At 43.2% G+C, this 144,179-nt stretch overlaps 2 protein-coding genes across 7 annotated transcripts; both read right to left on the bottom strand.

The window, feature by feature from the left end:
- Window positions 1-30,208: 30,208 nt before the first annotated feature.
- Window positions 30,209-37,186, bottom strand: LOC147418757 (aluminum-activated malate transporter 12-like). Of its 3 annotated transcripts, none has more exons than XM_086505915.1 (6): window positions 36,303-37,186; window positions 36,031-36,171; window positions 35,575-35,847; window positions 35,343-35,482; window positions 35,033-35,176; window positions 30,209-31,243 (listed from the first exon to the last, which is right to left on the bottom strand). In XM_086505915.1, exons 1-6 carry the CDS (start codon window positions 36,598-36,600, stop codon window positions 30,515-30,517), a joined length of 1,725 nt encoding a protein of 574 aa, XP_086362041.1. In that variant the 5' UTR covers window positions 36,601-37,186; the 3' UTR covers window positions 30,209-30,514. The 3 variants fall into 3 exon arrangements, with proteins under 3 accessions (XP_086362041.1, XP_086362042.1, XP_086362043.1); XM_086505916.1 differs by having other exon boundaries at window positions 36,035-36,171; window positions 36,307-36,525; XM_086505917.1 differs by having other exon boundaries at window positions 36,307-36,446.
- A 1,180-nt stretch (window positions 37,187-38,366) lies between these two features.
- LOC147418758 (potassium channel KAT3-like) lies at window positions 38,367-103,738 on the bottom strand. Of its 4 annotated transcripts, XM_086506260.1 has the most exons (15): window positions 102,681-103,738; window positions 102,404-102,518; window positions 101,106-101,320; window positions 99,704-99,919; window positions 99,472-99,624; window positions 99,327-99,384; window positions 75,805-76,128; window positions 75,469-75,708; window positions 75,247-75,348; window positions 75,107-75,139; window positions 74,846-75,031; window positions 74,568-74,762; window positions 74,380-74,455; window positions 38,891-39,529; window positions 38,367-38,760 (listed from the first exon to the last, which is right to left on the bottom strand). In XM_086506260.1, exons 1-15 carry the CDS (start codon window positions 102,743-102,745, stop codon window positions 38,618-38,620), a joined length of 2,760 nt encoding a protein of 919 aa, XP_086362386.1. In that variant the 5' UTR covers window positions 102,746-103,738; the 3' UTR covers window positions 38,367-38,617. The 4 variants fall into 4 exon arrangements, with proteins under 4 accessions (XP_086362386.1, XP_086362383.1, XP_086362385.1 ...); XM_086506257.1 differs by lacking the exons at window positions 102,404-102,518; window positions 102,681-103,738 and adding an exon at window positions 101,387-101,943 and having other exon boundaries at window positions 101,106-101,255; XM_086506259.1 differs by lacking the exons at window positions 101,106-101,320; window positions 102,404-102,518; window positions 102,681-103,738 and adding an exon at window positions 101,957-102,329.
- Window positions 103,739-144,179: the final 40,441 nt, after the last annotated feature.

Below are 144,179 nucleotides of genomic sequence, written 5' to 3' on the forward strand. Positions count from 1 at the left end.
AATCACTAGGGTTAGTCAGATTAAGCTCAATTCCTCTGACTCGTTGTCTTTTACTTGCATGCACAGCTTCTTGTCTTTAAGACGGGCTACTTCCACTGCCAACTCATATGTTGTAGGGAATCTCCCCTTCACCTTCTCTTTAAGTGGTGACCACATGCTAGCAATGAAACGGTCCTTCTTCAAGAAATTAGGTGCTCCTTCACCTTCCTTCAATGAGGAAACCCATCGCTCCCACAAATCCACCAACTTGGATTCGTAAGTGGCATACTCTAGCAAACCTCCCTGCTTTAATTCTATCAAAAGCTACCATAACTTTTATGCGGTTGTGCCTCCACCAAACCTCTTCACAAAGGCAGCACGTAGTACATCATATGCATTCTTGGTAGCTTGGGGGAAAAGCATTGTACCAAGACTTGGCCTCTACTTTCATCAGTAGAGGAAAGATTTGTAGTCGTGAGGCGTCGTCATCCTTGTTGGAAACCCACAAGCAATGTCAAAGTCATCCAAAAAATCGGTGGTGATGTCTTCTCCATTTTTGCCACTGAATGTGGGAATAAGACACTTTCCATGGTAGTAAATCAAACAGCAGACAATTACAAACCTTCTTTTTTTTTGGAATGACTTAGTGATTCATAAAGGTTTATACATTAGTGGAAACTTGAGCAGGAACTAAGAAAAGTGCAAGGCTAGAATAGAATAAAGATGCTAACATCAAAAGAGTGGTAGTAATCCAGAAGGGGTAAGATGATGGGACGTGGGGATCTAAGAACTTCATCAAGCATCTCTGCTCTAAATAGGAAAACAATATTTTGTTGGTAGAATATCTTCCTATCAATGTACATGTTTAAATGCATGTGTTGCAAGAAACGGAAAGGAAAGACTTCTGGCCTATTTTTATTATCCATACCAGGTGTAGGAAAAGGTTCTGATCACTAGAGTTGTGTACCTTAGGTGTTGAGAAGGTGACACCTTCACCACGAGCCTCTACCTCTTGTTGAAGTCCACACAATCCTCCACATTGGGTTCAAAACAGACTGGGCGAGAAGAGTCTACCTCAATCGGCTTTCCATTTTTCATGTGGCGGCGAAGCTTGGGTGGTCGTACTTCACTTGAACTCTCTAGGCCTAGAGAGAGCGTAGGCCCACTTGCGTCCACCAAATGCTTTAGGCTTTATGACTTGGACTTTGTGATTGATGTAGCTGACGACTCTTCTCTGACAATTGGAGAGAAAAAACTTGGTGCTATACAAAGTCTGATTGATGTGAGAGTGTTGCATTTTTCAAAAGCAAAACTCATCGGTCGTTCTTCACCTCCTCTATCAGCACTCATTGATAGGGCGGCTTTGGTTGACAGTAGTGATGACATTTCTTAGCCCTCCTACTTGATGCTCTTGATTTGCAATTAGCACAAAGAATGCAAGATGGGGAGCTTACCTCTTGGATATTGATGACGCTACAACCTAACAGTAGCACTTCAATGAAGGCGGTCCGTGCTTTTTCAGTCTCTTCTTCTTTCATTCTCCAATTGGAGAATTCTTGTAGCCATTCATCCATGGTCGATGACGAGCATCGTTTTTAGCGTTGAAAATTGAAGGTTTCCAGAAGCCCTCCTCAGTGGGGGCACCAAATGACGGGTGCAAAGCGCAAAACGGACCCCGACGGCCTCAACGCCAAGACCATGCATGCCAAGATTGTCACGGGAAATGAACCCCTGAGGCGCCAACACTTAGCTTTGAGCGGCTAGGACGCGGACGGTGCTGATTTAAAATAGCACAAATATTGCACACCGCAGAGAGAGAGAGAGAGAGAGAGAGAGAGAGAGAGAGAGAGAGAGAGAGAGAGAGAGAGAGATGTAGGTGATGAAAACCCCTTGGGATGTGAGGGAAACTTGACTCTAAGCAATATTTATAGAGACCTTAGTTTCGACAAGATGGCGATTGTGGTTATAGAGACGGATAGACCGAAAGTGAGATATAAAGAGCCTATAGTGCATTCTCTAGAGGAAATTCCATATACACAAAGGTTCTACTCTTGTGTGTGGCGACCCTTGGGGTCAGGGTGTGTGCATGGCTTCCTTCTCAAGTGTTGACTCCCAAGTGCCTCCCTGATAGTGACCTCTCAGTGCCCTTTTATAGATTAGTTTAGGATAATCTGATTAGGTTATGGCCCTAATCATTGAGACAAAGCAAGGAGTTGGGTCCCAGATGCTTGATACTTGCTATGTCTTAGGAGAATTTTTAAAATGATATCTCCCAGGTCGGCCTTTGTGACCATCACCTAGAGAGAGGTGGCAATATACAATTGGTTTTTTTACAAGATTATGGCTTGAAAATGGGAAAATAGGTTACCCTACAGATGTTTACTGCGGAGATGCATCATGGGTGAGATGCGGGTTAATTGCGAGCTTTGTTGGTGCGTTGGTGTAGCACGTTCGCCACTTCGAGGCCGGCCAGGGCATGCCTTCGACGTCATTTCTTGATTTGGTGTCGCCATTGCGGGATTTTGTTGTCCTTTCATTATTGTTCTGGGCATCGATTGTCAAGTTTCTTCGTTTTCTCTTCTTGTGTGTGCATATGGTATGCGTGTACTTGTGTGAATGGGTGCGTGCGCTTGTGAGCATGTGTAAATGTGTGGGTGTATGTGTTTGTGTATGGTAAGAGAGAGAGGGATGTCATTTACCGAAACGAGGGAGAGAGAGAGATAGTGAGAGAGCGAGAGATGAGGGTGCATGTGTGTGTGTATGTGTGTTGGTGAGTGTGTGTTTGTATGTGTGAGTGTGTGTGTGGTAACGGGAGTATAAGAGGGATATTATTTTATTTATATGATTTTTTAACTGCTTCTTGGCCGACTACAGAGAACGAGGGAGAGAGAGCGCAAGTGAGGATAGAGAGCGGGTGATGGGAGGAGAGGGGTTGGGGAGTGTGTGTGTGTCTGTGTGCGTTGCAAGAGAGAGAGAGAGAGAGAGAGAGAAAGAGATAGATAGATAGTTCTATTATCGTCCTCAGAGGTCAAATATGACCTATGGGACCAAATGAACATGTCCCGTGGTGTGAGTGGAGGTCATAAGTGACTCTCGATGCTCAAAAATGGTTGAAATGAGCGTCGCAATACAGAGTCCACATCGTGGTTGGGAGAGGAAGGTATGTAGGGAGAGCTCATGGATGAATATATGGGGAAAAGAGGACCTAATGTGGTCAAAATCTGAGCACTCAAGTAGTGTGTGGTACTCACTCTCTCGCACTTGACGAGGTCATAAGGTGCAAAGTCGATGACACTCCTCGCCAGTGTCCCAACGTCCTGTCTCGCATCATAGAGAATGGGAGCTAAGACGAATGGAGGCAATGGTGAGGATTGCACTCAACGGGATGGGCTCAAGGATGTAAGGATGGGTTCGGTTACCTCGTTCGGAGAAGAAAAGAGATTTCTACTTTGGGGCAACGTGTGTGGTGTAATGGCTGAAGCGAGAACCTCTGGATTTCTCCCAAGCCGTGATACATTGGCATTGTAAGAAGGCCTCATTAACTTGGGAGTCGATCAACGCATCCTTGACCAAGTGACATGCATCCCATCTTCCAAACCATTTCTTGATGTCAAGCATCCACCCCGAACTTAGTATTTTGCTCTTGCATGTCTTTTGAACCTTTTGACTTGCTTCATATGCGATTCTAGGAATTCGATGCAAAGGGCTATGTTGTGTCTTACGCATGTACTCCACAACCCTTTGCATGCCCAAGATCTCAATGGGAAGCGATCCGGACTCAAGAAGTAAGAGCATGTAGGGTTTTTGTGTCTTGACTTGGAGAAAGTTGGTGAGAAAACGCTTTTGGACATTCTCAAACTCTTTCCAAGTATACTTCCCGATGCTTCCACCCCACACCTCCACTCCATAAAGAGGTACTTTTTGAGAGCCCAACACTTGATGTCCCCAACATTGCACATGTTCGCAAATGCATAATAAGCCCTCTTTCCGGCTTCCAAGTGACGCATTGCACAATCCTTCCATTTATGATTAGATGGAACCTCAAGGCCAAGGTACTTGAAGTGATCTACCACTTCAATTTGCTCATTGTTGTATACAATGCATGGATTTTCGTCATTGAGGGTCTTTACAAGCATAACCTTGGTTTTGGATCCATTCACGATCAGCCCGCTATGTAGGCAAAAACGTTCCAAGACACTCATAAGCTTTTGTGCATCTTCTAAGGTATGTGGCAAGAGCACTACATCATCGGCATAAAGCAAAAGCAGGATCACTGCATTTCCGATCTTAACCTCTTCTATGCCTTCTTGCTGCATAAAATCAAGAACCATGCATTCCAATTCATCAATGAGTAGCTCAAAAAGGGTTGGGGAAAGTGGGCATCCTTGTTTGACACCAATGGTGCTTGCAAAAAATCCTGAAATTCCATCTCCCATACGTAATCGACATATCACTTTTTGGTAGATGTGAAAGCCTGCATGCATAAATTCTCTCAGCACTTGAAGTTTTTGCATACGTCTCCAAAGATTTCCTTGCGGTACCATGTCAAAAGCTTTCTTGAAATCCACAAAGCAACAATACAACTTTTTTCCTTTCAATCAAGACGCTTCCATAAGAACTCGAAGAGTGACAAGGTGATCAATAGTGCTATGATGCTTTCGAAAACCTGCTTGGCCAAGCGCATGTTTGCCATTCTTTTCAGCCCATTCACTTATCTTCATCTCCATGATACATCCAAATAACTTTGCCATCAAAGAACCAACCATTATAGTGCGATAGTTGTTCACATTGTTTACATCTCCTCCTTTGTGCAAAGGTTTGATCCAATTTGCACTCCAATCATGAGGCATGCCATACTGAAGTGCAAGGTTAAACATATCGCATATCCAATATCATGTTTTCTTGCTTGTCCATTTAATCATTTCAGCCTTGACACCTTGAAGGTCACCTGCCTTGCGAGTAGCAAGTTTCTCAAGCGTGCGGCATACATCTTCAATGGTAAAGAAGGGAGACATAAACGGAAGGGAGCTACAACACTCCATCTTATCAACATTGGGTTGCTCATAGAGGTTCTTGCAATGCATATACATATCCTCAAGAGTCAAGTCACCAAAGCTCTCAACGCGCTTGCCTTTTAGATTTTGCCAAAACTTGCCACATGCATGTGCTTTCTCTTGCTCTAAAAGAAGTTGTTTTTTGACTTCCCACCTTCTCCTCTTCTTTTGAACAAGTGCTTTATATGTGTGTGAACATTCCATGTAAACTTTCTTGTCTTTGATTGCATCCAATCTTAGCAAGTGTTTTCGGGCTTGACTACATTCCATGTCAAACCATTTCTTCTTGGTGCTACCCTTCTTAGACCTTTTGCAAGACATGTGTTTCACCGAAAAGCATTCCTTTGCACAATAGCAAATTACTTCTTTGAAAACTTTCCACTTGCATTCTAATGTTGGGCTCTCTTGATGCTCTATCATGCTTAACATTTGGTCCACCATATCAGCATATATAAGTGCTCGTTTGAAGTCTAGACGTAGGTACAAATGATTCACATCATGATTGGAGGCTACATTCTCGGTCCGTTTACCATACTTGAGGTCAATACATAACATCCTACGATCCAATTCCGGATTCCATTCACCAAGTGTAAAGCTTTGTATGCATTCTAGAGTGGCTTCCGAGAACAACATATAGTCAATCACGTTATCACCATTGTGCTTTCTACATGTAAAGTCATTGGTGCCTTGCCATAGAGATAAACCATTTGCAATGAGCATTCCGGTACTATTGCACATATGTAGAAGTGACTTTCCAAAGTGATCTAGTTCTTTTGCATCATTAGAACGTCGATTATACATATATGAATCATCCATTCTTCTTGAGACATGCGGCATGTCGACTTGTTGTGTGTCGTGTTGTAACATATTTGTGCGAGCATTCATGTCTCCAAAAACAATGGCTTCACCTTGATCCTTGTAATGAGCAATTTCTTCCTCTAGTTCAACAAAGGGCTGATCTCTATCCATATTGAAGCGAGCACAAAAGTGAGGAATGTAGCAACCAGCCACAAACATGACTTGACCATTTGGTGGGCTGATTTTCATCTACTATGCCCTCATGGCTGTCGACCCGGAAGAGGGAGAGAGAGAGAGTCAACGAGGGTGGGGGAGAGAGAGAGAGGGAGTAGCAGGCTAGGGAGAGAGAGCATGAGGCTGAGGGAAGGGGTGAGGGGTGTGTGAGTGAGAGAGAGAGAGATATATTTTTATTTTTTTAATGCATGCTGGCTCGGCACAGGAAAGGAGAGACAGAGAGAGAGAGAGAGAGAGAGAGAGAGAGAGAGAGAGAGAGAGAGAGAGAGAGAGAGAAAGCGTGAGTGGGAGAGAGAGATGCTAAGAGAGCGGGTGATGGGGAGAGAGAGACTGAGGGTGAGTGTGTGGGTGTGTGTTGTGAGACAATGAGAAAGAGAGAGAGAGAGAGAGAGAGAGAGAGAGAGAGAGAGAGAGAGAGAGAGAGAGCTACTTCTACGCCTGCTTGGGCTGAACGAGGGGGAGAGAGGGAGAGTGGGAGTGAGAGATGGGGGAGAGAGGGTGATGAGAGATAGGGCAAGGGTGAGTTGGCGGGGTGTGTGTGTGTGAAGCTTTGCAAAATGGGTTGACGGGGATGATAAGGCTGGCCAAGTGCGAGGGCCATGTGATGAGGCCATGCCAGTAAAATCCCGGGCTACGAGGGCATGAGGTAGGACGGGTGGTGACGGGCCATGACGGGCAGTGACGGGCAGTGACGGGCGGTGACGGGCCATGACCAGGTGTCTAACAAGCTATGTGACGCCAGCGAGGCCAAGAGGGCAAGGGAATCTACGGTCTTGGCTTGTAAGTGGCAAGGGGCAGGTGATGCCATAAATGAGGGTGTCGTTGGAGAGGGGGAATGGGGAACACACCCAACACACATGCAATGGCCCCTATATAGCTCAAGGTATTCACAGTACCCCTGTCCTCTCGAAAACACCTTCAAAAACACACTTCACACTAGCAGGGCCTCACCTGCACTTCACCCAACGCACACACGCCTGCACAATCCTCGGACAGCGATCAGACCGATTTGGTCCACTCTCCGCACTTCGACAACTCAACACCTCTCTCTCTTTCCCTCTCACACACACAGGGGGCCCGGGGGGCGCACACGCTCACACACACCGGCATCACACACCTTGGAGACGAGCAAAGAAGAAAGGGGGGAAGGGGGAGAGACGACGCCAAAATCAACAGTGACAACTTCTCTTTCAAATCAAAAACTATGTACAAACCCCATGAACCGTGCTCCAAGCTACACCATGGCCATCGCCACTTTATACAGAGGGGCACACACCTCCCTCGACAAAACCGAAACCCGTCGGCACACGCCTCAACGGGGAAATTCACCACCCGCTATTAGAGTTTTATATGTTGCTACATCAAGTGGAAGCTGTGAGAGAAATTGGTTGGCTTTTGATTTTATGCATACCAAGAAATGAAATCGGCTTCATCCCAAACACTCTCAGGTAAAAAAATCTAACTATCTTTCATGAAATCTCTCTCTCTCTCTCTCTCTCTCTCTCTCTCTCTCTCTCTCTCTCTCTCTCTCTCTCTCTCTCTCTCTCACTTTACAATATTTTATTCGATCTCAATTTGATGGAACATAGCTAACGAAGCACTCTAGTTTCTATCTTACAATCACCTGGAGGTAAGCACATTAAGGATGCAGTCACCAAGGACCTTATGTGTAAATTGAGAACTGTGGTTAGTGATGATGACATGCAACAAGCTTGTGATGAGGCTAGAATCAGCACCAAAGCCTATCATGCTATTTTCCAACTCCTAAAGGATGCCCTCAAAGAGCATGGCATTGTGGAAAACCTATTTCCCGTTCCTCACAAGGTCAACCTCGCAAAGAAGGCCACAAACGAAGATGTGTTTTCCCGCATTGGGACATACCTACATATTGAGGACACAATGCCAACTCCTTTATGCTTCGTGCACAACAAAGACAAGGAGAAAAGGTAAGAAACAATCCATAAGACCTTCGGAGAAGGGCTTCCCTTACACAATGTGGAATAATATTTTTGTGGACCTTAGAAGACTTCAACAAGCCATGCTTAGATTTTACGAGCTACCTGAAGAAGGTGACACACTGTACTTTTTTCTTTTGATTTTGTCCTTATCATAGACTTTGAAGTATAAGGTCTTGGCACTATTTACTTTGTAGTACTTACCACAAAGGTCGCTTTTGTGCTAAAACTTGATGAGTGTCAAATAGTGAAAGGTCAAAGGTTAGAGAGGCTAAGTGTCACTCTAATGAATGAGTCCCTTTTGCAAACCAAGCGAAGGGATTCAGTCGAGCCATCTCCCACCCCGTCTTTTAGCGTGCAATCAGAGAAAGACATTTGGTAGTTGGGTGCTATTGAGGTGCCCAAAGAGACCAATGGAGTACTTTCATGGATTTTTGAGAGAACTCTATGGATTATAGAAATAATACACTCCCAAATTACAGGTCAAAAGTTTGGAGGTTGAGGGTTTTGGTAGCTATGATGTGGAGTGGCACTTAGGTGGGGACTTGAAGACCATAAAGTGTTTGCTTGGCTGCAAACAAGGGGCTTCTTCTCTCATGCCTTGTCCATTTTGCACTCGAGGGTACAAACCTAACGGAAAAAAATCACACAAGAGCACTGTAAAGGTCAGTTCCATGCTTCCATAGCAAGGACATGGAGAACAAGGGTTAAATTGTCGTGATGTCGGAGATGAAGGTAGAGAATGGGAAGCGTCTATTCTGAGATGTCCCATGCTCAATGTCCCAGACCGTGATCAAAAGGACCACGCTTGAAATCCAATATTTCCATTTCCTCTATCGAATGTACATTTTTGTACATTATACGCATTCATGCGCATTTTTGATAGGCTATTGAAGCTCCACATTGACTATGCTTTCACACAATGAAACCATTGGAAAAGTCCCAGGAAGCGATTGAAAGAGTGGAGGTACTCTTGAATTCCATTGGCTGTCACGGTGGAAATGTGTCTATCGTTGCTGCAAAGAACACAGGGGAGGCCCATGAAATTTCGCAACGAGCATCAATGAGTGGACAAAAAGCCAGACGCTTTTTGAAGAAAGTTTCCCAAGGAAAGCCAGGTCGATATGATGCTCAAAAAAGCTCCAACCAGTAGGCATGTAACCTTTGGGAGCTTTGGAAGGAGTTATGCAAAGCTACTACTGACAATGATTCAAATGGAGAGCTTGCAAACAAGTGCAAGAAAGTTTGGGCACATTTTGATAAAATGGTCAAGCTTATGGGCCTTAACAGCACAACAAAAGAACAACGCCAATCATTTCAAGAAGCCTTGGCGGATTTTACCAAGGTCTTCACCCTTTCTTGGGTTGAAAATAACATCACACATTACATGGTAAGCCATGTTACGTGGTGAATTCATTACAAGGGATTGTTTTCATTAAATAATGTGGATTGTTTACTCATGTGAACAGCATATATTGTTTGCGCATGGTATATTTTTTACGCACAAGTATGGATCTCTTGAAATTTTTAGCACTCAAGGCATGGAGAAGTCCCCTTATCAAGCAAGGGGGGTGTACTTCAAAAATACTCGACATGGTGGTGGAATGGTGCAATCCAATTATTTGGAGGAGATGTTCAACTGGTTTTCTTGCATAACATTTGCTCGTAAGCTCACAATTGAGCATGCGGGACAATCCAAGATTGCTATTGAAGTGCGGAAATGGAGTTGTCAAGAGCATAGCAGCAAGTGGCAAATGCCGCAAGGTCCCGCCAAGCATGCTACATGGTGGCAATGCAGAGTGCGACAAGGGTCAAAGTGGATTCTGCGCGAGTCACTACATGTGAACACAGGGTCCAACTCTTAACGACATGTTCATTTAAAAAATAATAGTTTTTATCCAAAATTATTGTGAACACTGCCCTTTTTAAATGGGCCCTTATAAATATTGCATGCTCTCATAAACCACTCATTTCTTCAAAACACATGATCTCTTACCATACCAAATGGCGTGCACCAAACAAACCGCAAAGAGCATCCACTTGCCAAAAAAAACACCCTCCAAGGATGTGAGAAGCCGGCATGGCTTAAAGGCACAAGAAAACGGCCACGAACACCTGGCCGTTCCAGGAAATCTTTTAGCAGTGGGCATGGTAGTAGGGCACCAGATTCATCAAGGACTGTAGAATCTTCACGTTCACAAGAACAAACACCTAGAAAAAGAATGAAGCAACGTGCCCAGTGCTGGAGAGAAGAAGAGGCCCATCAAACACCAGAGTCCAATAGGGAGGAGCCGCCGCGCCACCAATCACAAGCAGGACCATCCAGGACTTGGGTGGTCCATCCAGACACTGAATCAGAGACAGAGCCACCATGGCAGCGAGCTGATATACCGTGCACACATCGGGTGCCCGTTGGGGGGAAGGCACTGCCTCGAGGCTAGGGAGCTCCCCCCACAGCACAAGATCGGGATCCAAGGGAAGAGGATGAATCCAAAGAGGCTGCAGATCCAGTCCCTAAGCATGTAAACAAGTGCAAGTCAAATTTTTTGAAGAATCCTAAACGCCGCCAGCCAGCAAATGTGCAAGTGCCCCCAAGACAACCGCACGTGATAGATGGCAGCAATCATGGTAACTGCCACTAGGGTCAGCTTTTAGGCGAGTCACTTTTTATGGTTTCCTTATCTCTAGGACTTCCAAAGACACCCTGTATGACTTAAAATGATCACTTTTTTGCCATTGTCCAAAGTTTCAAGTCCAATTTGGCCAATTATTGTAAAATTTGATCTAACTCACAACTAATGACTCAAACAATAGCCAAAATTTTTGGATACGTTCTACTAGAGTTATGCAACTCTACAAGCAAGAATTCCTCAATTCACACATTCCGTTCTCAAGTTATGTACACTTCTTACATGTTCAGTCACTTTTGTCATCAAAAGTTGCAATGGCATCCAAAAGCAACTTTGGCTAGTCCAAGCAACACCAAAATGCAATGTTAACCTAACTACTACTCTTACAACTAATTCTAACAACAAAATAGAAAAATACAAATCAAAACGAACTAAAAAGAAGTGATAGCAAGGTAGATGATAGCGGAATTCTTAGATCTAGTCTCTACTCACCACAACCCCCTACCAAACACAATTTACAACAAGACTCAAAGCGCGGACTCAATGCACAATGCACTAAAAACAGTAATTAAGGTTTTCCTAACCCAAAAGAGAACGCATGGATATTTAGTCTACTTGAGAAATCAACAAGCCTCACTAAAAATAGCAAGGGCATTCGCAAAAATCCACCAGTATCAGAAGACTACAGAGCTTTTAATTCGACGCGCCCCCTTTGCTCGCACAGTGAAGGAGGTGCTCAAAGGAAATCAGTATAGAATGCAAGCAATATCGCTAGAGGCTATTCAAGAAGCTGCAGAGGCCCGCATCATTTCGGTGTTGGAAGATACCAACCTATGCGCCATTCATGCAAAGTGAGTGACAATACAGCCAAAAGATATGCAGCTTGCACGTCGATTGCGAAGAGACTTCGAGCATTAGCCGAAGTTACCCCTCTTTTGTATTGCACACCCTTATCTTTGTAATGAGATGACTTTGCAATGACAATATGATTAACAGTTGTGTCTATTATCCATGTGTTTTGAATTTATTGTTTTTTAACATGGAGTTAAATATAAATCAAACATTAACTTTCTGGGTATCCTATGTGGTAGAGAAGCCTAGCAGGTGCAAAAAAAAGGGTGGCCACAAGGGCGCGCAAATGGCCCATCCATCAGTTTTGGATGGCCAATTTGCGCGCCCTTGTGGCCACCCTTTTTTTTGCAATTTCAAGCTTTGTTTACCCCATAGGATATCAAAAAAGTTAACATATTGTGAAACCAAGTGTCTATGCAACATTAAATTAGATTTTTCAAATGTCCAATGTAATTGGGCCTTTTGGTGCAGGGATATATTAGGTAGGGCTAAGGCAGGTGATAGTGTCCTTGAAAACTTAAATTCAGAGTTGATCTCACCTTTTCTAGTGTCCTTAGAGTGCAAACATATGCTCCATATGCCAAAAAAAGAGTGGCCACAAGGGAGCGCAAATTGGCCATCCAAAACTGATGGATGGGCCATTTATGCGCCTTTGTGGCGGGTGTGGCCACCCTTTTTTTGGCAATTTCAAGCTTTGTTTACCCCATAGGATATCAAAAAAGTTAACATATTGTGAAACCAAGTGTCTATGCAACATTACATTAGATTTTTCAAATGTCCAATGTTATTGGGCCTTTTGGTACAAGGATGTAATAGGTAGAGCTCAAGCAAGTGATAGCGTGCTTGAAAACTTAAATTCAGAGTTGAACTCACCTTTTCTAGTGTCCTTGAGTGCAAACATATGCTCCATATGCCAAAAAAGGGTGGCCACAAGGGCACGCAAATTGGCCATCCAAAAATGATGGATGGACCATTTGCGCACCCTTGTGGCCACCCTTTTTTTGGCACTTTGTAGGCTTCTCTACCCCCCAAGATACGTTAAAAACATAGATTAACTGAAAGCAATTGGTTTTGTAGCATTACTTTAGAGAAACCATTTCTTTTCACTCAGATGTGTTTTATACTTTCCCCAAAATTAAGGTAAGTTGAAAGAAGTATCATGTGCATCCAACTTCCACTGTGTTGTTACTTCAAGCAAAAAAGACGCAGCTTATTGAAACATATCACCAATTACAACAATTTCCAAGATTCACAGATCACATTTAGAAGAATGTACAAAATAGAGAGACAATTCGGAATATTTTTTATTACTTCCAAAAAGTTGATTTTACATCATGTATCTGAGGAGTTCATAATTTTCTTGACCATTTCCTGGCGCCTCTCTTGTGCGTAAGGAAACTCCCCAGTCAAGAGGGACTGCGCTATGGCCTTTGGGTCAGTTGAGCCAATGGAAGCATGTATCCCTATCTGGGCAGGCACTTTACCATGGAAGCCAGTGCCAAATGCTATGCATACAAGAGATCTACGCAGTAGGAACACAAGATGCGCAGTTTGAACAATGGTGCTCAAACACAAAACCTTGCTCAAAGCTTTCAACGACCAAGTCATAAAATGGGCTTGGGGAGTAAATTCATTATGGACAATGGTCACATCGCCACGGGGGAGTTGTCCTAGGTAATGGGCAAGGGAAGACTGAGCTGGTCCAAAGCCCATTCGCTTGCCACCCATCCTTGCAGCAAAATCATCAACCTCCACGATGTCCTGTCCTAAACCAATGAAGGTTGAGAAAAAAGACAATGAAGGATAAAAAAATAACATGAAAATTAGGATAGAGTTTACCTCCTGCTTCTTGTCGTCGTCCTCCTTGTTGCCCTTTCCATCCAAGTCAATGCTCCCATGCACCGCAGCTACGAGCTTTGGATCATCAGATGGGGGGTTGCGTAGTGGCATAGGCATCCTAGCGGCCTCAACCTTGGCTTGAGTGGCTTGGAATTATTCCTTAGCCACATGCAACTGTTCTGCTGCCAAGACCTCCGCACATACAACTACAATAGTGTCAGCAACAGAGTCCCCAAGTGGAAAGAGCTTGCTTTCTAGGGCATCTGGCATATTTTCTAAGGGACATTTGGTGTTGTTGCATAGCACGCTCAAGCATTCATCCATGCGTAGGCCAAATGCTTTCTCCAAATCATGCATAAACACATACTCCTCCCCATCCACTACCACTAAGGAGAAGCGGCTGATTTCTACCTCTCGGATAGCCACATCCGTCAATAGTAGTGGAACTGGAGTGACACTAGGGCCAGCCACAATGATGGATTTCTCAAACACTTCCTTGAGTCCCCCTGGGATACTCGAGCCGAAGTGTCTTTCCTTTTGCTGCAAGGTTCATGGGGATAACCTTCTCCTTGATGTCCTTGATAAAGGACCCAACCTGAAGGTGTGGTAAGCGAAGCTCCTCCAAATCAGGTTCCTCGCTCACGAAGAAGATGAATGTTGCTAGCCGAAAAAGGTACTCCACCCCCAACTTGCGCTTCTTGAGCGTTGAAACCCCGGGGGCTTGCTCGTCCAAGAAATGGCCTGCATCGTCGGAAATTTCTTGGAATCATTGCAACCGCCATGAGAATGGGCGATCACCTTTGTGTATGTAGCACAAAAGATCGCAAGATACCCAGATCCCTACATGTGGGGAGATAGATATGAAATATTTTATGATGTGCTCCTCCATGAACACAAAAATCTCGGCAAATGCATCCATGTGAAGGGAAAATGTGGCGTCAAGGTCAGGGAGACGAGTAAAGAAGGTGTGGAGGTCCAACTTCCCTTTGTATTTGGTGTCCTCGAGGAAGAGGATGAAGCGTGACAAAGGGGTGGATGTGGGTGCGGATGCAGAGACTGTGGAAGCGTCCATGTCTAGCATGGGGAGTAGATAGAGAGTGGAGGTGCTCAAGAGTAACAAAAGTGAAAAAAGTGAATGAGTTATGCGGTCCCCCTTTTATAATGGTCCCTTTTTTAAAGACATTTTTTTTAAAAAAGAGGCACTTTCACCAAAAAATGATCTCTCATCTCAATGCGAAAAATTTTATTCAAAGACATAATTTGCTGAAGCAAATCATGTTGATTACATCGGGGATCGTTTTTAAAATTGCAAGAGTTACAAAGTTATAAGAGCGATAGCATAGTTCCATCCATCCCCAGTCCTCCTCGACCTTCAATTTGTCTTCCATTATCTTCCCAATCTGCGGACATTCATTACAATAAGCATCCAATGATCGACAAACTATGATGTATTGAAAATGTGGTAGAAGGATTCTCACCTTGTGACCTTGTAAAAAAAAATTTGCTTGTTGAAGGGCCTCAAAACCCATAATAACCAAATGTCCTCTCACATTACTGAGAGTCCAATGCTTGTGCACTTGGACTACCTCCAAAGCATCATTGGGTATCTTCATTGCAATGTGAAATCTTGCAATAGCGCCGTCTACACTCTGCAAGGGAGTCCACACTCCAAGCTTGCACATCCAATGATCATAGTGGAATCGTATGTACAAGGAGGTGCGGGATTTCAAATAGCGTATTCCAATACCTGAAGCTCCAACCTTACAACAGTACCGGTCCCCATTGTGCATGCCCCTCACAAAATCCCAGTCCTCTTCTAAAAGCCTTCTTAATTGCTCATAATGCACATTTTTACATACAAGCATTGCGGTAGTCTCCACAAATCCAAACTCTTTAAAAATATGCACAAAATAGTGAATAGGCAAACACCAACTCAAGCCCACAGATCTAGAAGCTTTAGAGTATTTCAAAGAGTTTTGGACGTCTATTATCATCTTTTGCTTGAAAGATGCTACCAACCACAAATCTGGCACCGGCCACTCCATACTTAATAAGGAAGTTACTTTGATGGGTTGAAGCGTTCCAAACTCTTGTATAGAAGTAGGTACGATATAGGAGTGAGAATAGAAGAAAATCCTTCTTTGAACCAGTTTGGTTGGGCAAAGATGTGCGAACATTGTTGCTCCAATATCCGCATGTAAAGCATTGTATGTGCCGGAGAGACTATGTAGTGGCTGCTCCTCCACCATTGTGGATGGAAATATGACTATAAATGCATGGCAAATCTTAAGTATGAATCCATAATAACATTACACTGTGATTTCACACCTAGCTTTGCATTCTCAAAACATGTACTTACAATGTGTTGGAAATCGAGGTGGTTGTTGCAATTGCATGCTTGATATTGAGAAAACATGTTGCACAATGGCTACGGTCCCCTTGTCTTTGCGATTCTTGAAGCCAAGGATCTTTCCTTTCCAATGATGCTCCAAGTTTGCACGATGTCGCACACCATGAGGGCCAATACCAGATGGTTGCATGTATACCCAAGCACCTTTGGTAAACTCTTGTGGCATCCACTCATCATCTATACCTCCTATGTTGTGGCATGCAAGCGATGTGACCTCATCCTTTGGTCGTCTTTGCAAAGTAGAGTTGCCCATGGTTGAACAAAGAAAATTAGGAGGAGGAGTAGGACCTTGCTTGTTGCTACCATGTAGGTGGGATAAAGTGATAGAAGAAGGTGGTTAACCCTTGCTTGGTGTGGCAATGGGAGGAGAAGTTGGATAACCCTTGCTTGGTATGGCAATGAAAGGTGGTAGGGGAGGAGAGAAGAGCTTCCTTGCTACAGCAATGGAGATGGTGTAGAGAGAGAGTGTTGGAGTAGAGGATGAGTATGATGGTTGTAACCAAGCAGGTGTTGGAAAAGGGATACTCGAGAGAGAAAATCACTTTTTGCCTAAGGACTACTTTTGGGGGGGTTCTGGATAGTAAAAAAATATTTTTCATAAGTTTTTAGAGAAAAATGAATTTTAGGGTTTTTGTGTCCACGTTTTGACTTTTTGAGATCAAAAAATGCTTGTTTGACCATAAAATAGGTTTAGGGGGGTTTTAAGAAGATAAGATTTGAGTTTTGAAAATTTTCAAAATTTTGGGAGTTTTTCAAAACCGGATCACAAAGGAGGGAAGTTGGAGGTTCCATATAGCCCACCCCCCCTTCTCACTAGGTAAGAGCCCATTAAGAAGTGTAAGACTACTTTGTCCCCCTACATTTTTTAGGGCATAGAGTATGTTCACCACCCTCTTCTCATTGGCTGGCCTCTAACCTTAATCCAAAGGGCCCCTAGAGGGTTCATATTTTTCCTAATGTTTTTGATACAAAGAATGAGCTCAGCAATAGATTGCATCATGTGCCAGATTTAGATAGAGATTCCTTGCATAATTTGCAAACTATGATGCATCGCATATGCAAATGCCTTTCAGTTTACTGCTACAACAATGTAGAATAAAGGAATCCCAAACATGAAGATGGTCATTATTGAAAAGCGTACAAATGGTTGACAATATTTAGCCCCATGTGGTTTCGTAATGGGGGCTTAAAAGGATCTCTAACCTACATCAATCATACATGCCTTTACTATATGTTCTATTTTTTCCTAATGGAGAGGATGGGTAGCATCCATATATATCGGAGACTCACAATGAGAAACAGTTTTTTATACAAAAACAATACTTTACTTTTAGGTTGCAGATTAGGAATGACACCACAGAGTGCCTTTTACATGGTGGATGATTGTTGTAGCAGTACATTGTTGATACCTACAGTGTTATGGAGGAGTCAAGGTTATTATGGTTTAGAAACAATCAGAGATCGATTCGTGCACAAGTGTATCAAGGCCTTGCAGACATGGTTGCTTCCAGTGATTGTGAGCATGGATTCATGGGTATTAATGTTGGAAAAAGAAACGTATTGCCTTCATCTTTTGTGGGGGGTCCTCAGTACATGCATCAACTCTATCAAGATTCCATGGAAATTGTATGTAAGAGAGAAAATGATCTATTTGTAGCTTTTACATGCAACCCAAGGCGGAAGGAAATAGAAGATACATTATTGCCAGGATAGACTACTTCTGATTGTCTCCTGACTTGACTACGCGTGTCTTTTATCATATATTAAAAGATTTGATGGACTTGCTTCTTAAAAGAGCTATCTTTAGAAAGGTTGTTGGACATGTTTGTGTGATAAAATTTTACAAGAGAGGTCTTCCCCATGCTCATATTTTACTGATTCTTGCATCCGAATATAAGCCGACAGATATGTGGAATTACAATAGAATGGTTTGTGTTAAACTTCCAGATAAAAATTTATTTCTTAATTTGTATGATGTTGTGATTCGTTGCAATGTTCATGGTCCGCATTAGATCCAAATGCTCCATGCATGGTAGATCGAAGATGTAGATTCAAATCCCCACACAAGTTAAAGGTGAAGCTACTTATGTTGATGGTGATGGATATCCAAGGTATATGCGGCGAGATGATGATCAATATGTGGTTCAAAAGAAAGAGAGGCTTGATAATAGATGGATTGTTCCCTATAATCCATTGTTGTCTTGAAGATATAAAGCTCACATCAAAGTAGAGATATGCTCCACCATATCAACAATAAAGTATCTCTATAAGTATGTGTACAAAGCACATGATAGGGCCACGATTGTGCTCCAAGATGCAGAAGGTGTTCTTTATGAATCAAGATTTATTTAGATGCACACTATGTATCCACATCGGAGGTAATTTAGATAACTTTAGGATTCTCATTGCATGAGGAAAAGCCTGATATATTGCGTTTGCAAGTGCATCTCCCTCAACAGAATATGGTTGCTTTTGGAGACTCTACTAACATATCCAATGTAACATTTAATGGCCTAAAAACTTGTGTGTAGCGAAAATTAGCATGAAGATAGTGGGCATTTCATTAGAATAGATTCCTAATGAGAATTACAAGAGTGCTTGAATGGAGAGAGAGAGAGAGAGAGAGAGAGAGAGAGAGAGAGAGAGAGAGAGAGAGAGAGAGCAACAAAAAGCATAACACCTAGTTAGATAGCATGAACAATACTTTCAAAAGAGAGAGAAATTAAGCTATCGACAACAGTTGAGGACCGGATTTGCATGGAGCCGGTCCCCCCTCCAAAAGGCTTTGTATTATGGTTTCTCCCATCAAGAGAGACATTGTACAATATAATTCTTTGTGTTCCTTCGAGACTAGCTAGTGCAATGAAGATGAAAGCTTCATGCACTAAGCAAAACACTTAGCAAACACAACATCAATTATCCCCAGTCTCAGACCCAAGACCTCACACACCTTCGAAGATGGTCAGAGCTAGCAGGGTATGAGAGTAGATTGAGAGGAAGAAGGAGTATCTTACGAGAAAGATGTACATCTCCTCACTTAATCACTCATATTAGCATAGCTTAGCTTAGTAATTAGCATGGTAGAGGATATGATCATGCATTGAAGCTTGGCTCTTGGTTGGATTTGCATCCACATGCCAAGAGTGTGTCGATGTAGGATTCTATCTCACAAGCTTGGAGTAGGTGATGAGCTCTCCATTAAAGCTTGGAAAGAGATAGTCTTCTTTTCTTCTCACCTAGACTGTGTGAGAGTGTGTGTGTGTGTGTGTGATAATGCCTTGCAAAAATCAGCCCCCTCTCTCTCTTGGGCGAGCCCTCTTTCTATTTGCTCTTGCTCTACCCTCATTGGACCTCCCTAGGTCAAGCCAATGACTATTAAGCAGCATAAGTGATAGCCTTCTGACATGTGTCCCCCTTTCCCCTTTTGTGAGAGCTTTAGGTAATTTAAGAATTCAACTAAACTCTCATTGGACCCCTTTGCCTCCTGGCCAATAGGAATCAGGCAAGCCATTGGGCTGTTGAATGCTCATTGGACCCCTTGGGAGACTGTCCAATAGTCTTCTAGAGGACTTAATTCTCATTGGTTATTTTATTAAGTGTTTTTAAATTAATTAAACTAGATTTACTCTAGCCTAATTCTCATTGGTCCACCTCCAAGGCCATCCAATAGGAATTGGGTACACCTTGTGGGCATCTGAACTAGGGAGTTGACATGTTTCTTATTCCCTTTGCGTAAAGGGAGCTTGTGTGTGTATGTGTGGCTTTCTCTCTCATCCCCTACATACTAGGATCGCCTCCTCCTATGTAGGGATGTGCAAAGACTTTTTGTACACACACAAAGCATCCAATTTCCCTAGGGTTGACCTTTGGACACAACCTTTGAATTTTGGAACCTTAGCATTTTGGAAGTCTTAATGGGCTGAACCTTAGGGTCTTTTTAGCCCATTGTTGCACATGGCTCTTTTGCAGATGGCCCCCCCTTTGGATCCCTATTTTCCCTCCTTTGGATCCCTATTGTGGCTAGTCTGCTAGCTTAACCAATATTCTAGCTTTTTCTCCCCTGGCACTTCCCCATATTAAATGAGAAAATCATTTAGGAGAATTAGATATTGATTATTATGACATTACCTCTCTCTTGAAATCATAGTCATTCTCGACTATGGTGTAGAGAAGATAAAGCATATTCATGAGTCCTTTTCTTAGCGGGTAGAGGATCCCTATGTTACCCTACGACATCATTCCACAATGGATGACTAGTCCATTTGGCGCTTGAGAGCCTGAGGCTGCCGCAAGCATCTCTGCACATTAGTCCTATCAATCTTCCATAGTAGAGTGACAAGCTCTACTTGGTGTTTGGGAGACGTCGTCTCCGCAAACTTGATCTAAGCATGCATACTACTTAATTTTTGTGCACAATAAATAAAAAGAGTCTTATAAGACAAAAAAAACTTTGTTCATTTTTAACATTTTGTACATTTGCTTACTCTTGGGAAGCATTGTAAGCATTGACAAGTTTTAGGTTATCCTTTAATTGTATGCCTTGCATCCATCTAGCATCTTCAAAAGGATAATTCTTAAACTTAATAAGATATCGTCGGCGGATAGTCTTACCGCCTCTTAGTACCTTGTCTTCATGTCGGAGAATGGACTCGGGCTGCAGCACCTCCTCTTGGTCCTCGATCTCCGGTGGGTCTTCAATAGTTGGTTCTTGAGGTGGCTCTCCTTTGTAAGGCTTTAATAGGCTCACATGGAAAGCATTGTGTATGAGCCAATGATTGGGAAACTTGAGTCAATGATTGTGTATGAGCCAATGATTGGGAAACTTGAGTCAATGATTGTGTATGAGCCAATGATTGGGCAACTTGAGTTGATAGGCCATCTCATTGATTGGCCTAAGAATTTGGAAGGGACCATAGTACCTTCTTGCTAGTTTAGCATAGTACTTTTGGTGTCCCGTAGGATTCTTGCCCGTCGTGTGCCTTAATCGAGCCTTGGGAAACTTCAATAAGACCCAATCATTTTCTTTAAAGGCTTGGGCTCTTCTATGCTTGTCAGCAGCAGCCTTTTTTCTTTGCTGTGAGATAGAGATAGCATCCTTAATCTTTTGAAAATATTCTTGTAGGTCTCGGCTATACTCATCTGCAGCGAAGATCTTCCCATGTACCTTAAGTAGCAAGGGACTTTTTGATCTTCCCTCAATTACCTCGAAAGGTGCTTTTCCCGTGGAAGTATGTACAGTGTTATTGTAAGCATACTCCACTAAGGGTAAGTACTTCTCCCATTGGGATCTTTGGTCTACTTCCGTTACATAGGCTTTTAGTAGATCGAGAATTGTTAGGTTAGCTATTTCACTCTGGCCATCCGTTTGTGGATGATAGACCGAAGAGAAGTTTAGCCTTGTCCCTAAATTCTCAAAGAGACCCTTCTAGAAATTACTGGTCATTCTAGGATCTCTATCTGACACTATGGACATTGGCAAGCCATGGTACTTGAAAATTTGTGAAATGAAGAGGGTTGCCATTTGATGGGCTTTGATAGTCTTTTTGACAGGTATAAAATGAGCTTGTTTACTGAACCTGTCTACTATCGTCCATATTCCCGTATTCCCATGGATAGACTTAGGCAATCCAAAGATAAAATCCATGGATATGCTCTCCCATGGTGAATTAGGGATTTGCAAAGGTTGAAGCAATCCAAGTTGCTTCCCTCTATTAAATTTTGTCTTTTGGTATATCACACATTTAGAAACATACTCTTGTATGTTCACTTTCATGGTAGGCCAATAGAAATATGTTTCAATTCCCTTTAAGGTAGACAGAATCCCTCTATTCCCCGCATAAGGTGGAGCATGAGATTCATACATTGCTTTCTCACGTAGTGAGTTAGTAACACATAGTCTATTTCCATAGAGAAGATAACCATCTTGTAAAGTAAATGGTTCTTCTTTTTTCCCTAATGCAAGGGTTGAAATCACATCTCTAAAATCGGGATCAATAGCATACTCATCTATCATTGAAGATAGATCATTGTGAGTTGTTATGGAAACCACATTCACTCTCGGTTGTCTTGAGAGTGCATCAGCTACTCGATTATGCTTGCCAGCAATGTGAGCAATATGAAAATGAAATTGCAAAAGGAAATTTGCCCACCTCATTTGTTTGTCGGAGAGCTTGGTCTGCGTCATGAAGTACTTAAGACTTTGGTGATCCGTTCGCAGAATGAAAGGAGTCCCCAATAAATAGTGCTTCCATGAGTCTAAGGCATGTAGAACTGCAAGGAGTTCCTTTCATATATGCCTAGAGCTTGCTCAACAGGGTCGAGCCTTCGAATCTCATAGCCTATGGTGTGCCCTTCTTGGAGCAAAACAGCTCCAAGGCAATCACCACAAGCATCACATTGGACCTCAAATGGTTTTGAGAGATTCGGTAGTGTAAGCACAGGTTGAGAGATAAGATTTTCAAAAGCATTGTTCCCCTTAGCAGACCATGTATACCTAACGCTTTTCTTTGTTAGGTCATGTAATGGTCCCGCAATTTGTGAGAACTTTTCTATGAAGCGTCTATAGTATGCACACATACCTATAAAGCTTCTTAGTTCATGAAGATTCCTTGGTTTAGGCCATCTTTTTATTACCTCCAACTTGGATGGATCCATTTGGATGCCATCTTGAGAGATAATGTGACCTAAATATTGAATCTCTTGCAAGAAAAATTCACTTTTCTTTCTATTAGCATAAAGTTTATTCTCTCTTAAAACTTGAAATATTACCTGGAGGTGTTGCTTGTGTTCGTCTAATGAATTAGAGTAGATGATAATATCATCAAAGAACACTCCAGTGAAGGTTCGATGAGTCCTGAACAGCTTCTCCATCAAGCGGTTGAATGTGGCTGGTGCATTGGTCAAGCCAAAAGGCATGACAATGTATTCGTAAAGACCAAATGAGGTGCGAAATGCGGTCTTTACAATGTCTTGATCAACTATCCTTATTTGATGATAGCCACTTTTTAGGTCAATCCTACTGAAGTAGGTCGATCCTTGTAGCTTATCAAATAGGTCTTCTACCCGTAGAACGGGAAACCTATTCTTGATGGTGATCCTATTTAGTGCTCTCTAGTCAACACACATACAATATATGCCGTCTTTCTTTTGCACTAATAGCACAGGTGAGCAAAATGGAGATGAGCTAGGCCTAACCATGCCCTTCTCAACTAACTCATGCACTTGCCGCATAATCTCCTCCTGTTGAGCTTGAGAAACTCTATAAGGAGGTTTGTTAGGCGGTGAGCTTCCTGGAAGAAGTTCAATTGCATGGTCATCATTACCTCGTTAGGAGGTAGCTCACAAGGGTTGTCGTCAATAAAAACATCTTGAAACCCCTTGAGAAAATTGGATAACTCTAATTCCTTTTGGTTGCTTTTTTTTTTTTTTGGTAAAGCATTAGTTTCATTTTGAGAATCTTTAACAAAAATCATGTACACGGAAATAGAGCTCTTTATTGACTTGTTGAAAGCTGGTGTATGTACTATGGGGATAGTGTTACCCATTTCCTTAGCATCTATATACATGTCTTTTTCCCTAAACTTAAAGGAGATTCTCCTTTCAAGGAATTTAACATTGGCAGCCAGGCGATCAAACCATGGTGCCCCTAGGATTACATCCTCATTCTTGAGAGGAGAGATAAAGAATTCCTCTTTGTCCACATAGCTTTTAACATGAAGCCTCAATTTCCCAATTAAGGGAGTGACTGAAGCTTCTTGCTCCTTGAAAGCATTGTCTGCGGGTAGGACATCTCCCATCTCATAGGCTTGTATGCCTTGCTTGGTGGCCAACTCTATAGATATAAAATTATGAGTAGAACCAGGGTCAAAGAGAATAAAAGCATCATGTTCTTTTACCTTTCCCCAAGCATGGCATAGAGGAGATCCTTTGTGGTGAGTTTGGTGAGTCTCCTCCTCTTGGATTTCAACCAAGGAAGCTCCAAGAGGATCTTGGGCGTTGTTCTTTTAGGGACAAGCGCGGTACGCATGCCCTTGTTCGCCGCACTTGAAACACCAGTTATCCTTGCGATAACGCTCAAGCTCTTCAGGAGAGAGTTTGTTTTGACCTTTGTAAACTCCCTTCTCTTTAGCTTTGTTGGAGTTGCCTTTAGGAGACTTTTGGACATTGTCCTTTCCCTTAGGCTCATTGGAACCCTTGTTTTCCGTGTTCTTATTATTTCTTTTAGCCCCCGTTTGGAAATTGATTCGAGAGGCCACCATAGTATGGTGTATTACTGCTGATATGGTACGTGGCCTTTGGGAGTTGACATACTCCGCCATTTCTTCGGTTAAGCCCGCACAAAATTGTTGCTTTTGCTCTCCAAAATCCAACTTTTTGAAGACAGTGGCTTTGAGTTGTAGGTCCCAAAACTTGTCTATATATTTGTGGATGGATTCATAGGGAGAGAGCTTTAAGCTTCGCCATTTGGTGAGTACTTTGTCTTTGGCATCAGTGGCCAAAAATTGCTTCATAATGGAAGCTCTTAAAGCTTTCCATGTTCGTGGAGCTTCACCGTTGGCTCGTAGGTTAGACCACCATTGTCTGGCGGACTTTTGAAAGTGCATAGCTACATGGCGTAGCTTAGAGGACTCCGTGAAGCCCTCATCTCCAAACGCCGCATCAAACTGTTGGATAAAGGCCAAGACTTTGTCCGTAGCACCAAAGGTGCCATCATAGGTAAGGAAAGAGATGCTCTTCCCTCCCTCTTTGAACTTCTTCAGCTTGGATGACCTCTTCCATGTGGCATAGGATTTACTATGGCCTCTTCTTTTTTATGGTTCAAAGGTTGCACCATCACTTTCTTCACAAGGTGAAGAATTTGAAGAAGGTGGAGAAGAGGGTGACCTCTTTCTCGCCTTTTTCTTGTCTTGATCATCGTCGTCTTCACCATCACTTTCATAAGAGGAAGAGGATGAAGAAGACGGAGAAGAGGGTGTCCTCTTTCTTGCCTTTTTCTTCTCTTGCTTTTTATCATCCCTCTTTGAATTATGGTGTGGAGAAGAGTGTGATGGTCTTCTCCGCTTTGGTGGTGATGGAGAGCGTTTAGCCCGCCGTCTTCGTGGAGCCATCTCCGCCGAGGTGGCGGGAGACTCACTTTTTTCTCGTTCCTTCGGTGGAGGCTCTTGAGTTCTCCTTTGGGAAGGAGATGCATCATCAAGAAGTAAATTCTTGAGCCCTTCGTACGGATTCTCTTCTTCTTCCCGAATCGGAGAGAGACCTCTTTTGGGAGTCTCACAAGGAGGCTTCCTAGGTGTTCTCTCGTCATGGTGATGAGCTTGGAGAATCCCGTGAGCAAGGAGCTGCCGTTGCACTTCACTTTGGAGAGATGGATTGTCCATGGCTTGTTGAAGCCTAGAAACAAGATAGTTAACAAGCATCGGAGCATCATTAGTAGCTTGCTCATTAGCAAAACCAAAGTTATCAACATTAATTTCACTCTCTTTACTATTGTCAGCCATTCTAACAACTTTTAGGTGTAAACTTTTTAGGTGTACTTTGGCACTTAAAGCCCTAGCTTCTACTCCTCTTTACCCCTTTAGAAAAAGCACTCAAGCTACTGTACCCGTGGCTCGAATACCATTAATTGCAAGGAATAGAAGAGAGGGTCTTTCAATACCAAAACAGCACCGGCTCTTGTCAAGCTTCTAATAGCTCAATAGTGGTTAAGCCATAGGCAAGCCCCGTAGGACTCCACTATTAAGAACATAGCTCTCGACGGTGATGCCCCGTTAACTGCACGAAGGCAGGCACACTGCAAGGCTGAAAAATCCCTATTCTACTTACTCACTGGCAATTAATAATACCAACCATTTATAGCTAGCTTGAGGACCTCCCTTCTTGAGCAAGAAAAGAGAAACCTTGTGCTCTCATACCAATGTAACATTTAATGGCCTAAAAACTTGTGTGTAGCGGAAGTTACCATGAACATAGTGGACATTTCATTAGAATAGATTCCTAATGAGAATTACAAGAGTGCTTGAATGGAGAGAGAGAGAGAGAGAGAGAGCAACAAAAAGCATAACACCTAGTTAGATAGCATGAACAATACTTTCAAAAGAGAGAGAAATTAAGCTATCGACAACAGTTGAGGACCGCATTTGCATGGAACCGGTCCCCCCTCCAAAAGGCTTTGTATTATGGTTTCTCCCATCAAGAGAGACGTTGTACAATACAATTCTTTGTGTTCCTTCAAGACTAGCTAGTGCAATGAAGATGAAAGCTTCATGCACTAAGCAAAACACTTAGCAAACACAACATCAATTATCCCCGGTCTCAGACCCAAGACCTCACACACCTTCGAAGATGGTCAGAGCTAGCAGGGTATGAGAGTAGATTGAGAGGAAGAAGGAGTATCTTACGAGAAAGATGTACATCTCCTCACTTAATCACTCATATTAGCATAGCTTAGCTTAGTAATTAGCATGGTAGAGGATATGAGCATGCATTGAAGCTTGGCTCTTGGTTGGATTTGCATCCACATGCCAAGAGTGTGTCGATGTAGGCTTCTATCTCACAAGCTTGGAGTAGGTGATGAGCTCTCCATTAAATCTTGGAAAGAGATAGTCTTCTTTTCTTCTCACCTAGACTGTGTGAGAGTGTGTGTGTGTGTGTGATAATGCCTTGCAAAAATCAGCCCCCCCTCTCTCTTGGGCGAGCCCTCTTGCTATTTGCTCTTGCTCTACCCTCATTGGACCTCCCTAGGTCAAGCCAATGACTATTAAGCAGCATAAGTGATAGCCTTCTTACATGTGTCCCCCTTTCCCCTTTTGTGAGAGCTTTAGGTAATTTAATAATTCAACTAAACTCTCATTGGACCCCTTTGCCTCCTGGCCAATAGGAATCAGGCAAGCCATTGGGTTGTTGAATGCTCATTGGACCCCTTGGGAGACTGTCCAATAGTCTTCTAGAGGACTTAATTCTCATTGGTTATTTTATTAAGTGTTTTTAAATTAATTAAACTAGATTTACTCTAGCCTAATTCTCATTGGTCCACCTCCAAGGCCATCCAATAGGAATTGGGTACACCTTGTGGGCATCTGAACTAGGGAGTTAACATGTTTCTTATTCCCTTTGCGTAAAGGGAGCTTGTGTGCATATGTGTGGCTTTCTCTCTCATCCCCTACATACTAGGATCGCCTCCTCCTATGTAGGGATGTGCAAAGACTTTTTTTGTACACACACAAAGCATCCAATTCCCCTGGGGTTGACCTTTGGACACAACCTTTGAATTTTGAAACCTTAGCATTTTGGAAGTCTTAATGGGCTGAACCTTAGGGTTTATTGTTGCACATGGCTCTTTTGCAAATGGCCCCCCCTTTGGATCCCTATTTTCCCTCCTTTGGATCCCTACTGTGGCCGGTCTGCTAGCTTAACCAATATTCTAGCTTTTTCTCCCCTGGCACTTCCCCATATTAAATGATCAGTTTAACATAAGAAAATCATTTAAGAGAATTAGATATTGATTATTATGACATCCAATCTGGTGAATAATGATGATAACAAGAAGACTAACACTTACAAAGTGGTTTGTGACGAATCAACAATATCCAAAAGCAAATGATTTATTATATATAGATTTTTCCTCCGAATGGGTTTGGAACCCCACTAATAAAGTGTGGTCACATAGGCAAAGAGGTGATACTATCGGGAATGTACAATGTGTTCCCAATGCTGGCAATCTTTATTATTTTCATATGCTACTTACCATATGCAAGGGTTGTAAGTCAATTGAAGAGCTTCGCACTTTCAATGGATAAACCTATGCCACTTTCAAGGAAGCTTGTAGTGCAAGGGGATTGCTACAAAATGATGATGAATGGTTTATGTGTTTGCAAGAGGCATCATTACAAGTATTGCCTTGCAATTACGACAACTATTTGTTGTGATCTTGGTATTTGGTGATCCATTATGTCCAGGTACACTATGGCATCGATTCTCCGTGGAGCTTTCTAAGATTATGTTTATGCTTTGCATGAATGTACAGGTGATGAGGGTGTATGCCATGAGATAGCTAAGAATCAAGCATTATGTAACTTGGAGTCTCTTCTTCAATCATATGGAAACGACTTTAGGACTACTTGGGGATGCCCGAAGTAGACCGTTCTATATTATATGGACGTGGGAGGGGTTTGATAGCAGAGGAGAGGATGTTAAATGCAAACGAGTGAATGAATTTAACCATTCATGTGGAAGCATATTTGAATTGTGGGCAAAGAGCTGCTTATAAAGAAAGCAGTTGACTCACCAAATGGGACAGTTTTTTTCTTGGATGGACCCGGTGGGATTGGGAAGACTTATCTCTATAATGCACTACTTTGTCGCATAATGTGGTCAACAGAATATGGCTTTAGGATGTGCATCCTTTGGAATTACAGGTTTACTTCTTAGCAATGGACGTACATCACATGAGATTTAAGATACCAATAGAAGTGCATTCTGAATCAACATGAACATCAAAGTAAATAGTCAACTTGAAGAGCTTTTGAGATTAGCATATTGATCATCTAGGATGAGGCTCCCATGGTCCATCGCTATGCTTTTGAGGCCTTGGACAGGACATTGAGAGATGTTATGCAAAGTGATGCATTCTTTGGGGGAAAGCCAGTATTTCTCCTTGGAGGTGATTTTAGACAAATTTTGTCAATTGTGTCCAAAAGAAATCGAGCAGATATTGTGGATGCCTCTTTGTGTCGATATTATGTATGGAAAATGTGACTCTGAAGCTAATAGAGAATATGAGTGTACTTCATTGTTCTAATGACTTGATTGAGAGAGACTTTGCAAAATGGGTACTAGACATTGTCAATGGGAATGTTTGTCATGGGGACCTACTTGATACTGTAGCATTTCCAAGTAGTATGATACTCAAAAATAACAATGTTCAAGGATTAATTCATAGTATATATGGTGACTCAGAAAATGTCCAAAGACATGCAAGCTTCTTTAGGAACAGAGGTATTCTTGCACCACACAATAAGGAAGTTGCTATAATTAATGACTTGGCTATGCGTAAAATGAGAGAACTTGGCGAAAAATAATTCAATGCAAATTGTCTTTGTACATCATATTGTAATGGTGGGTTATATACGGTAGAGTTTTTTAACTCATTGGATCTTGATGGTGGCTTCCCACCACACTGCTTGCACCTGAAAGATAATGCTTCAAATATGCTCCTTTGAACCTGGATCCAAGGCGTGGTTTATGCAATGGGACAAGATTGATATGTAATCATTTTTATCACAGGGTCATTGAGGCGGAAGTAATCACAAGTTCTCATGTTGAAAACAATGTATTCATACCAAGGATCGACTTTATCATAGGAGGTTCTCAAAGATTAGCTTTTGAAATGAAGCGCGGATTGTTTCCTATGAGACCATCAATAAGGCACAAGGCCAAAGACTTGGAGTCTTAGGCTTACACTTTGCTACACCTGTTTTTACTCATGGTCAACTCTATGTAGATATGTCTTGTGTGTGTTCTTCTACTACAATTTGCTTTTGTTAGATGGTAGCCAAATATTGATAGGAAATTTAAACGCAAATCCAATGGCTTGCAGCCCAAACATTGTTTACAAAAAAAAAATGCTAGAGGTCACAAATGTTTAAGGTATCATACTATCTTTCATCCATGCATTACTCTTTTATCATTAACTTTTTGTTAATCGAAGTTTTATATTAATCTTACTTTGTGTTATTATTATAGATGGCTAGCCGATCTACAATCATATACATAACGGATAGGGTAACTGAATATATTCGAGGTAATTTGTTGAAACTTTACAAAAAAATGAGCCTCACAAATTTTCATTGTTTGAATGAGTAAAACATACTAACCCTGTTGTATGAAGCATAGATCCACCTTTTTGGAGGGGACCTATACATGCAAATGATGTTGTCCATATCTTAAAAGACTTTGATGTCATGAGGTACTGCTTTTGAATCAATATTTGTTGTGTCTTGCAATAGCTTTGAATCTTAATTTTCTTTACACTCTTTCTTCTTTGTAAAAAACACTATTATCCAACCCATCTCTTAGTAAATCTTTATGAGTTCACTTGCTATTTAGGACTCATAAGGTACTATGATGTTGCCCTAGAGCTGGACGAGGCAATAGGACGGGGTCATGTCTCTCTTAGAGAGATAAGGTATCAACGACCCATAAATGCACTACCTTCTTTTATTGGCTCTACCTAGAACTTATGCAAGGATACCACATTCCTTTTGAAAATTTTTGTTAACTACAAGCGTTTTCTTTTGCCACATGTGCATTGATCCTCTAGCGGTGCCATCATTCAACATTGTCAAATGTGTGTGTAGCAAATGAGAGTAAATAAAACTTGTCCAAAAGCTAGGGAAGCTAAAAAAGGTTCATGTTCTACAAACTCTTGCGCAAAAGAGGCAGAAACCTTTTATAGTTGCACAAAACAGCTGAGGTTTGAAAAGTTTTGATTACTCTTATCTCAAGATCTAAAGTTGAGAAACTATACAACAATCCAATAGAAATGGTGCATTAATATGCATCATGTTCTCCACTCAAAAAAGGCTTTGAGTGCATAGGCCTACACATCTTTTGTAAATATACAAGCACGAGATTCTCAAAGGAGAAAAAAGATGGGCTTCGGGTGCATGATTGCATTCAAGGAAAGCATGTGTACCTATAATGTGTCAAACCTCTCTATTTCACTTCCATTCTTATTTTCATGGCTCAACCCTTCCATCTCTTCGTTTATTCAACGTGTGAGGTAGAAAGGGGTTGGTTCAGGATGCGGTTGACGCCATCACCATTGCTGTCCTTGATGTCCAAACTTGTATACGAAGCAAGGCCTCCATCATCATCATCAGGACTTGCTTGACGAAAGCCAGCTTCCTCTTGAAACTCTGCGTTCGCGTCAATCAGGTGCTCAACCCTCGCCACAATCTCAATAAGGAGAGCTATCAAGCATGCCAATGAGAGGGTTTCTGCGAATGCCATACACTCGGGTGCCATCAAGGTAGGTGTTGCAGCCATGTCCCCATTGGAGAGGTCGGTGAAGGTAGCTTTCGGGGCTTCAATATCAGAGCGGGCTGAATTAGGGTTAGCGTTGGGGAAAAGATTGGGGCTTAAGTTAGGGCTAGGGAAGGGTTGATGCAGAATGGAGTTGTTGAAATCGGAGAAAGGGCTAGAGGAGGCACTCAGATTTATGGGTGGCGAACGGGGAGAGAATTTGGGTGGAGTAGGATTAGGGTTAGGGTTGGAGTGAAGATGGAAGGAGGTGGCGACGAGAAACTGGGGATGAATGCGAGCGACCGAATGGAGAGCTTCTACTGCACGATGCAGAGGGTGGAGGAGGGTGAGCTTGGGCGGGGAGGTGCGCTTGCTACGCATGCTGGCTGCCACACTTCTGAGAACTCCTGCCACCTCCTTGCCCACCTCCATGCATGCGCTCGCAAAAACCTTTCTCCACGACTCGGGTGCCTGCAAATACCAACCTCTCTCTCTCTCTCTCTCTCTCTCTCTCTCACACACACACACACACACACACAAAGTCTCGATTAAAAACATTTACGGAACTTATTTTTATCTATAAATTTTATTTTTCTATTGATTTTGTAAGTATCAAACAAGGTGTAGCCTCCTCACTATCTCGCAGCTGGAGGGGATCGACGGTTTAAGCGATTTGGGCGTTTCGATGCACATTTGTAAATTCGAACCACCCTCACGCCGTCAGATCTGATGGTCCACGATCGACGCGCCCCTCCGTTTTTGTCCTCCACCGTTGATCCCATCCTACCCATGTCGGTGTGAGATAGTGAAGAGGGAGGGCTATCTTCTCTCTCTCAATACAACTCCCTCATGGACATCTTTAATTACATGAATTTTCCTCTTCACTTTCCCGTGCGGTTGGTACTCATGGCTTAATACTTTTCAAGAACATTAATTAATCTCAACCCCAATAGAAAAGACAACTTTTAGTTTTTGTGGCCAGTACATGACGGACTCCATAGTTCGGAACTCTTGGAAGCCATGATGGACGGTTGAATTAGTGCCACGTGGCAAATGGCAAAAGAACTTTTATATGTCTAAGGGGATATTATAGCAGGGACACTACTTAAGGGGCACTCATATATGTAGGCCATTGTGAGCCATTGGATTAAGCTTCATAATTAGTGACACACGACAAACAATTATTTTTTCTATTTCTTTGGTTTCTTTTTTTTTTTTAACCATCAACGTGGGGAAGATAGTAGGGAGAAACTATACATATATAATGTATCTACAAGTGTACATCACACACAAGAAGTGTAACTCAGTTGGTGAGACCTTTGTGATGTAACCCCAAGGTTGAGGGTCCAAGGCTCACAAGTTGCGTTCTCTTGGGTCTATTCTCCTCCCCTATTAGGGGATTGGTTCCCACGGATTTTTCCTATTTTTGATGGAATATTTATAAGAGAAACATTAATTGAGAGGTACACACTCTCTCATCATTGTATCTCAAAGGTTTTGTTCAATTTAGTTCTATGTAGGATATGAGATTGTCCAACCTCTCCAAGAGGAGGCTTAAAATCGCGATGACATCATTTAATTTAAGAACAAAAAAACGGTACCATTCCTATCTTGTGGGCATGGCTCCTCACCTTGTTTTTACGTTGAACCTTGCTTTAAGGCGGATTCCCACTCGTAATTGCAAATTTCCTATCATATATTTTCCATAAGACTACCAAGGAACTATTTGGCCCTTTCTAATAGTGTTATTTGACGACTCCACTCAGAGCCTAGTGCTTTCCTTAAAAACCTTGTCTACATCAATGCAAAGAGGACAAAGGAAGATACTCTAATCCTTCAAACTCTTCATCATATTACGCTTACATAAAAATCTACTTGCTTTTCTTCAAGATAAGCTTGAAATCTTGTCGAGGTCTTACATTTTCTAAGCCAAAAGAAGATGCACAAGCCCACTCCACTATGGACACTACCCTTTGGTTTCCTTGTTCTATTGCACACACATTTCTTCAATTCCCACTTCCATAGTGAGATTTTTGAATGGAATTGCAATATGTTCACTTTCTCTTTATATTGGCACTACTAACCCCTTTTCAAAGGTCACCACTCTACTCTTAACACTACCCAAAAATAAGGGGCTTGCACCAATCATTTAAGTGAAGATCTTTTAACTTTTTCAATGGTGGTCTCTCTTTCATACAATCAATTGCACAAAACAACCATGGTTCTTCAAGGCAAGTGTGTGCATTTTGTTGAGAGCTTTCATCTCTAGCCAAAAAGAAAATACACCAAACCTTGTTAGCTTGTTCAAAACAACACAAAAAAGGATGGTCTTGTGGATGGTACATATCTACAAGAGAATTTAGAGCAAAGCTTCAAAATACTCTAATATTAGAGTCTACCTCAACACAAGAGAAGAAGAAGACTAGAAACCTTTTAAGCAAGTATTAAATACCGACTCACGTCAATTGTGACATGGTAAAATGAGAGCAGAAGTTTACCTTACCCACCAATAAATGATTGATCCACTTGACTATATTTGATAGATGATTTAATTCAATTTGATATATTCATTCTTGAAGGCTATGCTTGATGTGCTTTTTGAAAACATTGGAAATGGAGAGGACATTAGTATTCTTTAAAAGCTTCATCTTTGTTTTTAAAAAAATCCAAATTCAAACTCAATACCAAAAGATGTAGTTCTGAAGAAGGCCACTTAAAACATGGGGGCCAATGCAGGGACATCCAATTTGTATGATCTGGATTAAATGATAGGATTGACAGTTTCAAATGAAATTGATTCAAAAAGATAGATCATATTAAGCTCTTGCCAGTCCTAATGCCATCCCAATCATAATTCCCATATATTTAGGTAATATTTTCCATTTAATTTTAAGGTGGCCTTGTTTTGGACCTCGGTCCGATATTGGCCCCTTTACCCTACAACCCCCGATCCTATTTGGCACAACATATCTCTATTGGAGATCTATGGTTAAGAATAAACATCATAGACCATGGACATCCTCAACCGTCGGATCAAGGTGCTGATGTGAAAGTGAACTAGGGGTGACCAAGTGATGCCTAGCTCACATTGAATCCACAACCAGTTCACCAACTTTACCCAACAAATTCACCTATCTGCGATCTACAATGGTTAATCTCGAACATATATGCCTTCTCAACCACCCCATGCCATTCATAGACATGGCAGCTACACAACTTAACAACAATAATAATTGTCTCCCTTATCATTAAAAAAAAAAAAGTTAATTTTATTTTCTTCTAGCTAAGGGATACTTGTACTGGACATAGTAAAGATCGGGTGATCCACATTTAAAAATTAAATGCAAAGGTCTTTAAAAGCCCAAAAAGCAAAATTTGATGCAAAGAGAAGGTACCTCAATCAAGGGCTTTTCTAATTCCAAGTTTAGTAGAGGAAATTGTTAGTTCTGAAGACCTTAATCACCATCAGTGAATATTGCATGCCTACATTGACTTTAGACAAGATTCTATGGATTTCACAATGGCATTAAGCTTGATTTGCAAGTATTCACATTATCTGTCAAAGATCACAATGGAAATGCTCACTGATTTAATATAAGCATTGCAAGTTTGCATCCAACGTCTTTCGATTCTCTCTAAAACCAACAAAGATACTTCATGTGATTTATAACGAGCAATACACTTTTGTTTGTCCACCCAATCTTGTAAAGTTTCTCTAGCACAATTTATTGCGCTTTTATGCTTTGAAATCAACCATGGATGATTCCCATATTTGGATGAAAACACCATAAATTATAATTTACATGCAATGCTTTCTAGCATAATTGAGGCATAATTATGCATAACTTTTCCTAGGTTTTAAATTTTATCTCTAATAAGTTGATCGCATTGTAGAATCACGGCTAGTTAATCAAAAACAAGGTTTCACTTGCACGAAATTAGCCTCAAAAAGAGACTAGCGTTGCTCAAAATGACTAAGGGGAATACTCCACAACCTAATGTCTACATGGGTGAATTGCTATATCAATGACTCGCACTATTTAGAAACAATAAGCTAAATTTCAAGAGGCCCACAAAGAAACCCTTTATTTTGATGTAGTCAACCGGTATAAAAATGTTGCTTTGGGGTGATTTCTATTATATGTTGGTTTTGATCATTTTAAGCCTGTTATCAATCTTGAAGCTATAAAAGCTTATTGCTTTAAACTCACTCAACGACAACCTTGTTTCAATTGAATGACAAAAGTACATGAAATGAACCTGAATTTCTGAAAGCACGCAACCATGTAATGCAGACACCGCATACGCACAATGTCGCAATACCGCACCCAATTCTACCAAAGCTTTCCATGGGTATATGCATCCAAAACGCCCTCTTCTTAGCTCCCAACCAGCAAATATCGCCTACATGCCAAGACCCAAAGAGCAAGTGTGTTAGGATAATCCTTGCCATCAATAGACATGAGGGGCTTCAATTAAAATTAATCCATACTAGGGACTCCTCAATTTGCTTCAAAATAAGAACCCCTCTATATCCCTTGTAAATTAATCAATTAAAATTAATCCATACTAGGGACTCCTCAGTTTGCTTGGAAATAAGGACCCCTCTATATCCCTTGTAAATTTTGTCATCATAAGGTTGACCCTTGCAAATCTTGGATGGTACACCACATGCTTTTCGTACTCCTCCAAAGTACTCCTTCAAGCACTCTGCGACAAAATTGTGTGAAAGATTGTAATTTGGTTTAGAGCCTATAATTTAACCTAACTCAACTAACATGGGAGCTTAAGAAATGACAAACCTTCAAGAGAATTGGCTAATCCTTCAAAATTCTTGGTGACCAAGTCTTGTAGATCATCACCGGCCCAAATTGGAAAGATGAAAATACTGACGAGCAAGCAAATGATGACGCCCACCATAACTGTGACAATCCGATCAAAGACAACATCGATGTTGTCCGACACTTTATAGCCAGATATCACCACCAAGCAAAAGGTTAACAAAAATATGACGACCCCGTAGTCGTATTTTGCCTTGATGGATGGCACAGAGCGTGTATATGTGGCCGTCATCCCTGCATTATCAAAGACAAGTTTTCAAGAAAAAAAAGTAAATCACAAAGAGCTTTCAAAGTGTAAGCCACAAAGATGCCATGCCTTGGTTACGAGATTCACATGTATTATATGCTCATACAATGTGCATGAGCACAAGATTTTGCAATTATGAACTAAAGTCGAATTAAGTGAGAGTAGGGTACCTACAACAAAAACAGAGAAACCCACAACAAAGGGCTCCACGGAAGCTCCCGTGTAATTGGCCATGTAGTCCACCGACAAACCCAGGGAGGCGGCCATGATGGTCCCCAGCCCTCGATTGAGCCCTTTGCTGAGAGTCGCGCCTGCGATACAAGCAAAAGAAATGGCTCTCTCTCTCTCTCTCTCTCTCTCTCTCTCTCTCTCTCTCTCACACACACACACACACACGCGTACGCGCACACACAAATTGCAGAGCAGCTGGCACTATAATTACCCACGGTATACTCAAAGATGACGACGACGGTGAGGATGGCCCAGAGCGCGTTGGGGCCCAGCTTGTCGAAGACATCCTGCAAGAGCACCGACAGCGAGACCAAGGCAAGCGCCAGCCCCACCTTGGCGGCGTGGGCCACGCGGCGCCAATCAGCTGCCGCCTTCACTCTCTTCCGCCACGACCTCAGCCTCTCGAAGCAGCCGGACGCCTTGACTAGCTGTAGAGAGGGTCCTGCATTGCTTCTAGATTCCTCCTCTGCAAGCTGCTGCTCTGTAGCGGCGACCTCTCCTCTCCCCATTCCCGCTACCAACTTTGCGCCCTTTCCACCACGCTAGCTACTTCTATATACATGCCCGGGCGATTACTTTAAATGTCTCTGACGTGGCAATAAAAATTGGCCAGAGCAAGGTGACCACCGATCACGATCATGGCGGACGAGAGAGAGAGAGAGAGAGAGAGAGAGAGAGAGAGATTGTGTTAACGGCGCATCCGTGAGCTCTTGAGAACTTCCATTCAGACCTTGACGACGGAGGATTGGCTCTCATCAAGTCAGCAGCTGCAAAAAGATGGGCGTCCGTCACTGCTTCCAAACATACTCTGTGTGTGTGTGTGTGTGTGTGTGTGTGTGTGTGTGTGTGAGAGAGAGAGAGAGAGAGAGAGAGAGTTGAAATCGAAACATGCTCCGTGTGAGAGTGTATAGGAGAGGGGAAGAGAGACAGAGAGGGCCCTCGTCAGATGCATCATTGAAAAAGTAGCATAATTTCTATAATTTCTCCTTCATTTCAGAATTTTTTATAAATTTGGTGCTTTGTCGGCTACCTCTAGCATAGGTAAAAAAGAATCTTTGATATAACAAACAACCTCCCCTTAGATTGTATGTGTGTGACGTTACAATTGTAGTACCCACTTCCAACATAGCACTGGAGCATGTGGGATCTTTTATCTATTTTTCCATCCTACACAACTATTTTTCAGGTCTCCCCCTGGCCAGACTCCTTCTACACTGCAATGTTTGCAATTGTATGTTTTCTTTAACCCACATAAATGTCTCTTTTATGAAGTGAAGCTCATAGTCTTCATTAGAGCCTGCTTAGAGCTAAGCAAACAGGCCCAACTTGGCATGCAGATGTCTACAACCTTTTCGTCCAACCAAGACATGTAAATTATGACACGCTGATCATGATCGAAGAAATGTGGCTATACATAAGACTTGTTCACTAACAAAATACTTGCAAAATTGCACCATGCATTGGTTCCCTTTCAGTTACTATCCAAGATTATCACAAATAGGTTGACTAATCATATTACAAAGTTGGGAGATTGCACTATCTTGTTGGAAATGGCATCTTTATAATAGTGCTACCATTGCCATGTCATCATGTCATTGCATGCTGAAAACACTCTAGACATAACTCATGACTATAACAGTCATCACATGACAATCGATGTGACGCGACAAAAACTACACATTGAGATGCTTATTTGATATAGATGTTTAATGGCATGTAACTCTTACTCAGATGAGGCATCATGTAAGTAATTGGAAGAGATTAAAGCCACTTGACAAAGCAACAAGGCCTTGCACATGCTTGCTAAGCCCACATCAAAGTCTCTAAGGAATGACACATGGCTCCAATCGGGCACTTGAAAGGGGACTAAAGGCATATAAGGGATGACATACATTTCTTAATCATACCATTCCTTCAAGCGTGCATCTGATGTGCATATATGTGTGTGCCAATCTAGAAAAGTCTGCATGGGAGTATGTGCATGCCTCCTTTTATACATCTATATATACATGCGTATGTACATACATACATGTACATACATACATGTATGTACATACATACATATACATGTGCATGCATGTGTGTGTGTGTGTGTGTGTGTGTGTGTGTGTGTGTGTGTGTGTGTGTGTGTGGAACACTGTTGTACATCTTTTTGGTGGGTTTTCCTCTCTTTGAGGTTTCCCACAGATAGATAAATCAAATTGATTTACAAAAAAAAAAAAAAAAGTGTGTTTGTGTGTTGCGTATGTATATATATATACAGACATATTTCGAGTGAGCTTGCCAACCACATACTTCAATTCATGACACCTAAGAACAAATGTAATGGTACAAACCAAGATACTTCATCATATTTATATCGATGACATTCTAACATAATTGTTAGCACTATTTCGTTCCATTGAACTAGTTCTTCTATCCAAATATCACATTTTGCTTACAAGCATAATGCTTGTGAAGTTTCTATGTGCTCTAATAACAGTTACTTATGGTCGCCTTTCTTACTTCACCATGATGCTAGCTAAATTATAAATCTTCACTAGAAGGCTCCAAAGGGTCATCCTTGCTCGGGAAAAAGAGATGATCATTGTCCCTGATTACACTCAAGTCATGTATCTCTGCACCATCAACGGACAATACCTTATAGGGTACTATGTGAAGCTTCTGACCTGCAAAGTTATACCATAGTAAGAATTAGCATGCAGCATATTATACGCTTTTTGCTCGAATAGCTAAAGGAGTACAAGGACTAATCCACATGCGAATGGCTCAGAATTAGCAACAGCAATGTGAATTTACCTGCAACATTCATAAGCTCCTGGAAGGACTCTGGCAAGCTTATCAATTTGCTCCTAGATCTCCCTCTAGGATGATGCTTGAAGATTGTAACCCGCCTTGGATCGGACGTACATGCTGATCTCAAACCTTTGTTGGCTTGAGGGGGCGAAGACAAGACTCTAAATAGTGAATTCTCAAAGTTGATTGATTTTCTTGACCTTCTTTCTATCCTGTGTGGAGGGGACCGACTCTGTTTTTTTTCCATGCAATCAGCTGTAGAACGTTGCTTCACGAGGCATGGCTCTTCCTTGTGCTGTATTGTGTATTCCTTTGGCTGCATTCCCAAGTTATGGTAAAAAGAAAGGCTTGAGCTGGGTGGGGAACTCAGCAGACTCTCAAGCTTTTCTAGGTTCAGCCTCGTTGTCAAGCAAATTGGAGAGCCCGCTCTTGATGGAGTCATACATGTTTTCCCCGATAAGGATTCTGTTCCACAATGGTGCCACTCTTGTAGGATATCGGCACTACCTTGACTGACTACATTGTTCAGTGAGTCTCCCTCTCTGTCGGGATTGAAAGCTGCATTGTGCTCCCACAACAATCGAGCTACTAGTCCATGGCCTCCCTTGATGGCCCTCCACAGGGGAACAATACCCTCATTATCTGCAACATTTGAAGCACTCATAATCCACTTGTCATCTTTTCTTTAGAAGACCAAATTAATTACAATACAAAACATGTCAAGCCACAGACAGTAAGTACAAAATGCTGATTGACTTGAGGAGAACAAATGGATCTTGAAAGACTACAAAATTACCGAATTGAGCCACTTTCCGTACATTATAGAGAGTAACTTTGTGAATGAGAACTGGATACAAATGCACGTGATATGCAAAGGACATCTGCAGGCAGGTCCGTGCTATAAACAATGAGGGGATGTAAAAATCTGACTAAATAAAGATTTGATTTTACACAGAAGTCTTGTAAATGTCCACATTCTGCCAGGTGGTTCTCTCCAGTAATACATGATTTCGCACTCTCTTCTGCATGGCTCTTCAACTGTATCCTGGTGTTATGGAGGATAGTCTTGCACTCATGGACTCCAAAACTCTGTATCAGAACCTCCTATAAACTTACCAAAGTAATATCCACATGAAGGATTCCATCTCTTCACTAATAATTTGTTAGAAAATTAGAAACTTTCCCTAAACAAAGTATTACTTCTATCCTGTTTTCTCTAATTTCAAGGAGAGTAGAGCTTGCCTAGAGAGAAATCTAGGTGCTTATCAGCTCCCACTCATGGGTCTATTGAAAGCAAACAAGCCCTCTCATAACTCTCTTTAAAAGCTACGCCCAGATCTTGGACAACTCATCTAGGACGATTAGCATCAAATCCTTCATCACATAGAGGAGAGAGAAAAAAAAATGATCTGTCCATAAATTTTGGCCTATCAAAAACATGGAAGTTTCAAAAGAAAGTTTTCTATCAAAGGGTGGCATAGAGCATCATAGACAATCTCACTTGAGACATCCAAACATAGATATTTCTAGTAGAGCAATATATAAAAGGGAATATCTCCTTGGCCACCAAGCAAGTACTTGTTATGCGTCACATCAGATGGGTGACTAGAGCATTGAGGAATATTCGACCATCCGGAGCAGACATTTTTAATGTGTCATAGGATGAATGACATAGAGCATCACTAAGGATTCGTTTCATAAGTTTGGTGAGTCTCTCCATAAGTTTGGTGAGTGAGAGACTAAGTGATGGGTATTTTTCACGTAGACTGTAATGCCGTGACGGACGACTGACCGGATGGCTGGGGCCGGGGCCGGGGCCGAAGCACCACAACGAAGTGCCATCCGGGGTTCAATGGGTGAGGACGCCCATGCCAAAGTGCACGGGCGGCCGGGCTAGTGTGGACGGCACGCCACACACTATAAAGCCCGGGAATGAGGAAGGCTTCCTCATTATTCTCCTCTACGGCTGGGTGGTGAGCCAAGGCCGTCGCCCTCCTTGTGCACACTTGGAGTAGTGTGGTAATACGGGGCTGTAACATTGGTATCACAGCCGAATGTAGGTCCACGTGTGGGTCCGCACACACCTTAATCCACCATTCATTGAATTAATGAGGGATTGGTCAAGATAAGGCGAATCTAATGCGAATCTAATCTTTACGAGAAAGAAGACTGCAGAGAACTCATGCACCATAGCTCACAAAGGCAAGCTCTCTCTCTCTCTCTCTCTCTCTCTCTCTCTCTCTCTCACGCGATTACCCGAGCGGAACTAGCTGCCCCTCCGATAGAAATTGAAGCTCTTACCAGATCAGTGTCCTTTATACATGGTTTATGGGATACAAATAATTGCCGATATACTAGATTGGCCCTCGAATCCTCTCGACAATTAGCAATGAAAGGAGATACATCATGCTGGTATGCGCAACTGTCCTCGTGGTTTCAGAGACACGGGTTCAGTATGGAAAGATTACCCCCCTTCCAATACTCTCTTGAGGCTCCATCACTGGCAATTACACGAACGGAGATTAATAAAATCATCCGCCAGGATCTTATACAGTTAGACACTAAGAGGACATGGGTAGACCCTACACAAGAATTGGGCACGAAGATGGCCGACTACAAAGAAAACTTCCTACAACTATCTGAAGATGGTTTTGTGATTCGCTCGAGCTACATGGATACCCACATGTCTCATGGTTTGAGATGTGCTATTGGTCAGATTCGTACATCCTCACACCAGCTGGAAATTGAATTTGGCAGATTTAGGGGAATCCCACCTGAGAGCAGAATTTGCAAGTTATGCGGAATGGAGCCGGAGACAGAATTACACTACATATGCCATTGCACCGTATACTATGAGATACGTGGGCGTTTCCATTGCCTATTCAAAGAAGGCTTTGGACCTCTAGATAGAGTCATGCAATACCAAGATCAAAGGTGCTTAGGCCTGTACCTACTGGAACTACATCGGTATAGGGATAATCTAATGAGAAGACGAAGAGCACTATAGCCTCAGAGGCAGATCACAGATTTCTTCGGATCGAGAGAAGCAGGAATGGAAGGAGAAGCAAGAGGCCAGCAGCGATCACAAAGGAGTACCCACATTCATACCAAAGGCACCCTCATTGACAGGGGGATTGAGCTTAGGAAATCGAGACGACCACGACCGAGATGCAGAAGCACACTTCACCGGAGGAGACTACAACAAAGGATTAGAAGCATTCTAGCCAGACACCCAGAATGCTCCTAAGAAGTCTATCTAATACTTTTCAGACTTTTCAGACATTGTAACAGATTCACCACTTTTGTATCAGTTTGGTCTCATAGGTCACTCTGGCCTTTTTGAAGACGTTAATATAACATTTCATTTCATCTCTCTCTCTCTCTCTCTCTCTCTCTCTCTCTCTCTCTCTCTCTCTCTCTCTCTCTCTCTCTCTCTCTCTCTCTCTCTCTCTCTCTCTCTCTCTGTCTCTCTCTCTCTCTCTTTTTGGATAAAGCGATGCTTGGTAAGCATGATGAGATGTATCTATCTGTGAAAGGGGAGATGCAGGCTCTAATGCGGGCAAAAGTGAATGTAATGGAATGTATTATGCAGAAAAAGTTGGATGAGGCAATTGCAAGCTTTGAATCTTGAAAAACCAATGTGGAAAAGTACATGAAGGAAAAGGATGCAGTGATTGAAGAGCTTAAAGGGGAACTTGCAGCTTGCAAAATTATGCCCAAAATGGAGGGGGGAAATCAGCCCTCGATGTTAAAGGAGCTCGAAGAAATTAAGGAGCAGGTGAAAACTCTGCGCGAAGGGGAAGAACAAAACTCGAAAGCGGCTTCCTCATGGGCGGAGCGCCTTTTTAAAACACAAGAGAAGGTTGACGAAGCAGAAAAATGGATTGAGGGTGCAAAGAAAGGGAAGGCCCGGATGCCAGAAGCTGCACAGACTTCTACCATCATCAATATGGCCATTGAGGAGGAATAGAGCCCTCCATGTGCGTATTACAGGTATCAAAGAGGAACCTATGCACACAGGTGCTTGGAGAGTAAGAAAGAAGGGAGTGGATGAGAAGGGAAACATCAAAGAGAGAGCACTTATTTTGCGTTTCCTGACTTTGGAAACAAGGAAGGAATTCCTGAAGAAGAGACCAGCACTTAAGAAAACTGGGATATTTATGGGGGATGACCTTACTTTAGCACAAATAGCACATATGCAAGAGTTGATGCCAGAGATCAAGGCAGCAAGGGAGAAGGGAAAAATTGCCTTTTATAGAGGAGGGAAAGTAGTGGTTTTGGAAAGACGCACAGCATGACGATGCGAGACAATGGGACCACACTCCGGATGGCGGCATGGAATTGTAATGGATCATATAGGCTGCATGTGGGTGCCTTTGAGGATAGCTTCAGAGATAGAGACGTTGTCTTTTACTCAGAGACACATCAGAAATCAGGACAATTGATGCCACGTGTGACTGGTTATTCATGGGAGACAGCCTGTCGGCCAGACATTAGATCCCAGCATGGGAGTCGAGGTTCAAGAGGGGTAGCAGTCTTATTCAGGGAGGAGTTGCAGCTGCTATTACAGATTGTCCGGAGAGATGACCAGGCGAGATACATGTGGGTGAGACTGAGAGCTGAGACGGGCAGATTCTTATACATTGCTATATGTTACTTTCCCCCTAGCACATCAGTCTATACCTCACCTAGAGGGCACTCCCCTTTCTCTATACTTGATGATGACAAATGGGAGTTCTCTAGAGATGGAGATATCATTCTCTTGGGAGACTTTAATGCCAAGACGGCCAACTCCCAAATGGTATTTTATGATACCTCGGAGGAGATGCTTAGAGAGATGGATATATCGGAGATGGGGCTTGACAGACACTCACATGATAGAGAGCACACAGAGTATGGGAGATATCTCATGGAGATGACGACTACACATGGTTTGGCCATACTTAATGGTCTAGAGATTTTTCCTTCGTCTGGGGGATTCACATGCTTTCCACAGACATGGGGCCAGCACAGTGGACTATGTCATGACATCACCGAGCTTCATCTCTAGTATTCAGGATCTCAGTGTGGGACCTAGACCTGTTGGAGTAGCAGTGGACCATGCTCTCTTGACTTTTTCAATCTTTTTCCAGTACAGTGCCTCTCAGACACCACTGACCACGGAGGATTGCACACACACGGTATACTTTTACACCAGAGACGGACTCAGTTTATGTGGAGGAGATTTACAATCGGTTGTGGGCAGCCGAGCCTGTATATACCGTGGAGGAGATCACCACTCTATTGACGGAGATCTTGCATGGGGCAGCAGTAGAGGCATACCCACACACTCAACCAGATCGGAGAAGACGTTCTGGGAACATGCCTCAGAATAGTTGGTATGATGAGGAGTGCAGAGATGAGAGTTCAGATTCAGAGCGAGCTTATACTTGGGAGTCATTACATATAGACAGTCTCGGATTGCCCTTCGGCGTTTAGTGCGACGGAAGAAGCGGGCCTTTTTAGCCCAGATGGAACGTGATTTGTATCAGCTCTTTTTGAGTCGAGATTCAGGTGAGGCCTGGCGTCTCTTCCATGAGCACTCACCTCCTCCAGTGATTACTTCTCCCGAGATTTGGGGTCAATATGCAGCATCATTATATATAGTACCTGGGCAACCACCATTACCAGACCCTCTAGAGCCATGTCCAGCCACTAGTACCTTCTTTACCACTGAGATGGTGAAGAACGCCATTGACAGGATGAGGACTACGAGAGCATATGATCATGATGGTTTGGTGGCAGAGCACTTGATACATGCTAGAGATTTACTGTCAGAGGTTCTTGCGCGGTTGTTTAACCGTGTATGTGTGAGGGACTACCCGAGTCTTGGAGATTATCTACTATTGTACCTCTCTTCAAGGCAGGGGACCCCACGGTGCCAAGGAACTACCGTACTATTATGATAGGGCACACATTGGCACGGTTGTATGCATCCATTCTTGAACAGCAACTGAGTAAATGGGCAGAAAATGAGGGCATACGAGCAACAGGACAGGCTGGATTCAGGAGGGGTTTCTCCACTCTAGACCGTATTCTTACACTCAGAGCCATTATTGAGGAGGGTCGGGCACATGGGAGACGGATGTATTGTTGCTTTGTGGACTCCCGCAAAGCATTTGACACAGTGCCGAGGGCCAGATGGATGCGCAGGCTACTGATGCGCAGGCTACTGAAGTTGGGAGTACCCACAGAGATCATATGGGGGATCATGGCTTTATACGGCTCAGTGACTGGCCATGTACGCACTCTTGAGGGGATTTCTGACATTGTTCATTCCACAATTGGAGCGAAACAGGGGTGTCCTTTGTCCCCTACACTATTTGGTATGTATGTAGATGAGGTTTCTAACTACATTGACAGAGAGGGCGATAGAGGCGCTCAGCTAGCAGGGACATGGATCCCTTTGTTATTATATGATGATTATATTGTGTTGATATCAGAGTCACTAGAGGGCATGCAGAGACAGTTGGATGCATTGCACAGCTTTGCAGAGGATAGTGGATTGTCTATGAACCTTGGTAAAACCAAGGTTATGGTGTTTAACACCACACCACAGTGGGTCAAGAGATCGGCACCTACACTCGTATATGGTCGGGACATTGTGGAGTACACAGATGCATATACATATTTGGGGGTGGTATTCACGGGACCGAGGTTTACTATGAGGAGAGCAGCAGAGACTAGACTGGTCAGAGCCTATGCAGCATTGGGAGGGCTAGAGAGGATGTGTTCGCAGGTTCAGTTTCAAGAACCACGAACAAAGCTATGGCTCTTTGATACTTTGGTTGCTTCAGCTATGCTTTATGGGGTCCAAGTTTGGGGACCATCTGTGAATCATGACAGTTGGAGGATCATGGAGAGACCCTTGGTATTTATGATATCCTGGACGATTAGAGCCAAGGCCTCCGTACCACATGCGATTATTCGAGCGGAGGTAGCCGCCCCTCCTATAGAGATTGAGGCTCTTACCATATCAGTGTCCTTTATGCACAGTCTATGGGATACACATAGAGGCAGATATACTAGATTGGCTCTTGAGTCCTCTAGACAGTTAGCGATGCAGGGAGACGCATCATGTTGGTATGCGCAGATGACCTCATGGTTTCAGAGGCATGGTTTCAGCATGGATAGATTGCCTCCTTTTCAGTATTCCCTGGATGCACCCTCACTACCAGTCACACGGACGGAGATCACTAGACTCATTCGTCAGGATCTTATACAGTTGGACACCAGGAGGACATGGGTAGAGCGGATGCGGAGTTGGGCACGAAGATGGCTTTCTACAAAGAGCATCTTCTCCAACTTTCAGGAGATGGGTTTGTGATTCGTCCGAGCTACATGGACACTCATTTGTCTCATGGTCTGTGATGTGCTATTGGTCAGATTTGCACATCCTCACATCAGCTGGAGATTGAGACGGGTAGATTCAGAGGGATACCACCGGAGTATAGGATATGCCAACTATGCGATAGAGAGCCAAAGACAGAGCTACACTACATATGCCACTGCACTGTATTATGAGATACGAGGACTCAGGGCGCTTCCATTGCTTATTCAGGGAGGGTTTTGGACCCCTAGATAGTGTCATGAGGTATCAGGAGCAGAGATGCCTTGGCTTATATCTACTTGAGCTACATCGACATAGAGATAGTCTGTTGAGGAGACATGGAATACGACAGTCACAGAGACAGATCACAGATTTCTTTGGATCGAGGGAGCCAGGAGACCAACCACCAGCACAGAGTTGTACCCACATTCATACCAAAGGCACCCTCATTGATAGGGCGATTGAGCTCGGGAGATTGAGACGACCACGACCGAGACACAGGAGCACACTCCATTGACGGAGACTCCAGCAAAGGATCAAAGGCATTCTAGCACAATACCCAGAGTGTCATTGAAGGCCTATTCTACATTTCACATTTCACATTTCACATTTCACACTTCATTTTTCATTTTTTATATTTTACATTCAGTACTTTTTGTACTTGTACTTCCGACATTGTATTAGATTCACCACTTTGTATCTGATGGTCTCATAGGTCATTTTGACCTTTTGAAGACGTTAATATATCATTTCATCTCTCTCTCTCTCTCTCTCTCTCTCTCTCTCTCTCTCTCTCTCTCTCTCTCTCTCTCTCTCTCTCTCTTCGCTCACTTGTTGCCCGCTCGCTGGAGCTCATCGTTGGCACCTCCCCACTGGCTGTCGTCAGCTTCTCTCAGCAGCAGGTGCGTCTCTCCCCCCCTGCCATTAGCACTGGCCCGCCTACTCCCGCCGTTGCCGCCGTGCACCCTACCGTTGTGCACTACCCTCCTTGGCCACCCATAGCCATTGCTGCCGTCGGCGCTCACACCCCACTTCCGCCTTTCCTTGCGCTGCCGCTGTTAAGCGTCACCACCTGAAGCTACCGCCGTCATCGAAGCCAGCCAGCTGCACCACCACTCCGTTCGCTGCCAACGCTTCCGCCCTGTTCTTGAACATGCCGCTGTGCATTTGCCACCACCGCCATCATCGTGCCCCACAACCCCCGTTGAGCACTGTTCACCGCCCGCTTGAGGATGCCGTCCACCGCCGTTGCGCCACCCATCACACTTGCCGCCTCCGTGCATTGGTTGCCCATGCCCACTAGCACATTACTCTCTGTTTCTGTGCTCTGTATTTACAGAGAGCAAGGGTAAATGCAAAGCCCAAGGTTTTTACAAAGCATTGATTAATTCAAAACTTCAAGTACTAAGCTCACTAAGGGGTTCTTCAAGCATGCGGACAAGGAGGTTTTCCAAGGAATTTTAACAAGCGACGTTCGGCTACGAGTGCGTACAAAGGACAACTCCCGCAGCAATATGAAGACGAAGTTCTTGGCGCGGCCGACTCCCACAGCAGATTTTACAACGCCCTGCCGACTTCGATACCAATTCGCGACTCTTGGAAGAGAGCGGGGTGACTATTTTGCTCTATAGCTCATTTGTTAGCGTTCGTTTGTGAAAATCTCCATTATTTTTGTTTTCCTCGCATTTATTTGCTAGAAAAATCGGGGAAAAAAAGTTTGTCAGTAGTAGTGTGTTCCCGCCACCCTCTAGTTTACTAGGTTTTTCGGGTTTTCTCTCATCGGTTGCGGGCTTAGTCCCTACCAAAGTATCTGGCCGTAGACGCCAGGTTCTCTCCCGTTATGGAGCACGCTCGCCGGTCACATCATTTAACCCGCAAACGTCCTCCATGTTGTAGACCCTGCCATTGGACCTGACGCACCAGTGGAGGTCACCAACCCTGATGACCTACTTCTGGACAATAAGTCAAGACTTTTATGGAGACCGATGTCGCCGAGGGGGACGATCTTGAGCCCTTGGATGACGATGACGAGGACTATGACCTAGTTGATCCTGCTGATGTCCTAGCACAGACAAAGCTCTCTAGCGGGACATTTAAATATTTTAACGCAAACTTGACCATCTTGGAGAAAGTCTAGGTTGTAGTCACGATGTTATAGAGCATCTCCACACGCCTAGATGCGTTGACACCCGCAACAATAGGCTCTCCTCTTTCTCGTAGTATGAAGACTTCCGCGGCAAGAGTGAGCGTAGCCTCACCCATAGTCACAGGATTCCAAGCCAATGTGCCTACGTAGAGACAACCTCGTCCCTACTCAAGGATTTTAAACTGCCTAGCTTTGGAGGCGAGGAAAGAGAGCAGAACAAAGATTCAGTGAATATGTTCTAGCGAAGTGGTCGGATATTCATGCGCTACGAAAGCAACTTAGCTATGTGCAACCCACTGAGACTAGCTTCTTCTTGACTGGCAAGGCGTACAAACCCTTAGAACACTCCAGTCAAGTTTGATACTTTTGACAGAAGGGAAGACCCGAAAGCTACAACTTTCATTTGACTGTTTGAAGTTGCCTTTGCAAATGGTAATTTTTGGTGGTATACCAAAGCTCTGCAAGGAAGTCAAAACAAGACTTGGATTCAATTCAAGGCTGAATTTTCCGACAAATTTTTTTCCTCTACGCTTTGAGGAAGGCATCTAAGAAGATTGGGATCGGTTTGCCCAATAGAAGCACGAGCGAGCTACGAATTGTGTGAATAGGTATTGGTTTACTCTCTCAATGGTGGCCCATTCTTGAGTCTCTCTGAGGAAGAAATTCAACGAAGGACTTTTCCCTGAACTTTGTAGATGCATGCAGATATATCCGCAAAATACTTTGCAGCGGATGGTGGAGTCAACCATGCAAGATGAAAGTGTACACTTTAGTGTACGAAGAATCAAATCCCCATAGTGGGATGGGAACCATTGATCACCGACATCAAATTTTTGTTATCTCTCCTTGAAGGATACGTTGCTATCGGGAGAAAGGGAATTCAATCACTCCTGAGATTTAGAACAGAAGACCCTCAACTTTAAGTGAGAGGCCAGCTCTTTGATCAAAGCTACATCTTTGAGGAAATCATAAAGTGCGTTTTTCTTTTTCGCACGCGGTATGTAAATGTTTAACCAGGACCGATCACTCTCAAGTGTTTATGAGAGTAGAATCGAGTTGAAACATTGTTTTATGCGATGAAATAGATTGATCAACGATCTGGAAGGTCAATAATTGATCTGAGATCCGGTAGCTCTCCTACAGAGTACCTGGTACGGCGGGTAGGACATTACAAAGGAACCATTCCAAGCTTTCATTAAGCTTGAGGACTCTCTACGTCTACGCCTCTACCCGTGAAGGGAAGATATGGTAGTGCTCTTTGCACAAGTGAATGAACGATCTCTTTATAAGGGAAGGAGCAAGAGCCGGCTACGGCCTGGTGCTCGAGAAATTCTAGATTTGAAAACCTAGTTTATTTGATGAGCGGGTTTGCTCTGAGACCAAATCGAGGAATCATCTGGTTGAGCGTATTTGCTCTGAGAATCTTCAAAAAGGAAGGAAATCTTCCGAGTTCACCGAAGCTCTGACATAGCTTATGTACACCTTAGGTACATCGATAACGCATAAAGATGCAGACCTTGTTGTCAAGGTGAGTTGACTACAAGTCGAATTTTTTTTTGCTAACCAAAATGAGATGAGCCAACTTCCTTTTCAAGAAGTGGAATGGCATTTAAGATACATCTCTTGAGCGCTTTTTTGCACGCAATGATATTCCGACAAGAGAATCTCTATTTGAGATATGTTCGGTAGCTCTGAGTTTCTCTACTAAGAAGGGATTTTCTCAGAGTCATTGATGATCAAGTACGCTACGTGGATTGACCACTAAGGTACCAAGTTATGGTTGTAGCATACCTTCTCCATAAGCAGGTCGAGTACCATTCGCATACTGCTACTATGAGCATGAACTCCTATGTTCATGAGTTCCAAGACGAAAAGAACTGCCTTGACCACATATGGGAGAACATCCCTGAGATCCAAAGCGGGTTTATTGTGAACCGAGTTTCAACATATGTTTAGAGAATGCTATGGCTAGAATTTTATTTGCCTAAGATATTGCAAGCCGTCATTGATGCTTGCAAGGTGAAACATTTTTATGATCTCCGTGAAGGAGAGACCCTAATAGGCGTCAGGAAAACACTGTTGGTGGTTGTAACCGGCTTGGACACTCCAAACCCGAAACGACACACAAACAGATACTTCAAAATTACTGAACTTCAATTAAGAGAGAGAGAGAGAGAGAGAGTCGACACGGTCCAACATAGTTCCGCGCCGAGAGGTATTGGCCCCAAATTCTGGCGCACCTTTCGGTATTTATTTTTTTCATTAATCATTGCAAAGTACAAATCCCGAGGGACCTCTGCTCTCAGACTCTGCATCCAGATGCCCTTGAAGAGTGAGGCCCCAGGGGCTCTTATAAAGTTTACAAGGGATGCCAAAAGCAGAGCCCCAAAAGCTTCAAACTCAAAAGCAAATAGTCCCCAAAAGCATCTGGTCTAAAATCTGCCCCAAAGCAAGCAATGTAAATTACGAAAATCCGTACAGGCTACCACGTCAGCATGTCAACGCGTTATGCGGAAATCCGTATTGTTGCCAAATAGCACCCTGCCGTACAGTCTGCCACGTCATCTGCCGTACAGTTTCTGCCACATCATCAGCTTGTGACATACCCCCTCTTGAAAGAAATGTAATCGCCCTCGATTATGCCTGCCAAAGTCAGACATAAGCCATTAACCGACACTGACTCTGTAAGTACCAACGCACTACACGACACAAATCCAGCACTTGTACAAAGACGACAGTCACATCACATCACATTCAGATCACATTCAAATCACATCACAAAAAAATTCATTCCAAATCTCAGACCATGACTGTCAGCAACGTATTTAGCAATCGCATCTAGATCCATCCCTGACCTCACTGATGTCGGAGTAACTAATTCTTCTTGTGATCACGTCTATAGAGATTCTCAAGACTGAAATGCTGCAGTCATTTCGTCTTTCAGTCCTGTACTCAAACACAGTGTTCATCAATCAGAATCAGTTCCTGGAATTCCCATGTCGAAGTACTTCTTTCATAAAGTCATCCAGCAGAATACTGTCAGCCCATCACTATCCCTAAAATCCAAAGGAAAATCAGTGACTTTATTCTTTTTAGGTAATCTGTGACTAAGGAGCGGAGTAACTCCTCTCTTTTGCAGTCCCGCCTGCACCAGATTCAACCCGTTGATCTTGAGCTTCGATCGCTCTCGATCTCACCATCTCATCCTCGATTTCACCTGCAAAACATGCAAGGAGATGGCTCACCGCGTTGCAAAAGAGTGGATGTCCAGCTCCATTCTTCCCAATCCATACAGATGCGAGTTCCTCGCTCCTATTTCTGGTTATCTGTCACAAACAACCAGATTGTCAATACATCAGTATTCCTTCCAGTGTCCTTTTCCAGTATCTGGTTCATCTTCTGGTCAACCGCTCTACCTAGCTCTTCCTGCGAGTAAAGCTTCGGCTTTTCTATGCTCGTCAATCCCTTCAGCTTTCATCCCGTCTTGAGAGTAGAATCAATGGCCTCACGCCATCTCAAGTGAATCTCATCAATCGGGTAATTCTTCAAGTGTTTAGCAAATCTCTGGTTTCTCGGGTACTTGGTCAATCTTTTCACACACTTGTCAACCTACAATTAACACTTGTACTTCGCTTTGGCAGACTTCTTTGCCGAAAAATTTGCCCAAATCTTCATTCTTTTCGTTAGTTCCCGCGTTGGATTTTAACTTTTCTTTGCCTTTCCGCTGAGAGAAGTTATCTCTGTAAGATTCTCCACGAGAACCCATGTGTAATCTAGGATTCTTTTTGGCTTATGCCATATAAGACAGAGCGATGAAGACGGGAGCGCGCCTGATGCGCGATGAAGTAAGGGTGGGAGTGGCTACTAAGTCCGGGGTCGGGGCACGAAGATACTTCAAATAAAATTTCCACTCTGTCTGCTCTTTGATAGGACCGGTATGCTTTGAGAAAAGCACACACCTGATGCTCTAATACCACTGTAACCAACTTGGACACTCCAAACCCGAAAATCTAGCAACACACAAACAGATACTTCAAAATTACTGAACTTCAATTAAGAGAGAGAGAGAGAAAGAGAGAGAGAGTCGACACGGCCCAACGTAGTTCCGTGACCTGAGGTATTGGCCCCAAAGTCTGACGCCCCTTTCCGTATTTATTTTTTCATTAATCATTGCAAAGTACAAATCCCGAGGGACCTCTACTCTCAGTCTGCGTCCAGATGCCCTTGAAGAGTAAGCCCCAAGGGCTCTTATAAAGTTTAAAAGGGATGCCAAAAGCAGAGCCCCAAAAGCTTCAAACTCAAAAGCAAATAGTCCCCAAAAGCATCCGGTCTAAAATCTGCCCCAAAAAGGAGGCAACGCAAATTACGGTAATCCGTACAGTCTACCACGTCAGCATGTCAACGCATTATGCGGAAATCCATATTGTTGCCACGTGGCACCCTGCGGTACAGTCTGCCACGTCATCTACCGTACAATTTATGCCACGTCATCACTTCTGTCCGCGGGGTCATGCCACGTCATCATCTTGTGACAGTGGTAACACCCGCAAGCGCAAAAGACAGAAAAAGGTGCCACGGTGCACCAAGGGATCTTCGGATCGGACCAAATCCGCCTACCTAGAGTAAAGGCAAGGAACAAGAACTTTCTACTAGTGAGATGGCAAACTCTATTTGCCAAAGAAGCCATGCTCACATGAGATGAGTGCTTTATGACCCAGAGCTTTAATATTGTTGCTAAATGGACTATTTTCTTATTTTCTTCAGTAATTTCTTTTTATTGAAATTAGGATATTTAAATGTGTGCACTTGAACCGTAAGGTTAGGAGCTGTAGATCTACTGAAATTATTGAAAGCCATCAGGAACGGACAACCCTGATGTGTCAAATGATGGTGACATTAAGCATCGCGAAGAAGTTGTACCATTAGTTCGGTAGGAGAGACCGGGAAACAGATATTCCTGATGCATCACGTGATGGGTGACAGGAGCATCCGCAAGGGAATATTCCGTTGGTCTGGCAAGAAACCCGAACTGGAAAAAGGAATATGCGTAAAGACGCAAGCACAAGAATAAAGATGGGTTCTAAGAAGCTTTTTCTTTAAAAAAAGAATATTTTTAGATATTTTCCGGGAAGAGCGAATGCTTTCCCGCAAGGAATCTGTGTTTGCATTGCATGTGCCTAATAACTGCATCCGGGGACGCTTGGAATGTGATTGTATAGCATCAATTTTCAGCTCACTCAGTTTATTGAGTTTTGTCCAGGTTCACATCTTCTAAAACAGAAATGCTCGGCTGTCCACTTAATAAGTGGACAGCCCACTTAAATTAAGGGAGGGCTTAATAAAAGAAAGCAACGCTAGTGGCTGGCTTAGAATCGTGCAATCTCTCTCTCTCCCTGCTATCGCTAGAAACAGCCCGTAGTTCCCCCTATCACTAGCGCTACCCCCCCTCTATTCCAACCGGCTCCGCAGCAGCTATTCCTGCCGGGTGCGAGGGCCTATAAAAGCAACCACTCTCTCTCTCAGAGGGCAGTTCTCCACCAGCGCTAGCAGCAAGGGAGCGGAGCACCTCCATCGGAAATCTGCAAGTGATCAAGAGTGGCCAGCACTCGGAATTGTGCCGCCCACTTAAAATAAGGGAAGGCTTAATTAAAAAAAGCAGCGCTGGCTGGCTGGCTTGCTGGGAATCGTGCAATCTCGCTCTCTCCCTGCTATCGCCACAAACAGCCCGCAGCATCCCCCTATCACTAGCGCTACCCCCCCTCCTCTATTTCGGCCAGCTCACCACCGGCTATTCCTACCGGGTGCAGGGGCCTATAAAAGCAGTCCACTTTGTCTCTCAAAGGGCAATTCTTCACCTAGCACTCGGAATTCGTTTTCACCTACTCGAAGCGACAAGTATCAATTGTGAATTCGCTATACGAGTTGTTGTTTCGTGTTTGTGCTTTTGCAGGTACTCCCTCACGGAGAAGGAGCAGAGAGGCCTCGGCCTATGCACAAAGATTCCGGGAACAGTCTGTAAAGCTTCACGCTCTAGGAGCAAACGAAAACATAATTGAGAGCTCGTCTCTCAGGAATTTCCCGTACGGAAAGGGATTGACCATTGGGTCTAAAGATCTAGAACGGAGGGATCACTCCGGTTCTTGTGCTTATAAAAAGATTCTCCCTAATAAAGATTCTCTTTAAGGGGGGGACCAGCTCATCTTCTAGTCCCAAATACTGTGTCGATCTTCTCCCTCATCTCTTTTGAGTCAAAAGATTATTTATTTTCAGCTTGTTAATTATTCGTGTGCGCTCCCGTTTGTGACAAATATGCTCATGACTAACAACGCAAGATTACACACAAGCACAGATACCTAGATTGATTTCTAGGAAGATTATTGTTCTCGAGGTTGAGAAGGCAAAATTGACTTAACAGATTCTTGGATAAAGAACCTTCCGGTTTGTTGGAAAGACATGAATGACAGGTTGCCTACGTGACTCGTAAGATTAACAATTGGTGAAAGACATCCTCGAGAAACTAGAGGACATCCGTGTGTATGTAACGAAATTTGTCCATGCCTGCAATTCCATACTCAGCATGTGCGAATGTCCTGTGGTGTTATCTGATAAAGCAGGTGCATTATTTAAATCACCACAAAGCAGCACATTTAAAAGCCATGGATAAGAAGACGTCTCATGCCACAAAACAACTCGTTGCCCCAAGGCCGTATGTGCATAAACACCACCAGATTCATAAATCGGGCCATTGATAGTACATTAAACCACCATTCAACGACCCGTTGGATCATTGTCCGCCAGAACTCGTTGCAACTCATGCCTAACCATAATCAAAACACATGAAAAGCCTGATGAACCAACATAAGTTATCCAATACCCCGCAAAATACGAGCATTGCCCAGCATGAATATGCTGATTATGCTCTTGCAAAACCACAATGTCTGCCTTACATGTATGTACATAGTGCCAAGTTAATCTCCACTTATCAGGGTTACATAACCCACGCGCATTATATGAAATGCATTTAACACAACTATGCATTCAAGATATATGTACAGAGGCAAAGGAAGGAAGGGACTAAGTTGACGTGCCCATAAGCACATCAACATCAGCAACCTGCGAGTCAACTACAGTTCTGCATGCTTGTCTCAGAGGAAGCAAAGCCTACAGGTGATGGAGAGGTCCCATGAACCACTGCATCTCTATAAGAGTGCACCACCTTATTCCATGCATCTGCAAGCGTGCGATTATCGTTACAAGGAAGAGGTTTTTGCCCCGCAGATTTCACTTCAGGAGGTACATAATTGCGAGAAGAGAGTTGTGAACGTATTTTAACAGTCTTCTTGGGGGTCACCCAAGGAGATCCTTCCCCTAAATCCACATTTTTCCCCTCATTCCTCGTCTCATGAACAGATACAGGCTTTCCTTTACCCGGAAGATTTGGGGAAGCAGCAGGTTTGACCTTGCCTTTATCCAAAGGTAGAACATCAGGCAACAGTGCAACACAGAAGCCGCAGTAGTGGTGGATCTAGGATTAGGGGCTTCTTCCTCATTAGAAACCACAAGTTAAGGGATAGTTGAAGGAGGAGGTTGCAAAATAGGCTCAGGACATTCAGATTGCATAAGTCCAAATTTCCCACAGTGAAAACATGAATTTGCAAATTTTTCCCATATGAGCTTAAAAGGGCGTTTCCCAATGAGCGGGTCTCTCCCGAGTTGACAGTGATGTCTTTAGGGATTGGAACACCTATATCCCAAAGCACACAAAAGTGATTTGTATTTGCATCAAGTTTGGGCGGACAAATCATTTCCCCCAAATGAGAAGCGAGCATAGAAAGAAAGTGTCGCCAAGTACGTGGAAAGTCAACGACTTCCACCCTGTCACAAATGGGTGACGTGGCAACAGACCCCGGACACACACTGACACGTGGCAACAGTACAGACCCCTGCATATTGCGCTAGCTGGCTGTCGTGGCCCCACTGTACAGATTTTTTGGATTTTGCGGCGGCATTTGCAGAGCTGCTGACATGGCATTGCGTACGGAAATCTGATGGTTGATTTACGCAAGCTTTTGGGATTGGATGCTTTAATTTAAAAATCTTTTGGGATACATGCTTTTGAATTGGAAGCTTTTGAGTTTAATGCTTTTGGGGCTTTGCTCTTGGGCATCCCTTATACCAATAAATAAGTGGCCTAGGCCTCACTTCTCAAAGCATCTGGACGCAGAGTCTGAGAGTGAGCACCTACCCGCTCTCTTGTACTTTGAACACAGATTAATACAAAAAAAAAAAAACCTAAAGGGGCGCCAATCTTTGGGGCCAATACCTCTTGGCACGGAACTACGCCGGGCCATGTCGACCTAATTGTGAATTGTGAACTATTTTGAAGTGAATCTGTTGCTAAATTGGCTTTATCTGACAGAAAAATAATTCTAAATGAATTATTGGATTTATAAGTGAGAGGGTTTTCTCGCTTGAAACACCAAGGAAAAATAATTCTAAATGAATTATTGGAATTTTAAGTGAGGGTTTTTCTCACTAGAGACATCAGAGTACAGAGTATTCCTAGTGCGTCATTCAAAGTAATGACGGGAGCACTGTAAACGGGAATATTTGTAAGGCCACCAAGAATGGGTACTTCTGATGCGTCATATCAGATGGGTGACAGGGAGCATCGGGAAGAAGTATCCGACCATCCAGGAACGGACATCTCTGATGCGTCATAGGATGGGTGACATAGAGCATCGTGAAGGGGATTGTACCGTAAGTTCGGTATGTTAAGTATGGAGCCTGACTTACCCTTGTAATTTTCTGTGGTAAAAGCGCACATTTGTAAGGCCCCCATTATGAGGAGAAGCCATCGTGCGTGAAGGAAAATCACTCGCCGGAAACCAAAATTTTCACGGCCAAAAATCAGGGGCAACTTTAGGGGCCTCGGAGACGAAAGCCCCCGAGACTTTTTTTTCCCTTGCCGGAATATTCCTTTACGCCGGAATATTATGGCCGGACGGCGGTCGGAAAGTGGTCGGAAAACAATCGTCGGTTGGCCGGTGGGGCCGGTAGTCAATGGCCGGTGGCCGGTGGTCGGAAGTTAATGGCCGGTGGCCGGTGGCCAAATTCAAAAGCGGACTTGTCTTCTCAAGGGCAGCTACACATGGGCGGATTGAAGGGTCCGATTTGGACTTATCTACACAAGGGCGGCTACACATGGCTGCCTCTCATGAGAGAGGACAGCCCTTTTGGCCTATAAAAGGAGGCCATTTCTACACACATTTCATAGTGTGAAGTTGATGCAACAAGGTGAGTGTGAGGTGGTGAGAGTGAAGCACGGCGGGAGCTCCATTAAGGATATAATCCCTTTATAAACTACTTCTTGTTTTGAAGTACTAAAGCCATTGAGTGACTGCTTTCCCGTGGACGTAGTAGCCCACATTGGGTGAACCACGTATATCGTGTGTACTCTCTCTCTCTCTCTCTCTCTCTCTCTCTCTCTCTCTCTCTACTCTATAATCTCTTGTGTGTGAAATCTCTCTCTCTCCACTAAGTAATCTACTCAAATATCTATTTAGCTACGTCTTATTTCCTAACAACTGGTATCAGAGCAAGGTTTGCTCGTAGCTAAATTATCTCAAGGAAAGGATTCCCTGGATTGAGTGGGAGTTATGGCGGAGGAAGGGAAGCTCAAGATTGAGAAGTTCAACGGCAAAAACTACCAACATTGGAAGATGAAGATTGAAGACTATCTCTACCAGAAGGACCTCTATTTGCCACTAGGCGGTCTTGCGAAGAAGCCCGCAACAATGGCAGATGAAGCATGGATTGTCCTTGATCGAAAGGCCCTGGGAACAATCCGGTTAAGCTTGACGTCAACGGTGGCCTTCAATGTTTCGGAGATGAAGACCACGGAGGACTTGATGAAGTCACTTGACTTCTACGAGAAACCATCGGCATCCAATAAGGTATTTCTTATGAAGCGCTTATTCAATCTAAAGATGGCAGAGAATGGTTCAGTTGCAGAACACCTAAATGACTTTAACACAAACATAAGTCAACTTCGATCGGTGAAAATCAATTTCGATGACGAAGTGCGAGCTCTCCTTATACTATCATCTCTACCGGATAGTTGGGACAGCCTTGTGATGGCTGTAAGTAATTCTATTTCTGGCACAAATACTCTTGAGTTTGATGATGTTGTGGGTGTTCTCCTAAGCGAGGAAATACGAAGGAGAAGCACAGGAGAATCATCAAGTGCTGCATTGTCAGTGGAAACAAGAGGAAGGCCTAAGGAGAGGTTCAAAAACCAAAAGGGTTGTGATCGCTCAAGACGGAGCAAGTAACGCACAAAGTCAGTTCTTGAATGTTGGAACTGCGGCAAGAAGGGCCACGTCAAGAAGGATTGCTGGTCCAAGAAGAAGAAGGAGACAGAGTCTCAAGACAACAAGCCAACATCGGAGGCCAATGTGGCAGGTAAAGTAGAGCAAGATGCTCTAATTCTCTCATTAGACAATGTGTCTAATTCCTGGATAGTAGATTCCGGGGCTTCATTCCATGCGACACCACACAAGCAACATTTCCAAGACTACACCAAAGGTAATTTTGGGTATGTATACTTGGGAGATGATGAAGCTTGTGAGATTGTCGGCAAAGGTACAGTTTCTGTCAAAACTGCTAACGGAAATGAATGGAAGCTTAAAGATGTTAGGCATGTTCCTTCTCTTCGAAAAAATTTGATCTCTACAGGACAATTGGACGATGAAGGTCACAATATTGCATTCGGAAACAAACGGTGGAAGATCTCAAAGGGATCTTTGGTGGTTGCCAAGGGAGAAAAGGTTGGTACACTTTACTTGTGTATTGTTAGCACGCAACCTTCAACATGTGCAGCAACTACAAAAGTTGACAGTGCGGTGTGGCACTACCGGCTTGGACATATGAGTACCAAAGGAATGCAAATCCTTCAAACAAAGAAGCTTCTACCAGGTTTGAAAGAAGTGGACTTAGAGTTCTGTGAAGATTGTGTTTATGGTAAACAAAAGAGGGTAAAATTTCAAAAATTAGAAAATGAAAGAAAAAATTAAAAACTTGAGTTGGTTCATTCTGATGTTTGGGGTCCTGCAAGTACACCATCACTTGGTGGCTCATTGTACTATGTAACATTCATAGACCATGCGACTAGAAAAACATGGGTTTATGTCATGAAGAATAAGTCCGATGTATTTTTCATATTTCAAAGGTGGAAAGCATTTGTGAAGAATGAAACAGGTACCAAGGTTAAATACCTCAGATCCGACAATGGAGGTGAATATTGTAGCTAAGCTTTTGAAAGCTTTTGTGTTAGCAATGGCATTCGGAGGCAAAGGACAACCCCAAGGACACCTCAACAAAATGGGATTTCGGAAAGGATGAACAGGACAATTATGGAGCGAGCATGAAGCATGCGGCTACATGCAGGCCTACCGCTTGAGCTTTGGGCGGAAGCTGTAAGTACGTCTGTATACTTAATCAATCGGTCACCCTCAACGGCATTGGATGGGGGAGTTCCACAAGAGGCATGGACAGGTAAACCGGTGAATTATGCATTTCTCAAAGTGTTTGGGTGTGAAGCTTTCATGCACATAGATAGAAGCCTAAGATCAAAGCTAGATACAAAGTCCAAAAAGTGTTTCTTCATTGGCTATGGAGAAGGTGACTTTGGGTATCGCCTATGGAATCCTGAAGATGGTAAAATCTTTAGGAGTAGGGATGTAATTTTTAACAAACAAAATATGTACAAAGATTACTTGGAAAGAAAACAAACAAAAGAAACAGGTGATGAGTACATGGAGCTTGAGGACGTTGAAGACTCAAGGACTACAAACGGTGACAATGTGCAACAACGTCAACCAAATGTGCAAAAACGTCAACCAAACAGTGACAATGTGCAACAACGTCAACCAAATGAAGAGCCTCAACCTATTCCCCAAAGATCTACAAGAGCAAGTAGACCTCCAGAAAGGTTTGTTCCTTCCTTCAACCATCTCTTGATCTCAGATTCTGGAGAGCCAGAATCATACGAAGAAGCTATGCAACATGAATTCAAAGAAGAATGGACGAAGAGCATGCAAGTGGAGATGGACTCACTACATCGCAACCAAACATGGGAGTTGGTTGAGTTGCCTAAAGGTAAGCGGGCACTTCAAAACAAATGGGTGTACAAGGTGAAGGAAGAAGGTGGTGGGAAGAAAAGGTACAAGTCTAGGCTTGTGGTAAAAGGTTTTTCTCAAAAGAAAGGTATTGACTTCAATGAAATATTTTCTCCTGTTGTAAAAATGAACTCAATTAGGCTTGTCTGAAGCCTTGTGGCTGCTCATGATCTAAATCTCGAGCAAATGGATGTAAATACGGCATTCCCTCACGGTGACTTAGAGGAGGAAATCTACATGCTTCAACCAAAGGGGTATGAAGTAAAAGGTAAGGAGAAAATGGTTTGCAGATTAAAGAAGAGCTTGTATGGTTTAAAGCAGGCATCAAGACAATGGTACTTGAAGTTTGATCGATGGATGTTGGATCATGGATTCACAAGATGCAACTCAGATCACTGCGTCTACACGAAGAATTTGGGAGATGGGAAATTCATCATCCTAATGTTATCTGTTGATGACATGTTGATTGCAAGTGCTAACATGCAGGACATCAAAGACCTAAAAGAGGAGCTGTCTAAATCTTTTTCAATGAAAGATTTAGGTGCTGCAAAGAGGATACTTGGTATGAAAATATCAAGGGACAGAAAGAAGAAGACAATAAAGCTATCTCAAGAAGATTACATCAAGAAGGTACTAGAAAGGTTTGCAATGCAAAATGCAAAACCAGTTTCTACACCTTTGGCTGGTCATTTTAAACTAACGAAGGATAAGTGTCCAAAGACACAAGAGGAGATAGCCTATATGTTTAAAGTTCCATATGCTGCAGCGGTAGGTTCTCTAATGTATGCTATAGTCTGGACAAGGCCAGACATTGCACATGCAGTGGGAGTTGTGAGTAGGTTCATGGACAACCCAGGTAAAGAACATTGGCAAGCTGTGAAGTGGATACTTAGGTATCTAAAAGGGACAACAACAAATGCTTTGTATTTTGGAGGAACTGATATTTTTCTAGAAGGGTATGCTGATGCAGATATGGCAGGTGACAAAGATACTCGCAGGAGGTTGGAGGCACGGCAGTAAGCTGGGTTTCAAAGCTGCAGAAAGTGGTTTCACTTTCTACTACGGAAGCAGAGTATGTAGCAATGACGGAAGCAAGCAAAGAAATTCTGTGGCTTCACAGATTCTTAGAAGAGCTTGGATTCAAACAAGACAATTGTGTCTTGTACAGTGATAGCCAAAGCGCTATCCATCTTGCGAAGAACTCAGCCTTTCATTCAAGGACAAAGCACATTCAGGTGAGATATCACTTCATACGCACTCTTTTGGAAGAGGGACAGCTAAAGCTAGGAAAGGTGCATACAAGTGAAAATCCTACAGACATGTTTACAAAGGTGGTCAACAAGGAGAAGTTGAGCTTTTGCTCATCTTCAATCAGCATTCAAGGATAAGAAGCCAAAATGGAAAGCAGTCACAGGTTTGGTTTGAAGATCAGTCTCCAAGTGGGAGATTGTTAAGTATGGAGCCTGATTTACCCTTGTAATTTTCTGTGGTAAAAGCGCACATTTGTAAGGCCCCCATTATGAGGAGAAGCCATCGTGCGTGAAGGAAAATCACTCGCCGGAAACCAAAATTTTCATGGCCAAAAGTCAGGGACAACTTTAGGGGCCTTGGGGACAGAAGCCTCCGAGACTTTTTTTTTTCCCTTGCCGGAATATTCTTTTTCGCCAGAATATTATGGCCGGACGGCGGCCGGAAAGTAGTCGGAAAACAACCATCGGTTGGCCGGTGGGACCGGTAGTCAATGGCCGGTGGCCGGTGGTCGGAAGTCAATGGCCGGTGGCCGGTCGCCGAATTCAATGGCCGGTGGCCGAATTCAAAAGCGGACTTGTCTTCTCAAGGGCGGCCACACATGGGCGGATTGAAGGGTCCGATTTGGACTTATCTACACAAGGGCGGCTACACATGGCTGCCTCTCATGAGAGAGGCTGCCCGTTTGGCCTATAAAAGGAGGCCATTTCTACACACATTTCATAGTGTGAAGTTGATGCAACAAGGTGAGTGTGAGGTGGTGAGAGTGAAGCAAGACGGGAGCTCCATTAAGGGTATAATCCCTTTGTAAACTACTACTTGTTTTGAAGTACTAAAGCCATTGAGTGGCTGCTTTCCCGTGGACGTAGCCCACATTGGGTGAACCACGTATATCGTGTGTACTCTCTCTCTCTCTCTCTCTACTCTATAATCTCTTGTGTGTGAAATCTATGTCTCTCCATTAAGTAATCTACTCAAATATCTATTTAGCTACATCTTATTTCCTAACACGGTAGGAAAGGACTAGGTGATGGGTATTCCTGATGCGTCGTCACAAGGTGGGTGACAGGTGCATCGGAAAGGAGATATCCATAGTCGAGAGGAAATCCGAACTGGAAAAGAGGAATACGCGTAAAGACGCAAGCACAAGAATAAAGATGGGTTCTGAGAAGCTTTTCTTAAAAAGCGGAATATTTTAACGAGTTTTACGGGAAGAACAGACGCTTTCCCGCGAGGAATCTATGTCTGCATTGAATTTGTGCATGTGGTTGCATCCAGGGACGCCTGGGAAGTGTTGTGAAAAGCATTGTTTTAAACTTATAAGGTTTTATTGAGTTTTTGGGCAGGTTCAGACCAATTTTAAAATATGCCGGCCGCCACCTTAATAAGTGGGCAGCCACTTAGAAAATAAAGCAACAAAACCATCCAGCGAATTCTCTCTCCCTATTTCGGGTAGAGCAGCGCAAAAAAAAAACGGTCGCGATCTCTACACGAGCAGCTATTCGTGCCGTGGCCAAGGAGCTATAAAAGCACCACATGCCCTCACTGAAAAAGAGTTACCAACGTCAACAAGAGAAGACTTTGCCGCCAGATAACGCAAGAGATCGCGCCAGACTACGAAGCACCGAAGTCGCTTTTCCCGCGCAATAGCGACAGGTATCTATTGTGGATTCGCCATACGAATTGTTGTCGCATGTTTGCATGTGCGTTTGCAGGTACTTCATCGCGAAGGAGAAGCGAGAAGGCTTCGGCCTACGCTTGAAAGACCTGGGAACGGAATTCGGAAATTGTCTGCGGAGTCTCGACTCCGAGTACAGACGGAAAAAGGATTGAGAGCTCGTCTCTCGGATTTCCCTTACGAGAAGGAACGACCATCGAGTCAGAGATTTAGAACAGAAGGGTTTTCTCCGGTTCTTGTGCTTGTAAAAAGATTCTCTCTAATAAAGGATTCTCTTTAAGGGGGGGGACCAGCCCATCTTCTGGTCCCCAGTAGTGTGTCGATCTTCTCACTCTCTCTCTCTCTCTCTATCTACTTCTCTCTGTATCCTTTGGCTTCAGTAATAAGTGATAAAGTCTATTTATCCGAATGTATTTTATATTGTTATGCGCTCCCGTTTAAGACAGAATCTCTGCTGTGTCGCGGTAGAATCGTGACTTGGGGTGTCCAAGTTTGTTACAGTGGTATCAGAGCACAGAAAGATTCTTCTTCTACGGAGGATCCGATCCTTTTTGCAGCGCACACATCTTTTGGGAAAGAATCTTCGTGTCCCGACCCCGGACTTATTAGCAACTCCCACCCTTCATACATCACGCATCGGGCACGCTCCCGTCTGCATCACTCTGTCTTACAGGGCATAAAGCCATAAAGAATCCCAGATTACACATGGGCTCTCGTGAAGAATCTGACAGAGATGACACCTCCCAATGGGAAGGCAAAGAAAAGTTGAAAATCCGACACGGGAATTGAAGAAAAGAATGAAGATTTGGGCAAATTTTTTCGGACAAGTTTGACAGAAAGGAGTAAAAACGTCAACTCCAGATTGGCATATGTGTGAACAGTACTCCAGGGACCCGAGATTGACGAAACACCTGAAGAATTACCCGATTGATTTACTCGAGATGGCGTGTGGCCATCGCTTCTCTCAGGTAGGGAGGAAAGCCAAAAAGACAGATGAGTGTAGAAAGGCGCAACCTGTACTTGCAGAAAGACATGGACAAGCACTCTTGAAAAGAAGCACTTCTACAGAGCGAGTCTATCTCTATTGTATCGGCTTCAGTTGTTTAGAAATTAATGAAATCCAGTCTGTTTGTTTACTCGATCTTTTTGAAAGAGATAAATGATGAACACAAGACAAATATGTATGAAGTTGATAAATAACGCCAAGATTTTCTCCACACTCATGCCGATTGCTTTTCTAAGGCTTGCCAGGCGAGTTGCCACCAGCTCGTCCTGAGGATCATACTAATGATCTGATACCTGGAAGCACACCACCGAACCAGCCACCTTACCGTGTGAACTGAGCCCAGAATGAAGAGATTATGAACCAAGTGAAAGACCTTTTGGAAAAGGGTCTTATCCAGCCAAGTACTTCATCCTACTGCTCTCCGGTGTTGTTGGTTTTAAAGAAAGACGGATCTTGGAGAATGTGCATTGATTATAGAGCTCTCAATAAAATCACCATCAAGAACAGATTTCCAATTCCGAAGATCGATGATATTCTTGACCGACTACAGGGATTCTCTTGTTTCAACAAGATTGATTTGACGACGTCTGCTACAAGTCTTTCAGGCATTGCGAGATCACAAGTTGGTGATCAATGCCAAGAAGAGTGAATTTTTCTTACCGGAGATACACTCTTTGGGACACATCGTCTCAACAACAGGAGTGCACATGGACCCGGCCAAGATTGAGACTATACGTGATTGGCCCGATTTGAAGAATGTCCATGACGTTAGAAGCATTTTGGGCCTATGTTCTTACTACCGGCGGTTCATTACAAAGTTTGCAGAGGTTGCTTCCCCTTTGCATATCTTGACATAGAAAGGAGTCCCCTTCTCGTGGGGACCCACAGAGGTGACTGCCTTTCAAACTATGAAAGAGAAATTGACTACAGAACGAGTTTTGACTTTGCCGGATTTGCAAAAGTCATTTGAAGTATATTGTGATGCCTGTGGTCGTAGTCTGGATGCGGTCTTAATGCAAGAAGGCCATGTCATTTCCTATGAGAGCCGATAGTTTTCAAGGCCGGAATTGACACCACAGATTTATGAGAAAGAGCTTTTGGCTATTATCCATGCTTTTACTCAATGGCGACATTACCTACTCGGAGCCGATTTTACGGTCTTCACTGATCACAAAGTTTACGCTACTTCTTGTCACAAAAGCAGCTATCGGAAAAGCAGATGTGGTGGGGTAACATCTTGTCACAGTTTCACTTCCAGATTGTCCATGTGCAGGGACAAAAGAACTTGGTGGTAGATGCTTTGTCCCGGAAGCCGTTAATCTTGGCTATTTCCGCGATTCATCATAGAAGCTTCGAGGACAGGGTCGATCAGTACGCCACAGATCCAAATTTTTCTGATATATTCACTCGAATACAGAATGGGGCCGTAGTAGCGGGATATTCCATTCAGGATGGCTACTTGATGAAGAAAACGATGTTGTGCATTACACAACCGTTGAGGGACAAGATTCTAACTGAATGCCATTGTCCACCATTTACGGGTCACCCCGGCATTGACACCACCTTGAAAGGTGTGGAGCGATACTTCTTTTGGCCGAGACTCAAGAAGGACGTGGACGATTTTGTACGCAGTTGCTTGGTATGCCAGAAGGTCAAGTTTGATAGGCATAAAGCACAGGGATTGTTACAGCCTTTACCCATTCCCACCCGCCCCTGGGAAAGTATTGCTATGGATTTCATTTTTGGTCTCTCAAAGACACAGAGTGGGCACGACGATATCTGGACTGTTATTGACAGATTTAGCAAGCAAGTTCATTTCATTCCAGTGAAGAAAACAGTCAAGCCGGACCATTTAGGGAGACTGTTCATTGCCCAGATTTTCAGATTACATGGCATGCCTAAGACAATAGTCTCTGACAAAGATCCCCGATTCACGAGTTTGTTTTGGAAGGCTATTTGAAAGAACAATTGCACTCGGTTGCAGTTCTCATCATCTTTCCACCCGCAGACAGATGGGCAATCTGAGATTGCAAATTCAGTCGTACTGGATGTATTGAAGTCTTACATTTCTGATTAGAACACTCAATGGGAAACGTTTTTGCCCTTGGTGGAATTTGCCTACAATAACACGATCCACTCTTCGACGGGGAAGATGCCATTTGAGATTTATTGAAGGTGCTACGAAGGTTCCACCCTTCCTAAGCACGAAAGATAAGATTTTTGAAGCCGACCAGTACACGAGGGACTTGGACACTGCTTTTGCCAAGGTCCGGGAGGCTTTAGCGAAATCTCAGGAAAGACACAAGAAGGCAGCAGATCAACATCGTCGCAATTTGAAATTAAAGGAAGACGATTGGGTGCTCTTACGTTTTGAGAAGACACGCCAAAGAAATAAAAAAGGGAAAGGAGCGGCTTTTTCTAAAGCTTAGCATGAGATACTATGGACCTTTCCAGATAAAAGAAAAGATAAATGATGTCTCCTTTAGACTGAAGCTGCCCGATACTTCGAGAATTCACAATGCTTTTCATGTGAGTCTCTTGAAGCCTTTTAAAGGCGATGTACCCGATGATGGGGAGCCAGATGAGCAACCCAAAGTGGAGGAAAGCGAGAAGATACTCGTTCCAGAACAGATATTGGCACATAAAGATAGAAAGATTAAAGGTAAGTGATTAGGCGGTTCTTGGTTAAATTCAAGAACTATCCTGTATTGGATGCGAAGAGGATGGAGGAGGAGGACCTAGTAGATACTAGATACTCCTCAGATTTTGGAACTTTACCTTGAAGCATTCGGTTTAGCATAGTCTACTCCGATAGAACCCCGATTTCATCATGGGTGAATCTAGTGCAGCGGGCTTGCACAAGAGGGGAGTCAATCCGCTCCTATGTCAACATATTACCCCGATTTTTGATATAGAGTCACTGATGTCCCTTTGGGTTTCAGGGATACTGTTGGGCTAACAGTATTCTGCTGTATGACTTTATGAATTGGAGTTCCCGAAAATGAATATGATAGTGATTGATTTGTACTTGACTTATTTGAGTGCGGGAACTAATAGAAGAAATGACTGCAGCATTTCGGTCTCATAAATCTCTATAGATATGATTGCAATATGGATTAGTTAATCGGGCATTTGTGAGGTCCCGACTAGATCTAGATACGATTGCTAAATTCGTTGCCGATTAATCATGGTCTGAGATTTGGAATGAATTTTAATGTGATTTGTCATGTGAGGTCAAGTGATGTGCATATCGATTGGTACATGTGCTAGATGTGTTGTGTCTAGTGCGTCGGTACTACGGCCAATACCTCTTGGCACGGAACTACGTCGGGCCATGTCGACCTAATTGTGAATTGTTAACTCTTTTGAAGTGAATCTCTGCTGTGTCGCGGTAGATCTTGACTTGGGGTGTCCAAGTTTGTTACACACCCATACAGGGCACTTATGACGAATGAGGCTTTGATAGTCCTTGGTAAGAGCCCATGGCAATACATGTGTCATCTGAGTACCAAAAAACAAAGGAGATAACTCAACCAACATATTACGGGCATTAGTGTCTGCCAACAAAACTTCATAGAATCCTCTAGCGCCAAAGTAAGCGCCTCGAACTGCCTGGCGTTTAAGCAGGAAGTCTACCCACTGACCCACGTCTTGCGCAGTAGGCATCTTGCCCGGGAAGAACAAAATAACTACATTTAAAGCATATTGCGCCACCGGGTCCATGAGGGCTTGAACAGGAATGAGCACTTCAGTAGTGGGTTCCTACCCCTCCCAAGCATTCCGTGCTCTTTCAAAATCCTCTAATAAACAGGCTCGGATTTCACCCATTTCCAAAGACTCAGGTACCATCTGTTTCCTGCGTTTGTAGGAGCTGATAAAAGGCGTACCAGAATGTGACATGCATCGAGAATGAGAGAGAGAGAGAGAGAGAGAGAGAGAGAGAGAGAGAGAGAGAGAGAGATTGTGACCTCAGCCCTGCGTGCTCTGCACGAGTCCCTGCTCGACCTTCAACCCTGTGCGCCCGTGCCCTGCTACCTCTGCACGCTCGCCTATCCTACTGTGGTTGCCTGCCCCGAGCTATCACTCTCTGCAGCGCTGGGCAGCCAGCAGGTCTGTGTGTGTGTAGAGCGAATCGCTGTTCTCTGCATTTCTTGCCCTGCCGCTGGGCAGCTTTGGTGTGTGTATGTGGGTGTGTGTTAGTGCTGTACAGATAAGCTGCGAATCTTCTTCCAGAAGAGCCTCTGTCTAAGATTTCTGGCAATTAGATACTGTGTTAGTATTTGTACAAAAGGGTGATTTCTAGTATAGAACTGTGGCGAGTGTATAGAGTTTGGTTTGCTTTCGTTCATAGGGTGAAGTTGTATACAGTAGTGAGCAAGTATATAAAGGCAAGGTTCTCAATGCATGTCACATTCTGGTACGCCTTTTATCAGCTCCTACAAATGCAGGAAACAGATGGTACCTGAGTCTTTGGAAATGGGTGAAATCCGAGCCTGTTTATTAGAGGATTTTGAAAGAGCACGGAATGCTTGGGAGGGGTAGGAACCCACTACTAAAGTGCTCATTCCTGTTCAAGCCCTCATGGACCCGGTGGCGCAGTATGCTAACACAGTATCTAATTGCCAGAAATCTTAGACAGAGGCTCTTCTGGAAGAAGATTCGCAGCTTATCTGTACAGCACTAACACACACCCACATACACACACCAAAGCTGCCCAGCGGCAGGGCAAGAAATGCAGAGAACAGCGATTCGCTACACACACACACAGACCTGCTGGCTGCCCAGCGCTGCAGAGAGTGATAGCTCGGGGCAGGCAACCACAGTAGGATAGGCGAGCGTGCAGAGGTAGCAGGGCACGGGCGCACAGGGTTGAAGGTCGAGCAGGGACTCGTGCAGAGCACGCAGGGCTGAGGTCACAATCTCTCTCTCTCTCTCTCTCTCTCTCTCTCTCTCTCTCTCTCATGTCATCCCCAACCTCACCTATGGCAACAAGCAAACTCAAATATATGCTTCACTCCAAACGAATTTCCATCATTGAATTGGAAATGAAAGCATGGAGAAAAGAGATGGAAGATTGGAGGAACGCGAAGACCGTTTTCCTCCGAGAAAATGAAGAAAAGGAGAAGAGGTGGAAGGACGAGAAGGATCATCTTCTCAACAAGATCGCCACGTTGGAGAATAGCATTTTGGACCTCCACAAAGAAGTGTTGGAAACACGGTCAAAAAATGGGCTTGAAGAGGGGGAATTTCAGCCCTCTTTGAGGGAAGAAATTGACAACATCAATGAGGAGAAGAAGTCATGGGCGGCGGTCATATCCGAAACGCAAAAGAAAGTAGAGGAGGCCGAAAAATGGATTGAGGTTGCCAAGAAAGGGAAAGGTAAGGAAGCTCCTTGTACACCCACTCTTATCAACATGACCCTCGAAGAGGAACAAAGAAGGAGGGTGCGGGCTCTACATGTGAGGGTAACCGGCCTCAAGGACATAAACAATGTGGAAAAAGAGGTCACAAGCCTCACATCAATGATGGGGGTGGAGAAGCCTTCACACACAAAGGCATGGAGAGTGGGCAAGAAGAGTGAGGGCCCCGGAGAATCTTCAAAGGAAAGAGCTCTCATACTACGCTTCCCTTCATTGGAAGAGAAGAAGGAATTCTTGAGGAAGAGACCTACTCTCAAGAAGACAGGTATTTTCTTAGGCGATGACCTCACTCTCTCACAACTTGCGCATATGAGAGAAGTAATGCCCGAGATTCAAGCGGCAAGGGAGAAGGGGAAGATGGCCTTTTACAGAGATGGTCGGGTGGTGATTGTAGAGCGGCGCTCTACATGACGGTGCGAGACCTATGGGACCACATTGAGGATGGCGACTTGGAATTGTAATGGGTCTATGAGGTTGGATGTTGGTGCCTTTGAGGACAGTTTCAGAGACAAGGACATTGTTTTCTTTTCAGAGACTCACCAGGCCCCTGGCCAACTGTTGCCACATGTGGTGGGATACAAATGGGAGACAGCCCACAGAACAGTCACGAGATCTGAGCATGGGAGTAGAGGTTCAGGAGGAGTAGCGGTGTTGTTTAGGGAGGAGCTACAGCCACTACTACATATTGTACGGAGAGATGATCAGGCTAGATACATGTGGGTGAGGCTGAGAGCTGACACAGGTCGATTTCTATATATTGCTATATGTTACTTCCCCCCCAGTACGTCAGTATATGCTGTATCCAGAGGGCAGTCGCCTTTCTCAATTCTAGATGATGATATATGGGAGTTTTCTAGGGATGGTGATATCATCCTCCTAGGAGACTTCAATGCTCGAACGGGCAACTGTCAGACAGTCTTATACGACACTTCAGATGAGATGCTTAGAGAGTTGGATGTGGGTGAGCTGGGGTTTGACAGATGCTCACATGACAGAGAGCAGACTGAGTATGGGAGATACCTCACGGAGATGACGACTACACATGGGCTAGCCATACTTAATGGCTTACAGCGGTTTCCTGGAGCAGCAGGCTTCACATGCTTTCCACACAGACATGGGGCCAGTACAGTGGACTATGTTATGACACAGCCGAGCTTTATTCCTTGTATTCAGGATTTCACAGTGGGAGCCAGACCAGTGGGCGTAGCAGTGGATCATGCTCTCTTGACACTGTCCGTATCTTTTCAGTTTAGTACAGCCCAGAAATCAGGAGGCAGGTCACACACCCGTTATACATTTACACCAGAGACTGACTCAGTTTATACAGAGGCGATCTGGGATCGTCTATGCACAGTTGTTCCAGGCCTCTCAGTAGAGGAGTGCACTACTTTACTGACTGAGACACTACATGATGCAGCATCAGAGGCATACCCACACACTCAACCGGATCGGAGGCGACATTCTGGGAGCATGCCCCAGAATAGTTGGTATGATGAGGAGTGCAGAGAGATGAGAGCCCAGCTTCAGAGGGATCTTCATTTAGGAGTCATCACCTACAGACAGTCGCGGATTGCTTTCCGGCGCCTTGTGCGAAAGAAGAAACGAGCTTACCTGGCCCAGATGGAGCGAGACTTGTATCAGTTGTTCTTGAGTAGAGACTCAGGCGAGGCATGGCGACTCTTCCATGAGCACTCCCCTCCCCCAGTGATTACTTCTCCTGATGTGTGGGGCCAGTATGCGACATCGTTATATACGGTTCCTGGGCAGGATCCCCTTCCAGATCCTACAGAGCCATGTCCACCTACGAGCACCTTCTTTACCACTGAGATGGTAAAGAGAGCCATTGACAGGATGAGGACCAGGAGGGCTTACGATCATGACGGTCTAGTAGCGGAGCACTTTATACATGCTAGGGATATGCTGATGGAGGTTCTTGCAGTGTTGTTCAATCGTGCCATGTGTGAGGGATTACCTGAGACTTGGAGGTTGTCTACTATTGTGCCTATATTCCAGGCAGGTGATCCTACAGAGCCTGGAAATTACCGCACTATTATGGTTGGACACACACTGGCACGATTGTATGCATCCATTATTGAGCAGCAGTTGAGTAACTGGGCAGAGGGTGAGGGTGTACGGGCAAAGGGACAGGCAGGTTTCAGGAGGGGTTTCTCCACTCTTGACCATATTCTGACACTCAGAGCTATCATTGAGGAGGGCAGGTCACATGGGAGACGGATTTATTGTAGCTTTGTGGATTTCCGCAAAGCATTTGACATGGTACCGAGAGCTCGACTGATGCGCAGACTGCAGGAGATGGGGGTGCCCACAGTGTTGATTTGGGGGATTATGGCTTTATACAGATCAGTGATGGGACATGTACGCACCCCAGAGGGGATATCTAACTTAGTTCACTCCACTATCGGGGTGAAACAGGGTTGCCCATTGTCTCCTACTCTATTTGGTATGTATGTTGATGAGGTGTCTGATTACATTGACAGAGAGGGTGATAGAGGTGCCCAGCTGGCAGGGACGTGGATCCCATTGTTGTTATATGCTGATGATATTGTCTTGATCTCTGACTCACCAGAGGGTATGCAGCGACAATTGGATGCATTACACAGTTTTGCAGAGGATAGTGGATTGTCTGTAAACCTTGGTAAAACCAAGGTCATGGTGTTTAACACCACACCGCAGTGGATCAGGAGATCGGCACCGACCTTCACGTATGGTCAAGAGATTGTGGAGTATACAGATGCATACACTTACCTTGGGATAGTCTTCACTGGGCCGAGGTTTTCTTTGGGGAGAGCAGCAGAGACTAGACTGACCAGAGCTTATGCGGCCTTGGGAGGCTTGGAGAGGATGTGTTCGCAGGTTCAGTTCCAGGAACCTCGGACAAAGTTATGGCTCTTTGATACTTTAGTAGCCTCAGCTATGATGTATGGGGTACAGGTATGGGGACCTTCTGTAGGCCAGGATGGTTGGAGACGTATGGAGAGGCCCTTGGTATCTATGATCTCCCGATTGATTAGAGCCAAGGCCTCCGTACCTCACGCGATCATTCGAGCAGAGCTAGCTGCCCCCCCCATGGAGATTGAGGCGCTTACCAGATCAGTGTCCTTTGTGCACAGCCTATGGGATACTACTAGAGACAGATATGCTAGACTGGCCCTTGAGTCTTCCAGACAGTTAGCTCTACAGGGGGACACTTCATGCTGGTATGCACAGATGACTTCATGGTTTCAGACGCATGGCTTCACCATGGACAGGTTGCCCCCTTTCCAGTATTCTCTTCAGGCACCCTCGCTGTCTCTTACACGGGTGGAGATCACTAGACTCATTCGTCAGGACTTGATCCAGCTCGACACCAGGAGGACATGGATAGAGCCGCCTCAGGAGTTGAGCACGAAGATGGCTTTCTATAGAGAGCATCTTCTCCACCTCACAGGAGATGGGTTTGTGATTCGACCCAGCTACATGGACACACATATGTCTCATGGTTTGAGTTGTGCCATTGGTCAGATACGCACATCCTCACATCAGCTCGAGATTGAGACTGGTAGATTCAGAGGGATACCAGCAGACAGCAGGATATGCCGATTATGCCAGAGAGAGCCAGAGACAGAGTTGCACTACATATGTCATTGCACAGTGTTCTATGAGATACGGGGGCGTTTCCACTGCTTATTCAGAGAGGGTTTTGGTCCTCTATCTAGGGTCATGAGTTATGAGGATCAGAGATGTCTTGGACTATATCTACTTGAGTTACACAGGTATAGAGACACTTTACTGGGGAGAGCTAGAGAGAGGCAGTCCCAGAGACACATTACAGATTTCTTTTCACTAGATATGGGACAGCCAGAGGAGCAGCCACCACTGCAGAGCTCGTCCCACACTCATTCGACCACTACTGGCACTCTCATCGACCGAGCATTGGAGCTACAGAGATACAGACGACCGCGGCTGAGGAGAGGAGCTACACAGCATCGACGGAGACTACAACAGAAGATTCGAGCCATACTCTCTCAACATCCAGAGTGCAGATGAGGATGGATCCTCACCATTTCTTCCATCTTTGTTTCACACACTGTTACATCCAGTTTACCGGGTACCTATTGTATCAGCTGCTACACCCACGTAGTTTTAGATTGTAGTAGTAGTAGTAGTATTTTGTTCCACTTCTAGTTCTTTTCTAGTTCTTTTGTACCCAGACATGGTATTAGATTCACTATTTTGTAACTGATTGGTCTCATAGGTCATTTTGGCCTTTTGAAGACGTTAATATAACATTTCATTTCATTTCATTTCTCTCTCTCTCTCTCTCTCTCTCTCTCTCTCTCTCTCTCTCTCTCTCTCTCTCTCTCTCTCTCTCTCTCTCTCTCTCTCTCTCTCTCTCTCTCTCTCTCTCTCTCTCTCTCTCTCTCTCTCACACACACACACACACACCTGGAATCTTTGGATCTGCGCCATGGTCGAGCAGTAATTGGACACATTTGAGATTCCCATTGGCAGCTGAGATGTTCTGCGTGTATTCAAGGACAGAAAAGCTGTCAGATCGAAGATTCAGCATTTTAATGACTTAGACTAGAGCAGATCCTATTCTCAACTATTATCTGAAACATGTTTGGCTTTACCAAAGGCGTTCGTCCACTATGATCTGCTGTGTTTGGGTCCATTCCTTGCTTCAAGAGCCGTGCTAACAATTCACTATTTCCCACTGATGCTGCATATCGAAGACTCAACATCGTCACTCCTTTCCCAAGGAAAAACATATCCTCTATTTCTCGCAGAAGGGCTAGAACATGAGCATTGTTGGATTCCTTCATGTGCTGTCAGGACAAAGGAAATTATTACAAGTACTTGCTAAGGCAAGAAAGGAATGTGTTGCTGATACCTAGGCAGCACATAAAACCTGGAAAAGGTTGTCCATAATGATCTCTCCATCCACTACATTGGATTGCACTATGTTCATAAAGGTGCTCTGATCAATTCTTAGTAGCTGTGAAAGCTTTTTCGTACGTATGGTGAAAACCTGAGGCTTGAAGCACAATACTCCCATCTCACCTATAACTGTACCTGATCCTGCAGTTCTTATTATCTACTCCCAACAAATGAACAGTTTAGAAGCCACACACAAACATGATAGGCCCTAGTTTGCAGAAGCGAAGAGTACCTCTTCACAGTCATTTCCATGTATGTATAACTCCTACAAAGCAAGAGCCCCAGATGAAGAACAAGAAACCACAAAATATCAGAAAACAGCAATTACCCCTGCTACCATTAGACTACGCAGAAAACTGAAGATTTGCTTACTGACACAGCCCCTGACACAACAACGTAAAACTCAGTTGGAGCTTCATTTTGTAGAATAACATCTTCTCCTGGAGGAAAATATTCGGGCCTCATCTCTGTGACCTTTAATAAACAGGAGGGTCACAAAACTGAAATAGAGTCTGAAGGAACTTCATGGGACACAGCATCAAACTAACAAGCATCACAATTTCTTGAAAAAGCACCAATCTTGAGGTGGTTTACCAGCTGTGAGAGGAAGTCATAAGAAGTTCCCTTGAAGAGGTAAACTTCTTCCACAGTGGGAAGGAAGAGTTGCTTTGCAATGCTGGACCGAATTGCTTTCGGTAGTTCAGGTAAGATTTCCTCATGCTTCAGGCTCTCAGTTCTGAATTTTAACCCTATGTGATCCAGCATTTGCTCATGCAATCTTCTTGGCAATCCATGTCTCTCTGCAAAGTTTGAGATTGCTTGAACTCTATTTCTCTACATCAAAGAAGCATGACAAAATTATTTGCAAAACAAAATTTTCATTATCCTATGAAGCATTTATGAGAGTCTTTCATGTCCAAAATGTCTTACAAACTTCCTTGTCCGGCTTGTTACATGCACCACCAAGTTGGTCATATTGCCAATCAAATATGCTGAGAGCCCGAGGTTGAAAAACATGTAACAAATCTCAAACATCATCTCTGTGTAGTTTTGTGCATGAAGGTCACCATAGCCAACCGATGTTAAAGTTGTGATAGACCAGTACATAGAGTAGATGTAACAGATCCAGGGACTCTCCTCTCTAAATCCAGGAAGCACTGAGCCAATCCAAGTTTTCTCCTCCTCCTCTTTTGGATACCACATTGCAAGCAAGAAATAGAAGCAACCTGCACAATGAACCGCCAACAAAGTAACCTGCAAAAGGTCATACATGAGTTGATTGGTGAGAAAGATTACCATTCAAAAAACTTGGTAAAAACAGGGCTTTTCAGCAGTCATATGTGCAGTCATAAGAATAAACTCCTCTTGTGTATCTTTCCTGCACAAAGTGTGACATAGAGGTACACAATGCGCCACAAGAAAGCATGAAATTTTCAGCCATTACCGCACCGCCTAGACACTCATCGCAACACTCTTTTGTCTTTAGCTTCACTAGATGTGCAAAAATGCTCACAAACACAGCAGATGCATGCAAGTTAAATCCTCTTCAAGAGTGACTTGTGTTATAACTTATATCACGAAAGAGGCTACTCAAGCCCTTCTTCCCTATTGAATTGAAGACTTCACACAATTGTTCTTAATGGGAATGTCGGACTAGAATACAGCAGTTACAATTCATTGCCAAAGGAGAGACTGTTGCTTATACGTTCATGCGCGTAATGTGATAAACAGAATAAAGCACGGTAAATATGAGATGGATGCCTTCATAACGCAAGAATAAAATAGCCATGCTTAAGATCTTTGTCACCAGATGCAATTGGCATGCTAACATTACACCTCCGTCAACATCATAGAGAAGGCAGGTCAGACAGCCACGTGTGTCACAAATGTGATGGCATGGCACTTAAACCCCGGCACAGACAGTACACGAGAGAGATCGCGAAAGATGATGATGTGGCTGTCCATACAGTGCTGACATGGAATTTCTGTACGCTGATGAAAACGGCAAATCACTGGCCACGTGGCAATCCGTATACTGCTATTTTCGGCAGCTTTTGGGGGGTGACTATTTTTGGAGTTTTTGGAGCGCCAGCTTTTGGGCTTCACTGCTTTTCACATGTACCTTTAAATTCATACCTTGGGGGAGTCTCTGGCAGATCAGTGTGGGCATACAGAGCAAAGGACTCTCCCCGACAGTAGTACTCTGTTCTTATCAATACAAAAGGAAGAACCAAAAGGGGTGCCGACTTTGGGGTTGTTCGTGTGTGTTGCCGAGGATTTACCATATTGTTAGTGCCACGCCAGTTACAGTGGTATCAGAGCTTCAATCGATTCTTCTTATCAGGAGTTCCGGTCCGATTTTTGGAGCACACATTGTGGACTCTGATAGAGACTCCGAGCAGGAACAGTAGCAAGTTCCCATGACAGTTTTGCGGAAGGAAGATTTAGCGATTCCAACAACAACTGATCAACGGAGCAAGTGTCCGATGACCTACTTGACGATTCTCGAGGAGGATCAGCAGCCTATAGAACTACACCGCCAATTGCAAGTGAGCACTTGTACAAAGAGCTGGATGAAGTTTGCACAGGTCCCAGGATCGGGCCTAGGCTCAGTAAATATGGCGGAAGACTACGAGACAACCTCTCAAGTTGGCCATGAAAACCAAAGCAAGGCCAAAGGCAGATAAGAAGTGCTCTCTTCTGACAGAAGAGGACATTGAACGTGCTATGAAATGAAAAATCAGTGAGATGATGAAGTATCGAAAGCACTCAAGAAAGGGACGAAAGTCCGAGTCTTTTCCGAGATACTTGGGCAGACAATCTACTTTTATAGAGCTTGTAGAGAAAGGGATCTAAGAAACAACACTACTGACGTGTTCAATTCGAGGATGACATTAGCCCTTCTTCCTCTTCTTCTCCCTCTTTTGCTGATGAAGATCAACGGGAGTTAAGGAAGCGGAAATATGAGGAGCACATGTAAATTAGGCCGAAAGAGCTACTGACGCTCAGATTTAGAGTAACAGGCTTGGACACTCCAAGCAAGAAATCAATAGCAACACACGTGAGAAACTGCAACAACAAAACTTGAAATAGAGAGAGAGAAGAGGAGAGTCACAAAGCGGCGGAGTTCCGCTTCCAGATGCACTAGCCCCAAAGTCTAGCGCCCCTTTTGGTACTTCTTTCTTTATTTCTTCGCAAAGGTACAATAGGCGGGAGGGCTCTCACTCTGCTTCCGCAACTCGAATGCTAGAGTGAGAGCCCTCAATACATATTTAAAGGCTCCTGGCCTTGAAAAGCACCTGCTATGAAAAGCTCTGCTACCCAGAAGCTAGCGCTGAAATCATCCCTCGAAAGTCAATGCAATTTGTGGCAGCTGTTGCCACATCAGCATTGTCAGCATGATTTTCGGCCAAGCCTACCACGTTAGTAGACTCACGCAATTTCCATGTTTTTTGGTTTTAGGCCCCTCGGCCACCATTGAGTCCCAAGTTACACACGTTTAGGGTATTAAGCCCTAACCCCCTCAATGTCTTGCCATATAACAACTTGTGACATACCCCCCTCTTGAAAGAAGAGTAATTGCCCTCGATTACACCTGCAAAACGGACAAAGGCCAAACTGACTCTATCTACCCACCCATGCACCAGACTAGACACATCCAGCACCAGCTCAGTAGACACTGACTCTATGTAACCATGCACCAGACTAGACACATCCAGCACTTGCACACAGACAACCGTCGTCGATCAATCACATCACATTTACGTCCATATCTTAGATACAAATCATGATCATTGTAACTTATTTAGCAATCACACCCAGATCGCATTGATCTTTTCATGGATATCTTAATCTACTAAATGTAGTCACTTTTAAAATTAAATCCTTTCTCATAAATCAAGCAGACATGCCATTGACCATCCCCACAAGACTGTACCACACAGAGCATGAATTCCACAATTCATTTAGTTCACACTGAACACTCAGGTGCAAACAGTCAATCTAGTCATCTCATCTAGTCCAACTGTCTGATGAATCTTTGGAACTGTCTGATGAACTATCAACTGTTTCTTTTGGTTCTTTCTTTGGATACTTCGCAAAGATGTGCTCATGTTCACCACAACCATAACACTTGCCCTCCTTGAAGTACTCAGCTTTGTCAATTTGAGCCATGTGGATTTCTTCTTATGCTTCTTGCCCTTCTTCCTCTCCTTGGAAGACTCTTTTCCTCTTGATTGGACACTAGCTTGTCCATCAGGTAACTCAAGGAAAATCCATCCTTTGCATGTTCCATGAGGTTCTAAATGCTCTTGGACTTTTCATTCAAATAGTACCCCCGGATCTCTTTTGGTAAGCCGCGACAAAACCACGCCATCTACTCTAAAAAAAGGATCTTCTGAAAAGAAGCAATTGGCAAAAAGGTATCATTGACAAAACGTCACCCAAGTATCGTCTTTCGTCATACTCAGAAGGGTCCACGCTGTGATGACATCCTATCCATACTGCTCGATCAACCTCGCCGAATTGAACAGTTTCTTTAACTTTACAAGTTTACCCACATCTTCGGAGCTTTCTTGTTTAGAAGTAGAGTCGACCACCATGTCTGACCATTGCCCTTCAGAAAATATGTTGCCTTTCATACTTTGTAAGCTTCAAAAAAGTTACCCCCAGAGAAAGTTGTCAAACTGCAGTATGTAAGCAAGAGCTCCATGAGAATCCCTGAAGCCCAACAAAGCGTCAAACTTTACTACTTGACCCATCCTTGAACTCTTTATGTCTTCTTTTTCTTCTTCTCAGAGTTGTCGTACTAGATGGCTCTCAACGAATGATTCTGCTTCTTACCATAAATGGTAACAAATGGGTGGGTATCATTGTCTCGAAGTCAGAAGAGGACAAGGTCTCCTCCTTTGAACTGCTAGATTGCTACCTACGCTTGCTAGACTTTTTCTTGGATCTACTTTTTTGGGTCTTACTCCGCTTCTTCCGCCTTTTCTCATCCTCACTGAAACTAGAGGAAGAGGAACTGGCGGAACTCTCTAAAGACGAAGAAGAACTTGGTCAATCTCGACATGAACACGCTTCTTGGATCCACTAGCCACCTCAGAAGTCGATTTCTGGCCCAAATAACTCGAATAATCCTTTGATTTGCTTTTCTTTCAAGACCGCTTTGTGCTTTTCATCGCAACTGACTCATCTTCCATTCAAGAGCTTCGTCAAACTCTTCTTGCAAGTGCCGATTCTGCTTTTCTATACCCGGCTTTGCTTTTGTCTTCGTGGCCGACCTAAGAGGTGAGTAGACGGCTTCTCACCATCTAAAGTAAACCTCGTTAAGTGGAGGATTCGTTTTACATATTTCAGGTCCTTGGAGTACTTGATCATTCTCTTTGCGCACGTATCAACCTGGAGTTGACGTCAAAACTCCATCCTGTCGAGATCCCCTTCTAGAAACTTGTCATGGTCTCCCGAGAGGCTTGCTCCCATTGGAATCTCCCTTAATTTCCTCTATTCCCCTGCTGAGATTTGAGTGCTCTTCATCTTTCCGCAAACACGTGGTCTGAGGGGTGTCAAGCGAGAAATCAATAGCAACATACGTGAGAAACTGCAACAACAAAACTTGAAATAGAGAAAGAAGAGGAGAGTCGACACGAAACGGCGGAGTTTGGCTTCCAGATGCATTGCCCCCAAAATCTGGCGCCCCTTTTGTTACTTCTTTCTTTATTACTTCGCAAAAGTACAATAGGCGGGAGGGCTCTTGCTTTGCTTCCACAATTAGAATGCCAAAGTGAGAGCCCTCAATGTTGCTAAATGGACTATTTTCTTATTTTTTTGAGTAATTTCTATCTATTGAAATTAGGATATTTAATCGTGTGCACTTGGAACCGTAAGGTTAGGAACTATAGATTTACTGGAATTATTAAAATCCATCAAGAACGGACAACTTTGATGTGTCATATGATGGGTGCCATTAAGCATCACAAAGGGGTTGTACCGTTAGTTCGGTAGGAGAGACTGGGAAACAGATATTGTCACAAAGTGATGACGTGGCTGCCCGAACCCTAACCTGTTGAAACCCTAACCCTAAAAATCTGCAAACCCTAATCCGTACATGCTGACGTGGCAGTCCCCGTGTTTTGCGGCGCAAATCACGGGCAATTCTTTTGCGTGAAAAGTTCGGCAGCTTTGGGGGCATTGCCTTTTCTACGCATGAGAAGAGAAAGAGAGAACTTCTTTGTTTGCTTTATTTTGCCTCTCAAGAGAGAGAGAGAGGTTATGAGAGACAGAGAAAGCTTTTGCTTTAGCTTTTGATTTTCAGTTTTTGAAAAGCTTTTGGGGCTCTGCTTTTGGCAACCCTTGTACTTTAAATAAGCCGACTGCCCTCTCACAACTCAGAGCATCTGGACCCAGAGTCTCAGTGTGAGCGCCTGCCCGCACTCTTGTACTTTGAACTCAGATTAATACAAAAAGAAATGGGTGCTAGTCTTTGGGGCCAATATCTCTAGGCACGGAACTCCGTCAAGCCAGTGTTGAATCAATTGTGAACTGTGAATTGTTTTGAAGTAGTTGTTTGGTGTTGTCGCAGTAGATTCTTGACTTGGAGTGTCTAAGTCTGTTATAGTGGTATCAGAGCACGGCCGATTTCTCTTCTACGGGAAATCCGATCCCAAATTTTTTTTTTCGTGGCACCTATGACTTCACGCAAGGATCAGTCGACTCCCTCTGCATCCGGAGATGCGGGAAGGGATCACAACAAAGATTCACGCGAGGAGTATGGCCCGCCTCGGCCTACTCAGGCGGAGCATTGAGAGATGGAGCATCGTCAATTGATCGGCGATGCAACAAAGATGATGCTCAATTTTGTGAACGACCCAAAATTTGCAAAATAGATGAGCAAGACTTCTTTTCAGGAAGTGCATGCGCAGTGGCAGAAAACCACACCACCACCCCCAAAACCCACTCTCAAGAAACCTTATGCTCACAAGAAATATTCAGAGAAGGTATTAGAGGAGGTGGTTGATGCACGGGTTGCTCAGCTTTTTGACACGCAAAACAAAGCTAAAAAGCACGGCAAAAAGTAGAAGAAAGGCACTGACTTCTCGGGTTATTTGGGTCGTCAATCGACTTTCGAAAAGGCAAAGAAAAAGAAGAAGCGTGTTCGATTTGAAGAAGTACCCAGTTCTTCTTCTTCTTCTTCTTCTAATAGTTCTTCTAGCTCATCTGACTCAAGCGAAGAAGACCGCAAAGGCAAAAAGCGAAGCAAGAAACAACGCTTCAAAAAGGGCAAGAAAAAGGAAAAGAAGTCTAAATCTCGCCCAATGAGTGACACTTCTACAGAGGACTCGTCTACAAACAGTTCAAACTCTGACGACAGCAACTTTTATGCAAAGAAGAAGAATTTTTATAAAGCCAACCAATATCACTTTCTGGAAGATAAAAGCAAGAAGGTCCGAGAGTTTAAGGAAGGTGGACAGTCAATTAAATTTGACACGTTTTCAGGATATAGAGAAGCTTCGAAGGATTTGTCTTTTGTACAACAGTTTGACATCGCTTTCCCGGGAGGACGCTACTCAGAGCACTCTAAGATTCGGAGAGCTACCTCTTACTTTAAGGGGAATGCTCGAACTTGGTGGTCCATGCTTCTTTTAAACAAGACTGCGCCAGTTAAATGGCTGAAATTTAAGAAGATTTTTATTTCTTCTTGGCTGACTCAAGAGTATGAACGCGATATACGAGCTGCTTGGAACCATCTTCGGATGACCAAGAAAGATACAGTGGACGCTTATTGTGAGAGATTCTAGAGCTCTTTTCTACCCGCCTCTTCATTCAAGAAGATCTCGTTCAGAGAACAGATTGAGCGGTTTACCTTGGGTCTACCTACAAAGATCCGAGATCACTGCTTGAAACAGAAGTCAGCTTCTATTCAGGAGTTGATGAGAAATGCGAAACGGGGTTTTGCCATTCACTCTGGCAGTATGACCTACCCCACCGATGAGGTCATAACACAACGAGCCGAACAGACTTCAGCAAATGAAAGTAGAAAGAGAAAGAGCAACCCAGAAAAGAAGGATGCACGACCCAAGCTTACTCCTCAGGAGAGAGCTCGCTTCATCAGGGAGGGGAAGTGCTTCGAATGCGGGGAACCTGGACATATCTCCGCGAAGTGCCCTAAAAAGGCACAGAAAGAACAGAATGACAAGGACGACGAAAGGCCTGAGAGTTCAAGAGCAGCTAAGGAACGTGGAAGAAAAGGCAAGATGAAAACAGGACTGGTTCTAGATTGTGTGGGTACCGATCCCAACACAATGGATGAGAGTACAAAACTTTGTTGAGCTTGGGGCAAAGTGAAACCAAGAGGCCCTGATCTTCTTTGATGGAGGAGCCAAGGCCAACTTCATTTCATCGGAATTGGCGGCGCGGCTCGAGATCACTCCCAATCGGATGGGACCACTTGCAGAGGCTGTTCTAGCGGCACCGGCAGGGACGTAGCCATTACACCTGTCATTGGCAAACTTCGGTTGCATTGTCACGGGTATTTTGGGGCATGAGGACTTTTACATAATGCCTTTGGAAGGTTGTGATGTTCTCTTGGGAATTCCCTGGTACCACAAGAACAACGCCGTGGTCGACTATCGGGCGAGGAAAGCGACATTGACTACAAAGAAGGGCAGAACCATTGTACTTGACATTAAATTGAAGGGCGAATCTATCCCTATTGTATCGGCTTCCGCAATTTCTAAATTAGTGAAATCCAGTCTGTTTGTTTACTCGATCTTTATGGAAGAGTTGAGTGATGAGGATAGGACAAATATGTCTAAACTTGATAAAGAACGCCAAGATTTTCTCCACTCACGCCGATTGCTTCTTAGAGGGCCTACCAGGCGAGTTACCACCTGCTCGTCCTGAAGATCATACCATTGATCCGATACATGGAAGCACACCACCGAACCAGCCACCTTACCGTGTGAGCCGAGCACGGAATGAAGAGATTATGAACCAACTTCACTGTATTGCTCTCCAGTGTTGTTGGTTTTGAAGAAAGACGGATCTTGGAGAATGTACATCAATTATAGAGCTCTCAACAAAATCACCATCAAGAACAGATTTCCGATTCCTAGGATCGATGATATACTCAACAGATTGCAGGGATCCTCGTGCTTTAGCAGGATTGATTTGAAGAGTGAATATCATCAGATCAGAATTGCGCAGGGAGACGTCTACAAGACAGCATTTCGGATGACTTTTGGGTTATTTGAGTTTTTGGTGATGCCTTTTGGCTTAACCAATCCTCCTGCGACATTTAACCAGATGATGGACAGGATTTTTCGAGAGTACAGGCTATTTGTTGGCACTTTCTTTAACGATATCATTGTTTTCTCCAAGAAAGAGGCGGAACATACAGATCATCTGCTTCAAGTCTTTCAGGCATTACGAGATTACAAGTTAGTGATTAATGCAAAGAAAAGTGAATTTTTCCTACCAGAGATACACTTTTTGGGACACAATGTGTCAACAGCAGGAGTGCGAATGGATCCGGCCAAGATAGAGACTATTTGTGACTGGCCCGATTTGAAGAATGTCCATGAAGTTAGAAGCTTCTTGGGACTGTGTTCGTACTACAGGCGGTTCATTTGAAAGTTTGAAGAGGTTGCTTCCCCTTTGCATATCTTGACACCAAAAGGAGTCCCTTTCTTGTGGGGACCCACAGAAATGACCGCATTTCAGACTTTGAAAGAGAAATTGACTATGGGACCAGTTTTGACTTTGCCGGACTTGCAGAAGTCATTTGAAGTATATTGTGATGCTTGTGGTCGTAGTCTAGGTGCAGTCTTAATGCAAGAAGGCCATGTCATTGCTTACGAGAGCCGATTGTTCTCAAGGCCGGAAATGACAGCACAGATTTACGAGAAAGAGCTTTTGGCGGTTATCCATGCTCTTACTCAGTGGCGGCACTACCTACTCGGAGCGGATTTTACTGTCTTTACAGACCATCAGAGTTTACGCTACTTCTTGTCACAGAAGCAGCTATCAGAAAAGCAGATGCGGTGGGCAAACATCTTGTCACAGTTTCACTTCCAGATTGTCCATGTGCAGGGACAGAAGAATGTGGTGGCAAATGCTTTGTCTCGAAAGCCGTTGGTTCAGGCTATTTCCGCGATACATCATAGGAGCTTTGAGGATATGGTAGACCAGTATGCCACAGATCCAGATTTTGCAGACATTTTCACACGGATACGGGATGGGGAGACAATAGCGGGATATTCCATTCAGGATGGCTACTTGATGAGAAAAACCATGTTGTGCGTTACACAACCGTCGAGGGAAAAGGTTATGACCGAATGCCACTGTCCACCTTTTACGGGTCATCGCGGCATTGCTACCAGCATGAAAGGGGTAGAGAGATACTTCTTTTGGCCGAGACACTTCGAGGATTCACAATGCATTCCATATGAGTCTCTTGAAACCTTTTGAAGGTGATGTGCCTGATGATGGGGAGCCTGATGAGCAACCCGAAGTGGAAGAAAACGAGATCCTTGTTCCTGAACAGATTTTGGCACATAAGGATACAAAGAATAAAGGTAAAGTTCGAAGGCGGTTCTTGATTAAGTTCAAGAACTATCCTGCATTGGATGCGAAGTGGATGGAGGAGGAGGACCTAGCAGATACTCCTCAGATTGTGAAACTTTACCTCGAAGCTTTTGGTTTAGCATAGTCTACTCCAAATGGAACCCAGAATTCAGCTTGGCCGTAGATCTGTTAGCAGTGGGATGCACAAGAGGGGAATTGCTCCGCTCCTTTGTCAACAGATGCCTTGATTTTTAGAATACTAGAGTCATTGATGTCTCTTTGAGCTTCAGGGATACTGAGAGCTTACAGTATTCTGTTGTATGACTTTATGAAATGGAATTCCTGAATATGAAACTGATTTGTTCTTGACTTGTTTTAAGTGCAAGAACTGATAGACGAAATGACTGCAGCATTTTGGTCTAATTGATCTCGAATAGACATGGTTGCAATAGGGGTTAGTCAATCGGGCATCGATGAGGTCCCGACTGGATCTAGATGCGATTGCTAGCTACATTGCCGATAAATCATGGTCTAAGATCCAAATGAATGTTGAATGTCATGTGATGTCGTGTGATATGATTGTCGATTGGTACATGTGCAAGATGTGTGTTCCTAGTACGTAGGTACTAACAGTCAGTGTCTGCTAAGACGGTTTATGGCTTCTGTCTGTTCTGTAGGCGTAATCGAGGGCGATTACAATGCTTTCAGAGGGGGGTATGTCACAAAGAGATGACGTGGTTGCCTGAACCCTAATCTGCTGAAACCCTAACCCTAAAAATCTGCAAACCCTAATCCGTACATGCTGACGTGGCAGTCCCCGCATTTTGCGGCGCAAATCACGGGCAATTCTTTTGCGTGAAAAGCTCGGCAGCTTTTGGGGCATTGCTTTTCCTACGCATGTGAAGAGAAAGAGAGAACTTCTTTGTTTGCTTTATATTGCCTCTCAAGAGAGAGAGAGATTATGAGAGACAGAGAAAGCTTTTGCTTTAGCTTTTGATTTTCAGTTTTTGGAAAGCTTTTGGGGCTCTGCTTTTGGCAACCCTTGTACTTTAAATAAGCGGGCTGCCCTCTCACAACTCAAAGCATCTGGACGCAGAGTCGCAGTGTGAGCCCCTGCCCGCACTCTTGTACTTTGGACTCAGATTAATACAAAAAGAAATACCAAAAGGGGCGCTAGTCTTTGGGGCCAATATCTCTAGGCACGGAACTCCGCCGGGCCAGTGTTGAATCAATTGTGAACTGTGAACTGTTTTGAAGTGGTTATTTGGTCTGTCGCGGTAGATTCTTGACTTGGAGTGTCCAAGTCTGTTACAGCTATTCTTGATGCATCACGCGATGGGTCACAAGAGCATCAGAAAGGGAATATTCCATTGGTCTGGCAAGAAATCCGAACTGGAAAAAGGAATACCCGTAAAGACGCAAGCACAAGAATAAAGATGGGGTCTAACTCCTGAGAATCTTTTTCTACAAAGCGGAATATTTTTAAGTATTTTTCGGGAAGAGCATATGCTTTCCCGCAAGGAATCTGTGTTTGCATTGCATCTGTGCCTGATAACTGCATTCGAGGACGCTTGTAATGTGACTGTATAGCATCAATTTTCAGCTCACTCAGTTTTATTGAGTTTTGTTCACGTTCACTTTTTATAATAAAAAAAGTGACTGACCGGCCAGCTAATAAGTGGACAACCCACTTAAAATAAAAAGCAAGGAGTAATAAAAAAGACCAGCTTTGAATCCATCCGGCTGAATTTAACACAAGCCTCTCTCTCTCCTCTCTCGCCAATTCAGCTACCAGTCCCCTCCTCCTCCTAGCGCTACCTGCCACCCCCTATTCCAAGCCGGTCTGCTACCCCCTATTCCTGCCGGGTGGAGTAGTCTATAAAAGCAACCCACTCCCTCTCTCAGCTACACAGAAGCACCAGCACTAGCAACAAGGAGCACTTTTTCCGGGAACGAGAGAAGCTAGTACACGGAGTACGCTTTCCCGTACTCGGAGCGACAAGCACCAATTGTGAATTCGCAAGTTGTTTCGTGTTTGTGCTTTTGCAAGTACTCACATCAACGAAAAGGAGCAAAGAGGCATCGGCCTATGCTCAAGGATTTCGGAAACAGAATCAAAGACGGTCTGTAGGGCTTCATGCTCTAGGTACAGACCGAGACGGAATTGAGAGCTCGTCTCTCGAGAGTTTCCCGCACGGAAAGGAATTGACCATCAAGTAGTACGACTTAGAACGGAGGGGACACTCCGGTTCTTGTGCTTGTAAAAAGATTCTCCCTAATAAAGATTCTCTTTAATAAAGATAGGGACCAACCCTATCTTCTGGTCCCAAATACTGTGTCAATCTTCTCCATTGTCTCTTTTGGTTGAAAGTTTATTTATTTTCAGCTTGTTGATTATTCATGTGCGCTCCCGTTTGTGAGAGTGGCTTTGACCCGAGCAGATCATTGTCATCAAGAGCGGCAACTCAAATCCGGGAAGATTACATGAAAGTATTTGATAAAGTTCAAGAATCATTCTACCTTAGGCGCTCACCGGATGACCAAGCAATAATTAACATCTCATCTTGAGATTCTTGAAAGATATGTACAAGCACTACAGTTGAGGACAGCTGTTTAGCAGCCAAAGGGATGTTTCTAAATGAACTATTTTCTTATTTTCCTCATTAATTTCTATTTATTGAAATTAGGATATTTAATTGTGTGCACTTGAACCGTAAGATTAGGAATTGTAGATCTATTAGAATTATTAAAAGCCATCAGGAACAGACAACTCTAATGTGTCATATGATGGGTGACATCAAGCATCGCGAAGGGGTTGTACCGTTAGTTCGGTAGGAGAGACCGGGAAACAAATATTCTTGATGCGTCGTGTGATGGGTGACGGGAGTATCAGAAAGGGAATAGTTCCTTGGTTTGGTAGGAAATCCTGTGAGAGTGCGTGTGTGCGGAAGCGTGAGAGAGGAGAGGAGAGAGAGAGACAGTAGACCACAAACGCAAGATATGGTGAAGAGGGGGCAATCGGCCCCCCATGACTACCATGAGCAAAAGACCCAATACACAATAGCTTGGTGATGGAAGTGGGTACTCCCCTGGCCCCATAAATAGGTGCCCAAGAGGGGGTAAGGCAATGCCTGGAAAAAATCCCCCACGACCCAACAAGGAATAAATGAAATATGAGGGCGCCCGAACAAGGTGGGCGGCCGGATAGTGCAATCTAAATGCATATGCAAAGGGTGGCCAGCCAAGAAGCACACTAGCCATACATGCATGCCCTAGACCTGTGAAGCAGCAGAGTGGTGTAAGTCTTAACACCCCTCTCAGCAATTGATGCTGAACAAATTGCGTGAAGCTGAAGATGTGAGGCAAATGATGAAGATGTCTGCTGCGATGTCCACTGAAGGATACTCCATGAGTGTAGTAACAGTCTCGGGTGTCACGATCTTCGAGAGCCGTCACGAGCAGTGTAGTAAACTGTTGTACTCCGCCGATACAGGGTGAAGATACTGCGTGAAGATCCCGAACTGAGTGTGAAAACAACTCCTTGTCGTGAAAGAAGTGCAAATAGGCCTGCAAGTATCCTGCCCAATAGGATTTGTGGTGTCTGTAGTCGAACCGTCTGGAGAAAATGGGGAAGCCCAAGAACCGTCATAAGTATGCACGGAAGCCTGTCAATGCATGAACCTGCAACCCAATGTGGCCAGATGGATAAGCTAAGTAAAACTCCAAGAAGGCCAGATATAGCAATCTAAACGTCCTCCGAATCAAGGAAAGCCAGACTAAACATTCTGCATTGTAGAAGCTACTGTAAGCTGCAACAGTCACCGATAGACCGCACGGACCACCACCGGATGGTGTCCTCTCAGTAGGTAGGGTAATCCAAGATGAGGGGAAAGCCAAACTCAACAATCTACGCTGTGAAGTGCCTCTGAGAACATGTGTGGTCAGACCAAGCTGTCTGCACTGTAATCATTCTATATGAAGAAGGGAAGCCAAACTGAGAAGTCTGCGCTGTGAAGATCCTCTGAGAAGAGGAAAAGCCAGAACAATCTGTCTGCGCCGTCTTGCTTATATCCCCTGCCTCCAATCCTTCGGTGTCAACCAAAATAGAATCCATGCCAACAACGCCACCAAACCGCATGTCGGTGTGGCTCTCAATGTGAATGAGCTGGGAGTGGCCTACTGTCAAGGTCAGGGGATAAGTCTGTTGAAAGGTTACCAAGGGTGAATGTACGCAACTCTGAAGGTAGCAATCCAAATGATCAAGAGTGTAGAAGAGCAACTGCACTACCATCCAAGCCAATCTCCGTGAGACTCCGGATGTAGTTGCGGGATGCCTAATCTCCCCCATCTCGCGGGTAAACTCTCCAAGGGAGTCCAAAGCACTGAAGTCCCACTCCAGTCTGTAGATCCAAGCAATGAACCTGTCCAAGAAGAGATCCAAGATTCTGTCCCTAAGTCCATGTAGATGCTCTTGCGTAAGCAAGTGATCTGACGTGTTGAGGTCAAATGGTAAGTGTCTGTCCACCCAAGATGGTGGTGTCCTCTCTGGGAATGTCGGAATCCCATATGCCATGAGCATGGCCATATCTCGTGTGAACTCCTCTGACGAGTGCATAGGTGTGTCCATAGCAAACCACAAGTCACGACCCCCTCCAGAGTGCGCAATCGCCGAATGATGGCTGGAATTAATGCATCTCCCAAGGATTGTACGCCCGTAGATGATCAAGCCGATGTCGAAGATACTGTGTACTGCAGCAGTCACTGAGAGACCGCATGGACCACCACCGGATGGTGTCCTGGCAGGAGGTAACCTCATCCTCTGTGAAAAACGCAAACCATGTGGCTGCTGTCCACCCAAAAACGCAACTAGGAGGTGATGAAAACGCTGCTATCCAGCGATTTTCAGTGTGCTCGTACGCTCCCGGCATGGTCCGGAGCGCTGCAGAGGGTGTGGGAAGGGTTTATCTCTATGTGCACAGCCGTCAGAGGGCTGAAAACAGAGAAAACAGCAGTGAGGAATGACTGAAATCTGATGATATGAAGAGAAAGCTCGACGGCAAGGCACCGGATGCTGAGCAGTGTAGGAAAGCAAGCCAATGGGTGAGAAGCTGAGCGCTGCCCCTCCATGCTGAAAACGCTGCTAATTGCCAAAAACGTCAAATCTGGCCAAAAACCCAGGTAGAGGGAGGGGTGTTCCGACGACGAAAATGCCCCAGGGTTGTGCTGCTGGCAGCCAGAAGCAAAAACGCTGGCCTAATCTGCAAAAATGCAGGTGGAAGGGGGTCCTCCGCAACGAAAAACGCATGTTTCTTCGCGTACCTAGTCATTGCAAAAAACGCTGGCAGATTTGTGCTCCTTTTTCAGAAACGCTGGCTGTTGAAGCTTGGGGAGAGAACCTTTGCAGAAGCATTGGTCCCATGGAGAGCCTGAAGCTGCTAATACCATGTGAGTGCCTGAGCTTTGATACCATGTGAGTGCACGTGTGCGGAAGCGTGAAAGAGAAGAGGAGAGAGACAGTAGACAACAAACGCAAGATATGGTGAAGAGAGGGCGATCAGTCCCCCCATGACTACCATGAGCAAAAGACCCAATACACAATAACCAGATGAGGGGAGTGGGTACCCCCCTGGCCCCATAAATAGGTGCCCAAGGGGGGGTAGGGCAATGCTTGGAAAAAATCCCCCACGACCCAACAAGGAATAAATAAAATATGAGGGCACCCGAACAAGGTGGACGGCCAGCCCAGAAGTGGGCGGCCGAACAATGCAGTCTAAATGCATATGCAAAGGGTGGTCAGCCCGGAGGCACACTAGTCGTGCATGCATGCCCTAGACCAGTGAAGCAGCAGAGTGGTGTAAGTAACAAATCCGAACTGAAAAAAGTAATACGCGTAAAGATGCAAGCACAAGAATAAATATGGGTTCTTAGACTCCTGAGAAGCTTTTTCTACAAAGTGGAATATTTTTAAGTATTTTCTGGGAAGAGCAGATGCTTTCCCGCGAGGAATCCATGTTTGCATTGCATCTGTGCTTGAGAACTGCATCCGGGGACTCCTGGAAAGTGATTGTATAGCTTCAATTTTTAGCTCACTCAATTTTATTGAGTTTTGTCCAAGTTCACTTTTTTTTTTTTTAAAGTAACCAGCCGGTCACCTAATAAGTGGGCAGCCCACTTCAAATGAAAAGCAAGGATTAATAAAAAAGACCAGCAATGAATCCATCAGCTAGAGATTGAGACTGGCAGATTTAGGAGAGTACCAACAAAAGCCAAGATATGCCCGTTATGTCATATAGAGCCAGAGACAGAGTTACATCACATTTGTCATTGTCCAGTATACTACGAGATACGAGGCCGCTTTCACTGTCTACTCAGTGAGGGCTTTGGACAGTTGGCTAGAGTCATGAGATATCAGGATCAGAGATGCCTCGGGTTGTTTTTTCTAGGGCTGCACAGACACACAGGGAAAGTCTCTTGAGGAGACCAGGTAGTGGGAGACATTCACAAAGTGAGATCACCGACTTCTTTAGAGCAAGGACTCAGCAGCCGGATGAGCATGCTTCGCAGTAGACTTCACAGCCCACTTGTACGAGAGGTATATTAGTGGACAGAGCCACTGAGCTTGGAAGAGCTAGACGCCCACGTCTACGGGGGCGACCACGACATCGACGGAGGAATCAGGACTATTCTAGCACAACATGGGAGACGCCCAGTACGATTATTTCTAGAGGCAGACATTGACGAAGCTCTTCACTGACTGATGCAATACTTTCTCGGACAACGCCCGATGCCGGGCATCCTCGGGCATGGATGATGATGATGATGATGATGATTTTCACGCTAACGATTTGAGTCTTTTAGTTTTAGTCTTTCACTTTACTTCATTTTATTTTTGTACCCAGACATTGGATTAAATCCACAAGGATTGTATCAATTTGGTCTCATAGGTCATTTTGGCCTTTTGAAGACGTTTAATGACATTTCATTCTCTCTCTCTCTCTCTCTCTCTCTCTCTCTCTCTCTCTCTCTCTCTCTCTCTCTCTCTCTCTCTCTCCAATATAGCCGCCAGCCCCCTCCTCCTAGCGCTACCTGCCACCCTCTATTCCGAGCTGGTCTACCACCCCCTATTCCTGTCGGGTGGAGTAGCCTATAAAAGCAACCCACTCCCTCTCTCAACACTGAAGCACCAGCGCTAGCAAGGAGCACTTCTGTCGGGAATCTGCAAGTAAACGAGCGAAGCCAGTACACGGAGTACACTTTCCCGTACTCGGTGCGACGGGTACCGATTGTGAATTCGTGATACGAGGAGTTGTTTCGTGTTTGTGCTTTTGCAAGTACTCCATCACAAAGAAGGAGCAAAGAGGCCACGGCCTATGCTCAGGGATTCCGGGAACGGAATCAGGAACGGTCTGTAGGGCTTCACACACTAGGTACAAACGGAAACGGAGCACAAGGACCATCGAGTCCGATGACTTAGAACGGAGGGGACACTCCAGTTCTTGTGCTTGTAAAAAGATTCTCCATAATACAAATTCTCTTTAAGGAGGGGACCAACCCATCTTCTAGTCCCAAATACTGTGCGATCTTCTTCGTCATCTCTTTTGATTGAAAGTTTATTTATTTTTAGCTTGTTGAATATTCGTGTGCGCTCCCGTTTGTGACACTCGGTACATATTTAGAGGCCCCTCGCCTTGAAAAACTACTACCATGAAAAGCAATCGCTATGAAAAGCTCTGCTACCCAAAAGCTTTAACTCCAAAAGCTAGCATTGAAATCATCATCAAAAGGCCAACGTGATTTGTGGCAGCTGCTGCCATGTCAACATTGTCAGCATGATTTTCAGGCCAGCCTGCTATGTAGCGCAGATTCACGCAATTTCCATGTTTTTAGGGTTTAAGTGGGCTTCTTGACTTTTCCACCATTTGACGTGAACAAAACCTTTAAGAATCTGAATTTAAAAATAAATGCTTATATATATATATATATATATATATATATATATACCTAGATGAATCCAAGATAGGCCCAGATTCACCCTTGAAGGAAAGTGCAAGGTATAGACCCATGGTAGTCACCCACAAGACAATATAACCATCAGCTCTATCATGCATAGTATTGACTAAATACCACGACACTCCCACTAACGTCGTCAATGCCCAATAGTGGGTGTAGAACTAGGTACTAACATATGCTCCCAAACACAACACACACCACACGCAGACACACATACATCAACACAAAGTTCAACGTACTGAGTTTCTGTCATGACTCGGGAGATCAAGGGCAGACTCAGCCATAATGAAGCCTAGCACTAAAAGAAGCATTGAATCGAAAAAATTAGCACAAAAATGAGATAGTTGATAGGGCATACGCACCACAAAAGATAGAAAGAATTAGCACGATATCAACTGGTCATAACTCGGACGAAAACTTCACAATGAGAAGTTTGCATGTCCGCCATACGACTAAAAAATATACCTAGATGAATCCAAGATAAGCCCAGATTCACCCTTAAAGGAAAGTGCAAGGTATAGACCCATGGTAGTCACTGAAACCGGCCTGTTCAATCCAAAAAGGGCGGTAGACTTTACTTCAAACCTTGATTTAGCTTTCACCCATTATTAGTCGTCTATTATACCTGCGCTATAGTGACACAAGAGAGGGGAATGGGATACAGATGCTAGAATGCACCTGTATGAGAAGACCGACACCAGATTGGCCCCTAACTTAGGCGCCCCTTTCGGTATTTCTTTATTGTTTAAAAGAGGGAATAAACGCTGTGGTTCTTTCCAAGCTGCCCCGCACAACCTTGGCTGAATTTTGACTGTTCTGGCTTGATTTCGGAAGCATAACTGTACTAGAACCCTTCACGATCAGTATTCCCACGCATTAAATGATTTTCCCGACGCATACGGGCACTTTGCAAAACCTGGCGAGAATCTGCAGCACGCTGAATTCTCTGTTTTAAGCCCTGAAAATGCGCCAGATCACCTGTACAACGGTCCCCTTGCGTCCCCGAACCTCCTGGGGGTATTAGGGTCCGTTTAGGGCCAAAACCCTAAACCTGCAAAAATACACAGCAGGCTGTAATTCACTGTTTCGGGCTCCGTTTCGCATGTCGGTCGCATCCGTAGCAAGTCCTCGAGCTCCCGCACCTGTAGGGCTACTTGCTCTTTGAATCGGACGAGATTTCTGGCGTGAAACCTCTCCGAATTCACCTCTACCTGCGGGGGGGATTAGCCGCTAGCTAATCCAGTACCTGTGCAAGAGGCTCTTGCCTCGGCAATCGCGCATGAACCCACACAACTGTACATTGGTCAAATGAAGAGTCCACTAGAGGGGCATAACATACTGCCAAAGGGGGGAGAGGACAGTGCGTAGCGTGCAGGGCATCACTCCTGGCACCGCACTGTACATAGGAGGGAAAGCCAGCACTCTATAGCTCTTAACCTGTGACAAATTCTGAAAATCAGCCTCCTCTCTCATTTTAGGCGTCCCCTCTCTGGCCAGGAGTAGCAGAATGCTCACAGAGTGCCACATGGCACATTTCCCGACTTTGGGCATTCCCGGCTAAAAATATCTCGACAGGTGCGTCAGTTGACTTTGTAGCAGAGCAAGAAAATGTTCCCTTTGTCATTCCGGAGGTAATGACATCAACACATTTTCAGGTCTCAAAATAGCAGTTCCCTAAATTTTAGGAGATGTTGCCATTGTATCTTTCTAGGTCATCCGACCCTCTTTGTACACTGCGGCCACATCCAGAACTGAAATGTAGCCTCTCTAACAAAGGATTCCACTTTGGCTAGTCAATGACCCCACTTGGCTAACCATAGTCCTTGTCCAACCTTAGTGCTCTCTTGCCCTCAGGCCTGGACTCCCTCTGGACAGTTCCACACTAGCTATGCAATGCAGGGCAGTTAGATTTCCCGAGGGGTGTTTCCAAAAAGTGAAAGTAAATAGATAATAAGAAAGAAATCAACAAAAAGGATAGATAGTAGTCACACGCTGGTGAAACAGCCATATTTGGCTGCTGATTTGTAATTCCAGCCATACCAAAATTTGCTTGTGGCATCCCAAATTGGCCCTGAGTGCTCTGAAACCCTGGTAGCATGCCCGTGACACCATACATGGGGTTAGGCATCATCGTTTGAGCACCCCCAAACACTGTTCCTGGCATATAAAACTGATTTCCAGGTGCATGACCAGCCATGCTCTTGAATACCGATCCACCTCCAAAATAGCCAGGGTGTACTGAAGGTGGTGGGAAGACCTGTTGCATAGCCTGTAGGTTGCTTCCCTGCCCATTAGAACCAGCTATAGGCTGCTGAAAGGTGGCGGGCTGAACTGGTACAGCTTGAAAAATTGGCATCTCAGCCACCTGTTCTTGGACCTTAGGCACAGGTTGTGGAGACTGCATGTTCTCCGTCAAGTGTACAGGTGTTTCCATTGACTGTGCGGTATGAATCACCTGTGCTCGAGCCTTAACAGGCTTTTGAATATGATCCAGTGACCCAACTTGCTGAGACGGAACAGGAGATTGCAGAAAGGCTAAAAACCTCGGATTCTGCATTACTTGTGTGAACATAGCCACAGCAGTAGCCAACTGGGTCCTGAATATATCGTCATCTGTCTGTGGTGGTCTTGAGGACTCACCCACTTCATGTGTCTGTTGACCCTGTGAAGAGGAAACCTCTTCAGTCACATCATCTGGTCTGTCAGCCATAATTGCTACTCCCTGTGTCTGGTCTATGGTCCCCTGTGTCTTCAAGCCTAAACTGACCAAGGCTCACTTCTATGGGAAAAAGTGATTTAATCCCGTCGATGGAACCATGAAACCGGCCTGTTCAATCCAAAAAGGGCGGTAGACTTTACTTCAAACCTTGATTTAGCTTTCACCCATTATTAGTCGTCTATTATACCTGCGCTATAGTGACACAAGAGAGGGGAATGGGATACAGATGCTAGAATGCACCTGTATGAGAAGACCGACACCAGATGGGCCCCTAACTTAGGCACCCCTTTCGGTATTTCTTTATTGTTTAAAAGAGGGAATAAACGCTATGGTTCTATCCAAGCTGCCCCGCACAACCTTGGCTGAATTTTAACTGTTCTGGCTTGATTTCGGTAACATAACTGTACTAGAACCCTTCACGATCAGTATTCCCACGCATTAAATGATTTTCCCGACGCATACGAGCACTTTGCAAAACCTGGCGAGAATCTGCAGCACGCTGAATTCTCTGTTTTATGCCCTGAAAATGCGCCAAATCACCTGTACAACGGTCCCCTTGCGTCCCCGAACCTCCTGGGGGTATTAGGGTCCGTTTAGGGCCAAAACCCAAAACCTACAAAAATACACAGCAGGCTGTAATTCACTGTTTCGGGCTCCGTTTCGCATGTCGGTCGCATCCGTAGCAAGTCCTCGAGCTCCCGCACCTGTAGGGCTACTTGCCCTTTGAATCGGACGAGATTTCTGGCGTGAAACCTCTCCGAATTCACCTGTACCTGCGGGGGGGATTAGCCGCTAGCTAATCCAGTACCTGTGCAAGAGGCTCTTGCGTCGGCAATCGCGCATGAACCCACACAACTATACATTGGTCAAATGAAGAGCCCACTAGAGGGGCATAACAAACTGCCAAAGGGGGGAGAGAGGGCAGTGCGTAGCGTGCAGGGCATCACTCCTGGCATCGCACTGTACATAGGAGGGAAAGCCAGCACTCTATAGCTCTTAAACCTGTGACAAATTCTGAAAATCAGCCTCCTCTCTCATTTTAGGCGTCCCCTCTCTGGCCAGGAGTAGCAAAATGCTCACAGAGTGCCACATGGCACATTTTCCGACTTTGGGCATTCCCGGCTAAAAATATCTCAACTGGTGCGTCAGTTGACTTTGCAACAGAGCAAGAAAATGTTCCCTTTGTCATTCCGGAGGTAATGACATCAACACATTTTCAGGTCTCAAAATAGCAGTTCCCTAAATTTTAGGAGATGCTGCCATTGTATCTTTCTAGGTCATCCGACCCTCTTTGTACACTGCAGCCACATCCAGAACTGAAATGTAGCCTCTCTAACAAAGGATTCCACTTTGGCTAGTCAATGACCCCACTTGGCTAACCATAGTCCTTGTCCAACCTTAGTGCTCTCTTGCCCTCAGGCCTGGACTCCCTCTGGACAGTTCCACACTAGCTATGCAATGTAGGGCAGTTAGATTTCCTGAGGGGTGTTTCCAAAAAGTGAAAGTAAATAGATAACAAGAAAGAAATCAACAAAAAGGATAGATAGTAGTCACACGCTGGTGACAGTCACCCATAAGACAATATAACCATCAGCTCCATCATGCATAGTATTGACTAAATACCACGACATTCCCACTAACGTAGTCAGTGCCCAATAGTGGGTGTAGAACTAGGTACTAACATATGCTCCCAAACACAACACAACCACACGCACGCACACATGAGCATACATCAACACAAAGTTCAACGTACTGAGTTTCTGTCATGACTCCGGAGATCAAGGGCAGACTCAGCCATAATGAAGCCTAGCACTAAAAGAAGCATTAAATCGAAAAAATTAGCACAAAAATGAGGTAGTTGATAGGGCATACGCACCACAAAAGATAGAAAGAATTAGCACAATATCAACTGGTCGTAACTCGGACGAAAACTTCACAATGTGAAGTTTGCATGTCCGCTATACGACTAAAAAATATACCTAGATGCTTGCATGTACACTACTCAAGCATCCCACATGCATCCACATGCACAGATAAAATGCAGACCTAGACTCCTTTATGGAAAGGCAAACACCTCAAATCTACTAAGAACCCATCTTCATTCAAGTGCTTGCCTCTTACACGCAACTCTAGCTCAGTTTGAAATCTAACTGTGACAATATCTGGGAGAGACCAGTGTCTCCTCAAACTGGAGTAGGATTAAACAACACGATACGCCATTACAAGCATGGACCGCTACCTTCTTTCTGCCACCAATTCTGGATGCCTTTACAGGGTAACTGGTGCACACATCAGTCGCTCAATGACTTTGTGATGACTACATGGGCTATTAGCAGATTGGGAGCTGCGCTCAAGGAGGTGTTCTTGCCCACAGAGTCCATCACATAGGATGATAAAAGCGGTTCGCAAGAGTAAGGGTGAAATTTTTAACCCTGCTACTGATAAGATATTGATACAGAGTGGGCACAATGAGGCAGCTGGTAGCTAAGGTGGAGCGGGACCCAGCCAAGTCATTCAAGTCTGAGCCTACTCTATTTTCAACAATATGCTTTAACAGAGAAAAAACTTGAGACCCTCTTACACCAGCCGAGGAGGTTATTTCAACGTTTTGCAAAGTTTATGGATCGTACTTGTTCATAAGCAAAACATCACTTTGTATACATGGAGGTTGCTCTATACTCAACAATAAGCGACTACATGGTTGGTCTCACGGCAAGTCATTAGCATTTCTATGAAGAGTAATGTTGAAGTTTATTTTTTGCTTTCATGAGCATTGGACGTGCATTTTTCATGTAAGGTTGACAACGACGACTTCTATCTGGCTTTCTAATCATCTCCTCCTAATACCTCTACTTCTGCACTATGCACATAACTCTAATTTCTTAGGCAATAAGGGACAATAAAAGGCCAAAACAAGGAAAAAAGAACGGCTTACTACTCTCACAAATACTCGATAAGTCAGTGGCTGCCAAATAGTCCACTGTTGCACAGACTGCCGTCCTGCTGACCACACGACTCTTGAGGGGTTCAGTGCAGCAATGCCACAATCCAGGGGATGTAGACAAATAAATATGATACTACTGAGCACCAGTGCAGTGTTATGAATAATGCTGACATACAAAGGTGCACTATACCCATGTGTCAAGTTTCAGTGACTCACACAGACAAGCTTTAAGCATCTTATCCAAAAGTAGTTGCAGTGGATATCTTTCTCTAGCCTGCAAAACATGAGAACAAGGCTCAATAACCTTCAAAGCACTCTCTCTTCCAAAACGACAGGAATAGCCTTCTCTAAGCTGCATTACCGCGTGAAGAAACAATTCACCCTCCGCATTCTCCAAAGGCGAAACATGTTAAGCAAACTGTAAATCAAGCTTTGCCTGGACTTTCGTGAGAGAACGAGCACCTGTATAGGGAGAGTGGATAGAATGTCTGCTGCAAAGCCTGACTTCACATATCTAGGGACACAAAGACAGAGTTAAAATCTCGTACATAAAAGGAGGTACATAGTGATTTAAGAAAATTCACAAATTGAACCTTGCAGCGATCTGTGACCGTTTTGTAACAAGAAGGTATGGTCTTTTGTCAACATACGCCACAAAAAACGTAAGGAAAATATCAACGGTGAAAAAACAATCCACCACAAAATCTGCAACAATGTAGGGCAGGAGATGTGTCCTCACAAATCCCAACTCAAATGGTGACATCCAAGCAGTATATATAACCAGAAGAACAAGAAAGTTTTCCCAGCATCTGCACATTACATTGACAGAAGCTGTACATCAGCATGTCAACAAGAGTATGGACAATGGACATAATCAATGGCAATATAGGAACATCAAGGACAACAACTGTTTGTTTACATAATTTCCTTCTGTTTAATCAATGCTATCTGAGCACTATTCTTCTCAGCATGCCAACAAGAGTATGGACGTTATCAAAACCAACATAGGAACATCATTTTGTTTACATAGTTTTTTTCTGTATAATCAATGCTATCTGAGCACTATTCTGTTAGTAATGACACGAAATATTTGGACTCACTACTGCCTGATGAATATAGTGAGCAAAGCACAAATAAACATCTTATCAAAATGCACAGACAATCCCATATGTCTTTCAGATATTCCAACGTACATGATACATTAAAACCTAGATGAATCTAGGATACACCTTCAAGAAGTCCAAGGTATAAACTCATGGCACTTATCCATCAGCTCCATCATTCATAGTGCTGACTGAATACTACTATATTCCACTAACATCATCAGTGCCCAATACTGGGTGATACCTGTTATTGCACGTATATTTCTTTTTTTTAAACTTCGGTAAGTAACTGCAGAAGGTTCTTGACATTGTGAGTAGCTGCAGGCTCAAACAGATTGTTTTGTCCAGTTTGCTAGAGAATAAATAATCATAAGGTAAGGGTAATTCTTGTGCAAGAACTTCACAAGTTTTGAACACAAGAGTGCTCCCTTTTTCTTAGGCTGGTTACATCATACCCTCATTGTAATCTCCTTACATTGAAAATTCTCGTGAGGTCTTGCCCTCTGGTCAGACAAACAAAGAACCTGGCAACTCACGAGTTAATATGCAACCTTAGAACAAGAAATCATACAGATATATCAAGATGAATCCAGGATATGTCCAGATTCACCTTTAAAAGAAAGTGCTGCAAGGTATAGACTCATAGTAGTCATCCAGAAGTCAATATAACCATCAGCTCCATCATGCATAGTATTGATTTAACACTATGACATGCCCTACTAGCGTCATCAGTGCCCAATAGTGGCTGTAGAACTAGGTACTAGTAAATTAACTAAAACAAGGTTCCTCATTATGCATCTTGGATACCAAAAAGAGATGCATCATGCGCCCTCTTTTGGTTGTTGACAAGCCATACAAATACTTTCAAAATGCAGAGCGACAGGAAGTAGACCTGTAGTAAGTATTATAAGGAAGGATAACATTCCCGCTGAGGGACAGAAAGCTATAGCTTCGAGCTCCCAGAGTTGGTAGAAGTTCAGTGCTGAAGCTGTTGAAACGGACCAGATCATCGCCATTTACTGTTTTGCGCGTACTGGACAGACTGCAAAAGCTGCAACTGCTTGACCACTGAGATATATCCCCCATTTTTTTATTTTTGACCGACTCCTATCTGGGCAAGCTCAGTAAAAGATAATGAAGACTATATAGCACAAAGACTTTACAAGCACATACAGAAGCTTCCTCCAAGCTGGCTGTTGTACAAATGCTGGAAAAATAACGCGTTGTCGGGTAGGGCAAGACTCGTGGTTCATGGCATTGCCCGTGTCTATGTCAGCTTGCCATTGCGCTGATGAGACCTCTGTGTACTTTCATGCATGCACAACTGTGTGTGAATGTGTCTGTATGCGAGGGTGCACGCATGTCTTGATTTTTGTATGGTGCACGTGAGTTTCTGCACTTATGTTCAGAGTGTATATGCACGGGCATACACAAAAACAGTAGGTGCAAACCTGTAGATATACGATTGAAGGGAGGATAGGTATGGCAGCATGAACAGTGAGTTAAGGTCGCTACAGAAGAAGATTGAGATTACAAAACCACACCACGGATGGAATAAGCTCAACAGTTGTCAATAAAAATTTTCCAAAATGATTATGATGAATAGGAAAGTGCTAAACATAACAATAACTTGTAATGCATTGCTTAAGCACAAACTTGTTCTGTGTTCTTCTTCCTTCAATAAACTTTAGGAAAACAAAACACAAACACGATGATCAGTTGTAAAAGTAAAAGTTCACAAACCTTTCATGACACCTTTATTTGCCTTTGAATATAGTACTCAAATGAGCATAAAACACGCAGAAATGGGATGTGTCATTGTCAAATCATTTCAGAAATGCTCAAAAAGGATGCCACATTGAATAGGACAACTAGATAGATACAACAAAGGCATATCATCATCATACGCTTATAAGCACAGGGAACATAAATCGACTCCAAGACCAATGCATGTAAGCCAATAAGCCGCTTCTAGATAGAAATACTTTGCTGCTTCCAATCTGAAAGCATTCACACACGACATGCATGTAAGCCAGTTCGAACACTTGATCGTGCTTGAGCCTTGACCATAACCATGCCAAAATTGCCACAAAGATTACAACCACGGAAAGTGGCCTAGTGCATTTGTACCACAAATTCCATCATGATTTTCTTCTTTCGTTCACATTGTCTAATACATTGTAAAAGTACCCTCAACAGCTGTGGAGGTGAAACTTCTAGCCTCCGCTGCTTCACCTTGGTGACACTGGTCTTCTCGACCCACCATGCTGCATCTTTTTCCAAAGACATTTTAACCTCCATAGTTCTGCAGATCCAAATGTAAATCTTAGGTTCTAACCACATCATGTCTCTGCATGCATGTAATGTGCGTATGCATGCATAGTGTATATTCAGCTATGTGTACACGTGTAGGTAGAAGTGCCATTGGTACTAGAGAAATTGTTATGGAGGAGAGAAAAGGCAGTACCTGTGATGCGTGCAACCCAAAGGAAGAGGATGTTTAAGGATGAAACAGGGCCAACGAAGGAGCATCGTATCTGAGCTCGCGATAAAGAAAAAGGGGAATTATTCCTCCGCACAAGCCAGCAAGATTCTTTGGCTGTCGCTTCTGTTGGGGCCTTTCCTCCTCCTCTGCCACTGTGTGTTGACATGACGCCTGTGACCTCTCTTTTGGTCGAGACTCAAGAGCGACCTGCGAGTACGAGCGTGATAGCGCCATAGCCACGCCCACCTAGTAGTAGGTGTGGCCGATATTGGAAAAATGACTGATCAGAGGGAATCTATAGAGGATTCACTGGAGAGGATGGGAAAGGATGAGGATGAAGTGGCAGCCTGGCAGGGGTAACTATAAGGGAGAAGAGAGTTGCGTTCCGCTTTTCCTTACGGGTGGCTTGCATGCCTCCAATCTCTCTCTTTCTCCCTCGTTAACTGCTACATGTCTCTCTCTTGCCTTGCGCCTTATGCACGTCGACCTCTCCTTCTGTCTATCACACACCACTCCTCCAGCTCTCTCATGCGCGCTCAGGTGTCGTCCATAGGTCTGCAAATGGCGAACAGTGACAAGCAGAACAAGGCGCCGACAGATCTTCTCAGCTTTCCTCTCTCTCTCTCTCTCTCTCGTGGAAGCTTGCAGGCTTGGTCCTCTAATTATATGCAGCAGGTGACGTGCACTCTCATAGGCGTTGTTCCCTATGAGCTATGGTTGCCTGTTTGTTGCAGGTATGCATCTCGTCACGAGGCAGGAGAGGGCAGAGGATGACCCGGATGACCCAGAAGGAGGGGGGGCTCGGCGCCCCCCCTCTCTCTCTCTCTCTCTCTCGTGGAAGCTTGCAGGCTTGGTCCTCTAATTATATGCAGCAGGTGACATGCACTCTCATAGGCGTTGTTCCCTATGAGCTATGGTTGCCTGTTTGTTGCAGGTATGCATCTCGTCACGAGGCAGGAGAGGGCAGAGAATGACCCAGAAGGAGGGGGCGTCAGCCCCCGGTGGGCGGCAAGGGGAGACAGCAGAGGGGCGACGAAGTTGCGGCAGTGGAGGGGGTGTTGGCTGCGTTACTAATTGACACCTCCATTTGGAGGTGGGATCAATGGCTCACGATATCACCGGTTGATTGTGACCGTTGGATTGTCGTTGGAAGGTAGGTGTGGGATAAGTTTATAGATCACGGCGTCACGGACAAGTTTACACCTAATTCGCACTGAGTTCACACCATATTTGGTGTGGTGTGCAAGCCCTCCCCCGTTCACACCTAGTTCACACCAAATTTGGTGTGGTGCACATATCTCCGAGTTCACGCTTAGTCCACACCTAGTTTAAATGTCGATCGGACGGCCTGGATTGCACCCGCCTCGCGACGCCTACTTGTTGGCCATTGATCCCACCTCCCTGGGGTGGTGTCATTTAGTGACCGGGGGGGGGGGAGGGGGGGTGGGAATCGACTCTGACGTGGATTTTTGTTAGAGGTAGCAGCCCGTAAAGAAATTGGATTTCTTTACGACAGTATCGTGAATGATACATTGAGCTGCTATACTATCTACTAACATAATATGGCGGAAGGGCTCCCCTTTACACGTGTTGCAATTTGCGACCTGAAGGCTAAAGTCCAAAACGAAAAAAAGCCCAGTTGCACGTGATAAAGAGGGAGAGAGAGAGGCCGCCGAAGGCAGCCGGCCGTACTAGTAAATTCAAAATGGGAGAATTACCAAGATACACCTCAGAACTTCCATAAAAATTCCCAAAATAGCCCTCATAAAAATGCCCTTAAATTTTTCCAAAATTCTTAAGCAGCATTCAGACTGCCTGCTCAAGTAGCTGAGATAGTGAGACAGAGGCGAAGTGCTTTCATGGAAAGCACTCGTTGGCGGGGAAAAATTTCACCCTATTCCGGACACATCCTTTTAGTAGCGGGTGGCACTGCCCCCTCGGACACAAAGGTTTCCAGCTTGTTGAATGGCGGAAGGCAATCTCTGCAGGTTGAGCTTTGACCTGCAACCTATCGAAGTCCTTTGGATGCCTTGAGTGGTGTCAGCTTTGTGATGTAGGGGAGCATACGCAGTCTGAACTCGAAGGTGGAAGAGGCTTTTCGGTTGAGTGCACCTTCTTGGGCAATCTGAACGAGCCCTTAAAACACCGCTTGTTATTCTCTCAAACATCTCCAAACACTTTCCTTTTTTCAACTCTTTATAGGAAAGAAAATTAAATAAAATCACGAGAACCCATCCACAATGTAAGTCGTGGCTCAATCTTTTTGGCCAAGAAGGCCATAGGAAAGTGGTAGAGAAAAACGTGCAATTCTTTCACCATCAAATGGTCACCCTCACATTAACTTTTCTAGGTGACATTTCAAGTCATTTCATGCCTTACTATATTCATTTGAATATTTTCATTATAAAAATGCGCATGTGTGTGTACACGTGCATCTCTCTCTCTCTCTCTCTCTCTCTCTCTCTATCTATCTAATCTCTCTCCATTAAAGTGTTCAAGAAATATCATTTTTTCAGACATATAAAACTCCTTTTCTTGAGTTTGCTAAGAGGAATTTTTTTTAAATTAGATTTATTTTTCAGGTTTTTATATTATTTTTCTCTATTTTGGGGTAAAAATTCTCCTTTTCCCCTTACTCTCAATTGATATTTTTGAAATTGAAAACGGCACAATATTAAGCTGAGACACATTTTTCACGAATACAAGGTCCATTAACATGTCAAATGTGTGTTAATAATCATTTATTAGACGAAAAAATGATGCCTTCTTGAGGCCACCGTAAAGTCTTCACCTTTTTTTTCTTTTGATTAGGATAAAGGTACTAGTATACATGCACCTAACAAAAAAGAGGTAATTTTGGGGGGATTTTGCTATTCGATGCAAGTCTGACATGTGGAGATATACTTGGATTTGTCTTTTCAAGGCGCATTTTTCAAGACCAGCATTGATATTTTTTAGAAATTTGTGCAAGTTGGTATTTTGGCACTTTTGTTCCAAAAGAAGGTCACAAAAGATAGACTCTCAACCAATCACCTTTTCAAATTTTTGTTGGAATTAGGGTTGCAGAGAAACACACACAACCTGGAGAAGACGAAGGAAGCTCAAGGCACACAGTAGAGAGTGTATTACTTAGTGTGCAATGGAAAGATAGATAGCCCTAGAGTGATGGGCGTATACACAATACTCGGGGAAAAAACCTCCTAAAGAGGGAAAAAATGCCCCGACGGTCCTAGTGTGTTCACACTCATCACTACCACATGTATATGGTAACAAATCTCCCCAGGAGTGATGCGGTGAACGAGAGCTGGCACGTGAGTAAAGGGAAGTGCCATGCCCTGAGGACATGATCAGTCCACAAAGGGGAGTAAGCCCAAAGCTTTGCGGAAAGCTTTAAGCTTCTCACGAGACAATGCCTTTGTGAAAAGATCTGTAAGGTTGTCCTGTGTTGGCACATAAGCCAAGCTGATCTCTCCTGCTTAGAACCTCTCCTTGACATAGTGGTAATGCACCTCAATGTGCTCTGTGAGAGCATGAAAAACTGGGTTCTCGCAACTGCCAGTGCGCTCTGACTGTCAGTGTAGATAGTGTTGGCAATGTCCTGTCCAACACCCAAATCAGCCACCATAAGGCATCTGAGCCATACACACTCAACCGTAGCTCTGAAGACTGCCCTGTACTCATCCTCACAACTCGAAGTGGCCACAATAGGTTGCTTCTTGCTCAACCATGATATACATGAACTACCAAGCATGAAACAAAAACCACTTGTGGACACTCGCGTGTCAAAACAACCAGCCCAATCTAAGCGAAAACAAGCCAAGATGTAAAGTGCCACTAAGGTAGCGGAAAATCCTGACAGCCTGCCAATGCTTAGACCCTGGGCTATGCATAAATCTGCTGACCTGTGAAACTGCAAACTGAATATTTGGCCTCGTGTTGCATACATAAATGAGGCAGCCAACAGCAGTTTGGTAAAGAGTGACATCAGCACTATCGCCATCATCATGTAGACTCAACTTCAAACCTGTTTCCATGGGAGTGGCAATAGGCTTGCAATCAAGTCCAAACTTACATAGCAATGTCTCTATGTAACTTTTCTGACATAAGGCAATATCACCATCACACTACTTAAACTGTATACCCAAGTCATGATGCAATAGCCCCAAATCTTTCATCTTGAAAGTAGCATTCAAATCAGCCTTAAATTCAGCAATATGTCTTTTGGTCCAATGATCAGCAAATCATCTACATAAAGAACCACAATGAGAAGTATATCATCCTCACACTTTACATACAATGTGCTTTCTGTTGGACTCTTACGAAAGCCTTGTTTAACCAAATGAGTGTTAGCTTTCTCATACCAAGCACGAGGAGATTGCTTCAACCCATACAAAGCCTTCTTACATCTGCACACTTTGTCCTCTTGTCCTTTTATGACAAAACCGTGAGGCTGCATTACATAAACTTCCTCAAATATGTCACCATTCAAGAAAGCAGTAACAATGTCTGATTGATGTACATCCCAACCAAAATGAGCTGCCAATGCACATAGAAAATGCACAATAGTCATACGACAAGTGGGAGCAGAAGTCTCTTCATAATCTATGCCTTTTTGTTGTGCATAACCCTTTGCAACAAGTCGAGCCTTATGGCGATCGATCTCACCATCCGATTTGCGTTTCAACTTGTAAACCCACTTCGTACCAATGGCCTTTTTGCCATGAGGCAAATCACATAAAGTCCATGTGTCATTTTCTATAAGTGCATCATATTGTGATTGCATAGCAGCCATCCAATTTTCTGAATTCTGTGCTTCATCAAAAGACAGAGGCTCCTCAACATCATGTAAACTAGACAGCCAAAGCATAACAATCTGATGCATAAGATGCATGGCGAGAGCCTAAACGAGTACGACTAGACAAAGGTGCATCCAATTTACTTTCACGCAAAGTGTGCACCATCCATTTTGGCATACCTCTAGCCTGCTCATTTTCAGCCCTTTCCTCATTACATCATGTACATCTGCATCAGTAATAGGCTGATCTGTAACATTTTCAGAAACCCCCATAGGCTATTCATTTTCCTCATTGGAACTTACATTCGTATTTCCACCACTGAAAAGAGGCAACAAAGTGTCATAAATGTTCTGTGAGCTTACATTACTGTCTCTAGTACGTGACAACAAGGGCTGAACAGAATCTTCCACAAACACTACATCCCGTGAAACCAAAATACGCTTTATTTGCGGATGATATAACCTGTAACCTTTAATTTCAGCACTATAACCAACAAAAATACATTTGACAGCCTTATCATCCAAATTTTTGCGCTATGTTTGTGGCACCAAAGCATATGCCAAATAGCCAAAAACACACATGTGCTCAATAGAAGGCTTTCTATCATGCCATGCTTCATATGGAGTAATAGACTGCAAAGCTTTCGTAGGACACCTGTTAAGTACATAAGTGGCACACATGATGGCCTCAAGCCAAAAAGAATGCGGCAAAGCTTGACTTTTGACCATACATTGTGCCATTTCCGTCAGTGACCTGTTTTTCCTCTCAACAACACCATTTTGCTAAGGTGTATAAGGCTCCCCTCTTTCCTTTTCTTTGGACCCCTCTTCCCTTTTCACCAACCTACTTTCCCACTGCACCCCGTTCATCTCCTTCCCCTTATGGTGTTGCTAAAAGAAGATACAAATATTGGCTCCCTCTTACTAACCCTTCTCTTTTTAAGGTGATTATTCTCGGAAATCAAAAGATTTATGAGTTAGAAAACAAAGTCACTAACTTAGCTTTCCACAACCTCTCTAGTTGTATTCTCTCTCATCACGAAAAGAAGCTCCTTGGTTTAGGCCTCAAATATATTCCTCCTCCCTCCCCTCCTTCTCTCTCCTCTCTTTTGCACTCTTTCTCTAACTTGGAAAGAAACTATCAACTCAAGCTCTTTTTTAAAGACATTTCCCCACCCTCAACTCCATTCTCCCTCCCCAATACCTCTTGGTACCCACCCGCTCGCTCTCTTAATCTCAAAAATATTTTCATCTCTCTCTCTTCACAGATTTACACCTTATGGAAAACCTCTTTCTCTTCTCACTTCTCACCCCCCTCCTTTCTAAAGAAAGCCCTCCTTTCCTTAAAAAATGATCCTTCCATTATCATCAAACCAGCCGACAAAAATTTAGGACCTGTCATCTTATCCAAAACTTGGTATATAGAGGAAGCCTTTAAGCATCTCTTAGACTCCTCTACCTACACCCCCGTGGCTTCAGCTCCCCTCTCCTTTGTCTCCTCTCTTTTCTCTTCCATTATTATCAATTGCGCTCTTCTTTCCTCTAAAGAGAGAGATTTCATCCTTAGACCTCCTTCTTCTGAACCCAAGCCTTGCCCTTTTGTTTCTGCTTCCTAAAATCCACAAACCTTCCCTAGTAGGGCGTCCCATTTGCTCATATAGGGGATATGTCTTGGAGCATGCCTCTATATGGCTCCACATCCAGCTTCTCCCTATTCTTCTCACAAAGAAGCAACACCTTAAGGACTCTTTTTCACTTGTCAAGGATATCTCATCTCTTGTCCTTCCTTCCCATGTCCTTATATTCACGTTTGATATGGAATCATTATACCCTAGCATTCCCATTCAACAAGGTTTGCTTGCCCTCTCTATCTCTATCCAGCACCATTTCTCCTCACCCAAAACGAATCTCATCCTATCTTTGGCTTCTATTGTCCTAAACCACCACTACATCTCCTTCCAAGGGAATTGTTGGCACCAAATCAAAGGGACTGCCATGGGTTCCAATTTTGCTGTCGTATATGCTTGCCTCTTTCTTTGTCACTTAGAGGACATTATCAAATTTCCCTCCCATCCCTCTCTCCTCTATTACAAAAGATTCATTGATGATGCCTTTGGCATTTGGTAGGGCTCCCTTCTCGACCTTGAAAAAATCCTCAATCTGTATGGTTCGCCACTCCAAAACCATATCAAAATTTTCTCGGTCATTTTTGCGATAGAAGCTTCCATCCTTGACATTCGTTTTTTCAAAGGACCCTCCTTTTCTCATTCAAGGATTCTTGATTCTCACTGCTTTCAAAAAAGTCTCAACTCCTACAATTACATTCCCTGGCAATCTTGGTACCCCACACACCAAAAGGTCGTGTTCATCTTTGCAGAGCTGAAAAGATACATCATTAGAGAGAGTTCTTTGAAGGGCTTCCTTACCATTCGTGCCCAATTCTTCCAAAGACTTAGAGAAAGGGGCTACCCCCGAGCTCTCCTTCAAACATGTTTCTCCCTTATCTCTTACAATAACAGAGACTCTCTCCTAATCAAGAAACCCAAAGCAAAAGACTCCCCCTTAGTGATCAAAATTCCATTTTCACCCTTTGCACACAATCTTAATATCTCTCCTAACTTGATTAAATCTCTCACGCTTCAACTGAACACCACACCCGAACTATCCCACCTCCCGAAACCTCTTATTTGTTGGCTTAATGCGCCTAATGTTGGAAAAATGCTAACCCCCAATTCTCGCACCCCTCCTTGATCGCTTTGTTATAACAAACACCCCCCCCCCCCCCCCCCCCCCCCCCCCCCCCCCCTCTTATGTTGGAACCCTCTCTGGGTTTGAACCATTAATATAGTTTTGGTATATCCAGCCCCCTCCCCCCATAAATGTTTGGGCCTCTCTGAAATGTTTCTCCCCCCAAGTTTTGCACTTTATGCCTTTATCCTTCTTTCTAGACTCTCTTTCCTTGTTGTTAACTTCCAAAGGGTGCACATCATACCAAACTATGTAATTTTTTAATTTTGTGTACCAAAAGATACCAGTATTTATTGGTGGGTACCTCAAAACTTTCTATCCTCCTCTTAGTCCTCACCTTTCGTACCCACCTTGGGTTTGTAACCCAGAACCCTTATTTATATCCCCCACTCCTTGTAAAGAAATTAGCACTACTGATGAGCTTTATATAAGAGAAACGCGTTTAGTGTTAATTGTCTTTTCTTTCCTCCCCCCTCCCAATTCTCCTTTCTCATCATTACCATTTCTTGGTAAGTATCGCTCTCTTAAAGTGCATAAAATTACAAAGGCTTGTTACATCTGCACACTTTGTCCTCTTGTCCTTTTATGACAAAACCGTAAGGCTGCATTACATAAACTTCCTCAAATATGTCACCATTCAAGAAAGCAGTAACAATGTCTGATTGATGTACATCCCAACCAAAATGAGCTGCTAATGCACATAGAAAACGCACAGTAGTCATACGACAAGTGGGAGCAGAAGTCTCTTCATAATCTATGCCTTTTTGTTGTGCATAACCCTTTGCAACAAGTCGAGCCTTATGGTGATCGATCTCACCATCCGGTTTGCGTTTCAACTTGTAAACCCACTTCATACCAATGGCCTTTTTGCCAGGAGGCAAATCACATAAAGTCCATGTGTCATTTTCTATAAGTGCATCATATTCTGATTGCATGGCAGCCATCCAATTTTTTGAATTATGTGCTTCATCAAAAGACAGAGGCTCCTCAACATCATGTAAACTAGACACAGCCAAAGCATAACAATCTGATGCATAAGATGCATGGCGAGAGCCTGAACGAGTACGACTAGACAAAGGTGCATCCAATTTACTGTCACGCAAAGTGTGCACCATCCATTTTGGCATACCTCTAGCCTGCTCATTTTCAGCCCTTTCCTCATTACATCATGTACATCTGCATCAGTAATAGGCTGATCTGTAACATTTTCAGAAACCCCCATAGGCTATTCATTTTCCTCATTGGAACTTACATTCGTATTTCCACTACTGAAAAGAGGCAACAAAGTGTCATAAATGTTCTGTGAGCTTACATTACTGTCTCTAGTACGTGACAGCAAGGGCTGAACAGAATCTTCCACAAACACTACATCCCGTGAAACCAAAATACGCTTTGTTTGCGGATGATATAACCTGTAACCTTTGCTTTTAGCACTATAACCAACAAAAATACATTTGACAGTCTTATCATCCAATTTTTTGTGCTGTGTTTGTGGCACCAAAGCATATGCCAAATAGCCAAAAACACGCATGTGCTCAACAAAAGGCTTTCTATCATGCCATGCTTCGTATGGATTAATAGACTGCAAAGCTTTTGTAGGACGCCTATTAAGTACATAAGTGGTTCACATGATGGCCTCAAGCCAAAAAGAATGCGGCAAAGCTTGACTTTTGACCATACATTGTGCCATTTCCGTCAGTGACCTGTTTTTCCTCTCAACAACACCATTTTGCTAAGGTGTATAAAGCACTGTACATTGGTATTTTATCCCATGACTAGCCAGAAATGCATTGAATTCATGAGACATATACTCCCCCCCTCGATTTGAACGGAGGGTGCCCATAGTACATTTCGAGACATTTTCAAACATAGCCAGAAATTGTTTGAAGCACATAAAAACTTTGGACTGCGCTTTAACGGAAATACCCATGCATGCCTGGAGTAATCATCAATGAAAGTCACAAAGTAAAGGTAATTGCCCAAGGACGGAGTTTGCATGGGCCCACAAACATCACTATGCACAAGCTACAATCTGCATGTGGCCCGAACTGAATCATCCTTCGAAAACTTAGAACGCTGCATCTTACCCAAAATACAACCTTCACAAACATGTTTGACAGGTGCTTCAAGAGGCGGCAAAGAAGAAACCATATCAGATTTCTGCAAACGTAGCAAACTGGCAAAATTCAAATGACCAAAACGTGCATGCCAAAGTTTTGCATCTGAAATAGCCCTTGAATCTGCAACAGCATTTGCAAAATTTTGTCCACACTTGTCATACAAAGTGAGCTTATACAGCCCACGGCACAAAAGGCCAGATGCAACAATTTCAACACCAAAACCGAGATCATGAACTGTACATCTGTCATCCACAAATTTGACTACAAGTCCAAGTCTAGCAACTGCGGATACAGACAAGAGGTTCTTCTTGATGCCAGGTACATAAAGTGCATCAAGAAGTGTGAAAGAACTGCCATTAGCAACAATAAGCACAATCTTTCCAACTCCCTGAACTGGATAAGAGGCATTGTTGGCACAAGTGACTGAATTCCCATGAGGGACAGACTCGAGAGAGGTAAACAATTCACGATGTGAGGTAATGTGCTTTGTAGCACCATTGTCGAAATATCACACATGTGAATCTGCAGCAACTGACAAGCATGCATCATGGACAACAGGATTGTAAGTGCATTCTGCGCTAAAAGTCCATTCTCATCAACATCAGCAGTACAGTCTCCTTTTCACAGAAGACTCAACAATGGCTGCATTTGTAGTGAAACCAGCATTTGCAATGGAACCACCCTCTTTCTTCTTAGCCTCTTTGGCCTTCAACTTAGGACACTTGATCAAGTGATCATTAGCTTTACAATAATGGCAACGCATCTTCTTTTTGCCCTTATCACCAGAATTTCCAGACGAATTGCTGCCAGCAGAAGCATTAGGAAGAGAATTTTTGCCACTCGCAGCAGAACCATAAGAAGTGGCTGCATTACTGTTACCACCCTTTCTTTGAGAAGCAATAAAAGCCTGTTCAACTGCACGCTGCCTAGTCCTGTTTTTTCTAGAAAGTGACTCTTGCAACAGAAATGTGCATAATGCATCAAACTTGACAACTTCAGGATTTCCTTGGGTCATCAGTCTCCAAGTATTAGCAAAAGTTTGGTAGGAATCTGGTAAGGCATCAAGAACAATATGCACAAGGGAACTGTCTGAAATGACTTCACCTGCAGAAATAAGTTGCTCATTGATATCCTTGACACTAGCAAGGAAAGTGTCCATATCATCTTCCTCATGCATAATCTTCGACTCCAGCTCTTTACGCAAAGCAATTTTAGCCTCATTGAGGCTTGCATAAAGACCTGCTAGAATATCCCAAGCCTGTTTTGTAGATTTTGCTGAACGGATGTGAGGAACAATGGTGCGCTTCACAGACAACGCAATCAATGCATGAGCCTGTGCATCCTTTACATCCCAACGAGCTTATTCTGCCGTATGTAAAACAACTCTAACAGCAGCAATCCTTGCAGCAAGACCTGCAACATCCTCAACATCGCCTACATCCTCAGAACCAGGACGTACATCAATGCCCTGCACAATGTTCTAGACGCCCTTTGATACAAGAACATGTTGCATCATATAATCCCACATAGGGTAGTTGTCCCCATCCAACCTGTCCTCAGCAACAAACATCTTGAACACATTTGTGTTGTTGTTGTCAACAATGGTAAATGCTGTACCTTATGTGAAAACTACCCAAAAATAGGAGAAACGTAGCGGGAACAACACTTGCTATATAGCACAAACCATAGAAGACTATAAGGCACTTGTTATGCAGAAAACAACATTGACAGAAATTATGCACAAAATGACAAAATAGCCTATGCAGTACTGCCTATAGTGGAAACGGAGGCCGAAATGAGCCCAAATCAGAAATATTTGTCGACCTGCGAACACTTGCCAAAGCTCACTGAAATCGAAGAAAGTGAGCAGGCGTGTACTTGAGCAGCTGGCGACTAAGCCCGGGAGGACGCAACCTGCTCTGATACCAATTGTTGGAATTAGGGTCGCAGAGAAACACACACAGCTTGGAGAAGACGAAGGAAGCTCAAGGCACACAATAGAGAGTGTATTACTTAGTGTGCAATGGAAAGATAGATAGCCCTAGAGTGATGGACGTATATACAATGCTCGGGGGAAAAAACCTCCTAAAGAGGGAAAAAATGCCCTGGCGGTCCTAGTGTGTTCACACACATCACTACCACATGTATATGGTAACAATTTTGCACTTTTACTTGAACAAGGAGTACTTAATAGTGGGTCTCACACACTTGGCCATTCATGCACGCCTCCTTATTGAACAAGGAGTGCTTACTAGTGGGTGTCACACACTTGGCCATTCATGCGCGCCTCCTTATTGGTACCTTTACCCTAGAGGGTATTTCCCTAAATACCCTTTGCGAAAGTGAAGGAGAAGTAAAGGAAAAGGAAAAGCTTGGACAGAACTGTCGGGTAGCGAGGCACCATTTTCCCTTTTGCTTTCAACTCAGCCAGGTGGAGCAATAGGTGGACGAGCAGTTGGCAGACACCTGGCACAGCTAGAGGCAGGGACGAGCAAGGGAAATTCCACAAAGGAAGCAACTACCAAGTTGCAGGAGGACGCAGGTGGCGAGAGAGCTATGATAGCTAGCATGCAACCAGACTCACAACAAGAGAAGAGCAAATGGGGCATTTTTTTAATAGCGCAAGGGGCATCAAGAGGTCATTTCCCATAGCGAGGTGGAGTAGTTTATCTCAGAATGCATCTCCTGTATAGGAGGGTTATGATTTTGATACTTCCTGGCTGCAAAGCAAGATGTTTGTCAGGTTTTCTTTTTTGGCGCATGAGGTGAATATTTGGAATCTGAAGAAGATTCCATCTAATAAATTACAATGGAGCCATTATGTCCAGTATATGCCATTAGGTGCTTACATCCAAAGCTTTAAAAAACACAACCAAAGCCTTGCCACTAGCAAGCAAAAAAACAAGAAAAAGTAATAAGCAAAGACAAGCATATTGCAAACAGAAAAAGAAATATGATAGGTGGGTACACAAAAAACATTATTAAAAGATATTCTAGCAAAGAAATTAAAATGTGAGGGATATAAACACAAAAGGTCTACATTAGATATAATTTACCTTCATTAAAAGATAAATAAGTGACTCAAAATATAAACACGTTGCAAAAAAGAAAGAAAAATGAAAGGTGGGTTTGCAACAAGAACACTAGTAGAAGATAAGACAAGCATTGGCAAAGGATCATTTCTAAGGCGAAAATAAGAGAAAGTATGGCTAGCTTGTTCCTGATGTGATGTTTCAAATGTTATTCTTTCTTGACTCAATATCTCTAGACCTTACTCTTATAGGAGTGTGCTTGGTACCTTGTCATTTTCATTTCAACATTGGATCACTATTGTACTTTACATACAAGATGACGAAATTTGAGAAAAAAAGCAAGCAATTTAATTTTTTTATTAAGAGGAGTAAAATAATGTTGGTGTTTTCTTTTCTTTCACCGCATTCGACATTGTGTCATCATGATAGGTTTTATTGCTTGTTGATTGCAACTCTAGAGAAATCTTCATTTTGCTTATGTTGAATATGCCAAGAGTTCTCTAGCGTGCCCCTTTTGTGTTTCCAAAAGAGCACGACACCAAAAAACAATTCTATACGGATATGTAAGGCAATCTCTAAATATATGTATACCCTTCAGATGCGAATCTGGTATCGGGCAGAAACAATGCCATGAAAGAGGTATGCCATTCCTATTACTTTAGACAAGGAGCGAAGGGTTTGGTAAGCACAACTACTTTTTTCCACTAGCTCCCACATGACATCTCACCATGTATTTGTTTCCCCACAATGAAGTCTTGCATAATGCCACATCCATGAAAATGCAAGCTGAAAGGACAAGGGACAAAGGCATGCTCTTGTCCACCGAACCCTCTCCTCTTATAGGCATGTAGCCCATCTTTATGAGCACTTGAACACGCACACCTAGCCGGCCTTGCCTAGGGGCCATGGCCCCCTTGGGCCTGCCTTGGTATTGACGTTACTCCCTCCTTGAAGGACAATTTTCTTCCTTGAAAACATCAATGAGACAACTCTTCGTAAGAATTTTTATGTTTTTCTTTTCTAAACTTGCATCAGGCCAACTGATCCACTTGCATGATTACTAAATTTGGTACTCATATGTGGAGCTATCTGCTCGTAGCAGAAACTGAGCTGAATGATTAAATCAAACATCCTCTTAAGAGACTATTTTTAGCCAAAAAGAACCTTTATCTAGATCTCAAACTAATATTAAAACCTACCTCAAGCTAGATGCTCTAATCAAGCAAAACTTATTGCTCTCTCTTCTCAAGAAATTCCTTCTCAAGACTGGAATTCTTATCTCTAATGTAGATCAGCAAAAGAGACTATTCCTTTAACCAAAAGGAACCTTTACCTAAATCTCAAACTCATATTAGAACCTACCTCAAGCAAAATGCTCTAATTGAGCAAAACTTATTGCTCTCTCTTCTCAAGCAATTCCTTCTCAAGACTGAAATGCTTATCTCTAATGTCAAGGCAATGCCTTTGTTAACAGATCTGCAAGGTTGTCGTGTGTCAGCACATAAGCCAAGCATATCCTTCTAGCTGAGAGTCTCTCCTTGACATAGTGATAACGCACCTCACTGTTCTTTGTGCAAGCATGAAAGATAGGGTTTCTTGCAACTACCAATGCACTCTAATTGTTAGTGTAGATGAGAGTGCCAGACTCCTTTCCAACTCCCAAATCATCCATTAGGTGTTTGAGCCACACACAATGAAAGTTGCCCTATACTCAGCCTCATAACTAGAGGTCGCCACAACAGGTTGCTTCTTGCTCAACCAAAATATGCATGAACTGCCGAGAATGAAACAAAAACCACTCAAAGACACTCGTGTGTCATAACAACCAGCCTAATCCGATTCAGAAAAAGCATAGTGGCATACATAAGCCAAGAGCATATGGTTGTCAAACCCTCTCTAAAAAGTGCAGAGAGAAGAGCACAATCTATGAGCAAACGATGCAAAAAATTGCATGCATGCCTGTGTTTGTGTCCGAAGACTCCACTCGTAGTGTGCTCGGGAAGTCTTTGATATGACTCTACTCACACCATGCTCTCTCTAGATGCTAGAGAAGTTGTATGTGTGTGGAGTAGAGTTGTATGTTGATGCTATGCCTCTAATGTTGGACAAAGGTGTCAAACTCCATAGTGTGGCTCTCCAATCTCTACACTATGAGCTCTTTCTGACAAAACCTATGCCTTCAAGCTATGTGTGTGCTTGGGAAGTTTTTGATCTGACTCTACTCACACCATGCTCTCTCTGGATGCTAGAGAAGTTGTATGTGTGTGGAGTAGAGTTGTATGTCGATGCTATGCCTCTAATGTTGGACAAAGGTGTCAAACTCCATAGTGTGGCTCTCCAATCTCTACACTACGAGCTCTTTCTGAGTGTGTATCTGTCGGTGCTAAGAAGTTGTCTTTGACTTTTGCTCGGGTGATGAATAGGATTGTTTGAGCTCCAAAATAGCTATTAAAAATTTATCTTTTGATGTGCTGCTGAGATAGAGATTTTGAGGGCAAAAATGGCTTTGAAAGGGGGGTAAAACTCTAGGACACTTGGTGGGAATACCCTAGGATGACGAATGTGCAATCGTAGCAATCAGAACCAAAAACCACCTTGAAAGTGTGTGAGTGCATACATGGACAAAAACGCTCAACTCTCACACTCAATTGGGCTCTACTCCTTGTGCCTCCCAATTGCCTGTTGTGTGATATCTTTACTTGCTACATCCTCTATGCAATACAAAGAATAATTTGTTTATTTCAATTATCTATGTGTGTACTTCACCTAAGGCTCCAAACCTTTGCTTTGATTGAAGAGGGAGGTCATTCGAGAAAGGAGAGCATCTCCATAGCTAAGCTTTGATACCAATTGACAAGACCTTCTGGGAGTGGTGCTAGCACAAGTGGTGCATGATGTGGAGAAGAAGAAAGAACAGAGGTAGGTGGAGCATCCTCTCAATGTGATAAAGAGAGTGCTCCTTAATAAGTGGGTGGTCGGAATGTTCGGCCCTGAGTAAGAGGCATATTGCCTTTACCCCAACAAACACTTCCTCATAAAAGTCACCATTCAAGAAAGCGGTTTTGATGTTTGACTCACATGCATCCAATTCAAAATAAGTTGCCAATGCACAAAAAAATCTAGCACTAGTCATACCACAAGTGGGAGAAAATGTTTCTTCATAATCAATGCCCTGCTGAGCATGGCCTTTTGCAAAAGCCTTTTCTTGTAGAAATCAATATTACCATCTAGCTTACGTATAAGCTTATAAACCAATGGCCTTCTTAACAAGAGGCAAGTCACATAAAGACCGAGTATTGCTCTTCACAAGTGCATCATATTCATCTTGCATAGCAACCATCCAATTCTTTTTTGTGCTTCATTAAACATAAGAGGTTCATCCTCGTCACACATGCTTGAGACACCCAAAGCTTAGCAATCTAATGCTCAAGAAGCATGATGAGAACCCAAAAAAGTACGACTAGACAAAAGTGTATCCAATTTGTTGGCATGCAAAGTATGCACCAACCATTTTGGCATCCCTCTAGCTTCCCGAGTTTCAACTTTGTCCTCATCAAGTGCATCATTTACATCTACATTAGAAATAGGTTAATCTATGAAATCACTTGAAACTTGTATAGGTTGAATGTTTGCCTTATTTGGACTTACATTTGTATTCCCACCATTTAACAGAGGCAACAAGGTACCAAAAATGTCTTGTGAGCTTACACCCGTCTCTTTAGTACACGACAACAAGTAATGAACTAAATATTCCACAAAAACAACATTTCGAGAAGCCGAGATATGCTTTGATTGTGGATGATATAACTTGTAACCCTTTCTTTTAGCCATCAGGGGAAGTTTGACGTCATTTTTTTGCCTTGTTAAAAATGGTAGAGCGAGAAAATGCTTTTCATTTTTGAAAATGTGAACAAGAAATTTAACAAACCAAAATCAAGGAAAAAACTCCACCTTTTGATAGGGTACACGAGATGTCACTTTTTGGAGCTCCACATGTAGTGTCATTTTAAAATCTCCTAGGAATGTCCCTTTCACAAACATTCTCCCTCCTAAAGCATAGAATTTCTCTTTTGGTCCAAATTTAAATTTTTCTTCTGCTTATTTTGTCCTTTCTCTACACCTTTCTCTGCACCGTATCCAATTCATTATCTTCTCCATATCCAAGCTTTCAGCTTGGTATTGTAGCTGCGAATCCTGTTAAGTGAGGTATCTATCATATCCATGTTGAGTTGGAAGCTAAATATTCTTCCCTTTGAAAAAGAAATAGGGTTTATTAAACTCTTCCTTCTACCATTGAAGCAATGAGATCAGAGGGAAAGAAGCACACTGACTTATGGAGAGATGGTAGATTGTATCCTATAGAGCCCATCACTAAATGCACACCACCATTTTTCAATTGCTCTTCATTGATGATATTTATAGCAAGGAGGTGGAGGTTGTAGCAGAAGAATCAAAGTAGTCAGGTAAAATTGATTTAATTTTCAAGTTGGTACCTTCTTTTTTGCAAGTTGGTGTTTTCGACTGCTATAGTCTTTGTTGTGTGTACCTCAGGTCCTTCAACTAGACTGTTCACAGGGAAGCATGAGAGGTACATCACGATCATTTTGTGAAGAGAATCCACCTGTCCTTGCCATAACATATTGGATCAAAGAAGATTCAATAAGTCCACATCAATGGATTTTTGCAGAGTTCTACCCCTTGGGCAAGGATGAAGTTCAAGGGACTATGGACAAAGTTGGAATCAATAGGCCAGATCAATAGGCCAAAGCTGACATCTGAGCTTACAAGGGTGTTTAGCACCACAAAACAAGCTTAGAGACCTAGTTTCATCCTGTCAGAATCACAAAGTAGAACTTGGGCTGAATAGAGCAAATCAAGGAGAGTCTAAACTTGAAGTTTGGGCCCATTCTGAGGATAGAGACATCATACACGTATGAAGTCTCCAAACATAGATAGGAGCCAGACAAAGATTTTAACCAGCCAAGAGCCTCCCTTGTGACCCTAGGATTTGACAAAGAATTACATAGCTGAAATTTTTGTACAGATAGCCAAAACCAAGAGCCCTGCAAGTTGATGGCCATTTCGAAGTGCAAGTATTTTACAAGTCGAGAAAGCGGTTTGAAAGCAAATCAAAGCAAAGAGCAACTGCAAGCAGACTTCTAAGGTAAGAGGTTTGGATTGATAGTTGTGTGTGTGAAAGATTTGAGGAATTTGAGATCTGGTAGGTGGCTTCAAAGAGACCGAAGAGTGGTAGGAGATCAGTTAGCTTAGTATCGACAGAAGAGAGTGTAAACTGAGCAAGGATAGATACGCTAGCACCAATCATAGAAGAGGATAGTGATACTGACACCTCTTTCGAAGGATCATATTGATGGATGGCTAACCAACAGTTGGGAGGTTTCCATCAGCAAGGGACTGTGGAGGTAGCACCTCCCAAAAACCCTTAACCATACCAAAATACACAGCAATCTTCCTAAAGGGAACAAACTTCCATGGAGCCCTAATGTATGCTGATGTTCGAGGACGTCAATGCATCTGTATTGAAGAACGACCAACAAAAGGTTTGGCAGTAATCATGGTAAACGACAATGGAGATAGGTTCCGCGATGAGGAGGGAAACCATTACCTCATTGTCAAAGACCTTAAAAATTACAATCGGTGTGGAGACAACGTAGCAAAAGGGAAGGTGGTTATGGAGACCCAAGAAAAGCCTCCTAAACTTACTCTTCCTGGAACCTTCTACATTCATGACAAGAGAGTAGTGAGAGTGGTCAGTATTCATGAAAATATTGAGATTTACAAGCACAGGCCGGGAGGGGAGAGTCACCTCTTACTACTGGTGCATGGAACCCCATGTGAATGAATTAAGCAAATAAAAAGTCTTGTACTTGTTTTTGTATGATTTCGCAATTGGAACCCATATCATTTTTGTCGATAAGTACGGGTGAGAGTACGGGCCAATTCACCCAGAAGATGTAGGGAGAGTGATAACGCCAAAACTATTGACACATGCTTATGAGGAGAGAGAAGCAAAAGCCCATAGAAACCCCTAGCAAATCTATGAATCCCTTCTTGGATGATTACGACTCCACATCGCAATCGAATAGACAAACATTGCCCAACCATCAGAACTCTCAAACATCAATAATATCATTTCAAGCATGGCTTGAGCAATTTGCAACACCAAACCTCAACATGGAAGGGGCTGGATAGAAGGCCATGTCATGGCTAGAAGCACTACCAATACCACCACTCCATAAACAATACCAAGATGAGAGTAGAGCGAGAATGCCAAATCCGACAAGGACTGAAGCACAACATAGAGAATAAGAACGAGGAGAAAGAGTCTGAGCAGAGGAACGACCATTTGCTAGACCAATCAAGAATTATGTATTAGGAGCACCCCTAGGTGAGGAACACGTATCATATCCTAGGCCAGAAAGGGCTCATAGAGGAGGAATGGGGGATTCTATGTTTATAATGATGGATCACCGGAGGATCAGACCATCTCAAGTCCAAAAATGGGTTAACAAGAAATATTCTAGAAATAGGACCCAAGGGATCACATGGAAACATTTGTGTGCATCATAAGAGCTCAGGAAGTCTTAGACTTTCCCGTGCAGCTCGCAGGCTTGGGACTAACTCTAGAGGAGGACGCCACCACCTGGTTTGATTTGATTGAAGGTAGAGATTTCGAGTTGATGGAGGAGGTATTTGACGAGTTTATCAAGGGATTCTCTCAAAAAGGGATAGCTCATAATATGGTCTCGCAAATCCATAAGTTCAAGCAAAAAGAGGGAGAATCGGTTAGAAAAGAATTTTAAGACTAAACGTTATGTAAAATTATGCCCTGTGGAAGAGTTACCAATGCAGTGCATACTCATGTTGATATTTATCCAAGGACTGAGGAATGCGGACCTTCAGAAGGATCTGCATATGAAGAAGAGCACAAAGCACAACTTTAAACGAGTCGACCAAAGAGGCCCTATACCTAGTAGTAGACAATTGTGTTGTATGATTTGTCATCAAATAATAGTGGGTCTAAGTCCACAAAATCAACACAGAAGAGCGAGGTAGTTGTAAGTCAGGAGCAACTTATTGAAGAAGTGCTCAAAAGGATAAGCCCATTTGCTAAGCCACATGCTAAGCAACTCAAGTGGTGTGCCATTGAGAAAAAAATGGACTAATCATGTGACAAAAGAGTGTTACTACAACAAGGAATATGTGAGAGAGCAACAGTATGCCCCATCAACCCAGGTAGCACCTCCTCAAGGTCCACCAATGCCTAGGTATACAACAGGGAATTTTCCAAGACCAGTAGGGGTTGAACGACCACACCTAGTTTTGAGGCAACAACCACCTCTTTCAGGAGCAAGACCAGTAGGCGTTAGGTATGCACCAATTGTGGAAGAATCGGAGGAACAAGCCTTGGTGCATGTGCCCACGTATTATGAAGAGCCAAGTGGATATATGGCTAGTTCAACATACTACCCACCCGAAGAGCCGAAAGCACTAGAACCATGGAGCATGATTGGAAATGTTGGACCACCAATAGCAGCTCATGCTGCAAGAGAAAGCAGATACAACTTAGATAAAAGAACATTACTGTTCATAGCCAATGGTGGCTTAGCAGGACAAAGGCTAGAGAGCAGCTCTAAGAGTGCCTCGACTACCATTAGGATCGTGCTACAAGTGTGGTTGCGACCACCTTATGAAAGACTATCCTCATAAGGAGATCATTAACGTGAATGTATATTGTCCAGATTGTGGCATCACTCATTTGATTAGTGATTGCGCGAAAACCAAAATAAAACGGTGAAAACAATGTTGAACATATTAGAGGCAATCCCGTCAACAAGTAGTGGTTTTAAAAATGAAATGGTAATACCTATATAGGTTGTCACAAGAGTACAAGCTCAAAAAGCAACCAATAATTGGGGAATCTAGAACGGATGCACCTAGTCTTGAACGGAGAAGTCATTGAAACACTTGGAAGGCTAGGAAAGCACGCATGAAGGCTAGGAAGGAACAAGAACAAACTTCCTTAGCAGAAGAGCTAAAAAAAACCAAGGAAAATTTGAGAAAACTAGAAGGTGAAGTCAACAAAGGAAGGGAAACCCCTGAGGCAGAGCCGGAGAAGAATGGGGAACCAAAAAGTGCAACCTTGGGAGGATTTGTACTAGTTGAAAGAGTGAATGAACCTCTAGACACACTTTTGGAAGCTTATGAGGCACGACTTAAAAATAACCAGACCCAAGAACACAGTTGGATGACGTACTCATACGCTGAGTTGGAAAAGCAAAGGCTAGAGATGTGTCAGAAGATGATCCAAACAGTCTAGGATTTGTTAGAGCCACCGACAAGAAAACCAGAGGGTTGGATAAAGATTCCAGCTCCAACACCAGTGGTCCCACCAAGACACGAGCCTGAGAGGATAGTTGAGGTTCCCACAGCTGAATTAGAACCCGTGGAGTTAATAAAAAAGCCAAGAGTAGTGATGAATACCTCATATCAGGCATCTGATGGTTTCCATCCTATCATACGGGAGATATACAGAAAAGACGACGGCTTAGATGACATGGACTGTATGTGATTTGCATCCTGGCAAAAAGGCCATTGGTACAAAGTGGGTTTACAAGTTGAAACCTAAGCCAGATGGTGAGATTGATTGCCATAAGGCTCGACTTGTTGCAAAGGGTTATGCATAGCAAAAAGGCATAGAATATGAAGAGACTTTTTTTACCACTTGTCGTATGACTACTGTGCATTTTCTATGTGCATTGGCAACTCATTTTGGTTGGGATGTACATCAAACAAAAATTATTATTGCTTTCTTGAATGGTGACATATTTGAGGAAGTTTATGTAATGCAGCCTTGCGATTTTGTCAAGAAAGGACAAGAGGACAAAGTGTGCAGATGTAAGAAGGCTTTGTATGGGTCAAAGCAATCTCCTCGTGCTTGGTATGAGAAATCTGGCACTCATTTGGTCAAACGAGGCTTGGGTAACAGTCCAACAGAAAGCACATTGTATGTAAAGCGTGAGGGTGATGTACTTCTCATTGTGCTTCTTTATGTAGATGATTTGCTGATCACTGGACCAAATCAAAGACATATTGCTGAATTTAAGGCTGATTTGAATGCTACTTTCAAGATGAAAGATTTGGGGATGTTGCTTCATTACTTGGGCATACAGTTTAAGCAGTGTGATGGTGGTATTTCCTTGTGTGAGAAACCTTACATAGAGACATTGCTATGTAAGTTTGGACTTGAGAATTGCAAACCTATTGCCACTCCCATGGAAACAGGTTTAGAATTGAGTCTTCATGATGCTGGCGATCCTGCAGATGTCACTCTTTACCAAACTTCTGTTGGATGCCTCATTTATGTATTCAACACGAGGCCGGATATTCAGTTTGCAGTCTCATAGGTCAACAAATTTATGCCAAGCGGGGATCATTGACGCCAAACTTACATGCTTTTTTGGACTCAGATTGGGCTGGTTGTTTTGACACGCGAGTGTCCACAAGTGGTTTTTGTTTCATACTTGGCAGTTCATGTATATCATGGTTGAGCAAGAAGCAACCTACTGTGGCCACTTCTAGTTGTGAGGCTGAGTACAGGGCAGTCTTCACTGCTACGATTGAGTGTGTATGGCTCAGACACCTTATGGCTGATTTGGGTGTTGGACACGACACTGGAAATATTATCTACACTGACAGTCAGAGCGCATTGGCGGTTGCAAGGAACCCAGTTTTTTATGCTCGCACAAAGCACATTGAGGTGCATTACCACTATGTCAGGGAGAGGCTCTCAACAGGATAGATCAACTTGGCTTATGTGCCAACACAGGACAACCTTGCAGATCTTTTCACAAAGGCATTGTCTCATGAGAAGCTCGAAGCTTTCCACAAAGCTTTGGGCTTACTCTCCTTTGTGGACTGATCATGTCCTCAAGGCATGGCACTTCCCTTTACTCATGTGCTAGCACTCGTTCACCGCATCACTCCAGAGGGGATTTGTTACCATACACATGTGCTAGTGATGTGTGTGAACACACTAGGACCGCCGGGCATTTTTTCCCTCTTAAGGAGGTTCCCCCCCCCCCCCCCCCCCCCCCGTGCATTGTATATACGCCCATCACTCTAGGGCTATCTATCTTTCCATTACACCCTAAGTAATATACTCTCACTTGTGTGCCTTGAGCTTCTTCGTCTTCTCCAAGCTATGTGCATTTCTTTGCAACCCTAATTCCAACAATAAACCATCAAAATCATTTCATGATCCAATCCCAAAACCATAAACCATAATCCAATCACATCACATGGGTGAGCACTCCACCCAGCTTGGGTGAGGCACGACCAATTCTGCATAACCACTTTAGAACATAACATGGCTGCAAAAAATTTGGCAGCATAACCATATCCCAAAAAAAAAACCGTGAGCCACACTGGCTTACTGTCATAGAGCATCAACCATAATCCATAAGGGAATCACAGCCCTTAACCATGAACCATAATCACACTGAACCAACTCCCACACTTGGAGTTTGACACATCCCCTGCAATCAGTCGGAGTCCACACACATGTGACCCTTAAGACGTGATTCTTTCATGCATAAAAAGAGTCCGACCAGAAAATAATCATGATATAAAAATTCCAATTTCGACCACAGCCAACCATGCAAAGTTGATGCATCAAGTCTGTACTTCATCTCCCTAGCACATTGAGCTAGTTTTGACCTAGGAAGGTGGAAAGCCATCACAACCATGCATACGAGGCATCCACATCAATCCATGAGTTCCCATAGATCATATGGTAACATTCCATCACCATAAACATGATGAAAACAACTCCGACCTTTAGGTCGACCATAAACCATAACATGGAAACTTCAAGCACTAAGCACAACACTTAGTAAACACAACATCAATTCCCTCACGGTCTCAGACCCAAGGCCTCACACACCTTCAAAGATGGTGAGAGGTAGCAGGGTATGAGAGTAGATTGAGAGGAAGAAGAAGTATTCTTACGAGAAAGATATACATTTTCTCACATAATCACTCATATTAGCATAGCTTAGCTTAGTAATTAGCATGATAGAGGAGATGAGCATGCATTGAAGCTTGGATCTTGGTTGGATTTGCATCACAAAGCCAAGAGTTGTTGGTGTAGGCCTCCCTTCGCACAAGCTTGGAGTAGGTGGTAAGCTTTCCATAAAAGCTTGAGAAGGAGAGAGATTCTCTTCTTGCTTCACACATTCATTGCGTGAGTGTGTAAGTGAATAATGCCTTCAAAAAATCAGCCCCCTCTCTCTCTTGGTCCCTTTGCTAATTGCTCATGCTACAGGCCTATTGGACCTCCCCACGCCTAGCCAATGGAAATTAAGCAGCATAAGTGATAGCCTTCTGACATGTGTCCCCCTTTCCCCTTTTGTGAGAGCTTTAGGTAATTACTTAATTCAACTAAACTCTCATTCGACCCCTTTGCCTCCTGGGAATCAGGCAAGCCATTGGGCCGCTGAATGCTCATTGGACCCCTTGGGAGATTGTCCAATAGTCTTAATTCTTATTGGTTCTTTTATTAAGTGCTCTTAAATTAATTAAACTAGATTTACTCTAGCCTAATTCTCATTGGTCCACCTCCAAGGCCATCCAATAGGAATTGAGTACACCTTGTGGGCATCTAGGCTAGGGAGCTGACATGTGTCCCTCATTCCCTTTGTGTAAAGGGAGCTTGTGTGTGTGTGTGAGTTTCTCTCTCATCTCCTACTTCTAGGGCTCGCCCCCTCCTATGTAGGGATGGTTGAAGACTTTTGGGACACACACAAAGCATCCAATTTCCCTAGGCTTTTGCCCTTTGGACACAACCTTTGAATTTTGGAACCTTAGCATTTTGGAAGTCTTAATGGGCTGAACCTTAGGGTCTTTTGAGCCCATTTTTGCACATCGCTCTTTTGCAGATGCCCCCCCGTTGGATCCCTATTTTCCCTCCTTTGGATCCCTACTGTGGCCGATCTGCTAACTTAACCAATATTCTAGCTTTTTCTCCCCTGGCACTTCCCCATATTAAATGATTAGTTTAACATGATAAAATCATTTAGGAGAATTAGATATTGATTATTATGACATTATCTCTCTCTTGAAATCATAGTCGTCAACGACTATGGGGTAGAGAAGATAAAGCATATTCATTAGTCCTTTTCCTAGCGGGGTAGACGATCCCTATTTTACCCTACGACATCGTTCCAGAATGGATGACTAGTCCATTTGGTGCTTGAGAGCCTAAGCTGCCGCAAGCATGTCTGCACATTAGTCCTATCAATCTTCCATAGTAGAGTGACAAACTCTACTTGGTGTTTGGGAGACGTCGTCTCCGCAAACTTGATCTAAGCATGCATACTACTTCATTTTTGTGCACAATAAAGAAAAAGAGAGTCTTATAAGACAAAAACTTTGTTCATTTTTAACATTTGTACATTTTCTTACTCTAGGGAAGCATTGTAAGCATTGACAAGGTTTAGGTTATCCTTTAATTGTATGCCTTGCATCCGTATAGCATCTTCAAAAGGATAATTCTTAAATTTAATAAGATATTGTCGGATAGTTCTACCACCTCTTAGTACCTTGTCTTCATGTCGGAGAATGGACTCGGACTGCAACACCTCTTCTTGGTCCTCGATCTCCGGTGGGTCTTCAATAGTAGGTTCTTGAGGTGGCTCTCCTTTGTAAGGCTTTTATAGGCTCACATGAAAAGCATTGTGTATGAGCCAATGGCTCGGCAACTTGAGTTGATAGGCCATCTCATTGATTGGCCTAAGAATATGGAAGGGACCATAGTACCTTTTTGCTAACTTAGCATAGTACTTTGGTGTCCCGTAGGATTCTTGCCTGTCGTGTGCCTTAATCGAGCCTTGGGAAATTTTAATAAGACCCAATCATTTTCTTTAAAGGCTTGGGCTCTTCTGTGCTTGTTAGCAGCAGCCTTTTGCCTTTGCTGTGAGATAGAGATATCATCCTTAATGTTTTGAAAATATTCTTGTAGGTCTCTGCTATACTCATCTGCAGCGAAGATCTTCCCGTGTACCTTAAGTAGCAAGGGACTTTTTGATCTTCCCTCTATTACCTCAAAAGGTGCTTTTCCCGTGCAAGTATGTATAGTGTTATTGTAGGCATACTCCACTAATGGTAAGTACTTCTCCCATTGGGATCTTTGATCTACTTCCGTTGCATAGGCTTTTAGTAGATCAAGAATTGTTAGGTTAGCTATTTCACTTTGGCGATCCCTTTGCGGGTGATAGGCCAAAGAGAAATTTAGCCTTGTTCCTAAATTCTCATAGAGACCCTTCCAGAAATTACTGGTCTCTAGGATCTCTATCTGACACTATGGACATTGGCAAGCCATGGTACTTGAAGATTTGTGAAATGAAGAGGGTTGCCATTTGATGGGCTTTGATAGTCTTTTTGACAAGTTTAAAATGAGCTTGTTTACTGGACCTGTCTACTATTGTCCATATTCCCGTATTCCCATGGATAGACTTAGGCAATCCAAAGATAAAATCCATGGATATGCTCTCCCATGGTGAATTAGGGATTGGCAAAGGTTGAAGCAATCCAGGTTGCTTCCCTCTATCAAACTTTGTCTTTTGGCATACCACACATTTAGAAACATACTCTTATATGTTTGCTTTCATGGTAGGCCAATAGAAATATGTTTCAATCCCCTCTAGCGTAGACTGAATCCCTCTATGCCCTGCATAAGAAGGAGCATGAGATTCATACATTACTTTCTCACGTAGTGAACTAGTAATGCATAGTTTATTGCTATAGAGAAGATAACCATCTTGTAAAGTAAATGGTTCCTCTTTCATGCCTAGTGCAAGGGCTGAAATCGCATCTCTAAAATCGGGATCAATAGCATACTCATCTATCATAGAAGATAGATCATTGTGAGTTGCTATGGAAACCGCATTCACTCTTGGCTGTCTTGAGAGTGCATCGGCTACTTGATTATGCTTGCCAGCAATGTGAGCAATATAAAGATGAAATTGCGAAAGAAAGTTTGCCCACCTCATTTGTTTGTTAGAGAGCTTGGTCTGCATCATGAAGTACTTAAGACTTTGGTGATCCATTCGCAGAATGAAAGGAGTCCCCAATAAATAGTTCTTCCATGAGTCTAAGGCATGTAGAACTGTGAGGAGTTCCTTTTCATATATGCCTAGAGCTTGCTCAATAGGGTCGAGCCTTTGACTTTCATAGCCTATGGCATGCCCTTCTTGAAGCAAAACAGCTCCAAAGCAATCACCACAAGCATCATATTGGACCTCAAATGGATTTGAGAGATTCGGTAGTGTAAGCACAAGTTGAGAGATAAGCTTTTCTTTAAGCTTTTCAAAAGCATTGTTCTCCTTGGCAGACCATGTGTACCTAACGTTTTTCTTTGTTAGGTCATGTAGTGGTCCTGCTATTAGTGAGAACTTTTCTATGAAGCGTCTATACTATGCACACATTCCTACAAAGCTTCTTAATTCACAAAGATTCCTTGGTTTAGGCCATCCTTTTATTACCTCTCACTTTGAAGGATCCATTTGGATGAAATCTTGAGAGATAATGTGACCTAAATACTGGATTTCTTGTAAGAAAAAATCACTTTTCTTTCGATTAACATAAAGTTTATTCTCTCTTAGAACTTGAAATATTACCTGGAGGTGTTGCTTGTGTTTGTGCAATGAATTAGAGTAGATGATGATATCATTAGAGAACACTCCAGTAAAGGTTCGCTGAGGCCTGAATAGCTTCTCCATCAAGCGGTTGAATGTGGCTGGTGCATTGGTCAAGCCAAAAGGCATGACAGTGTATTTGTAAAGACCAAACGTAGTGCGAAATGGGGTTTTTACAATGTCTTGATCAACTATCCACTTTTTAGGCCAATCCTACTGAAGTAGGTGGACCCTTGTAGCTTATCAAATAGGTCTTCTACCCGTGGAAAGGAAAACCTATTTTTGATAATGATCCTATTTAGTGCTCTATAGTCGACACACATACGATATGTGCCATCTTTCTTTTGCACCTAGTAGCACAAGAGAACAAAATGGAGATGAGCTAGGCCTAACCGTGCCCTTCTCAACTAACTCATGCAATTGCCGCATTATCTCCTCTTGTTGAGCTTGAGAAACTCTATAAGGAGGTTTGTTAGGCAGTGAACTTCCTGGAAGAAGTTCAATTGCATGGTCATCATTGCCTCGTTTAGGAGGTAGCTCACAAGGGATGTCGTCAATAAAGACATCTTGAAACCCCTTGAGAAAATTGGATAACTCTAGTTCCTTTTGATTGTGTATATTTTCTTTTGCTAAAACATTAGGTTCATTTTGAGAGTCTTTATTGACTTATTAAAAGCTTGCGTGTGTACAATGGGTATGGTGTTACCCATTTACTTGGCATCTATGTACATATCTTTTTCCTTGAACCTAAAGGAGATTCTCCTTCCAAGGAATTTAACATTGGCAGCCATGTGATCACACCATGGTGCCCCTAGGATTACATCCTCATGCTTGAGAGGAGAGATAAAGAAGTCCTCTTTGTCCACATAGCTTTGGACATGGAGCCTCAATTTCTCGATTAAGGGAGTGACTGAAGCTTCTTGCTCCTTGAAAGCACCATCTGTGGGTAGGACATCTCCCATCTCGTAAGCTTGTATGCCTAGCTTGGTGGCCAACTCTGTGGATATGAAATTGCGAGTAGAACTAGGGTCAAAGAGAATAAAAGCATCATGTTGTCTTACCTTTAGAGGAGATCCTTTGTGGTGAGGTTCCTCCTCTTGGATTTCAACCAAGGTAGCTCTAGGAGGCTCATGGCGGGTGTTCTTTTGGGGACAAGCACGGTACGCATGACCTTGCTTGCAGCACTTGAAACAACACTTATCCTTGCGATAACCCTCAAGCTCTTCAGGAGAGAGTTTGTTTTGGCCTTTGTAAACTCCCTTCTCTTTAGCTTTGTTGGAGTTGCCCTTAGCAGACTTTTGGACATTGTCCTTCCCCTTATGCTTATTGGAACCCTTGTTTTCCATGGGCTTAGAATTTCTTTTAGCCCCCGTTTGGAAATTGATTCGTGAAGCCACCATAGTATGGTGTATAACTGCCGATATGATGCGTGGCCTTTGGGAGTTGACATACTCCTCCATTTCTTCAGTTAGCCTGCACAAAATTGTTGCTTTTGCTCTCCAAATTCCAACTTCTTAAAGACAGTGGCTTTGAGTTGTAAAACTTGTTTACATATTTGTGAATGGATTCGTAGGGAGAGAGCTTCAAGCTTCGCCATTCGGTGAGTACTTTGTCTTTGGCATCGGTGGCCAAAAACTGCTTTATAATGGAAGCTCTTAAAGCTTTCCATGTTCGTGGAGCTTCACCGTTGGCCCATAGGCTAGACCACCTTTGCCTGGTGGACTTTTGAAAGTGTATAGCTACATGGCGTAGCTTAGAGGACTCCTTGAAGCCCTCATCTCAAAACGCCGCATCGAACTGTTGGATAAAGGCCAAGACTTTGTCCGTAGCACCAAAGGTGCCATTGTAGGTAAGGAAAGAGATGCTCTTACCTCCCTCTTTGAAATTCTTGAGCTTGGACGACCTCTTCCATGCGGCATAGGATTTCCTATGGCCTCTTCTTTTTGATGGTTCAAAGATTGCACCATCACTTTCTTCAAAAGAAGGTGAAGAATTTGTGGAAGATGGAGAAGAGGGTGACCTCTTTCTTGCTTTTTCTTGCCTTGATCTTTGTTGTCTTCACCACCATCACTTTCATAAGAGGAAGAGGATGAAGAAGATGGAGAAGAGGGTGTCCTCTTTCTCGCCTTTTTCTTCTCTTGCTTTTTCTCATCCCTCTTTGAAGTATGGTGTGGAGGAGTATGCCATGGTCTTCTCCATTTTGGAGGTGATGGAGAGCGTTTAGCCCGCCATCTTCGTGGAGCCATCTCCGTCGAGGTGGCAGGAGACTCACTTCTTTCTCGTTCCTTCGGTGGGGGCTCTTGAATTCTCCTTTGAGAAGGAGATGCATCATCAAGGAGAAAATTTCTGAGCCCTTCATATGGATCCTCTTCTTCTTCCCGAATCGGAGAGAGGCCTTTGTGGAAGTCTCGCAAGGAGGCTTCCTAGGTGCTCTCTCGTCATGGTGGGGAGCTTGGAGAATCCCATGAGTACGAAGCTGCCGTTGCACTTCACTTTGGAGGGATGGATTGCCCATGGCTTGTTGAAGCCTAGAAACAAGATAGTTAACAAGCATCGGGGCATCATTAGTAGCCTGCTCATTAGCAAATTCAAAGTTATCAACATTAATTTCTTTCTCTTTATTATTGTCAGCCATTCTAACAACTTTTAGGTGTAAACTTTTTAGGTGTACTTTGGCACTTTAAGCCCTAGTTGCTACTCCTCTTTACCCCTTTAGAAAAAGCACTCAAGCTACTGTACAAGTGGCTCGAATACCATTAATTGCAAGGAATAGAAGAGAGGGTCGTTCAACACCAAAACAGCACTAGCTCCTGTCAAGCTTCTAATAGCTCAATAGTGGTTAAGCCGTAGGCAAGCCCCGTAGGACTACACTATTAAGACCATAGCTCTTGACGGTGATGCCCCATTAACTGCACAAAGGCAGGCGTAGTGCAAGGCTGAAAAATCCCTATTCTACTTACTCACATGCAATTAATAATACCAACCATTTATAGCTAGCTTGAGGACCTCCCTTCTTGATCAAGAAAGAGAAACCTTGTGCTTAAATACCAATAACATTAAATGGTCTAGTAACTTGTGTGTAGTGGAAAATAGCATGAACATAGTGAGCATTTCATTAGAATAGATTCCTAATGAGAATAACAAGAGTGCTTGGGTGGAAAGAGCAATAAAAAGTATAACACCTCGTTAGATAGCATGAACAATACTTCAAAAGAGAGAGAAATTAAGCAATTGACAACAGTTGAGGACCGGATTTGCATGGAGCCGGTCCCCTCTCCAAAAGGCTTTGTATTATGGTTTCTCCCATCAAGAGAGACATTTTACAATACAATTCTTTGTGTTCCTTCAATACTAGCTAGTGCTATGAAGATGGAAACTTCAAGCACTAAGCACAACACTTATTAAACACAACATCAATTCCCTCACGGTCTTAGACCCAAGGCCTCACACACCTTCGAAGATGGTGAGAGGTAGCAGAGTATGAGAGTAGATTGAGAGGAAGAAGAAGTAATCTTACGAGAAAGATATACTTTTTCTCACATAATCACTCATATTAGCATAGCTTAGCTTAGTAATTAGCATGATAGAGGAGATGAGCATGCATTGAAGCTTGGATCTTGGTTGGATTTGCATCACAAAGCCAAGAATTGTTGGTGTAGGCCTCCCTTCTCACAAGCTTGGAGTAGGTGGTAAGCTTTCCATAAAAGCTTGAGAAGGAGAGAGATTCTCTTCTTGCTTCACACATTCATTGCGTGAGTGTGTAAGTGAATAATGCCTTCAAAAAATCAGCCCCCTCTCTCTCTTGGTCCCTTTGCTAATTGCTCATGCTACAGGCCTATTGGACCTCCCCAGGCCTAGCCAATGGAAATTAAGCAGCATACGTGACATCATAAATGAATTAAAATAGATTTACTCTAGCCTAATTCTCATTGGTCCACCTCCAAGGCCATCCAATAGGAATTGAGTACACCTTGTGGGCATCTAGGCTAGGGAGCTGACATGTGTCCCTCATTCCCTTTGTGTAAAGGGAGCTTGTGTGTGTGTGTGTGTGTGTGTGTGTGTGTGAGTTACTCTCTCATCTCCTACTTCTAGGGCTCCCCCCCTCCTATGTAGGGATGGTTGAAGACTTTTGGGACACACACAAAGCATCCAATTTCCCTAGGCTTTTGACCTTTGGACACAACCTTTGAATTTTGGAACCTTAGCATTTTGGAAAGGCTTAATGGGCTGAACCTTAGGGTCTTTTGAGTCCATTTTTGCACATAGCTCTTTTGCAGATGCCCCCCTGAAAGGTGGATAATTTAGTCTCATTACATCATCACGTTCCCAAGTGGCATCTTCCTGAGGATACGTTGACCATTTAACGAGGTGTTCAATAATGGTCTAATTACACAAAGGCTTGGTTCTTCTGTAAAGTATTACTTCGGGATATACTTCAAAAGTTCCGTCAATAGATGTAAATAATAGAGAATCATCAAGAATATGTTGCGGATCAGATACATACTTCTTGAGCAAGATGATGTGAAAAACATCATGTACCTTTATGTGTGGTGGTAATAAGAGTCTGTAAGCTTGATTATTAACCCGCTTTGTGATTACAATAGGTTCACAATATCTGGCACTTAGCTTCTTACACTTTCCCATTAATAAAGAACTACGTTTGGGTTTCACTCTCAAAACTACCATATCACCCTCTTCAAAAAGTCTAGTAGATCGTTTTGGATCAGCATAACTCTTTTGTCTATCTTGAGCAGTCTTAATATCCTATCATATAAGATCGGTTTGTAGTTGCATTTCATCCAACATTTCTTTGGATGCTTGAACTCGTATGAGAGGGTCTGTCCATTTGAGTGGAGAAAGACACACTTGTCCATACAATGCTTGAAAAGGAGACATTCCAATTGAGCGTTGGAATGGTGAATTATACGCAAATTCAACGAAATACAACTATCCAGTCCATTTACTCTATTCATGCATACAATAAGATCTTAACATGTCTTCAATGATTTGATTTGTTCTTTCTGTCTGTCCATCAATTTGAGGATGATAAGCAGTACTAAAGGCTAATTGGATCCTGTATTAGCTGAGAATAAGGCTTTCCAAAAATTTGAGGTGAACTTCGCATCACAATCAGGAATTATCCGTCGAGGTAAACCGTGATACATGAAAACATCTTTCGTGAAGACTTGAGCTATATCCTTAGCCGTAAAATGGGTCATTTTTGTAAGCATATCAACAACCACAAAAATAGAGTCATCCCAGAGATGTAGGAAGTCCCGTAATAAAATCCATGGATATGCATTACCATTTCATTTGTGGAGCTTCAATAGGCTGAATCTTACCGGGGTATCCAATTCGTTCAGCTTTAATACGTTGGCATGTTAAACATCTTGTAGCATAGTTCAAGACATCACGCTTTAGTTCTGACCAAAAGAAACTCTTTCTCACAGTAGAGTAAGTCTTAATGTATCCTGGATGTCCTGCTATAGGTATATCATGAGCTTCTTGTAATATCTAACGTTTGATTCCACCTTGATTAGAAATACAAAGACGATTAACGAAGTAAAGGTTATTTCCTTCAACGTGAAAGCCTTTGATTTTCCTTTCTTGCTTCTTTGTGTGATTATTTAAGTTCATCAAGTACTTGGTTTTTAAGTAATGCGGGTCCCGAGTCATACCTTCTCGAATAAGGTCAATTAAGAAGCAGTAGGGGTTGTGACAGTCGCTACAGTACTCTTTCGGCTTAAAGCATCGGCCACAATATTTTCCTTCCCTGGTTTATGTTCAAGTCCAAAATCATATTTGCATAACAACTCCATCCATCTTCGTTGCCGCATATTAAGGTCAGGTTGGGTGGGTGTAGATCCACTTTAGGCTTTTATGGTCGGTATATAGTTCAAATCTCCTTCCAAGAAGATAATGTTGCCATACTTTAAGAGCGTGCACAATGGCCAATAATTTCAAGTCATGTGTAGGATAATTTAACTCATGTATACGTAACTTACGAGATTCATAAGCTACTGGTTTTCCTTCTTGAGACAGAACACCACCAATTGCTTGTCCACACAGTGAATGTCTTTGAGAAGTTTGGAAGCTGTAGTATTGGAGCATTCACCAAAGCTTATTTGAGTTTCTCAAAACCATCTTGAGCACGTTTATTCCAAGTAAACACTTTAGCCTTCTTAAGCGTATCAATCAATGGAGATGCAATCTTAGCATGACTCTCAATAAATGTACGATACCATCCTGTCAAAACAAGAAATCCATATACTTCTTGTACCGATTTCGGTGTAAGCCAAGCTATGACACCTTTGATCTTACTTGGATCAGTAGAAACACCATCCTTGGATACAAAAAATCCCAAATATTTCACCTTGTCAGTGAAGAAGGTGCATTTGCTACGTTTAGCACAATGTTGATTTTGACAGAGAAGTTCAAGAACTCGACGCACATGTTGCTCATGTTCTTCTCTGTTTTTTGAGTAAACCAGGATATCATCAAAGAAGACAAGAACAAAATCATCAAGATTCTCTCGAAATACATCGGTCATGAGACGATTAAAAGTTACAGGAGCATTAGTAAGTCCAAAAGGCATAAGTGTAAATTTATAATGCCCAAAACGAGTATTAAATGCTGTCTTTAGTATGTCCCCCTCCTTGATTTGGATTTGGTAATACCATGACTTAAGATCAATCTTTGTGAAGATAGAAGATCCATGTAATCGGTCAAGCAGTTCATCAATCCTTGGTATTGCATACTTATTCTTGATTGTTACTTGGTTCAATCCACAATAATCAATACAAAGATGTAGAGTACCATCCTTCTTCCCATGAAAGAGAACATGAGTACTCCATGGAGAAACACTGGGTCAAATGAAGCTTTGTTCAAAGAGTTGAGTGAATTTCTCCTTGAGTTCCACAGATTCAAGTACTGACATTTTGTAAGGTCTACAAGCAACTGGTTGAGCTCGTGGAGTAAGCTCTATTGCATGATCAACACCACGCTTGAGTGGTTACTGTAAAAGTTCTTCAAGAAATACATCATCAAATTCTATTATCCGTTCGGGTTTAGGTGAATCTATCTTCTTCTCCTTGAGGTTAAGATTTACTGCATAAATCCTCTCATTCTTCCTATGACTCTTCATAAGTTTGGTAAATTTCACTAGTCTAAGCTTAGGCTTCCCCCGTTTCCCAGTAATAGTAACCCTAGAGTTTTGATCATTTTCGAAAATCAATGAAGCGGCTTACAATGTATGTGAGCATCATTGGCTTTAAGCCAATCCATTCCTAGAATTCCATCATAAATTCCTATGGGTAAGACTCTGAAGTTTGCAGAATTATTATGACCATCCAAAACAAAACTCAAGCTACCCACTGAAGTAGAAGATCTAACCCTCCTACCCGTAGCTAATTCTACTGTAAGGTCTGTATCAAGGTGTTCATGCAAAATGAGATTTCTTATGTACTTAGGAGATATGAAAGAATGTGTACTCCCTGAATCTATCAATAAGGTAAAATGGTTACCTTGATACTCCATTGGGCTTTGAATTACTGAAAATTGTTCATTCACTCATTGATGTTCAATTGCAGCATGAACATACGCGTTTGCCTGATTTCCTTCACCTCTAGCCCCTTGAGCTCTGTTAACTTGAGGTCTTCCTTGAGGTCTTTGATTTCCTCCTCCTCCTGGATGAAGTTGACAATTAACATTCCCGTTGTTGGTATTGTTGACAAGCAGTCCATTTTGAACAAAAGGTGGATTTCCTGACCTAAAATTCCATTGGTTTTGAGGTTGTCTTTGGTTTTGGTTAAAGTTTTGCTGATTGAAGTTCCTCTGAACTGCCAATGGTCTGTGTCTAAAGTTTGATTCGGATTGAAGTTTTTATGTTCATAATTGTCCACCAATCCTGTGAAGCTTGAATTGTTAAATGGACAATCCTTGGATTGATGACTAGGATCAAGACAAGTGTAGCACAAATGATCCTGTTTGGCTTTCATATGTAATAAGTTCTCTCTTCTTTGTTGTGGATTCCCAGATCTTTGTTCCTCCTTGAGACGAGGTCTTTTAATTTCACGAAAAGGGACAGGTTTTGGTTTTCTCTTTCTAGTAGTAGATAAATCTATTTCAATGGGTTTGCCTGCATCAAGGACATCTTTAAAACTAGTAAGACAAAGACTTTGGAGTTTAGTCTTTATAGGATTATTTAACCTTGACACGAATTGAGCTACCTTGACCTCTTGAGTCATCCCTGCTGGAGCATACTTGACAAGGGTTAAGAAATGTTGATAGTATGATTTTAGATCTCTAGTTCCTTGAGTACAGTCAAGAAACTCATTCATACGGTCTGAATGATAGACCTTGTTTTGATAGTTCTTCTTAAGCTGGGTCTTAAGATAATCCCAAGTTGCAGCATCAGGATGAACATTATTTTTGTGTAATGGTCTCTCCACCAACGCTTGGCTGTTTTCTCTAGTTTGAACTTAGAGATGATAGCTTTGTTTACTGTTGATGAATGGGCTACATCAAAGTGGTCATGCATGCGCTCAATCCAATATTCAAGAACTTTGCCTACATCTTTGCCTTCCTTGCTAAAATTTCCAGGTTGAGACTTGTTAAGCATAGCATCTATTTCTCTATTGATGATGGTGTGTTGAGGAACAATAGGTGCATTTGCGTTAGCAGCAGCCGCATTTCCTCTAGCAGGTATTGTAACTTACTGCACCATATCAACCAAGGTCACACTCAATAAGATATTCTATTCCGCTCGAAGTCAACCAAATAGAATAGACATTTAAAGATAAGATGAGAAGAAAATAGGAGAAAGAATAATGAATAAATTAATCCAATTTCTATATTACAAAACTTTGGGTTTTCAAAAAGTCTACAAAGTGTCTTGAAAGCTTCTAATAAATCCTAATGGCTCTAGCATAATGCACTCGGTAATATCCATTGTGACATACTTCCACCAATGGAGTATAGTTGTTCCATTCCTTGAGTATATCTGATGGTTGATTCCAATAATCCTTTGTGATCTTTGGCTGGAACATCTCTTCGTTGGCATGTGAGTCATACCATTCCTGAGTAAGAGATTTGTTGGTTACAGGTACTCTCTTTTCGGTATGGATAATCGTCTTCCTATACCCAAAGTAGTCATCGAAGAAAGCAGATTCTTTTGGAAACACATTTGGTGTGTCCCATCCCAATGAGCTGTGTATATTTGCATAATATGCAAGGCACGGAGGTCTACTGTAGGCATTGTATAAAATTTTTACATTGCGAGGATTGTAGATTAGTTACTTTCCAAATAAGTCAAAGAATAACTTCCAAGGTACTGGGCTAAAGGAATGTTGGTCATTGTTTTCGCATTGCCGTCCCCATATATTAAACATAACAATGTCAAAGTATCACGTAGCCATTACTAAAGGAAGTATGTTTTTGGCCATCCACGTTTTCTTTGTCGGTCTTAGGATAAGTTCATAAGCATTTATGTACAGGATTTGATTAGTGGCTACAATCTCCGTTTCCAATTTAGATTGTATCCACTCTATACTCACAACAGGCGAGGGTTTATGCTCAGGGGGTCTAAACTTGGTGTTCCCTGCAACATAATGATACCAAGCTCGGAAGGTGTTTGGTACAATGAAATCCATAGACATCAACCTTTTCTTCTCTTCCCCATTATATGTGGTAGTGACAAACCTTTGTACTTCCACTCCAGTTTGGAAATGCTCCTCCACCATAAGGCAAAAGAGTATATCTGCCCATATCCCTTGAGGTAAGATGTCAGTCATCTACACACACACATCCCATCACTCAAGTTAGTTAGAATGATAAAACCAAGATTCAAACTCAATTATTATATCTTCAAAACAATATGTGCTAGATCAAAATCAAATTTTTATCACCGCAGAAGACCAAAAAGATACATAGTGTTTCTAGGGAGATACATAAATACGAAAGGGTCCAATGAACCAATTCTTGGTTCCTACAACTGAAGTTCTATCCCTATATTTATTCACATCTCGGGTGTCAAAGTTTGGAACTTCAAGTTGTGCACCAAAAGTCACGTCTTTCTTTTCGTACCATTCTTCCCCCTGTGATACATCCTTGGGTGATAATCCAGTAAAGCAGTTTACATGAGCATGTCGTTCATTTACATCATTTTTGTAGAAGTATCTACTCAAGTTCACTGCCATTGGTTATGCTTGGGCAAAGTCACCAATGCACCTTGGTTTTGCGTAGTCATCGAAGGTAATGGTGACATTGTGAGGGTTGTATTTGAGGATAGGTCCATAGACTCTATTGAACCAATCGTGGGGTACATAATAGAATTGGTTGCCCATTTGACTTCTTTCACACTCTGATTATGACCTTCTCACAAAAGCCATATCTTTGGTTTAACATAAGGGCCTTCTTACTAAGTATGAGTTCACGACTTGGTATGTCCAAAAGAGAGCATAAGTTAAGATAAAGAACATATCCTTGCACTTTAACATCGCTTTCTTGGATCTTTTCCTTCACCCAAAGATGTGGGTTGGTCATAAACCTATCAGGCACTTGTGTTTGATGTTCAGGCTGAGCTTCAACATATAACTCCCATGCTACATAAGTGTTGGGTACAAGGTAATCTCTAGTCCCCTTTGAATCTCAAACCACTTCAATTCCCCAATGGAGACTGAATCCAACCACATAACTGAAAAAGACTCTTTGTGCAAAGTCACTCGGGAGTTCATATAGACAATTAAGAAGATCCATCTAAAACAAGACAGGGAGAGAGAAAAACTTAGTACACAAGTGAATACAAACTGAGTCTACGCTTCTTTTATTCACCCAAATGTTGATTTTTATGACTTCATTACAATATTATGGGTGTCTTGGAGCTAATTCTCTAGATATTCTTTTAACTCTCATAACAGGGTATTCCCTCAGACCTCCCACGCGACAACGTGGTCTGTAGTTATCTTCTAAGTTTTCTTTTCCTATGACAGCTACAAGAGCTTCAAACTTCTTAGCAACTTCGAAAATCCTTAACATTTGGGAGCACATTGCCAAGTAGTAGAACATGTCTTCTAGGCCTAACCATATTGTGAGTTGAAGTAGCCTAAGGTTGGCAAACCAATCTCATGGATTGTCGTCAATATAAATGAAGAATTGATGGAAGGGTTCTTGGTAATGGGTAAGGTAACTACGGTCAACACTCTTCTTCCAGCAAGTTGTGCTTCCTGGTATGCTAAAGACTTTGGTCCCAATTTCTAAGGAAAGGAGTTCTCGTTCATCCGTGGACAACCATGCTGCCATATTGTTGAACACTATGGCCAAAACCTCATTCCCCTAGCTAAATCATCCAGACGTCACTCTGGGAGCCATTTGTTACTACAAAATAAACATTCAAAGAAATTACAACGACGTTGTTTGAACACTTCAAGAATAACTCAAACCAAACACTTCCACTCAAGAAGACAAGTCAAACAGGTACCACCAACATGCTCCCAAAACAAGAAGTATTGTAATGTGTGAGCTTTGTCCTAGAGTCCTAGAATATAAGTCAAGGAGAGAAGAGTGGATTTATCCCACATGCAGTGGTGCAAGTCTGTAGAGCTACTTAAAGCTCATTTCATGAATGAATAAACATAATTCTATTTTGCATTACATCTCCTTTGTTTATGGTGAGATTGTGATGGCTTAGCAAATACTCAAGATCATGTTTATGAGTCCAAGTCAATTGATATGGGAACCTAATTTGCTTGAGGGATAATCTAGCCAACACACACTCACTTGTATGCACGATGTTTCTCTTTCATCCACCCTAGCTAGCACGATCGCATTCCCATTAAGTAGTATCAAAGCACCAAGATATGCTAGGTAGGTTTCCTAATATGCATTTGTGTGATTAACTTGAGATGTAGTTTGCATTTTGATCTTTTTTTGCATATTTACACCCTCTTACATCTGATTGCATTAACACAATTGGCACATTTGATTTATGTGTGTCCGTAGTACTCTTTGTGAGCTGTCCAACGTGCTTGTACATGCTTAAATATCACAAGATACATCAAGAAATCGTTTGATTAAATTGGCAATTTTTTGCGCTAATTTTCTATTCATTCTTTGTGCAAGATTAGCCTTTAATCATTTGGTGTGTGAGAATTTACTTGTTGGTTGGCTTGTGTGCGTGTGTGACTTTTAAGCTTTCAATTAACATTGACTTTGCTTGTTAGTTCATCAATGCCAACCCCCGCATTCCATGGTATCCATTGCAATTCCAAAAGCATATATATATATATATATATATATATATATAGAGAGAGAGAGAGAGAGAGAGAGAGAGAGAGAGAGAGAGAGAGAGGGGAGAGAAGATATATATATATATATATATATATATATATATATAGAGAGAGAGAGAGAGAGAGAGAGAGAGGGGGGGGGGAGAGAAGATATATTCTTCTCTCCCCCCCCCTCTCTCTCTCTCTCTCTCTCTCTCTCTCTCTATATATATATATATATATATATCTTCTCTCCCCCCCCTCTCTCTCTCTCTCTCTCTCTCTCTCTCTCTCTATATATATATATATATATATATATATCACACACACACACACACACACACACACACACACACTGTGGGACTTAAGTTATAGGTTTTTTTGGGGGTTTTCACCGCCTCACCATGTGACTAATCCCGTATATATTATCTACACATAGGGTTTTTACATAAGGGTTTTTACTACCCTATTACCATCTACTTGACTTGATGGCACAGTAGCTCTCTTTGCAAATCATAGGCAGCCTCACCATCGTGTAATGCTGTCTGTTCACTCATGGCGATTGTACTCATAAACCAGGATCTGGTGGGCCGACTCCATCCTTCCTCTATAAAAAGAGGTGAGGGCACTTCTCAGGCCCTCACTTAGCTTTGCTTGGTTGTTATTGTGCCTAGTGTAAACTTTGTTGAGTCTTGATGTTGAAGCATGGAACTCACCGCTTCTAATATGCAGGTCTGCTCTCTTGGCCTCTTTTATTTTTGTTGCAGGGTTAAAGAAAGGGGATGGTTGGTTACTCTACTTAACTATCATAACTTTTTCGTGCAAACTGATTGTTTTACTATAAGAATGGTATGGCATCATCCTCCTTATGCATTAGCTCCCTATGTGTGGTTTTTACTTAGCATAGTAAATATGGCTAGAAATTGAATGGTTGGTTAATATTGTCACTTTACATCCACTGGTACTGGAAATTGATACTTGGGGTTGTTGCCGCTTGGCTAGCTTGGCCTAGGTTACACTTGCTTTAACCTACTGTGGGGAGGATTGGTCCGGCTGCATACAAATGCTCACTGTGTGTTTGTTTTTTACTCAGCATTGTAAATGGTGTTAAGGATGGTCGATAAAAATTGCCACTTTACATCCAATGGTAGTGGAAAATGAAAATTGGGGATGGTATCGCTTGGCTGGCTTAGCCTAGGATACACTTGTTGTAACCTACTATGCACGAATATTAACAGTTTTCTCATAAAGGATTAAAAGGATGTTTTCCCCGGGTGCTAACCAATGGTGTACTGGTTCATTACTTGACTAGATTTAATAAGGTAATTGCATGAGCAGGTGTTTTTTGGGATTGGCTTGATATTATCGCATAAGCATGACTTAATGGATCACTGTCAATTTAAAAACCTGGTAAGACCCATCGAGTGGGCTATGTGAATATGTGGAGTACGGTTCTGACGTATTGCGCACTGATGATTATGGTTTGTGGGGATGGTTGGCCCGGCTGCATACGATTACTGTACCAACTCACTAACTAGGTAGTTTTTGGTGAGATAGAGAAGTAGTTTTGTTGCATTCACTTGGCACGTGTAAATTCTTAAACAAATCAAAGTTTTGTTGCACTTGCTGCTTAATAACACCTTTTTCATACTACGGAACCTATACCAATTGAGGTAAGTATACACTGGGGGACCGTTTTTTGGATTGCATTATTTTTTGCACCATAATATGTGGGTATATGGTATGTGCCCCTTGGTTTGGTATAGGAATAATATGGTGCCGGTTATCTTCTTGTTTTAGAATCAA

This window comes from Adiantum capillus-veneris, chromosome 29 (genome assembly GCF_014529385.1).
Source record: "Adiantum capillus-veneris isolate H3 chromosome 29, ASM1452938v2, whole genome shotgun sequence".
Lineage (NCBI taxonomy): Eukaryota > Viridiplantae > Streptophyta > Polypodiopsida > Polypodiales > Pteridaceae > Adiantum > Adiantum capillus-veneris.

Bases quoted from the DNA above. Each gene is read 5' to 3' on its own strand.
- LOC147418757 (XM_086505915.1), bottom strand. From the start codon at position 36,600: ATGGGGAGAGGAGAGGTCGCCGCTACAGAGCAGCAGCTTGCAGAGGAG. The intron at 35,848-36,030 runs GTACCCTACTCT...TTGATAATGCAG, and splicing joins TTTCTCTGTTTTTGTTGTAG to GGATGACGGCCACATATACA. The intron at 31,244-35,032 runs GTTCATTTCATG...TGGTATTTGCAG, and splicing joins GCGTGCTTTCAGAAATTCAG to GCACCCGAGTCGTGGAGAAA.
- LOC147418758 (XM_086506260.1), bottom strand. From the start codon at position 102,745: ATGCTCCTTCGTTGGCCCTGTTTCATCCTTAAACATCCTCTTCCTTTG. The intron at 75,140-75,246 runs GTAAGCAAATCT...CTTGCTTTGTAG, and splicing joins TTGTGTCAGGGGCTGTGTCA to GAGTTATACATACATGGAAA. The intron at 75,032-75,106 runs GTACTCTTCGCT...TGTTGGGAGTAG, and splicing joins ATGGAAATGACTGTGAAGAG to ATAATAAGAACTGCAGGATC.